The sequence below is a fragment of the Notechis scutatus genome, chromosome 1 (assembly GCF_049901735.1).
Source record: "Notechis scutatus isolate UNSWTSFEM ecotype Mainland chromosome 1, rNotScu1.2, whole genome shotgun sequence".
NCBI classification, from domain to species: Eukaryota; Metazoa; Chordata; class Lepidosauria; order Squamata; family Elapidae; genus Notechis; species Notechis scutatus.
The window spans coordinates 252,167,131-252,311,309 of NC_142009.1; the positions used below are offsets into that span (position 1 = coordinate 252,167,131).

Sequence of the window (144,179 nt, forward strand, 5' to 3'; positions counted from 1 at the left end):
GGTAATACAAAGGTCTCTTGGTGAGCCAGGAATTAGTTTTATGGGTCCCTCTTCATTTGTGATGTAATATGATTGAAACTGGAAGTACTTCATGAAAGGAATATTAACATTTAAATCAATGGCTGATCCTTTCTCTAAACAGTGCTGGCTTTAAGCATTTTTTTTTAAAAAAAACACTGTCCTATCACTTTCTTTTCCTGGATCACAAAAATGTGCTTTCATGACAATAGACACAGACTCTATCAAATGCATAGGGTAATATGTTGCTTTGATCCCCATTCATTTGAGCATTCCTTATCTTTTTAGCTCACATTTACACTTTGATAGCTCTTTATCCTTTGACTGCAGAGATTCCTCATTTCTCTGTTCCTGGATCAGTATTGCATGCATCTTTCTGATAATTCCTGTCTCCTAAAAAATGCAGTGCTATTGCAGTTCATTGTAAAGAAATGTTTTTAATAAAACTTTGAAAAGTACAGTTAGCAAAAAATTGGCTTCTGAGATTATTAACTAGGTCTGCATGATACTACTTTATCCTGAGAGCCAGATTTTCCATTATATATAGTAAGACCTGGCCTAATTCAGGTAGGAAAATGCCAGAGTCAAGGGACTGTACCTTTCTTTGCTGTCCTCCACATTCAGTCACCATTATAATTTTTGGCTGACAACTGCCATTGTCTGCTCATCATTGACTATCCTCCCAACAGTTGGAGAGGGCCCTGATCAGTATTTCTAGGGGCCCTATTGCTGGACATTTTCTTGATGTGGGAAATGTCAGTGTTTTTCTGAACCCTTCCCCAAGTGAAACATTATGTAAGTGCTCAAGGGAATTTCCCAGTTTATAACTTATGGGAAAATTTTCATAATTAAGAAATGTCATTGTGTAACCTTCCTGAACACCACAAGGCCCTATTGCCTGAGAATTGATTTTTTTTTTCAGATTGAGGTCTTTATAAACTGTCTGTGCCAGTTTTTTTTTCTCTTTTTTTAAGTGAGTGGCCTGTTATTGAATGGGATTCTGGAATTGCTACCATCTGGAACACTTATTGGTTTGAAGCAGCAGAAGGCAAATCATGCTTTCTCCAGAAATTAGTTTGTGGTCATTGGTTTTTATCGTTTCTGGGAATCATATTACTACATTAATCTAGCAATTCTCATTAATTACAACTTAGCTGATAATGCTATGGGACATATAAATATTTAAATGAGCTAACCCCCACATCTACTCTTTGACATTCTGGGAGGAATGAAAAAAAGAAAATAGTTTGTGTATTTTATTGTGCCTTCCCTGACCTAGTGGCCAGAAGATATGTGGAGATGAATTTAGTCAATATATGGAGGGTACATTTATTTATTTTTATAAGTAACTGAAGGCATATCTGATACACTTTTCTTCTATTTTCCCCACAACAATAACCCTGTGGGTTGGGCTGAGAGGGAATGACTGGGCCAAGATCACCCAGCTGGCTTCCATGGCTAAGGCAGACTTGAATTCACTGTCTCTTACGTTCTTGTGCCCAGTGTCTAGCCTGGACCACTTTAGCTCTCTAGACAAAGCTGATAAAAAGAAATAATAATGAAATAATATACATAGCATTGAGAAAAAAACTATAGTTCTGCAAAGGCCATTTCCCTCCTTATAGCATTATTTATTATTTATTGTTGATGTCCATGGAGATTCTCAGCCATCCAGGTCATGGTTGTCCAAAAGGTGCTTTTTTCAAGAGGCAACTGGACTTTCTTGTTTTTCTTTGAAGATAATTTCACTTCTTGGATGAGAAGCAAAATGTCTTCAAAGAAAAACAAGAAATTCCAGTTGCCTCTTGAAAAAAGCATCTTTGGGACATTTATTGGGGATGTGTTTATCTTTTACATCTTACCTTTCCTTAAAAAGTTCATAACACCATTGTTTGGAGTCCACCTCCAATTTTATCTTCAATGTTTATCTGAAGCCTCTCTACAGATGGCTGAGACATTCATTACTTGTACATTATAAATGGAGCCAAAATAAAATAATCAGAAGTTTATCTGTTTATGCAATTACATTGTTTATCTTCATATTACTGGCTCATTTAATACAATTTAGGTAACATTTGTTATTGGATTTCAATACTCAATTGCCAAAGTTAATATTTACTGGGTTAGAATGAGGCCAGCCTTATATATCTGTTATGTTGGTTGTTGTTTTTTTAAAAAAAACAATCTTAATGCCCAAAATTGTGAATCAGTGTGTATAAAAGGGATTTGGTGCACATAATCACTCATAAACTGCAATTGACATAATTACATTATTTAATAGGTGTAGTGCAGATTTGATACAATGCCTCTTTGGTTTTTGGTCTAATTTATTTTTACATTGTTTTCAGTTTAGACTATTTTAATAAAGCACCTGTCACATTCCTATGCATTATTATGTGATCCAAGACAATGTCATTAATTTGAGAGAGAATAATATGGGGACAGTCCTGCAAGAAACAGCTGTGTTGTTGACTCTGATCAAGTACAAGGTTGAACTGAATTGTGCCTTTCTTTTTTAGATTATGCAGTGGCATTTTGAAATATTTGGAATTTCTCTGTGGTGATTGAATCCACCCAAAAAGATAACCCTGAGTTAAGATGGATTACTCAAAATGGCTCTTAAAGTAATACAGGGTAAAATAATACCCTTTTTTCCAAGGCATTTACCTCAAGGTAGAAATAAAATAAAGAGGGAGCCCACAGGGAGGTGAAGAAGCTGTTAGTTCTCATCTTATATGAATGAATGGCTAGCACATCAAGGAAGCAAAAATGCTACTGTGTCATTTTTGCTTGCCTCTGCTAATGTTCTTATTTGGTTCCTTGGCTGCTGTTGTATCTTCTTTTAAGCAAGAGCTAAAATGATCCATAGTAAATAGGGACAGAGGAAATGGTGTGACCTCCTCCTGCTTCTAAGACAAGCAAGGAACTTGGGTGGGTGGGAACAGAAACAGCCCATTCTCTAAGTAAATTCAAGATAGAATTTGGAAATTGTACCAGTTAAAAACATTCAGTGGGATGATTTTCTGTAGGTTTGTTTGGAAATAGCCATAGCAGAGTTAGAATAGAAATGACTGACTCTACTGAAATAAATTAAAGAAATGTTTTCCATGCAAGGAATAATGGAACAGTGAGTGCTTCAGAGGTGTTCTTGCCAAATGGCTGTCCTGTCTGAGTTGCTGTTTTAATAGCAAACAAATGATATGAAGTTGGGAGAAAAAAATAATAAAAAAGAGGGATGCTCTTTGGCTAAGCATCCTTTGTGATGAGTATAAACAAAATCAGAAAGAAAATTATAAGATAGCAGGAATTCAGTCTAGTCAGAATGAGTTTATCGTATTTAAGCAATGAAATATCTAGGACTGTAGCCCATTTCCCCCCCCCCCAACAGCAGGTAAAAGATTTTGCTTACTAGCATATTCTCATTTGGTCGTGATGAGTGAAGCAGTAAATGTGATGCTCAAATGAGTTCTCGGGCTCATGTATTGAATCTTTGAATGTCAAAAAAATAAAATCCATTCATGCATATTTACAGCCTGTTAGCAAAGCACAGCCACATCTTATAATATTGCCACATTGCTTCTGTGTTGTCAGCCTAGCTTGTTTTGTAAGCTTTAGAAAGCTACAGCTTGGTAACAGAGGCCACATTGTTTTTGTGCATTACTGTTGTGAGAAGAAGAGGCCTCATTGAAAGAGCAGGATACCTGTTCACGGAACTGAAGTTTTGCAACACTGTAATTGCAATGGACCTTTAATCTTCTGCTATGGAGGTCTATATAGGAAGTCCTTAACTTATGACATTGGAACTGGAACTTCCATTGCTAAGCAAGGTGGTTGTTAAATGAGTCACACTCCATTTTACAACCTTTTTGCTGCAGTCCTTAAGTGAAGGACATGGTTGAGAGATTCTATTTTCTCCCATTGACTGCTTCTGGGAACAAGCAGTGATCCTACGACCTCAGGACATTGCAACTTTCATAAATACGATAGTTACCAAGCACCCAAATTTTGATCATGTGGCTGCAAGTGTGAGGATCAATTGTAAGTTGCTTCTTTCAGCAGCACTCAAGCAGTCACTAAATGAATGGTTGTAACTTGAGGACTACCTGTATAGTCCATGGGATGCATCCAATAGGTTAGCATCTCAGTGCATTTTGGTCTAGTGGATTTTCTAATAGCGGAATCTAGAGGGAAATTATTTTTGCCTCTTTCATCTGTGCCTCCCACATCATAACTTACATTGCTCCTTAACTGGTCCCCAATTTTCTACAGCAGAGATAAGAATTATAGGAAAAGGTAATCCCCCAAATTGCCTTCCTTCCATCATCACTTACTGAAGTCTTTGCTGAACAAAAGGTAAATTAATAATTAAGTTCTGGGCATTCATACCCCAGATGTATGGAGGAGAACATGGTTCAATTAACCATGGCTGAATGCAACATGTAAAAACAAACTTTAACTCAGGCAGAGATATTGGTACAACTCAGTTGGTGTACAAACTCACATCATGAAGTTTAGCATCTGAATTTAATCTATGGCCCATCTGATTATTTATCTGATTTAGCTATCTGATTATTTATATTTGATTTAGCAGGATAGTTTAAATTTATTTATATTCTCTAAAAAAGGCAGTGGAAAAACATCTGCTCCTCTTTCCCAACCTCACAAATTATTTGAAGACAATAAGAAAGATCCGATCCCAAGATATTTCTTATATTAGAGCTGTCTGGAGCTTCCAGAGTAACTTTTCTTGGTAAAATAACTCCAGTTTGGGAGGCTTAATTTTAATCTCAGCCTGTGATATATGGGAATATTTCCCATTTATTTCTATACAGACAGGGCAGTGGTGGGATTCAAAATGTTTTGCTACTGGTTCTGTGGGCGTGGCTTGGTGCACGTGGTATGGTTTGGTGGGCATGGCTTGGTGTGCGTGGCAGGGGAAGGATATTGCAAAATCTCCATTCCCTCCCCACCCCACTAACCTTTCCAGCTCCGTTCTCCTGTGCAACCAAAGAAGACCCAGCTGATCATCTGGGACTCGGGAGGCAGAGAATAGATGGGGGCGGAGCCAGTCAGACATGGTATTTACTGGTTCTCCAAACTACTCAAAATTTCCGCTACCAGTTCTCCAGAACTGGTCAGAACCTGCTGAATACCACCTCTGAAACAGGGTAATAATGGTGGTGTGAATATAGTTTTACAAAAAGAAAATGACATTGAGAACTCCAGCTAGAGATCTTTAATGTAAGGTGAAGTTTGGCTCCAATGTGACTGCATTCTTGATTGTGAGAATGGGCTTTGACCTCACCTGCTGCTAACTCAGTTAATACATGAATCAGAATAATGGAAATTACCTTGGAGGTATTCTAGTTCAACCCATTGCACAAATAGGAGACATTATCTCATTCTGGACAAATGGCTGTCCAATTTCTTCTTAAAAACCTCCAGTGATGGAGCGCCCACAACTTCTGAAGGCAAGCCATTCCATTGGTTAATTGTTCTCGCTGTCAGGAAATTTAATTGGTTCTCTCCTTGATTAGCTTCCATCCATTGCTTCTTGTCCTTCTTTCTGGTGCCCTGGTCAGTTTAGTGTGCTCCTCCAACAAAGCACCTGGTAGCAGTTAACTAAATGTTTGCTTCTACAAGACTAAATTATCTGAACTGAACAGGAGCAAGCTTCTGGAAAAAACATATAGGACTTAAGAACAAAAATGTGAAGAAGCCAATTATTAAATGAATATGCCTGTGATTTCCTGCACAGCTTTAAAGCAATTAATTACATTGCTAACACAGTTTTCGTAAGACATTATTGCAAAGTCAGATGGTTTGAGGTCTCAGTTTTAGATACCTTTGCTTCTCCATTATATGCAAGACATCTGCCTTATTCAAGGGAGGTCCTCCTAATCACAGAATGGCTCATTTTCCACAGCATTATTTGTCCATCATAACATTCTAAACAGATGCAGGGTTTTTTTTTGGTGCAGAGTTATTAGTGTGCTAAACCTGTAAACAGCTCATACACTGGGATTCATGAAGCTTATGCCATCCATAAGCCTGGGAGAGACAGGTGCTATAGCTGCATGACTGTTGAGTGGACAATGCCCTAAGACACTTTTTGCCTCCAGAACACTCTCTCTTGAATAGTCACAGTTGTAGTAACATTTTGAATAGTCACAGTTGTAGTAACATTTTCCAATTAAGAATTGGGACCAGAGGTGGTATTCAGCAGGTTCTGACCAGTTCTAGAGAATCAGTAGCAAAAATTTTGAGTAGTTCTGAGAACTGGCAAATACCACCTCTGACTGGAGATTTTGCAGTATCCTTCCCCTGCCACGCCCATAGAACCAGTAGTAAAAACATTTGAATCCCACCACTGGTTGGGACCAATGAAAGGATTGGGAAAATTATTTGATCCCTGATATAGGACATATGTAAGGACAGACATTTTGGTGTACAGTCTAGATAAGATTCAGATTGCAGATTAGAATGAGCTAAAAAGATCTTCCAGGCAAGCATCCCACATTTTATTTCCTGTCAACCTTGTGAGGTAGTCCATGGATGGACTAGGTCTACTGTTCCCATGGCTGTGCTTGTCCCGTGTCTCTCATGGTAATTTACACACATTACTTTTTGTCACTCTGTTGCACACTCACTCATTTTTCCCATTTATTCACAATCACCTAACAGAAAGAGACATTCTCTCTCCTTCTTTCCCATGTCTCCCAGACTCCCCACATAGTCATATAGAACATATTCATCCAAGGGGATGTGATGCATAGGAATTACCCTTTTTGTTTGCTAGTTTCTTCTCTAAATGACATTCCACCCAATTTGCATGTGAAAGAAGATGGAGTGCCCTTCCTAGCACAGCCATGTTCCCCTAACTGTGTGGCCAGTTTTCAGAAGAATGCTGTGCTGTTTACATGGGAAGAACAACATGATGGGCTCTGTAAAAAAAATTTTAGGTAGGCCCACAGAAGGAGAATTTAGCAAGGGTCACAACATCCATGTGGACCGTGTCCTGGAAAATGCTGAAGGCTACAGGTAGCCTTTGGCCCATAGGTTATCCACAGGTGCTGCAAAGCTACAAGATTAATTCCAAGATGAGAAGGAAAATGGCTGAGGAAATAACTTAAGTTATTTTTTCATTGACTGTCACACTGCTTCTGCAGTGAAAAAAACAGCAGATAGGACATAACTGTCTTATCAACAACACAATACTGGAGGAGGGGTTGACTGTCACCCTTCCTTTCTTCCTTCCTTCCTTCCCTCCCTCCCTCCCTCCCTCCCACCCACCCTTCCTATACAACACTAGAATTATTGAAATTATCTGATTAAAAGTATACATACTTTTTTTTTAACTGTGACTTCTATGTGTCTTCAATCTAATAAACATTAAGCAGTCAATAAAACAGCTAAAAATAAAGATAAATAATAACCAAACAATAACATCTTCATTACATTTTCCTGGTTGGCTTAGCTAGATCATTTGTGACTACAAGAATATTTGACTGAAGCACATTCAGCATGTTTTATTTTCCTCAAAAAAGCTAAATGATTAATTAAGCATGTTCTTTTTGCTAATCGGTTTGCTATTTGTACACCTGTATGCCATTCTGTTTGATGGACATTATGAAAAGAAATACAGCATTTTTTAAAAATCCAGTTAAATTAATAAAACTGAGCCTACAAATATATATATATAGGTCTACTCAGCAGTAGGTTTGGTTGAATTTTATGGAGCTTACTACTCCATTTGTGTTATTCAGGCTATTAAATTACATCAAACTTTCATTTTCTAAAAAATGTTTTTGAAATAAATGTAAATCCTTGTACAAATAAACTGAGCTGAGCTGGTACATCTTAGAGCATGAACAGGAAATCTATTGCCTCTGGTGCTTCAAATTTTCATTATCGTTGACTTTGGTTAAAATATCTAGGATGATGAGATTTGGAGTCCAGAGCATTGAGGTATTTACAATCTCAGAATTTGTAAAGGAACAAATCTTTTGGGGTACATGAGTTTCTTACTATTTGGAAGCTTTCTTCTTAAGTGGTGCCACTTTTCATTTTCTTCAGCAGTAACAGAAAAACAACAATGATAAAATCAAACTTAAGACATAATCAAGCTAAATTTCGATACTTTAAAATGTCATTGATTTTAATTCAAGGCATTTAAGTACACATTTTAGCACATTTAATCAAATGCATTCTTCCATTGAAAACAGTGGACATTAAAAGTTAAGCATAGCTGGATCATGACCAGGATGACTAATGATGGCTGAGATTTTCGGGCACTCATCCATTTGGATTTGTCAGAACCAAAGCTGTTCCGAGAAGTGAGGCTTCCTGTCTTCCCTCCCCATCCTTCACTGCTTGTTTGCAGTATAATTTTGTAGCTAATGAAAATTAAAATAATCAGAGAAAACTAAAATAATATTTGTATGCCATTTTTTGCTCCTTATTGACTGCCTTCCATTGGAATGTGTCACAATTTCCTTTTTAAAGGTATACCAAACATGGTAAGGTATACTGGTTTTTTGGGGGGGATGGCTTAGATTTGATTGGTTGGTTGGAATCCAATAATTAATTGGATGATTTTCCAATTATGAGTTAGGTATGGAAATTGTTTTACCACCTGTTTCTTGGAATGTAGAAAGGTGATCTTATGATAGTGATAAATGAAGTACCGTAAGTACTTCAAAAGATTAAAGCAAATTCTCCTTCAGGCAGCAGACCTATACAATAGCATAACATACACTTGGCTGCAATCCATCAAAGAATGAAGATTCATATTAAAAGAAAATTGTTGTTGTGCTATTACACATCCATCTAAGCTTAAAAAAATTGACACTTTTGAACTTTGGTTAGAAAAGACTCACGAGTATACCATGGACAGCCAGGAAAATAAATGGATGAAAAGAAATTAATCAAGATTTCTCACTCAAAGCACAAACGACTTGGTTCAAATTCTCCTACTTTGGAGACATTACTTAGGTCTCTGGAGAAGACTCTAATGCTGGGAAAGGTTGAAAAGAAAGAAAAGAAGAAGGTGATCAGCAGCAAAGTGGATGTACTCAGTTAAAGTGATGAATGCACCATTGGAAGACCTGAAAGATTCAGGTTAAAGAAAATTATCATAGAGAAAATCTGTATGAAATATATGGTCAACAACAATTTGATGGCACAATCTGTCTGTCTGTCTGTCTATCTCTCTCTGATCTCTCTTTTTCTCCATCCTGTTTCCATGTTACTTGGATAAAATTCATACTATAGTTATTTCTACTGCATATTTTAGCATATAAACATATATTGCTTTAAATTGGTTTGGAAGTCAATTTTTGTTCCAAAAAGCACTACAGCTTTTACTCCCCATCCCTCTCTTGGTGTGCATAGACATATAGAAAGAGAAGATGGCTCAGGGGCGAGGATGGGGCAGACCATAACTTGCCCTCCCTAACCACGCATGCAACATTCATACCTTGCATGGAGAGCTGTGAAAGAGATCACTCTGCCTTCACCCAAAAAAGCTCTTCCAGAAAACTGCTGAAGAAGGTGCTATTCTTTACTGCCCTCTCTGGTTTTTGAAGCCATGGATCTTATGCTGAATGCCTTACCTTCTCTGCCAAGTGATACAATGTGTTTCTCCCAAGCTTCTAAATGACATCTTATATACATTCCTAATTGCCACGTTAGATAAGACTTCTTAATGGTTGCTTGTTTGTTTTATTCTATTTTATTGTTTGTAATTTGCTCCCTAAATCACCCTTATACATAAATAGTTTAGGTCAATTAAGACGAAGGAAAAATAAATAGATATTCCTATCACACATTATCCAAGAAAAGAAAGAAGCCTTACTGGTTTTTCTTTTTCTTCTGTAGTCCCTGTGTAGTCTTGACAGCTATGATATTATTACAATCTGGGAATTAGAAGAATCATTACTCCAGGCACATGGTACATGAAGTCTTTTAATATTGTTGATATTGACAGGTATCATCTCTTCAGAAATATATGCTGTGTTTTTCCATCCCTACCTAGACATGCCATCCTGATGTTCTGTATAGTGAGGCTGAATGACTTTGATTTCCCTTTCCCTCCATAAGCCTTCAGGAACAATAATGGGCAGGGTGCCCAAACTTGAGCGCAAAGGCCTAGACAACCATCAGATGGTACAAAATTGTTCTAAGGTTTTTGGGAGGCAATTTCTTTGTTGCCACCAAGTGATTGTTAAAAAGTCCGCAACTTTTTAATAATCCGGGAAGAGGATTAGCTGCATGATTCAGGAATTATTAAAATAAGAATACCTATAATTATTGAAATTTCCCTTGAAGAACTTATAGCAAAGGAGAAGAGACTGGAACCAAGGTTGTTTGTGGGTTTTTTTTTTTTGGGGGAGGGGAAGAAGAGAAGTTGTTTATATGCCAAAGAAAGGGTAGGATTAATGGGCTGTGAATACCAATGAGATAGTTTGCCACTAGAGGCCCCTAGAGAGCTAAGAAACCCAGGGAATAAATCAGACCCGGCTCAGGCCGTTTGTCCTTCAGTTGGATAGGTAAACATAATTGAGGATTCTGCGATGCGAAAGGCAGAGGGAGGGGGAGAGCGCGCACCGCACAACAACTCGGCTGCCCCATCACTTCTCCGAACGTGGAACTCATTGATCTGCGCTCAGCAAGAACAAACCCTGATCGACTATGTTAAGAGTTTCCTTTTCCCAGGAGGGCGGCCAATAAGAAACTGGAGGTGGTTGGATTAAGGATTCTTTTTTTTTTTTAAAGGTCCGAGCCGAGAGCAACAAGTGGACGCCGCTTACTCCAGGGAGCGACTTCGGACGGTGGAATTGCCTCAGCTGCCGGGCTGCAGCGGCTCAGCGCGCCTTGAGCTCCGGGTGGGAGGGTACTCCCCCTAAGCAGCGCCGCGCCGGTTTCTTTTGTCAATAGCAACAACCTCTCGGCCTCGGGGCGAGAGAATTATTTTGAAAGGGGGGGCGATTTACAACAACGGCTCGGCGCGACGGCGGGGCTTCGAAAGAGCAGCCAGCGGCACTCTGCGCATCTCCGATCTGGTTAGTCAGCGCCACATTGTCAGCTTCTCCTGTCGCTTCCCTCCTCTTACATCTGTTTCCTGCTGGAATCCGGGGTCTCTCTCTCTCTCTCTTCTTTCGCCGATGGCTAATTTTGGCAAGATCGAAGCCGAATGAAGCGGTCGTTGAATCTCTGCCCTCGATTCAAAATCCCTGTGAAACGACGGTCGGAATCGCCGGGCAGGAAGCATTTCTCGCGGCGCCTTGGAAAGACGCGAAGAGAAACCGCCGCTCCTCCGCCTTTACTATTCGCCCCTCCCCGAAAGCTACACCTGTGAAAACAGGTTGTTCGGGGACCTCACCCCCCGTCTCTTTCCCACCTCACTCTCTGCGATCCGCGAGCGCCTTTTTGTCGTTGCCCTGGAGGGTAAGTAGGCAGGAATGTTTGTCTCTCCCACCTTCCCCTCCACCATTTCCCCCTTGCGTGATGCTGAGGGTCGATTTTGCTCTGCGCTATGGCTTTTTTTTCTTTTCTTTTCCAAAGAAGGTGGTCTCCGAAGCATGCTTTGAAAGGCTAAGCGTCTGAATGTGTGGATGTTTCTGTGCGCAGGTTGAAGCCTCGTCTCCCCGGCTTCCCCTTCGTGCAACACGCTCTCTCTCTCTCTCTCTCAGACTTCTCTTTATTTGCCTTTTCAATCAAGGTTGCGTTCGTTCATTTTCAGCGACAGAGAGGGAAGGGGCGGGGGAAGAATGGATTTTAGAAAGTATTTCGAAGATCAGTTTTTGTCGTTCGTGCTTCAAATACGTAGTCTGCAACTGGCATCAGTGGCTAGGTATTTTTGTGTTAATGTTTGATATGAACGCGTTCTTAACAGTTTGTGGTATAGCATTTACGCAAACAATTATTATCCACATTATATATCTGCTTATAGCTATGGCAATTGTCTGGCTCTATCTTTCTGCCTAGGTGTAAACAGCCCATGGTCATAATTCTAAATTATAGAGAGAGAGCCATAGCCATATAGACACAGATAACATGACTCTTATTCAACATGTTTGATGTCAAATGTCGTGTCAAATCTCTCCACAAGGCAAATAAAGCAATCTGTGTAAAACAGTGTATGTTGGCGTGGAATCAAACAGTGCATCTAGATATGTTTGTACTTACACTGTACCTATTTGGCATTCATACCTGTGTTATAAACAAGCTTAAGCCCACATATATTATGTAATCCAGAGTTACCTGCACATTGCAATCAGTGTAGATGTGCACTCAAGACTCAGTCCTTGACATAAAAGAATGAGATGTAGGTGTGTATATGCCTGCATATTTTGTGGGGGAGGGGTAATTTTATCTATCTATAGATAGTTGTACACTGAAATATTGAGTGTGCAGTGTGAGTGGGTGTACAGAGATGGAGAATAATGACTATTGCAAGTACGCAAATCTGGATCTTTAGATATAAGACAGCATCATTTGTATTTCTGGATTATGACCCATCTGTTTCTCTTCCCCTCCCCCTCCTTTTTTAATGTGTGTGCTTCAGGTTAAATGCTTCTCCTGCATGAGGACAACTGAAGGGTGATTTACCCCTTCCCTCAGATGGGGCACATAGAATTGGATTTTCAGCCTTCTCCTCATCCTCCTCTTGCTACAATTGCTACCATTACTGCCTGGGTAATATTTTCCTGAGCTTAAAACATTTGTTGATGGACTGTGAAAAGTGAGTGTACTGAGACCTCCTCACAAAGTGAACATGAGAAGTTCCTTGAACTTTTTATATAATGTATTGATGCACATTCAATATGAAAATATAAAAAAAAATATGAAAAGTAGTGAAAATACCAGCTACTGGATGTTCTGAGGAATTCAAGATCTGATTCCTTTTTCCCCCCTTATTGAACAGTTGTCATTCGTACTTCACTTAGGTGCACTGCTTTCTTGATTCAAAGTGTTCGCTAAAAAATCATGAACTTGTCTCTGTGGATTTTCCCTAAATCACTGAAAGATCCTTTAAGTAGGAGAATCTCTAATGGAAAAGGATATGGTCCAGGATTATTTCCTTGCTACATCAGAGGACTATTTGCTATAATTGGACAAGCACCTTTCTCTAATCTGTGTCAAGCCTTCTGGGCAATAAACAGACAATGGAAATCTTGTGTTTGAGCAATATGCAAATGTGCAAATATGGGAACATGACAGGCCGATGCTTCCAAGAAATTGTTTTCCAAACCCCAGTGCTTTCGCTGTTTTCATGCAGAACACCAAGTGATGACTATTGAGACAAACATTTATTTTCCTTCCTGAGTCTCCTAAACTAACGCATACAAAATGGAGGTAGCCATGGTAAGTGCCGAGAGCTCTGGCTGCAACAGCCACATGCCCTATGGGTATGCAGCTCAAGCAAGGGCCAGAGAGAGAGAGAGATTAGCGCAGTCTAGGGCAGCCGCAGCTGCAGCTGTGGCAGCTGCAACAGCGGCCATAGAAACGGGGGCTTCTGTAGGAGGAGGTGGTCCACATCATCATTACCATCAAGAGCAGAGTCGTGGGGCTTCATCATCTCACGGTGGGCCTGAATCACACAGTGGCTTTTATCAAGGCAGTAGAAGGAAGCAGAGGAGGAAAGCAACCCATTGTCTTGGTGGTCGTGAGTTTGGTGCCTCTTTTCCTTGCTCTGAGTTTCTACTACTCAGTGGCTCAGAGGAGAAAATCCTCAAGGATTTGAGTGAAGATGAGGATGAGGATGAGGAAGAAGACGAGGATGTGGATGGAGAAGATGAAGAAGGTGAGGAAAGAATATTCTATTACAACAACGAGGATGGAGAAGATGAGCTTTCATTTACAGAGCAGCCTCCAGAAGATGGTGTGGGGCCTGGAGGTTACAACTCAGTGCGTTATAGCGAGTATGAGTGCTGTGAAAGGATTGTGATCAATGTATCTGGCCTACGATTTGAAACCCAAATGAAGACTTTGGCTCAATTCCCAGAAACATTGCTAGGGGACCCAGCAAAACGGGGCAGGTACTTTGATCCCCTCCGGAATGAGTATTTCTTTGACAGGAACAGGCCCAGCTTTGATGCCATTTTATATTACTATCAGTCGGGTGGACGCCTGAAAAGGCCAGTCAATGTGCCGTTTGACATTTTCAGTGAGGAAGTGAAATTCTATGAACTTGGGGAAGAGGCTATGCTCAAATTTAGGGAGGATGAAGGCTTTGTCAAGGAAGAAGATGACAGGGTCTTGCCTGAAAATGAATTCAAAAAACAAGTGTGGCTGCTCTTTGAGTACCCAGAGAGCTCCAGCCCAGCCCGAATTATTGCCATAGTCTCCGTGTTGGTCATCTTGATCTCCATTGTCATTTTCTGCTTAGAAACTTTGCCAGAGTTTAGAGATGAAAAAGAGCTCATTTTGACCCAGAACTTGGAGAATGTCAATGAAACCCTTCAGCTGCAAGGTGGAGGGCTTACAGTTTTCAATGATCCCTTCTTCATCGTTGAGACTGTCTGCATAATTTGGTTCTCCTTTGAGTTTACAGTGCGCTTCTTTGCGTGCCCCAGCAAAGCAGTTTTCTTCAAGAACATTATGAACATCATAGACATTGTTTCCATTTTGCCTTACTTCATCACCCTGGGTACAGATTTGGCCCAACAACAGGGCAGTAATGGTCAACAGGCCATGTCTTTTGCCATCCTAAGGATCATTCGTCTTGTCAGGGTGTTCCGCATCTTCAAGCTTTCCAGACATTCCAAGGGTTTGCAGATCTTGGGTCACACTCTCAGGGCCAGCATGAGGGAACTGGGGCTCTTGATCTTCTTCCTTTTCATTGGAGTAATTTTGTTTTCAAGCGCTGTTTATTTTGCAGAAGCGGATGAGTCTACCACCCATTTCCAGAGCATCCCAGATGCCTTCTGGTGGGCTGTGGTGACCATGACTACGGTTGGTTATGGGGACATGAAACCCATAACAGTAGGTGGGAAGATTGTTGGGTCCCTGTGTGCCATTGCAGGTGTGCTGACCATTGCATTACCAGTGCCAGTGATTGTCTCTAACTTTAACTATTTTTACCACAGAGAAACTGATAATGAAGAACAGACCCAGTTGTCACAAAATGCAGTCAGCTGCCCTTATCTCCCAACAATACTCAAGAAATTCCGAAGTTCATCATTTTCTTCCACTGAGGTCAAATCAGAGTATCTAGAGATGGAGGAAGGGGTTAAGGAATCTCTTTGTATAAAGGAGAAAAAGGGCCAGGTTACAGGAAATGGGAAAGATACCACAAAGCAGAACTGTACAAATGCAAAATCTGTGGAAACAGATGTTTAGCTTTGTGCGTTTCCAACGAATTTATGCATCGAAATGTGCAATGGTTAAAAAAAATGAAATATGCAAACAGGTGTTTAAACAAGCAGATAGGAATATGCCGCTTGCTGGTTAAACATGAATTACAAAGCATTAGTAAACTTGTGTTATGTATCAAGTAAATGATATACCTTGTGAAGGGGGATTTACATGAAGTTGTTTCAAAGATTATATTTTTACTAGAATGCAAGTGTTTTGCACATGAGGGAGACAATTTTATTTTTAAGGAGGTTGTGTTTACCTGCCTCACTTGCTGCCCACTGGTAAAAGTTAGCATTTCAAGGTATTTACTATGTAAGAAACAATGACATTCAGTAGCCATGTATTCATTTGTTAATGCTTTAAAAACAGCTACCATAATCCAGTGGATTCCATAGTCTTGATTTTTAAAATGCTAATAATTTTGTGGGGAGATTTATTCTATGAAAAGTCCAAATTTAACCTTAATTTGCTTAAAGATGGATTGATTTTTTTAAAAAAAATGGATATTCAATTGTTGAAGATGCTATTGAGCCCCAGAAATGGTTTATTTTTATAACAGTCTTTTGAGACCTTGAAGCAATTGTAAAGTAATATGTGGATGAATCAAGTAAGGAAATCATTTAACATGTTCTGGATGCAGTGAAAAAGTGACTGGATTGCTTTTTTGCACTACTTTATATGCTGGAGAATTTATGACAGACTTCATACTGTGAATGTTTACTAATGTTCAATGACAATCATTGGAAGCGTGAATCCCACATCTTTATTTTCTTGTATTATTCTTTGTGTAATACTGTTTGGCTAAGCGGCTAACTTTTCATGAATTCCATGAGTCTTTTAATTATGAATATCTGTTATCTGGAAAAAAAAGATTGTGAAGTAAAATTTTATAATCATTTCTCCTCCTAAATAAGTCTTTTTCAAATCTTCAATCTACCAATCAACCAATCACCCCTCCTTTAGTCTGAGGGATACAGTAGAAACATCTATTCATGATAAGTAGGCAATGTATGTGCGTATCTGTGTGCCATTTGGATTGGATGAACAGGGTATATAATCAAACATAGCAGTAGCCATAGGTAATGCAAAGTGTATTCAATGCAGAAACAATTTCACAGGATCAAAGACATGAGAATATAAATAATGTGTTTTATGTTATTTATACATATCAACACTAGTTAAATATTTCTGGGTAATGGAAAAGAGTAATGTTGTTAAACCAGTACAATAATGGGCTTACCTAACTTGCAAATATGCTAGTTTGAAATTTTCTAATGGAAGCATATAGTTCAATGTGTTGAAATAGAATGTAAGACACAAAAATGTTAGTTTTGCAAATGACATAATTAAAACCTGGGCATTAAACAAATTATGTAGATACTCATCTGGTATTACATTTGGATCAGTGCCACGGCTTTTTTGTACCAGATCCTTATAAACTCCAGGAGCTAGCTAGCTATCAAAAATAGATTTGGTGATTTAAAAAGTGTTTTTAAACATACTTGCTTCTGCGGGCAGTTGTTAATCCAGAATAAATGATATGAACAATACGAGTCTGGTGAAAACATTGCAAAATTCTGAATTATGCAAATAACTTTTTACTAATAAAACAACACTGAGGTCTGGACAGATCATAGTGAGAAGAAGTTTCTTTATAAATCACTTGAACAGAACAGAACAGAAATGTGTGTTTTGGACAAATGTTTTGCAATATGATGTCTAGACTTTCAAGCTACAATGGGAAGAAAGTTGGAGCTATAGTCCAATCAGATTAGAAAAATATGGTTTGGACAAGAAAATTATTGAAATTTTAAACTGAAAATAAATAAAGTTTCGTTGTATTAGAGAGGGAGAAACTCAAGAGGATTATGTTCCATTATTTTTTAAAAATAATGTGTAGATGATTGATCAGATTCATCCATTATTTTGAATAAGAGTGGGATGTAATGTCTTATTTTTCAACAGAATTATAACTGTTAAGTGATACCTGCTGGAATATGTTTTTCTTTTTTGAAGAATGCTGTAGGAAAGCTCAGCATCTTTTGACAATGTCTTGGTAATCATTTCTCTTTTTCTCTGGAATGTTTCTTCAGTTTCACAATATAAACTATAATATTTGGATCTTCTAGTATTCTCCCATTTAACTAACTGTCACAGTTCAGCTGTACAAAGTGACTGTAGCTTTATAAAAATTTCCTACATCGTTCTACTTTGATAATTGCTTGAAGCTAATGCATTGTGATTAATGATGGGATTTAGATACCCACAAAACTCTACATCTATTTAATTTAAATTCTGGAATGCGAAAAATTTTACCCAGTGTAGAATTTCAGTTTTTAAGAAATGTTTATAGTTTTTGACTGAGACCAGTTGTGGGATTTCAAAATTTTATCCCATATTATTCTCTATCAAACAATAGTACATATGATAACTAGTCACCACCAATTTATCATCTTAAACTTTTTGACAAATGATATACCTTTCTATGCCAACAATTGCCAGAAACCTCCTATAGCTAATGCACCGTTTAATACTGTTAACAAATGAAATACTATCTGCCCACCAGCCAGTATTCACTGCTGAACACAAATAACATTGAACATTGAGTAGAGCTGTAAAATTAGTAATATTTAGAAAAGAATACCCATGTTCACAGAAGATAACTGTGAAAAGAAAATTTTGGGAACAGAATGCAGGCAAAATGTGCTTTCAGAAGGGAAACTGCTTGTCCTTATTTTAGCCTAATTGTTTTTAGCAAAATGTCTCATCCTGTTTTGGAGATGTAAGTAAGAAAGCTGGAGAACAGATGCCCTCCCCCTCAATCTACTCACTGCTCCAGCCTTTTGAGTAGGAGGTGGCACATGCCAAAGATTTAATGTAGTAATTTAGCATATAATATGTAGTTAACAATTACCTAACAATTTTACATTGAGTAGTTTCACTCCTTTTTGCATTATGTTAAGAATTTTGAGCTGCCTGGCAGGTTTTGGGAACAATATCGCAACAACTCTGGGCAATATTTAAAAAAAGGAGGCAAGTTGGTTTGAATTATTCCTATACCACGATGCTGAAGGTACTTTTAGGAGGCATTTCTGCAGCTAGTATAAGCTATAGATTAGCTAATGAATTATCTCTTCAAGGTAACAGATAAGTCAAATGTTAGAAGAGTAAAAAATCTGAGATAGTCAACAAGGTAAATGCAGATATCTTTTGTTTATATTTTTTTTAGAATAGCTTTAGTAGTACAGAGTTTGGAAAGTTTCTGAAAATGGTAGGAAACAAAGTTATTTTTGGTTCTCGTGTTTTAGAGATATTATTTGTACCTAATATTTCCTTCAAGACTTTAAATATGTATGCATTGCACATGCATCCCGGGGCTGTCAAGTAATCAAATGAGTAAAATGATAAAAACTCCACTCCTTATATACTTGTGTATGCAAGTACTAAAGGGAAGAGTTTGTACAGTGAGATGTTTTTTGCTATTCTGATATCTTGTGGTTAGGAACAGATGCCTATGTGCATATATGATAGCATCTCACTAAATCTTTGCAAAAGCCTGAAAAATGCTGCTAGATGAGTTAGCCTAAAAGATAGTGATTGATCTAAGTTCAACAATTAGCATAGAGTAACTGCTATTCTGCTTTATACTGATCCTGAAGCAAGCAATTTTCCACTTATGCTAAACAGAAATGATAGGCATCATTCTGAACATTATTAAACAGAACAAAAGATTCAAGGATTGGTTTTCTAACAGTTCAAAGATTGAATTCAAAAATTACTCCTAGACTATTCTATACTGCTTTATTCTAGGTTTCCATTACCTGATACCAGGTCCTTTGTTTCAGATAATTTCTTGAATTTCAGAATTACCATTGCCTATCAAAAATGGCTGCCGAGGGTAAGCATAATATGGATTCAATATGATTTCCAGCAGATTACTTTGCCAAATTCTCTGAAATATCTTATAAGGTATTCTCCTACTTGTGTTTGAATACAACAAGCAATACAAGAAGTTTTAGTTGGGAGGCATGGTAGAGATTTAAGTGCAACAGCATTACTGTGAAACATTGAAAGTGATTGGTAAATACAGACCATTTGGGGGAAATTGCTTGAAGATAATAGCAAGAAGGATGCTAAACAGTGTAATGTGCTTGTAGAGAGAAGCAGAAAGAAATCTTCTAAATGCTATGGATTAGAGAACAAGTTTAAGGCTTTGCACAATGTTTGAAATAACATCTATGATTAACAATGCATAAAAATAATATTTCTTTACTTGGCACTGAGAAAAAGCAGCCCCAAGCCTCCCCGCAAACAAACAACCCCCAGAATCATGAATAGAATAACAGAGTTGGAAGGGACCTTGGAAGTCTTCTACTCCAACCCCCTGCTTAGGCAGGAAACCCTACACCACTCCAGACAAATGGTTATCCAACATCTTTTTAAAAACTTCCAGTATTGGAGTATTCACAACTTCTGGAGGCAAGTTGTTCCACTGATTAATTGTTCTAACTGCCAGAAAATTTCTCCTTGATCTAAGTTGCTCCTCTCCTTGATTAGTTTCCACCCATTGCTTCTTGTCCTGGCCTCAGCTGCTTTGGGGAATAGCTTGACTCCCTCTTCTTTGTGGCAGCCCCGAGATATTGGAACACTGCTATCATGTCTCCCCTAGTCCTTCTTTTCATTAAACTAGACATACCCAGTTCCTGCAACTGTTCTTCATATGTTTTAGCCTCCAGTCCCCTAATCATGTTTGTTGCTCTTCTCTGCACTCTATGCAATATTCTCTGCACAATATGAATTCCATATTCTTTATAGGATAACAGTAATGAAAATGTTGATAGCTGAAAATTAGAAATAAAAATAAATTGCTTAGCTTTACTCACTATTTTTAATTACATGTTCATTACAGAGAAAAGTAAGGAAAGCACTGTGTATTTACTTGCTTGCATTAACTATTATTTTTAACTCTTTTCTAAAATTAGAATATGCCATGAGGGTTTTTTCCTACAGAGTCTTCACTAGAAATTGCTGCCTAACAATTACAGAAATTGAAATCTGTTGAGTTTCTGTTCAAAATCTGGTAAAGCATTCTGGTTGAAGAAATGTAGGTAAGTGGAATATTGGCTTCGTTGTTTTGTTTTTTATACGTATGTTCATAATTTTCAATAAACACAAGCAGTCTTTACGATTTTGGGTGATGGCACAATAGCATTTTAAAGAAGCTTTCTTATATTAGAAATCACTTTTTTATTTTGATGATAGTAGGGCTAGGGAAAGGAACAAGGAAGAGAAGGGGGGAAACGGGCCATAATTCAGCCAGGGTGCAACAGTTCAAAGCAACAGTGATTTAGATTGAAATCCAAGTAAAATGGATGAGAGGGAAATATTAAAATCATAAATTTTATTTTTTTCTGTATTTCTCTATGGATGGAGGATGATTGTACAATGGTACAATCTTATTTCTTTTTCCTCAAAAGTAAGCCCTACTTTTGAACTTCATCAATTCTAATCAACAACAATATTATTCCTATTTTTCTGAGGATTTAGTGCAGCTAAATTCCAGGGAATCGTTTCTGAACAGAAAGATGGGGATTTTGTGAAACATGCTATTCTTGATAGAAAAGTCCACTGGAAGAAAGTTTCAGGAGAAGTTCCAATACATTAAAGCATTATTTAAATTCTCCAATAATTCCAATAACTCTATCTCTTTCAACCTTCCAGATTGCTCTCCCTTATTTTATTGTTTATTTTAGATCCTTGCACTGGCTTTGTAGAAAAAGTTTAGAATTGCAACCTAGATATTTTTAGTTGCATTGTGCCTATAGATTTTGATGTTTCTTTTCTTCACTTCTCATTATGGTTTAGTATATTATAGGAACAGGATTTCCGGACTGTCAAATTTTAATTTTAGTTTACATTACAAGGGCTTTGTCTTGTTTTGTTTGCAAAATGATAGTTCTGTTGAAGAAAATGGAATGATACATGTACAAAAGTATAATCCTATTAAACTTAACAGTTTAATAACAATATTACAGGCTCAAATGGTTAAGATGGCAGCCATGACCATGATGCAAACATAGGAATTCTCCATATACTATTAGGTGGCTTATAACAAAACCTAATTTGCAAAAAAGTTCAATATAATTTCCTGATTTTGTTTGTTTGTTTTCACAACGATATAGCTTCTGATGAAATCAGAATGTCAATTGATCAGTAACAGTTATCCATCAATACAGAGAAGCAAAACTTAATGAAACGTGCAATGGACAAGTGATTTAAACTAAAGGTACTTTTCATTTTCTTGATCAAATGAAATGATGTACTTGCTTGAAGTTCTAGAAAGGTGGTGTCATTTGTAAATGCATGTACAGATGAAATCACAAATCCTACAAATGAGTTCCTAGTAGAATTAGGGTTTAATTTTATGCTTTCCACAGTTTTTATTCTGACTGGGACTATCTTATTCCTTATTGAAAGCAAAAGGAGCTCAAGATGCTAAAAACGCAGATAGTAGCCTATCTGAACTTTGAAGAGTGCTATAGCAATTCTGCATAGAAAGGCAGAATTTAAATACAATATTTTGTAAATACAGACTTGGGATTAAAAATGCCAAGGACTATTATCTTGTTTGATTGTCCCCATTCCCCACCTCCCTCTTTTTGCACTTATGAAATGTGAGATGCAAATATCTGTAGTCATAAAAATATGTAGTGTAAACTGAATTTATGAAGGTGTCTGGTTACATAATTAAAGACTATGGATTGCCATAGTTTATTATGAGCTGAATTGCAAGACAAATATTATTCTCTCAATAGACCTTCCTCATTTCAAAATTTGTATTTTAGGCATTATATAGTAACTGAGGATTTAAGGTCGCATCCATTTATTTCTGTTGATTATTTCTAGACATTATTACAATTAAATATACATCGGTGGGACAAGGCTAAAAATTTCAAGCCACAGTACAATAGAGGCTGTTATATGCAGCAGTTTATATACACAAACAAGATTTTGTATGGAAAGCAACTATTTTCCTCATCTAACAGTTCTCTATACAGTAAAGATTTTCTTCAGGAAATCTAATTATGTAAAAAGAGTCATACTGCTAATAGTATCTAACTAATATTCTAGTGCTTTTGTTTATGACAGTATTTTTTTACTTCTCCATCTACCACCTCTCTGGATTGCATTTTTTATCCTTTTCAATTCATTTAGTGCATGAAAGAAAGAAGACTGGAGATGAGAGAACATGACAAGCAGCACCACAATTATTATAAGATTGTCTTTTTACATTAGTTTTCAGCCTGTATCTGAATAAATAGATTCTGGTCTACTAAAGTTCATTCCACAAATGCCTCTGCAATTCATCTCTACAATTCCACACTAATCATTTTTGCTACAACTAGTTTCTAATGATTGTCCTTCTTCCTGCTCATTTAATTTTTATTTAGAATAGCTTACATTCAACATTATAATTATTTAAAAATGCTACTGAAATTGCCTTTACAGAACTGCTGATCATTTTAGTAGCAATACTATCTAGTTCTCCTGAATCATTTTGATGTCAGCGCCTGTCATTTAATGGTTGTGTGAAAATTTTCCATAATTGGTATGAGTGTGCTTAAACATTACAGCTGCTGTTGGTTTTAGCTGCCAGAAATGGTTGTGGAGGAAAGTACTGAAATGGTGAAGACAGGAAATCAAGCCAAAGAGTAAAAATCATCTTGTGATGCTAGATTCAGAAGGAAATTGAAATGGATTAATGTGAACATGAGGCAGTTTCTAGTAGGGAGAATAAAGGGCAATAAATTAGTCATGGGCAACATAATGGCCTCAATAAATTCAAGACCACAACTCTCATAGTCCCTTGCTTTTGGTCATGTTGATTAGAATTGATGAAGTTCAGTCTTGTTGAAGGACACCCTCTACAGAAGATGGATTGCCTTTAAGTTAGGAACCATAGACAATGTATCATCAGGACAGCTTTTGACATTATTACTGCATTCCATGAATTGGCTAACCCTACCTTCTTTATTAAGCAAAAGAAAATCTTCAGTGAAAAGAAGCTAGATGGAGCCCTTTCTAAAAAAAATATTTGAAATGTCACTGTAGGTATTGAAATATTTGAGACAAATGTGTGAAATGATGAAGAAATTAGCTCGTCTTTGCTTAACTGTTCAGAATTGCCTTGATAAACACCTTTCTTTGGGCCAATTTTAATATTTTATTTTGGTAATTTTTTGGCACTCTTTTGTCCTTTTTTTGTAAGCGTGTTTGTGTCAAGACTTATGTAATTGTGAAAGTTCCTGATGATTTGTTGCAATTTGGAGCAGTGCAATAATGTACCACAAGGCAAAACAGGAGGCTTCTGTTGCCTGGAGATAAATTATCATGGTTCACAAATGCTACAATTTGTACTTGGAAACTTTGCAAATAATGAATGACAAAAGCTTGGAAATGTTGGTTATGAATGATGTCTTCAGCATTTCATTCAATTTATCAGGGTCCAGTTATCTCTTTGCTGACTTAAACCTGCACAATATTTGCACTTGTGAAAATATGCTCTCTCCCTTCCCAGTCTTCTATATGCATCTAACAGGAAATTACTATTTTGGGAAGATCATGCTATAGTAAATTTGTTATGTAGACTTAACTAATCTTGTTTACTGTACTCAGAAGCGAATCTTGTTGATTGCAGTAATAGTTTTGATTCAAGTGCTTTGCATTAAATACTTTGATTCAAGTAGTTTTGTTCAGTATTGCCACATAATAGTTCATAAATATAATTAGAGTCTACTGTGGAAGCCTGTTCATTGTTTTGTTTAAACATACCATCATCTCTCCCAGGCAAAATTAAGATGAGCCCATTTTGTCTCATGGCAGCAAAAGCTGACTTCACACAGTTCTTGATTGAATGACTTTATCATCTCCTATATTCTCCATTAGTTCAAACTGAATGAATTCTCTGTTTTAAAGTAGATAAATGGATGATTAATTTAATAAGCAAATTCTAAATAAAAAGGCAGACTGCCCACTGATATAATCCAATCCAATTCAATAATCAAACTGAATCATCATTTGATCTGTTGACTGACTCAACTATTATTGACACTGAGGACATAAAGAGGAAAGTGGAACTTCATAAAGAAAATATACTAGGAGAAAAAAAATGTACTAGAAACTGGCTTTTTATGTGTGTTTATGTGTCTCTCTGTGTGTATTATTTTTGAGATTAGTGTTTTGAGTACATTAGTATACAGCTAGTAGTGGATGGTCAGGAGTTGTGGTAATAATTAATGATAGGACTATGCACATCAAAGGCTGTAATTCAGGCTCTCCTAACTAGTGGCATCTATGCCACAAAACTAGTGGCATTTTTTGGCTTACAAAATATTCAACCGTCATGGTGATTGATGTTAGTAGGCACGTTGGTAGCATTAATGATCTGTTTAGCACATGTGGGATTCTGTATACACTATTACTGAACAGGAGATCTGAGATAGAATCCTTCTCTTTTCTTTTGACTGAGTTTTTCTTTGTAGGAAAAAAAAATGGGATGCTGTGATAAGCAAGGAAATATAGAATTGCTTACTTTAAGTGGCAGCAACTCTTCGTTTTTGAAAAAGGTTTTGGTCTTATCTATGGAGATTAGGGGATACAGTGGCTCAGTGGCTAAGATGTCAATCAGAAAGGTCAGCAGTTCGAATTCCTAGCACTACGTAACGGAGTGAGCTCCCGTTACTTAGCCCAGCTTCTGCCAACCTAGCAGTTCGAAATCATATAAAAAATGCAAGTATAAAAATAGGGAAGGTAACAGCGTTCTGTGCGCCTTCAGCATTTAGTCATGCCGGCCACATGATCATGGAGAAGTCTTCGGACAGCGCTGACTCTTCGGTTTTGTAACAGAGATGAGCACCGCCCCCTAGAGCCGGAAATAACTAGCACATATGTGTGAGCCTTTACCTTTACCTATGGAGATTAGATTCTGAATCCAGAACTCATTTAAGCTGGTATCCTGCCTCTAAGCAGTGTTGCTAGTCCATCACAATAGAAATAATAGTACATCATGTTTGGCTTCTGTAACAGAACTCTCACTAGCCATATTCTGTCAGCTGGCAGCATTATTCCAGCATCGCTAAATGTAATTGAGTATTGGATCTTTGACAACATTTAATAATAATAAAAAGGCACCAGATCTGATAGTTTATTATATCTTTTATTCTTTCATTAACTAGATTTATTCCTAGCACTAGTTACAAATAACAATAACCATGTGAAATGTTCCATTATTTGTGTTCCGTTTTGTTTTTCTATCCAAAAAGAGTGCTTCAATTCTTAGCAGGAGAAACAAAAACAGAATGCAGGAATTTATTTAAAATCATAGCTCAAATGAAGCACAAACTAAAGGGTTGCAAAATGTTCTAAGTTGGAAAATGTCTGAACTAAAATGATTGTTTGAATTGTTCCACATTCAAAACAAAAGAACGCATTTTTATTGTTTTCCATGCTGTTTTGTATATTCTGACATATCACAGAATTAAAAAAAAATTTTTGTTGAGACATGGAAAGTTTATAGTCAATAAACTAGGTAACACAGGTGCTCTCTCTCTCTCCTTCCCTCCCCCCTCTTTCTCGCCCCCCCTCCCTTCCCGTTCTCTCTCCCTCTCTGGCTATTGGATGAAATTAGCTGAATGAAAGATAAAAGCTGTAGGAGATTTAGTTAAGCACTTGACCAGAGACTGGCAGTAGTTTTAGGCATGTAAAAAAAAAAAAGACTGATGCCTAGCTGATGGATAAGTATAGGTCTGCTTAAAATTTCCTTGCTATGGGAATGTGAGGAATTTTCTAAGTGTAGGAACAGAAATGGATATTTTCAAAACATTACAGAGCGAGAACATTTTTGTGGTATAAAATAAGTATTTAGCACATTCTGCATTACCTCAACAAGCTGTTAGAAAAAGGAACAAAAGCAACAAGGAAGCCTCACCTGAACAAAGTCCCTGATTAATGAGAATGAAGATTTTAGTTTCTAAATTTGGTAGCTGAAGCCTTTTTCATTTGCAGTAAACCTGATTATTCAGAATCTATGTTTGAATCTTCTTTCTTTTTTTGCGAATTGCTTTAAACAGCTTGACGGGAGAAATTAGTTTACAGGTTACAATGCAATGTTTTCCATGTGTGATCTCAATATAGAAACCATTCTTTTTTCAGACACTTTGCCAAATGTGGTGGAACTGGTTTTTTTTTTAATGACTAGAGAAGAATATATTTGGTCTGTGTTGAAATGAAATGATGCTTTTTCTGGAGTGAATCTGGTAGCTGTTTTTACAGGCAGATCACAATTAGTCTTAAAACCTGCTTAACTGTGGCATGTATTGTTTTCTTAAACAATTTGAAAAGAAAAGTGTTTTAAAAATACAAATAAACCCCTGGCCAATTTTTCTGTGGGTGGTGGTAGATACTATGGACTCTACTCCACCAAATATTGTTACTCTGGAATGGCAAACACAGGAACAAGGGATTCCTGTATGATCTGTTATGCTCCAAACTAGGATAGATGCATGGAGAGACATATCGACATACATATCTACACAAACTCTCACATCCACACTCAGTATGTATTAAAAGTCAGGCCTGATAGATTAATCACAATATGTTTATCAATTACTTTTTTCAGAGAGAATGTTACTGTATTTAGAAATGTTCAAGTAAGGAAGGATTAAAATGGCAACCAATTCAAACATTTAATTGAACTTATATCATAAATTATCTATGAAGCCTGGCTTTTGGTAGACTCTGTATAAACACAGACACACAGAGACACACAGACACACACACACACACAACTTATATCAGAAATTCCCAATCAGTCAGCATTTTCTCCCTAAAATGCATTTATAGTTCTGTGTCATCCAAGGGCATTTGGGAATAAATACAATTTTGAAAGCTGGTGTTTCGCTTTTCAACATGTCAGTTCCTTTCTACATTGTGAATGCATTTTTAAAAATCTCTAAAGTGGAATAGGGAATAAGAGGCTGATGGGCACCAAAGAAGGTACCGCTGAGCACATTGAGTGCCATATTGGAAATTCCGGATTATGTTATGTATAAGGTAGCAAATATTTCTAATTTAATTATTATATCCAGGAATTTAGCTGAGAAGGAGATGATAGCATTTTGAAGAAGGTAAAGCCAAACGTTATAATGAATGTATTTGTCAGAGACTGCTGAATTAAGAATCATCTTCAACCACAGATCAGATTGTGTTCCTTTTTGCTCACGTTGATCAGTTCATTATGCTTCTGTGTTCCATGAAATGCAGCCTCCCTGGGTTTACATTTCTAAGACTTGACCTTTCATAAACTAAAGAACTTAAACCTCTTTGTCTCACCTGCAGATACTATTTTCAACAAAACGGCTCAGCTCACTTGTTTGCTAGTTATTAAGATGGCATTGAGTGATATGTTTGTGTTCAGTGTCATTCAACTTACCTAAAAGGAATCAAAAGATACAATAGTGTCCTTTGGAAACTTAATTAAAAATTCTGCTTATTGGACTGTTTTAAATTTGCTTGGGGTTTTTTTCTGAATGTAGTTGCTTAGCTGCAGTATGGCTAGTCTCTGGTGTTGCTGCATTGCTAAGCCCTATACTGCATCATGTTTGACCACTGTGTGAATGGCAATTGAAAACACCTTGTATTAGATTTATCTATGTACACTGTCTCCACAGTTCAACCTTCTGGGGTTATTGGACAAATGCTGAGAGTGTAGTATGATACTTTGAGAAAATGAATGCCATGTTGATTGTGACCATGCACATTTATTACAAGGCACATTGGGGAAAGCCTATAGTTTCAGGATATTTTGATGAGTGAAAACCAGGGAATCATAGAATTGGAAGAGATCATCTAAGGCAGGGCTGTTAAACTCCTGGCCCATGGACCAGATCCATCATGCCCTGGTAACACCCATGCCCGGTTTAGTGAAGGGGAAAAGAGCCCCAATAAGTCATGTGATGCTGCTGTGACAACGTGAGTTTGGCACCTCTAATCTAAGGCATCGTCCAAGCCCTTGCTTAGTGTAGAAGTCAAAATGAAAGCATCTCAAATAGTTGGCTCTTTGGCCTCTGCTTCAACGCAGCTAATGAAGAAAAGTTCAATTTTCAAGACAAATTGTTTCTATTGCTCAGCTCAGAGAAATGTGCAAGACATCACACTCCAGACATGAAATTTCACAAAAATACTCTTTTCTTTAGAAAGGAATTTGGAAAACTTGAGTGCTGACTGAAATATGTAAAATAGTACTAGAAAACAGCAGTTCTGACTTTCAGTATCCAAATACTATAGGTTTAATATTTGAAGGTAGATATACACTTTTGTGAATATTCCTGGAAGCTTGTTTTCATTTCAGCAGACCTCAACATATTAACAGAATAACAGAATAAGTTGGAAGGGATCTTGGAGGTCTTGTAGTCCAACCTCCTGTTCAGGCAGAAAACCTTAAACCATTTCAGATAAATGGTTTTCCAATCTCTTCTTTAAACTTCCAGTGTTGGAACATCCAAACGTCTGAAGGCAAGTTGTTCCACTGATTGATTGCTCTGTCAGGAAATTTCTCCTTAGTTGTAGGTTGCTTCTCTCCTTGATTAGTTACCATCCATTGCTTCTTGTCCTGTCTTCAGGTGCTTTGGAGAATAGGTTGACTCCCTGTTCTTTATGGCAACCCCTTAGATACGGAACATGGGTAACTCCATGTCACTCCTAGTCCTTCTTTTCATTAAACTAGGCATACCAATTCCACCAACCATTCTTTATATGTTTTAGCCTCCAGTCTTTCAAATTATTCCACTTAGTTTTTTAGCCATAGCCATAATGATTTTTAAACATTGAAACTATAAATAATGCCTTGTTTCTGATAAATTGGTTTTGACCGATTTTTCCCTTTTGGTCTTGCAATGAGTCTATCTCAGGAGTTATCAATGCACTGAAATCAATAATACTAATGTTTTAGAAAAGACTACATTGCTTTGGACTATATGATTGTATTTCAGTAATGCCAACATTTTACAAACACTAACACAGCATCTCAGAGATTAAAATTCTCTGAACATTGTTTTATCAGCTTCTCAATGGATTTTTTAACATCACCTAGTGTGATGCAATCCATTTCAGAATATCAGTACCTTCTATGTCATTCTGCTCTCCAGTGTACTTCACAGTGTACTATCAAAAAGTCAAAATTGTGACTGATGGTAGAATCGAAGTGCCACCCAATTTTTATGTGTATTGTATATTTTTTGATCATATCTTGTGACCATCCTTGTTATACCAGAATGAAGTAGAGCAGGGATCAACCTTACCTTTCCAATTATTGATTCTTAAATTGGTTTGATTTTTGCAGCCTAGATCTGATAGTCTAAATTAGCATGAATATTTTTATGAAGATCAAACTTGAGTAGTACTCCTTGGAGTCTTTCGTTTTGACCAGGTTACTTTAATTTGACTACAGCTTGTAGGTTCAGATTCAGGATACCGATGAGAATTCTCTTTGTGGTGCTACATGTTACATAATTGTCATTTTGCTAATCCAGTGATAATGTCACCAAGTCATAACAGTAATCAATATAACTTAAATATTGTAATCTATAGTAGTATTGACTTCTGGTTTTTTTTGGCAACAGACATCTCTGCAGTAAACATGCAGAAATGATTTGAAGTTTGATGTGCTCTTACCGTTGGGGTTGTGTTTTTTTTTGGTTGTCTTATGATCATATAGAGATTTTTTAAAAATTTTGCAGCTGATTTTATCATAAACCCATTTGGCAATTGGGTTAATGCTACATTCTCTTGCTTAAGGGTAAGTGTTTATACAAAATAGCTTTTACCTCCGTTTAATGCTTGCTCTTGGCCAAAGAAAAAAAATTGAAGGAACTTATCCTGTAGCTTATGGAAAATTCCTTTGTTTAATTGCATGCTTCTAAAGCAACATGATATTGATGTCATTGGGTCATTGCAGCCTGCCTGGATTTTAAAGTTTTCTAAACCTTTTTTGTACAATTGGGGAAATGAACCCACCAAGAATCTTATTCTCTTAACATTTGTCTAATTCGGCAAATATTGACGTGTGTTTTGTACTAAACATGATTTCATCTCACAGCTGCCATGCAAATAAGCCAGTTATGTGGGCAGATCCTCAGTCAGTGCAGCAGATTGCATGAAATCCCAGAAATATGAATTAATAATATTAATTGCTTTACTGTGGAGGCTTCATTTAATTGAGTAAATATGGTAATTACCCTTTCCAACCACATAGAGCAGGGGTGTCAAACTCGATTTCATTGAAGGCCGCATCAGGATTGTATTTTTACCTTGGAGGGCCAGAGTGGGCGTGCCCAGAGTGGGTGTGGTCAGCTCGACATCACTCGTGTCAGGGGTGCCTGTGGTGGCCCGAGCCCTTTGCCAGAGAAAACAGGCTCCTGAGCTCCGTTTTGGCTGCAACGCCTCCTGTAGGTAACCCTCTGCAATGAAAACAGAGCTCAAGAGGGCTGTGTGCAGCCCACTCGAGTTCTGTTTTCGCTGGCAGAAGGCACCGCAGGCCAGTTTTTCGCCGTTCCCAGGGTGGCCCTGCGGGCCAGATCTAATCACCCCCGCTGGCCAGATCTGGCCCCCGGGCCTTGAGTTTGACACCTCTGACATAGAGGGATGTCAACCTTGAGGCTTTTATGGTATATTGCATTTTATACCTTAGGAAGATGACTAGACATTGAAGTATTTATTACAAAATCTCTTTTTAAAAAGATTTTAGATTATTGAACACTTTTGTGTGTATGTATACATAGACAGATATATATTTTTTTAAAAAGAACAATTTACAAAAATGGAGAATATATCTACACTCACATTTCTGTGAAGTTATCCAATTGGAGATGGAGATTGTACTCAGCAACATGGAGCAAAATCCTGTGCATATTTACTTAAGTCCTAAAACCATTAAGTTTGTTGGAATTAATTTCCTATTGCTTATGTTTAGAATAACAGTCTGAGAGTGAAATTTTATCCAAGTCTCTTCAAAATTAATTTTGTTGAGTTAGTGGAATTTACTTGGAAGCATGTCATAAAATGTATATGAATGTGATACAAACTATAACGATGTAAAAATGATAAATGTCACAACACAAACCCAATCTTCCTCCCTTCCTCCCTCCCTTCCTTCCTTCCTTCCTTCTTCAGTGAAATTCAGAAACTTTCCATCTCCCTCACAGAGGGACTTCTGTACTTGCATCAGACTTTTGAATGCAAACATATTATGTGGTGTATGAACATACATACATACATACATACATACATACATACATACATATTTCACTTATCATACCCCCTTGTACTCCCCTTCTTCCCAGATGTCTATGATAAAGTTCCTTCTAAATGTTTAATAATAATTAACCCAATAGCTATCTGATAAATAATCCACTCTGTAAACTTGCTGCTGCTTATGATACCTAATAAATTTAAGAACCATTTGTGCCACACTCCTTTTTAAATATTTGTTAGTCATTTACAATGTATTGGATAACTTTAGTGAGATCTGTACAGAAAGACTATAAGACAACAACTTTTTCCACTTTTTAACCCCAGTAAGTCTTTTTAAAATTTATTTTTATTTACTATTAAATTTACATACCCATCTCGCTATTTGAGGGCAACTAGGTTATTCTTCTAGCTTCCTTTAAGTGTATGCCTAGTGGCATATTTATACAAGGATTGTATAAATGTAAGATGTAATTAGTAATGAGATTTAAAATTCCATAACTTACATTTTTGTTTTTTCATGCATTTTCAGGCAAGTTCATATTTAATGTTTATTTTTTAATAATTACTTTATCAACACAGGTCTCAGACAGATCGAGCTTTGGTTAATGTCAACTAAAAAGAAATAAAGAAAAGTAAATATTGTATAATAAGCATTGAACTTATTTATTAATATCCTAGTGAAATGGCTTGATAACTAAGTGGAGTTTGTAATTTCTCAATTTGAAGCAAATAATCTGCAGGAACAGTCTTCTCTTTCATAGACTCAAATGCAAAATGGAAGCTAACATATATAAGCCTGAGGCTCAGTCTTGAAACAGTACTGTAAATCATTTTCTAAATTAATCTAAATCATGCCTTTTCATATATTTTGTCTTAACAAGGACTAGCTTAGTTGGTCCATGAGACACTTATTCCAGTTGTCATCTGGCTTAACAATTTAAACTAGTCTTCTGCAATTTCGTCTTCTCCAGATATAATGAAATAACTTCCAGAATTCTCAGAAAAATGTACTATGAGCCATGAATGCTTCAGAATTTTAAATGCCTTAATTCTATAGTATGTCAGAGTCAATTGATCTTACCTTGAGGTTGCTTTTTTTGTTGCCTTCAAAAAAAGTTATCCATCCTGGATTTTCATTTATTTTTTTAATATATGAAATAAGGAAATAAATGAATTATTACATAAACTGTAGCTATTGAGTGCTTCCCTTCCCTTCCCTTTCCTTCCCACATTAATTAAAAAATAAAAACTTTGCATAGTTGCACTCATCATTTTCCTTGATAATCATAAGGCCATGTTCACATGGAAATTCTGGCAGGTGTGTTTGCATCAGGCTATCACACATATTCTACTAAGTTTTTGAACTTGGTCTAAATTTGAAAGGTGGTTGACAAATTTTGTAGCCATTTTCAGTGATTACCAAAAGCTAAAATGAACAAAACTAAATATATAAATGATGCTCAATGCACAGTTCCACATATTTCTGTTCTCATAATTGTGGGTAAAAATACAATTGTTAACCTACATTTTGAACAGTGTACTAGTTTGAAGGAAGGATGTTAATCATGGTGATTGATTTTGAGAAGTTGAGAATTTCACAGTTGATGAAATTGGGAGTTGGCAATAGGAAGACCAAATCTGGACTGCCAAAATCCAGAGAATTATTAGGTAGAACAAAGAAATAGAATTCTAACTCAAATGTCATTTAGTGGCTTTTGAATTTTTTTTGCTCTCCGGTTCTTTCAGCTCAAATGAACTATCCATCTTTGCCATCATGCTTTCTCCACGTTAACCAAATTCTGAACAGCCATTTTTCATTCCCTTTTCAACCCATTTATAGTAATATTGTTTTATTTTTGCTTTTTGTTTCGTAGTTTTTCATTTAACATTTGAAGAACAAATGCAGTGGAAGAGGGGAATATTTTACTTTGACCTTTGTTTATTGCCAGGTACTAAGGTTTTCAAAGTATATAAACATTTTTGCAAAGCTTGAAGAAAATGTGACACTTTTAACTCGCTTATTATAAAGGTGTAAATCATAAAACTGATTCTCTCTCCCACACCAGTTGCATAACTGTATTTAATGAATAACCTTTAATGATGAGTAATGTATCCTTAATATAGAAAACAAATTGCTAGAGCACTTTGAAATGGAAATGCCTTTTTTCCCAAGCCCTTTCTTGATGAAGTTATTCGTTCTGTGTTAAGAGTCATTGCTAATAACTGTAGCTGAATGTGTGTGCATGTGTGGGAGGGGAGAAGAATTATTTATGCCTCTCCCAGTGGAAAAATCTAAGTAATCCACATGAGATAAGAAATATATAATAATATTAAAAAATAGTTTTGGCAGACTAACTCATGCCACTATTCTCCAATTTAGTTTATTTAAATATATTTGGAAGGGGGCTAAAATGTTCAGCTAGTGACATATGCTTGGAATTTTGGGAAGGGCAGTCCCAATTAACCTGGAGGCCCCTATGATGGAACAAGTTCTTTTAAGCTATATGTAGTCATGTGAATTCAGACTTTCCTTTACATTCAGTATACCCATATACTGGAGCACAATGGCTCAGTGGTTAAAGACACTGAGCTTGTCAGGTGGAAAGCTGATAGCCCAGGACTGAGATTTGAGAATTGTGTGACAGGGTGAGCTCCCATCCCTGCCACAGCTCCTGCCCACCTAGAAATTTGAAAGCATGCAAATGTGAGTAAATAAATAGGTACCACTTTGGTTAACAGCATTCTGTGTCCTTCGGTATATAGTCATGCTGGCCATGGGACCATGGAAATGTCTTCGGACAACATTGGCTCCCTCGGTGAAGAAATAGAGATGACCACTGCCAAGCCGGACACGACTAGATGGGAAAAACTTTACCTTTATTTTTTCTGAGCAGAGCATTTTTTTCCATATAGCATTACAGCTGTTCCTTATGGCAGGGGTGAGGTATGCTTTGAGTCAGTGTTGACTCTTGGCAACTTCCTGGATTAGTCTCTGCAGTTTTCTGGGCAAGTTTTTTTTTTAAGTAGTTGTCACTGCCTCTTTCCTAAGACAGAGAGAGAGAGAGAGAGGGAGGGAGAGAGAGACTTGCCCAAGGACATCCTGCTAGCTTTGTGCCCAAGGTAGAGCTACAACTCATGGTATCGGAATCTTGCATGTGGTGCCTTGACTACTGCACCAAACTGGCTCCCTCATCTTTGTAGGCTGTCTAGTTAATGCCTTGGTTAATTCAGGAATCTAGAGGTAAATGACTCATGATGTAGCATTGTCCAGTTCATCAAAGAAAACTTCCTCAGACAATGGATTGCACATGCACATACATACATTCATATACATACATACACATAGATACATATACATACATGCTGTCTTCATGGTAAAAGTCTACATTTCTCAGGTCTCTGAGATTGAAGGTTCTTAGATATTCTAATCAGGAGTGCAAGAATGTAAACATTCTCTGACAGAAAGGAAAGGGCATCAAACTAGAACATATTAGCGGGAAGTATGGGTAAAGGACCCATTGGATTTAAAATTTGACTGGATATATACTGGATAGTGTGTTATATGCATTTGGAAACAAGAGTTGCTTTTTATTTTTGGGATGCATAATTTTTAAGGTTTTCCCTGTTTCCCATATATACAGTATATTCTAGACCAGTGTTTCTCAACCTTGGAGGATTTAAGATGTGTGGACTTCAAATCCCAGAATCCACCAGCCAGTCATGCTGCTTAGGGAATTCTGAGAATTGTAGTGCCCACATCTTAAAGTTGCCAAGGTTGAGAAACACTATTCTAGACAGTTATGGAATAATAGAAATAACATTAAATGTCTTATATAGGGTATTCATGCAAAGGTAAAAAGAAATGACCTTAATCAACTTCTGCTTATGTAGAGCTTTCAGATTTTCTTTTGTAAAAGTAAAAATATTTGCATACATGGATTTTGACATCTTACACAGAAATAGAAATCAATAGAATTTTGGATTACAGCATTTTTTGTGACCCTACCCAATAGGGATTCCCCACTGCAATGATATTAGAGTAATGAAAACGGCAATGATTTAGGCCATGGGCTAAGATAGAGACACTGATTGTGATCAGTATATTGTTGAGCTGAGCAGTAATTTGCATGGATTTCTGTTGTGCTTAAGAGAATGTGGTGGCTAATTATTTCATTACAGCAATATGGATTCTAGTCAGCCACATTAGAATACTTTCTAACTGATACTCTGCACATTTAGAAAACAATGTTTATCTCAATGGGAAGCAGAAAAAGATGATGGAATATAACCTAGTTATATCCCTTTCTGACACCTGAACCCACAGGCTGAAATGAGCATTGACTTTAAATACCTTTATGATTAGCCAGTTTCTAGGAAAACTAGGAAAGATTTATTTATTCATTATTCTTTGAGCTCCTCATGTTACTTGTGTTTAGAATGGTCTTCTAGGTAATTATTTATTTATCTCTATGATCAAATGTACTTACATGTTCCAGTGTATAATGAAGGTAGACAAGGGAGATGTCTAATAAGAGATTTTCCATTTCCTTTAAATCAAATTATGGCCAGCTGTAGGCTCTAGTTACTTGATTCTCTAAAAGTCCAGCTCAAGCTTATTGTGGGTCATCTAAATTTAGGATTGTGTTCTGAATTTGGCTCAACCAGACTATCATGTTTCATGTTAGATTTAGATTTGATAAGAGTTCTTAACTTATATAAAGGATTCACTTCTTTTTTATTCTGCTAGTAGAATCCTTGAAATCCTGATTAAAGAATATTATTTAGGATTATAGTTGCAGTTTCTCTCCCTCCCACCCTCCCTCTCTCTCCTTCTCTCTATCTTTATGGAAGCCATTGTGCAGTTTTTAAACATGCCTTAAATTTCTTTTCAATTGCCTTCCAAGAGTATGTCTGTTGGATATAATTAATCAGGCTAATGGCACAGTTCCACTTTAATGGAAAAACAGTTTTGCAGTGTGAGAAAGAGCTTGCAGATATCTCAACCTGACACATTCTTCTTTCATTTGTCAGAGGTAGAGATTGGAAGAGATGCTTTCATTTTTAAGCTAACTACACAGCTCCTGGGTATATTTAAATTGGAATAACTGTGCCCTCTAGTTGTAAAGACAAGCCAGAATTTCTCCAGCAGCTGTAAGAATTAGAGATTACTATATGAAACATTGTTATAAGATGAGATTGTATTGAATGTTGCATTCAGTTCCAAGATCCCACTGGAGAATAACAGAGTGCCCTTGATTTATGATGTACTTGTAGGTTGTTTTTTTAAAAATAAAGTTAAATGAATATATTGATAGAGAACACAACCCAGGGAATTACCCTGAATAAATTCTAATGAAATAAAAAGTTATTATTCCAGACCTGTTAAATGATTCCATTTTGTTTCAGGTGTGTTGGTATGTTCACTGCCAACAAACAAACAAAAATCCCAAATAAAATAAAGTAAAATATACATGCAAAATGTAAAGTGTAAATTTATCTTTATTTTTAAAAATTTTAAAAATAAACTTTATTAAACATTAAAAAATATATACATAATACAAAACATTTCATAAAATACAAAACCAAAAAGATATACATAACCAATAAACGTAAAAACATAAACATTTCTAATTGCTTAGATGGTGTGTTCTTATCAAACAATTTTCCAATTCTTACTTCCGATATCTGGTAAATACTCCTATCATAACCTCTTTATATTTTCCCTACCCTATCTGTTTACTTGCAGGTTTCTATCCTTTATCCAATTATACCAGTTTTCCCAAAATGTAAAATATTTTGAGTCTTCCTTATCTTTTAACTTGTGGGTGAGTTTATCCATTTCCGGGCAATCGTAGATCTTCTGGATTATCAAGTTATCCGTTGGCATCTGATCCTCCTTCCAACATTGAGCTAATGCTATCCTTGCTGCAGTTGTTATATGTAAAATTAAATATTTTATTTCTTTTGCGATTTCAGCTGTTATTCCCAACAAAAAGATTTCGGCCTTAAGTTCTAATTGAATGTTTTCTCTTGTGATTTCTCTTATCCATATTCATATTTTTTCCCCATACTTTTTGCTCTGTGGGCAAAGCCACCAAGCGTGGAAGAAGGTACCCCTTGTTTGTTTACATTTCCAAAAGAGTGATCTTAAATTTGGATACATATTGGCCAATCTCGAAGGTGCCAGATACCAGCGATAGCACATTTTATATTGGTTCTCTTTATAGACCACCGATTTCGTTAATTTATAGTTTCGCTTCCAAATTCTTTCCCAGTCTTCCAAATTGATATTATGTCCCACGTTCCTTGCCCATGCTATCATTGAGCCCTCTGCCAATTCAAATTCTAATAAGTAGTTGTAAATTTTTGAAATTACTTTTTCATCTGTTCCCTCTAAAAGTTTATCTAATTTATTTGGTTTTATATCTATTCCATGTTCCTCTACATCTTTTTAATACCTTGTTTTAAATTGTAAATATGGCCACCAATCCATCTTTACCCCTTGGTCCCTGAGTTCTTGGTTTGTTTTTAACATTCCTTTTGAATCTAAAACATCACAATATTTAATCCTACTTCCAATTTCTAGTGAATTGGGGTGTAACAATGCCTCCATGAAAGATACCCACCCTGGAATTTTCATGTAGTGTCTGTGCTTAATTTCTCTCCAAATTCTCAATAATGAGTTTTGTATTGCATGTCTATTAAAATGAGTATAAGTCTTGTTCCCTGGGTTCCACATGAAGGCATGCCACCCCGTCTGCAAATCATGTCCTTCTAAGGTTAATATTCTTCTGTTACCCAAATTAACACAATCTTTAACCCACATTAAGGCTGCTGCTTTATAACATAGCAGGGAGTCCAAATCCACCTGTACTCATCTATTTATCTTTAAATAGAGAACAGGAACATAAACCAGGAGGTATGACTTCTGAAATATAACTGTGAACACATGTTCAAAAATGAAATTTGATAAGTTGAAATTCAAATTCAAATTGCTTAATTTTTCCCAGTCTGTTCTCCAAGCGTTCTGGAATTTATTTGTACAGAATTCAATTCCCACATTCATTCACTTTGAATAATAACATGTACTTTTCAGAATCCCTTACCCTAACGGCTATGTTACCAGTGCTGCTCTGGAGATGTCAGGCCCTGAACTTAGCAAAATATCAGTTCTGCTGCTATATAGAGTCAACCAGGTTGATCTGGAAATAGGGAATCCTTTGGATGTGTAACCTCCAAGCCTAATACTAACTCTCCTCAATACAAACATTAATATAATATATAAAGTAGCTCTCAAAACTCAGTTCAGTATGGTACTTTTTAAAATTATTTTATCAATTGCATTTATCTGGCATTTTAAATTATAGAATAATTTGTTTCAATGGAAACTTTCTGTATTTTGATTTCTTTTTCTCAACGTCATTCAACAACCTCAGTTTATAAAATCAATTACTAGTAATAGTATACAGTATTTGTATCTATTTCTGCTCTAACACTGTCTCATATAGATTTTAAGTGCTTAATAGAACTATAGGAATGCCTGACACACAAATTTTAGATGGAGTTTTGCACAGATTAAAAAGCTTTGCTAAGCTAGGCTCTAAGACAAGCATGTTATAATTGTTATTTATTAGATTCTACTTTTCATCCAGTGGTCAGGGTTTTTTTTTAAAAAAAGATATCACACCAATGCATGGTGTTATTATATTTATTATTCACAGAATGAGATATATTCCTACCATGTATATATATTTCAATTGTATGAGGAGGAGACATCCTGTGGCTTTCCAGATATCGTTCAAAGATAATTGATAATGATGAGTACAACTTTGTCTACAAGTTTCTACAAGGCCACAAGCTTCCTGCACAAGGGAACTTTGGGATCACAATCAAAGTTTTCACCTAGTCCTGACAGTTATATATTAGATGCTTTCTTCAGATCTTTTTAATTCCTCAGCTTCAAAAAAGAAGGCATCTTTTTAAAAAAATACATAAACCAAATATATCCCCTGAACCTACTCTTTAGTAAGGCTATCTTTTCTTCTCATATATAAATAGAGAATGGATTATGATAGTGATCTGTGAAAGATTAGAATTAATGCTAGTAAAGAAATAGAGGCAGAATATTTTGTTTCTGGAAAAGGTTCAGCACTCTTCCACTGTTTATTACTGGGCCTCGTGATGACTTTTAAACACTTGGGTTATTTATTTCATGGACCCATAGAAACCTGTACTAAAAATAGCAATAGCATAAAAGGCTCAGGAATAAACATAACCATGCAGTAGTGCTCAAACATTTTGGTCTGAGAACTTTATATTCTGAAAAAATAGTTGAGAATCCAACTATTTGATTTATCATTATTAATGTATTAAAATTAAAACTGAGAAATGTTAAAATATTTATTATGATACAATATACTTTACTAATTTGTCAATTGACTCTATCAATATTTATTTAAATGATTTGATGGATCCCCTGAAAGGATCTCAGGAACCCCCAGGGATCCTCAGACCACATTTTGAGAGCTGCTGGTCTAGTGAATCAGACATCGTACACATTTTGTAATAAATTAATGTATAAATGAAGCTCCGGTGTCCATTCTTAGCATTAAAGTTCATTTACTCAAAACCTTCATGTTCTTGCTTTTCAAAATGGATTCTGACTTGTATTGGGAATGGTTCCTAAGGTTTGGAATTTAGTTTCCTTTATTACATTTGGACAACAATATCTCCTGAAGATTTATTTATTTAGCGTATGGCAAATAGATGGACTTATAGTGGTTCAAATGTTAATGTCTAGTCCACCCAGCCATTCAAGGACAGGGTGGCTATGTTGAAAAAACCAGACATTTGGCCGACATTTGGTGACATTTGGACACAATGTGATGGATATTTTGTTGAGGAGCACCACAGTCACACTGAGGGGTAGAGACAAGACCCCACTTAAACAATGAGTTCTGGCAGACACCAACAAGACACCAGAGCTTGTTCAGAGTTGACCAAATCTCCTGAAGAAAAAGTACTGTATGTGTAGAACTTCCTTTCCTTTCCTTCCCTTCCCTTCAGAGGTGGTATTCAGCAGGTTCTGACCAGTTCTGGAGAATCGGTAGTGTAAATTTTGAGTCGTTTGAAGAACCGGCAATACCACCTCTGACTGGAGATTTTACAGTATCCTTCCCCTGCCATGCCCACCAAGCCATGCCCACAGAACCGGAAGTTTAAAAAAATTGAATCCCACCACTGCTTCCCTTCCCTTCCTTTCTGTTCCTTTGGAAGGAGATTATATCCAAAGAAGATTAGAGTGATATGCAAATGTAAAGGCAAGAAACCAGTAATTGTGCCTGTGAATTCTTTCCAGAATTCTGACATTTACCAGATCTTCTAAACAAAACCTCTGTGCGTACATGATTAGAATATTTTATATTTAAGGTTCATTTTCCTGAATTCAATGTTCTCAATTTCCAGTGTGATAAATATTACAAATCAAATGTGTGCATGGGTGCCTGTGCATGAAAGATTTAGACATTCATTAGAAAAATAAATAAATAAATAAATAAATGTAGATAGATCTAAAGGAAAAGGTTGGCTTATAGTCAAAGTAGCCACTATATTTATTTATGTAGTGCTCATATTTATAACTAGAAATGACTGAAATATGATTATGGCAACAATGGTTTACATGATGCTATTGGCCTTCAAACGTGTTTCTTGAGCAAGCTTACCCATTTTGTCAAAAAAATGAATGCCTATTCATAGCTTCAAAAGGGTACCTCCCTCCTCAAAACCTAACCTGTCAAATCTAAATATGGAAACAATCTGGTGAAAAAAAGTATTTAAGGTTAAACTATATTGTTATGAATTTTCTTTCTCTGGAGAAGTGAGACAAACACAATATTTATTTTGGTTTGGTTCCTTTTGAAAAGAGGGAATGAGACAATTTCAGGCCGAATTTCTTTTTTGAGAGAAGTTTTTTCCTTTAGATTTATATGGTTTCTTCTTTGCTCAGTCTGAAGAGTCCAGGGCAATAACCCTAGAAGAATAAATCTTTCAATTATTTTGTTATTGTTGTTTTACACTAGGAAATATCAGCTGCTTTATTCATTTGTTTTGTTATGTTTTTAACTAAGCCCCAGCACTGCTTGCAGGCAATCCCATAGCAATCTGATAGCAAACATAAAACAATATGTAGCAGATGCAATGATGAATGACATAACATTTCCATGCTTTTGGAATACATCTTTAAAATTCATGCTTTGTATAAAAACATTTTAGGAAAATTAACGGTCTATTGAGGCTAAGTAAGCTAAAATAAAGGTAATACTTTACCTACAAAATACCAAATGTGAGATGATATCTAAAAAATGGTGGCTCTGATCATGGGGTTATTTGAAGGCAGCAGTTGTAAGGGACAAGTTTAATTCGAGCCAGGGTTTTTGCTAAATCTTTCAATCAGTAACTATTTTAGAAAATTAATATCCCGCTATTCAATTAAATGGTTCATAATGTCTCAGAGCAATGCAAGATGAGAGTTATTGTGGAAAATTAAAGAACTATTGGTTCATCTACAGAAATCCCTAACTTCTATAGCCAGAACCCAAAATCAGTAAAGAAGGATGGAAGTATTTTGTTAAAATATTGTTCATAAGGTTTAAGAATAAACATTAATTTCTTATAAGTGAGCTTCTGATAAGAAAATGATTAATTCAGTCATACATTACTAGAGCATCTTCCCGCAGAGCAATACTGCTAAAAAACTGTCAGGTAAGTATACCAGCATAATTTTGCAGACCAGTTGCTTAGCTCTATTCTGCCACAGTAACAAGGCTTATGACATACAGTTTGAACATAGACCAAGTGAAGGAAAGTGCTTCCCTTTCATTTGTTCATTCATTCATCCTATCAAGTCTTGCCTGCCAGAAGGAAAACAATGAATGATTATTTTGCTTATTAACATGGAGTAGGTGTTGACATTTGCTCACTAACTAGTCACGGGTATGGAGGTACAATATTAAGCCACAGAAGCAAATGCCTTGTTGAATACCCAGGACAAGAAAGGGGCCAAATAGATGTCAAGGTCACCAAGTAGATGTCAGTGGGTAGAATAGAATAGACCAAATAGATGTCAGTGGGTAGAATGTAGAGCTACATCAAATAGCAAAGTCTGAGTAAATTGTAAAATACTGTAGCAACAGATGCTGTCTTATTACAATGCTTGGGCCTGAGTGATTTTTTTTTTTGTTGTTGCCTCAAGTGCTAATTTTTTTGGGCTGTCCTTGAAAACTATGCTTCTTGATTTGAAAAGGTGAACAGAATTACCCTTGAGCTGCTTTCTTACGTAGATAAATGTGAAGCCTAGCATGAGAGATATGTCAATGCATCAATAATACAGTATCCTTTTTTGGATAAGGAGGCAATGATTAAAAGTGGCTAGCACTTTACCTTCTAAATTACATGTAGCTGTTTGCATATTTTCAGTAGGGCAAATGTTTGCCTTACTGATAAGAAGGAAGGGACAAAAATATATTCCTATCCCTGCACTCCTAAGCAAAATCCTCCTTTTTGACTGCTAATATACAGTAGAATGCACTTTTTGTGTCTTTTCTTTCCTTAAAAAGAATATATATGAGGTTTGAAAGAATGGAGACAATGAGAAAGAAAGTACAGTAGAGTTCAATGAAAGAAAAATCAAATCAATCAAGCTATTATACAGGAACCCAAATAGGAATGTTAAATTCTTTTGGACAAGCATGCTTTGCAGCCAGTTTGGTAATTTATATATTATTGTTATCCATAAATTCATCCTTTCCAATCCAGATAAAATGAGTTCAGATCCATTCAGAGAGAGGATTGATTTAATCACAAGCTGTGTTAATCATGTAGACATTTAGTTAGCTTGGCCACTCCTGGCCGCTTCCAATATTTAAAAACAAAGTAATTTATTAATATCAGTTAGAATCCAATGAAGCAATAATTAAAGGGAAAAGGAAAATAACATAAATAATGAGAACAAGAGCTTTAATATGCATTTTTTTAAAAAGCCCTTGAAATGAAACTGGTATGCAGATGCAGACACAAACACATAAACATGTAATTTAAATGGTGGGCAGTGTGGGAAGAGTAAGGAGGAATATATAGAAGCAGCAAGTTGTATATGTGTGGGGGAGACTAATGTCAGTCAGCCAAGGTGCAAAGCTTTAGAGTTAGTTAGCAAGGAGGCTGATGTTTTGCTTCTTTGAAACTTCCTTCTTCCAGCCTGTAACAAGGCAGCGTCTCAGCCCCCTGCTGCCCTCAACTGGAGATTGTCTAGAGAAGATAGTGGAAAAAAAGCAAAAATATCAAAAGCAAATTGTGCATTTCATGCATGCTGATCAAGGATTCTTGAATTTTTAATAGGTAAATTGGTAACCAGACAGAATCCCAGGCAAAATTTAAAGGAGAGTTGTGACTAACTGGGTTTAAACACCACCTGAAACTTTACCTCAATCATCATGGATTGAAGAATATGTTACAATCAGAATCTCATGCTTTCATCAAATGGATGAAAGTGGTCTGTTATGGCAGCTCTGCCTCTTTTGTATATGTGTATGTGAGGTAATGATCTGTGCCAATAAACAATGGAGCTTACAGTACAATGAGGCTGTTGTCATTTGAGCCACCCACATATCCTCTTAAGTTTTGAAGTTCTGATTTAATTCTAAATTCACTAATAAGTATTTAGAAAATCATCCTAGGTAAGTTCTAACATCATATTAAACTGAAACCAACCAGACATAAACATGTGGTAGCTTGTCACTATGACAGGTAATCTTTTATGTCATTAGGCAATAAGTGGAATTTTGTGAGCTTATTGAAAGCCCTTTTACAAAATGACAACTTGGGGATTTTATTTATTTATGTATCTATTCAATTTCTATGACCATTCATCAACTTGGGGCTGCTAATATTCCCTTGAATATTAAATATTACAAAATGGCTACTATAATATCCTGTCACAAACATTATCTTTATTATTCAAACTCTGCCTTTTTTTTTCTGGACAAGTTGATACATTTTCAAATTAAGAACAAATACACACACACACACACAAAATACTTACACAACCTGTATAAATATAGAAGCATTCTTTTAAAGCAGGGGTCCCCAACCACCGGTCCACGGACCGGTACCGGTCCACGGAACAAGTCCTACCGGGCCGCTGGCTTGCTGGGCCGCCATCTTTTTGATGAAAAAGTGCTTCGGTGAGCTTTTCCGGTAGAAAGCTCACCGGAAGCACGTTTCATCAAAAAGATGGCGGAACCAGTGCTTCCGGTGAGCTTTTCCGGGTAGAAAGCTCACCGGAAGCACTTTTTCATCAAAAAAAGATGGCGGTGCCCAGCTGATGCTGGTACCGGGCCGTGGCGCCCAGCTGATGCCTGTACCGGGCTGCGGCGTAAAAAAGGTTGGGGATCACTGTTTTAAAGAATAGCAAGCCAATGTTTCTGTGTAGTGTGTCAGATTCTCCCCCTTTCTTCTTCCTCTTCCCCCTCCTCCTCCTCTCTACTGTTTAAAAACTTAAAGTGAGACAATCAGACAATGAGCCCAACCATTGACAAAGTGGGAATACTGGATAAAGTACCTTCTTTTTTTCTTAGCCTCCCTAGTCACTGGGGAACAGCAAGGAGGGTTTCAAATTTGAGTCAAATTCTTAATTCATTGCTGAAAAAATAGTAAGAAGCAGCATTTGGAAACAATTCATTTCCATAAGTCCGTCCCAGCTTTAGCTACTGCTAGGTTAGTTTTAGGAATGAGACTGCATCATTCTTATACACCTTTGCATTTAAAACACTTGTTTTGTTCTGCTATCTCTTTGTTCTATAAAGTAAGCCACACACACAGTTCTGCCACATAATGATCATAAGTTAAAATCATAAGTATTCTTTAATTTTCTCTATCATTTTGTGTTTTTTGTTACATTAGAATGCAATTGTTTCCTGCATATTTGTCAAACAGCATTTGAGTTGTATCGTTTGATCTCTGTAACTAACAAGTATGGGACTGGTTGCATTTTTGATAACTAGGTATGAAGGCTGGCTGCAGCATTAATGTCTTTTAATGTTATGCCAGTTTATACTTGCCCTCGGCGCTAAAAAAAAATCAAGCTTTCATCATTTGCCAGAGATGTGGATGCCCATGACCTTGCTTTTCAAATTCAGAGCTGTCTGCTTTTATCATTTTGAAAGTGGCATTTAATGAGCTTCTTGGCTTTCAGGTGATGGTTATAAAACTGCTGAGAGTCACAGTGTTGCAGATTACAATTCTGGGATTGTAGTTTTGATGCTAAAATAATTTGGGATATTGGGCAAACTGTCATGACAGTCTGACCAATGGAATAGCATTTGCATTTTACACAGATTGATTCTCTGTTCTCTCTTCAAACATGTAACAAAGCTCTTGAGAAGAGCAAATGACTAAACAGCCAGAGTTAAATTTTAGAAATCCTTCCAGGATGTAGATTTGACTGCCCATCATGTGGCTCTTTTTTAAAGGGGTTATCATATTTATATCTTTCTTACAGAAAGATAAGATTAGATACTGCATTATCTCAGAGACCTCAGCTTCCATTAAATATCATGAAACACTTTTTACGCTGTGCCAATGGTTGCTATTTTTAGCCCCACTTTGCAACATCTATAACAATGTGTAAAATGTTTTCTAGGGGATAGGAAGCTTGGAAAAGATGTATAGGAACTACAGTGAATAAAGGATAAATTGTTTATTTAAAACATTTTTATTCCATAACCTTTTGTTGCAGCACAGGGGACAGAAAGAACCAGAAGGCAACAATAAATAAATCATACTTTGTAAAGCAATAATAGATACATAAAAAGCAAAACATCAAGAAGAATCACACAATCACAGGTTCTAAGACTGATTTTTGAAGTTTCATTTTATATATGTTGATACTGTCTAATCAAGATGAATGTTTGCTTGAATAAACAGATGTGAAAGGTTTTTTTGTACAATAAACTGAAGTAGGAAGGATTGAGCAGGAGACTTGGCTGTGTCTTCTTCTGGACATGGATAGTATTTAAGTGGAATTTCATACATCTCTCACTGGCTATCCCATCAAGTGAAATAGCAACTTAATGGTACATTATAATAATAGTAAAGCTGAGGTACGTCTGATATGGTTTGATAAAGTTTGATATAGATAGGGCAAAAGCATTCAAGATCTTGGACAGATGAACCATGTAAAATGGGCAGAAGTATTAGCAGTGAATATATTTCCTAGGCTGACCCATGTAATCCTGCTTGTGATTCTGCCTTCCCTGAGAAGCAGGCTTTGGCATGGGAAGGAATCTTCTTAATCTGTAGAAGTCTTGAAACATAATTCCTTTCCTAGGTTGGAAGGAATCAAAGTACCAGAGACTGATTGTATGGGAGATGAATCCTCCCCATCCTTTTCCATAGTCAAGTAACAATAGTTTTTCTCTCCTTGTTTTTAATTGACTATCAGCATCATTATTTAATTGAATGAATTGAGATTGACTTTTGGTGATTAATGATCATATTCAACCTTGCTTTCTTGGTAAGAATATAGCCATGGCCAAGATCACAACTTGATGGTTTCTTCTGCTAAATTCATCCTTAATCTGATGGACATCATTTATCATAGAAATTTTGAAAGAATTATAGTATTATATTTTTGTCAAATTAATTTATTATACTTTAAAATATAACTGATCCACAGTAAGATATATTTAGAATTCTACTCTTTTAATAATGAAGCTAGTAGCTACGAACATATATCTTGGAAAAAAAGGACAATAAACCAACATTAGGATTAATTGTGAAATGATTAATTGGGTATTGCCATTAAAGATTATAATATGTAATTGGCTTACAACCCTGCCAACACAATTAAGATATGTTACAATTTTATAATGTACTTTAGCAATATAGTACTCTTGTGAATTACTTCATGGCCAGTTCTAAATAATGTTCCTTTTATTTCATTTTCTTTCCTTTATGCCATCAATAGTATTGTTTCTAGGAAATGCAATTGTTTAATTCTTAATCATTCAGTTCCACATTCCCCAGCAACTGATGTCGAGAGTAAGAAAATCACCTTGATGGAGATATGCAGGAACTGTTACATAAGCTGAAGGGGCTAAAACATTTTTTAAAGTCCAGAACAACTTGATAACATTGGCATGACTTGGGCAGATGTCTTACTAATTCACTGAAATATAAGAAAGAGGAAGAGGAGGAACAGTACAATCAGACTTGCAAGATTCTGTTATTATGATCAATAAAATTAAGTTTAGCCTTCATGTTATTTGCTTTTCTGGTCTGGTCTATCTAGAGGAGTTAGTAGCAGGGCCTGGAACTTAAGAAATCAATTGATATCCAGGCATCCCGTTTGGAATGCTGTCATTGTCAGAAGATGGCTGAAATGAGACAGCAGGGACTGAAATGGTCCCAAAGTATTATGACCCGTGCACTGTGTTTGATTGTAGCAGTAGGGAAGAAATGGTGTTCTCATGGTGTTTATGCTACAGGTAATCTTCTTTTAGTGACCATAATTGGACTGGCAACTTGGTTGTTAAGCAAAGCAGTTGATACGTGAAAAATTATATGACCATGATTGTGCTTACAGCTTTTTTTGTTTTGTTTTATACAACGCTGTAAGGCAAGGGTCTTCAAACTTGGCAAGATTACGACTTGTGGACTTCGACTCCCAGAATTCCTGAGCTAACATGACTGGAGAAGGAATTCTAAGAATTGAAGTCCACAAGTCTTAAAGCTGTCAAGTTTGAAGATCCCTGCTGTAGGATGTAAATTGGTCACAATTATTTTTCTATCACTGTTGTAATTGTAGCTGCCTGAAGCAGCCCACTAAGCAAGGACTATCAGGTTAGCATCTGGGAATGCTACACTGGGTTTTCTATGGTTTGGCAAATGTAGACTTTCCCTATCTGTGGATGCAATCTGTTTACTTCTCAGAGCTTGCCATTTTTTCCTGGTTTTACAGCCTAATCTGTCTCCAATCTTGGATAATGCAGGCTACTCATAAATTGTTACCTTTCTGTTTGGAAATATTTACATCGGCTAGCTGCACTTCCATGCCCAGGCATTTTTCCAACCATCATCTTTAGAGTTTAATTTGAGAGTGTTTACTCTGGCATGGCTAAAACTGTTGATCCATCCGGGCAAGTGGTTGCTGCAAGTTAACAAGCTTTGAGGTCAGCACAAGTGAGTAAAACCCACAGTGTCTACTACTTAAAATTATTTTGTTAAGAGTAGGAATTATAGCAAAAGAAAAAGTGGAGCTGGAAGTCTCTGTATTGCGATAGAAGAGAGAAAGTCACTGTTTTCTTTAGACATGGATTAAAATATGAGCTGAAAAAATATTTCTAGCTTCAGGACCCTCTGAATTTTTTTTTCTTCCTGAATGTCCTAATGATGCAGTATGGTTCCATTGCAGCCAATATAGTAGTGGAAAGCGAAGAAGCTCTGGGAGGAAAAAAAATTCCACAGAGGTTAGCTTCTGAATATTTTTGTGGATGATGATTTCTCTTCTTTTGTTTCTGTCCAAGATATATTATTTCTTCCACTCTTGAATGTAACAGGATATATTAGGGTCATAAAGGGCTGAATTGTGGCAATTTTTCTGAATTTTGGATTGGTTCAGAAAATTGTACAAAAGTTCTTTGGGAAAGAGGAAATTCTATAAAATGTCCAAGTTAGTCTGAAGAATTTGATAGTTTTAGTAACTGAAGCGTAACTGATTTCTGACCTTACTAAGTTTTGGTTCCCAGGTTTTAACTTTCAGATTGTTACAACTTTTAGGTAGGTGTGACGATGAAAATTATCTTACAATAAGCTACATTGATTACAGCCAAATCTGGGGCTTGAAAGCTTTGCAAATATGGCTGTGAATTCCAAACAGATTCAAACTCCTGCCGATCTTAAGTATGGAGGAGGTTCATATGGAGGTTTTAGCAGAAGTTATTTTTTTATTTTTCTTTATTTAAAGAGGCTTTTTAGAATCTGCTAAAACAGCTTGACTATCTGTAACTTTCCATTTTCTTTATTGAATGACTGTGAACTTCACTTAGGCCCTGTAGTACACCCAGAAACCAGCCTTTTAATTATGAGGGAACAGCTTCTTAATGTTTTAGGAGATGAAACATAACTTGGCCAGGAAAAGCAGAAAAGTCACTGCTGAGAAATCAGAATATGTTCCACATTGTTTCAAACATATGCAACAGTTTTGTTTCTGTGCATTATTTAGCCTGATTTTTAAAAATCAGTCAGAAAACAATCTATCAAATGCACAATTTCATGATGCATTAGAATAATCTCTTCCCAATACTTGGTCTTATTAAGAAATAGTTTAAGTCCATTTAAAATAAAAGATAATTCCTTATTTTATTTTAATAATGGGTGGGCAGTAGCAAAGTTTTCATGTAGTCTGGGAAAGAATAATATTATTGAAATCTTAATGCACTTTTATTATTTTGAGTTAAAATTTATGACCAAAATTGCTATGCCATGTAGTTTATACGTGTAAGTTTTACTATAGTCTTTTGATCATGAAATTGGTTTCTACTTATATTGGTGGAATTTAATAAAAGGTCTGTAGTTTTACATCCACTCAAATCAGATTTTATCCATAATTTAGGCAAGAAGAGATCTATTATTGAATGAATTTGGTTTTATAAAAACAGCACCTGGAATAATGGAAAAGAACATATGAAGAATGTTAAAGATTTATTTATTTATTAAATTTGTGTGCAACCCATCTCATCTAGCAATACACTGAGCAGCTTACAAACATCTCTGGGTTACTTTACAAACATAAGATTGTTGGGTGAAGTGATGAATAATGTGACTAGCACCAGTACCCCATAAATTCTTTTATGACATTGATCGATTATCTGAGAAACCACCTCCCTCATTGACCTACCCATCCTATCAGGTACTTCAGGAGAGATATGTTGCAGAACTGTCTGTTAAGGAGTTCTACCTAATGGGATCCAATTAGCTTTACTGCTGTGATATATCCCTCTGGAACATCATTTCTCCTGAGGTAAAGTTAACTCAACCCTTATGGCCCTTTGGAAAGCCCTCAAAACATGGTTTCTTCATCAGGCCTCGGGATTCCTTGGCAGCGGGAGGCCTACACTCTGACTGTACCCCATATAACTGTGATGGCGAACCTATGGCATGTGTGCTGGAAGTAACACGCAGAGCCATCTCTGCCAGCACGCGAGCCGTCACCCCAGATCAGGACCATTGCGCATACATGTGTGGCTCCGGCCAGCCAGCTGATTATCAGGCATCTGCTGTGCTTGTGTGGGGAACATGGGGGGGTCTCATGCACATGCACAGGGGCATGGGGGGTCACGTGCACATTGCATTATGGGTGCAGGCATGTGTGCATGCACACATGTGCGCACGCATGCACTTTTGGCACATGACGATGAAAAGGTTAGCCATCACTGCCATAGAACTTCTTAATTTAACATACTTGCAATTTTCTTTTTAACTTATATTATTTTTTTAATTATTTTAATTGTTTTTATAGCAGTTTTAATAGTTGATTTATTTCATGATGCCAAAAGTTACCTTTTGTGAGATGGTCAACTATATAAATTTGATTTAAAATTTTTATTTTTTAAAAAAATAAATTGCATATTAATTTGTATATCATTTATGAAGAGGATTTTGTGATGTTCAATATAATGGGGCCTGTTTTCACTCACTGAATTTCCCTCCCCCTTTATACACACATACACACATACACACTCACACAGATATAAACCTTGTGGTACATTAGATTAATAAGAAAATTTGGCTGGAATTTTTGTCTGAACAAATCTAAAGGGATACCAGATAGAGTAGGTTATTCTAAGGAAACAAAACATTTTTCTTAGTCAAACTCCTCACCCCAAATAGAATAGGCTATTTGATGTAGAATTATTTTTTTGAAATCTATTCTTTTAGAAAATCCAGTGGTTCAAAGCTGATGACATTTAACCCAGGAGGCTGACATTGTTTTACTTTTAATTTGCACTTACACAAGAGTAGCAAAATGTGAATAATGTGGACATAGTGAATTCTTAATCTTATACTTAATAATATTTATAATATTTGCACAGGATTTGTATTAATATTATCAGATTATTTATGTATATAATGAATATACTGTTCTTAATCACATTTGTCTGAAAAATAAGATACAAGTAGTTGTAAACCTATAATGTTATAGTTTAAATATGGTAGAGATGTTGCTATAATCCTGGATATTCATATAGCAGGATTTGCAGGATATAATTATTATGAAACATAATTATTTTACCCTGAATCAGATGTTTATCAACTTTGAGATTGTCTAAGAGAGGAATAAATGAAAGCTCTGCACTGTTAACCTAAAGTCTATAAGAACGTGTTAGCTAAAAGTCCATCTTAAAAACTAAATTTAGGCAATTTCAACTGTACAATTGAATTGTACTGCTGCTAAAATAGCTAATCAATTTGAAATGCCTACTAGAGTCTAAAAGCAAATTGTTCCAAAATGTTCTGTAAGCTGTCACAATAGGAAGAAGTGGTAGTGCAATTCACTACTTATCCCCTTTTTTGTAAAAGAACAAGGTGCTGTATTTCATAAATATTCTGTGCCTGAACTTACAGCATCATAAGAATTGCATTAGAGACACCATACTCGTGTCACATACATGTTGTCTGAACACATACTTGTTGCCCATGCGATCCTATTTGAAGGATGGTACTGGAGTTGAATCAATGCCAATAATATTGGAACATTTTCTTTGGTTGTCCTTTTCAGGGAATTTCCTATATAAGCTACAGCAGTTTAAAAGAATTCATTTTAAAACTGAAAGAAGAGAAGGGTGCTGTGAAAAGAAGCAGGCACACAAACGAATTTGAAATTCTGAAGGCAAGTAGCTAATGTTTATCTTCTCTTAGCCAATCCCCCATCTCCCACAGTCTACACCAGGGTGTCAAACTCATGGTCCGCGGGCCGGATGGGTCATGTGCTGGCCCTGCCCCCACCCGGTTTAGGAAAGGGGGAAAAAGTCCTGAAATGTCACCGTGACGACATGAGTTTAACACCTCAGTCTACACTAAGACTAGTATATTATGAATTCCTTAAGAAATAGAATAGGTTTATGACATTTCAGGTACTATATACATAAATAGAATAGTTTTTTTTAAAGTAAGATAAAGTTTAGAGAGCAAGAGTATGAAGTAAGGACTGTGGTTGTAACCTACATTAGATTCGAGGTCACCTTGGTGACTAGTACATCCATAATCTTTCATGTGAGATTTTAGAAGTAGCAGGGAAGAGTTACTGCAGGCCATCTGTAGCATCCTATTATCTAAAAAAATTGAGACTAATGTGGGTCATTAAATATGTAAAACAGATTCCATTTTATGCAGCCAAACTCTGTAGTGATAAAGAGAAATAAAACATGCTAAGATTAAAACTATTAAATATCCTTAGCTAGAATCACAGATAGGCAAAATTAAAAAACCAAATGCACAAGCAATCCTTTTAAAACACACATATTCTCATTCTCTCTCTCTCTCTCTCTCTCACTCTCTCTCTCTCTCTCTCTCACTCACTCTCTCTCTCTCTCTCTCCCTCCCTCCCTCCCTCACACACCTTCCCTCCTTCTCCCCCACTCTCTCTCTCTCTCACTCACACACACACACACACACACACACACAGAGAAATCTGTAGCCCCTCTTATTTCAAAAGAGAATTTTGCTTGCTTGCTGTTGTCATCAGTCAATCAAATGGCTATGCTTAAAGCCCTGGGTGTTTTACTTACTTTTCCAACTGCTCATTTGAAAATTGCAGCTTGAAGGATATAAACCTGCAAGATCAATACCAATATATCAAATGCCTGGTAAACAAAAATTGATTCTACATCACCTTACAATTCCTTCATGTTCTTATATTAATTAATCTTACCCAAAGTGACAACAGCTCTAACACTTCTGCAGCTCTCCAGCCATTATATTTAACCCTCCAACCAATCTGCCCTTTCAAGTTTGAATTGTGACAGACCTTTTAGGAATAAATTCAATGGCTCATAGCTTTCCCTCTCCTAGTTATCAGTTGTCTAAACTGATAATCAGATATTGCTCCTTATTTTCTGGGGCAGATTATTTATTTTATACATTTATATAGCTACTCATGTTACAACAACCTCTGGGCAGCTGCTGGTTAAAAATTATGCAACAGTGTTTCACAATATTTCACAAGAAGAGTTCTCCGCTCTTCTACTCATTGCAGAATACCTTATGCCACCAGACTTGAAACTCTAGACCTAGAAAATCTAGAACTACATCGCCTTCGGTCCGATCTAAGTATAGTATATAAAATCATACATTGCAATGTCCTACCTGTCAATGAATACTTCAGCTTCAACCATAACAAGAGCACACAGTAGATACAAACTCAAGGTTAACAGAAAATACGGTTGCAGAAAATACAACTTCAGCAACAGAGTGGTCAATGTTTGGAATACTCTACCTGACTGTGGTTTCTTCCCCAAACCCCCAAAACTTTAACCTTAGACTGTCCACTATTGACCTCACCCCTTTCCTAAGAGATCTGTAGGGAGTGTGCATGTGCACCAATCGTGCCTACCATCCCTGTCCTATTGTTTCTTTTTATTTTTCTTATAAGTATCCATCTCATGTATTCAAAACTATGTTTATTTTTGTACCTGTATCTTGTAAGCGATTGACAAATCAAATAAATAAATAAAATAAGTGTTCTTAATTATCCCAGTACTTCTGAGAATTTAGGGTGCTCTAGTCTTTTCTTGCACAAATGAAATGTGAACCATTAACTCCTAAAAGATAAAGAGCAAAGGACATGAATGAAACAGATGTTATTTAGATGAGAACTGATAGACTAGGACAAGATTTGGGGTATCTAAGATTATTGTCTGAACAACTGGATCATGGTGGGCATATTCTACATTGGGAATGCTCAGAAAATCTGTAGATTCTATTATCTGATGGGGGGACATAGTTTATCATCAGCTGTTGGGGTGTTCTGTGCAAATACTAAATATATCAGTTTCTATATGATGCTCAGGTATGTAGTTATAACTCATTAGATCAGGTGTACCAATTGAAACTCATTCGAGAAATCCAGGCCAGCTTGCTAAGAATTTTGATAACTTTCACACTGTGAAACTTGCATTGATTGATTGATTGGATATGATTGGATATATATTGCTTGTAGCTGAATGATTTAACATGAATGGAATATTCATTCATACAAATGCAACACATGCGTTGTTATCCAGACACATCACATTCATATATGTTAGTTCCAACAATGAAAGTTATTCTCATTCTCTCTGTCTCCCTCCCCCTCTCTTTCAGAGAGAGAGAGAGAGAGAGAGAGAGATGGACAGACAGAGCCCTCTGCAAAAAAAAAAAAAAAAAAAAGATGGGGAAGACTGTCTAGCTCAACCTCTTTAGGAGAAGAAAGGCCAATATTCAGTGGGGTTTCGCATACCTGCTAATTTTATACTCTGAAATATTTTTGAGAGAAAGTGTCAGATCCATTAAGATAAATAACATTCAGGTCTATGTGAAGCCTTCCAGGCAAACAGCCATGGAGAAAATTTCTATGAATCAATGAATAATGAAATATTATCTTTCATAGAGGATACATGGTTTGCTTTCTTAAATAAATTTTTTATTTAATTTGAACAGATTGGTTAATAATTCTTGGGGCAACAATTGCAGAAGAATAAAAGGTGATGCAAGCAAGGAGAACACATTTCTGGTAATATTTATTTATTTTTATTTTATTTGTCAATCGCTTACAAGATAATAGGTATAAGTATATACATAGTTATGAATACATGAAATGGGTACATATAAGAAAAATAAACAATAGGACAGGGACGGTAGGCACGTTGGTGTGCTTATGCACACCCCCTGCAGACCTCTTAGGAAAGGGGTGAGGTCAATAGTAGACAGTCCAAGGTTAAAGTTTTTGGGGTTTGGGGAAGAAACCACAGAGTCAGGTAGAGTATTCCAGACATTGACCACTCTGTTGCTGAAGTCGTATTTCCTGCAATCAAGTTTGGTGCAGTTAACCTTGAGTTTGTATCTATTGTGTGCTCTTGTGTTGTTATGGTTGAAGCTGAAGTATTCATTGACAGGTAAGTCATTGCAATGTATGATTTTATATACCATACTTAGATCAGACTGAAGACGGCATAATTCAAGGTTTTCTAGGTCTAGAATTTCAAGTCTGGTGGCATAAGGTATTCAACAACAAGTAGGGGAGTGGAGAACTCTTCTTGTGAAATATTTCTGGACTTTCTCAACTGTGCTAATATCAGATACGTAATGTGGGTTCCAGACTGATGAGCTGTATTCGAGTATTGGTCTAGCAAAAGTTTTGTATGCTTTAGTTAGTAGTGTGATATTACCAAAGAAAAAGCTACGTAGGATTAGGTTAACAACTCTTAATGCCTTTTTGGCTATGGAGTTGCAGTGGGCTCTAGCACTTAGATCATTAGAGATGAGTATTCCAAGGTCCTTTACAGAGCTTGGATCATCAACAAGATCTTGACTATTCAGCTTGTATTTTATTTTCTGTTTTTGTTTTTTTTTGCCAATATGTAAGACAGAGCATTTATTTGTTGAGATTTGAGGTTGCCATTTGTTTGATCATTCTGATGCATAGTCAAGATCTTTTTGAAGGGTAGCAATATTGTCTGGTATTGAACAGCTTTACATCATCAGCGAAAAGAATGCAGTTGCTCTTAATATGATCACAGAGGTCTTTTATGTAGAATATGGAGAGAGTTGGTCCTAGAACACTGCCCTGGGGGACACCACTATTGACAGGTACAGAATTTGATAGGACACTCCCAATTTTGACCATTTGTTGTCTGTTTGACAGGAATGCTTCTATCCAGGTGTCCAGAGATACCATAAGATTTTAGTTTTAGGAGTAGTTTGTCGTGTACCACTGAATCAAAGGCTTTACAGAAGTCTATGTAGATTGCGTCTATTGTTTTGCCCTGATCGAGTTGTGTAGTCCATATGTTTTTGCAGTGTAAGAGTTGCAGATTACAGGATAGTTTTTTTTCTGAAACCAAATTGTTTATTGGAGAGTAGGTTGTTTGTCTCTAAGTGGAGGATGATGGATTGGTTAATAATTGATTCCATGACTTCACAGGTGATGCAGCATACGGATATTGGTCTGTAATTTTCAACGAGGCTTGGGTCTCCCTTTTTGAAGATGGGGATGACCCTGGCCTATGACCATAGTTTAGGCAAGGAGCTGGTCCTGAAAGATTTTTCAAAGATTATGCTTAGGGGTTCTGCTATGGCAGTGGATAGCTTTTTTTAAGAAGAAGGCACATATTCCGTCTGGTACAATAGATAGAGATGGTTTTAGATTGCGCAGTGCTTTTTCAACATTGTCTTCTGTAAAATCGAGATGTATTAGATCATTGTAGTTTTCTGTGGTTCGGCTAGGAAATACTGGGCATGATCCATTGCTGTTTACAAATACTGAGCCAAATAATGTGTTAAAGAGGTTGGCTTTAATAGTGTCGTCGTTGCAGTCTTTACCGTTAGGTCCTATCAGGGGTGGGATGGACCTTGAGTCTTTTAGTTTGTTGTTTACAAAATTGTAAAAAGTGTGGGTGGAATTGGTGCGTAGAAGGTTTTCCTCTTGTTTAATGTGATAATTGGTGCATTCAATCTTTATCTGGTGGCATAAATTTTTGTATCGGCTTTTGAAATTGGCAACATGACCAGATTTGTTTTTCCGCCAGAGTGATCTCTTTTTGGATTGAAGTTTCCTTATTGTTATGGGTAATCTGGGGTTTTTTGTTTTGGGAGTTGTTGGTACATATAGTCTGATGATTCTTTTGACTTCAAGTAAAAATATGTTGTAATGGTCTTCAACAGTATTGCATCCAGTGAATAGAGATTGCCAATCAAGGAATGAGAGATCATTGTCTATAAGATCATAGTTGCCTTTTTTGAAGTTATAATTGGGGATTACATCATTGTGATTATTTTTGTGTGGGCGTATGTTGAGACTAAAGTCAATCATATTGTGGTCACTGTTGGAAAGGGTTCTTTAGTTTGTATTCCATAAATTAAATTCAAACTATTGCAGAAGATGAGATCGAGGCAGTTGTTTAGTCTAGTATTGTTGGTTACTAGTTGTTCCACTCCCAGATTTGTAACAGCATTGTCGAAGGTTGTGTGTGTGGGTTAGTTGTACATTCATTTAGGGTCCAGTCAATATGAGGTAAATTGAAGTCACCAAGAAAGATAAAAGTATGTGGGCAGGATGTTGCCCATGTTAATGGTGAATTTAGCTTGTTTACATGTTCGATGTCATAATCAGATGCTCTGTAACATAGTAAGAATCAAAATGTGATATTTAAGGATAGTTCACAGGTGATGGTGTCAGGAAGAGCAAGCTCCTGGGTAACTTGGATGTTTTTTAGATGTAAGGACTTTTTATAGAAGAAAGCAACACCATCTCCTCTACGAATTTCACGATCTGATCGGTAAACATGATAGTCTCTTACTGTGGTAATGGAGTCAGGGAGAGATGCATTGAGCCATGTTTCACGGACAAATATGATGTCGAATTTAGCCATATTTAGTAAGAGGAGAAATTCAGGTATTTTATTCACAAGGCTTCTTGCATTGAGTAGCTTGCATTTAAGGCCAGCAGTAGTTAGAATTGAGGTAGTTAGGGGCATGCGTGCCTAGTCTTGAGTGATGGTGGATTGGTTGAGGTAGGGTTGTGGTTGAAGGTTAAAGCTCAGTTGTGGGTTGTGTGATTTACTTTTGATACACTCAGCATGGTAGTCAATGTACAGGTCCTTCTCTCCATTGTCTAGACGGTTTTTGAGTTCAGTGCAGAGTACACGGGAGCGTATATGCTGAGTTTTGGTTTAAGTAATCATCTGTGAGTTACAAAACTCAAAGCAAAATCTTTCAGGCATATTAGTTTGGAACACAGTATAAATATGAACCCTGAAAAAATTCATAGGAGGTAGAAATGATACAGGTATCAAAAGAACAAGAATTTAAGTAGCTCAGATTTCTAAAAGTGTTTTTAGGAAGATTAAAATTCAGATACATTTAATATGAGAGGAAGAGAAATTGAGATGTACCAGCTATTTTATGTAGATGACAAAATGCTAAAGGAAATCACAAAAAGATAGAACTGTTATTTTTACTCTTTCTTTTCTGAGAAGAGGATATTGTAGAAACAGAATTCTAGCTCAAGTATAATAGGAATGTAGTTAGAGAATATCTATTGGTCTTAAAATCTACAGGGCCAGATTGTGACCAAGGACACAAAATCTGTTAGTGGAAAAAGAAAAAAGAAATCAAATAATCAAGAAGAAAATCTCTAGCATTTTTTTTTAAATAACTGTGTTTGAATGAATACCTTTTTCTCTCAAGCAATCTCATCACGTTCCTGCAGAATTCACAAGTTTCACAGAACACTGAGAAATTCAGTCCTAAGCTCTTGCTGATGATAAGGTTGATTGATTATGTGTTATAAGATCAGTGTCAACTCTTAGCAATTGCATAGATGGATTTTCTCCATGACCATTTGTCCCTAATCTGGTGCTTCAGGTTTTCCAGTGGTGCACTCATTATCACTAAAACTGAATCTAACCACCATGCTCCTAGTATTCCTCTTTTTCTCTTTTCACTACCTTTCCCAGTATGAGGACCTTCTTAGGAAAACTAGGTCTTCAAATAATATATCTGGAGTAGAATAATTTGAGCCTGGTTATTTTTGCTAGGAGTGAGAATTCTGTGTTGATTTTTTTAAAATGATCCATTTGTCTGTTTTCTTGACTGTCCAGAGTATAGGCTGTTGGTTTGAGCTCCAAGCTTGCCAATTTTGGTTACAAACGTTTCGTTACCATTTGAGAAGACATCATCAGTGCATTTTGAATACAGAACACTCGAATGGTGACGAAACATTTGCAACCAAATTGCCAAGCTTGGAGCTCAAACCAACAGCCTAACTACCAACCCAAGCTATTAATATTCAAATACATTTTATCCACAGGTGTCTTCTCCAATAACAAAGTTCAAAATTATAATACATTTACTATACTGACTATTCAGAGTCCTACCTTCACTTCTGAAGAGTGTCACAGGGAATACCAGTTTGCATAATTCTGATCTTTGTAGATGTATTCACATCGTGGTATTTAATATCTGTTTGGCTGTTCTACTAAGTGCTAGAATGCAGTGTTTTTCTCAACTGTTTTTTCTTTTATTTTAGATACACAAATTGATCATAAAAGGCAGAAACTATCTATCACTTTGATATCTTCATTATCTAAGCCTGATTGTTCTACCTGTGGTTCTTATTTTGGTTTTCTTTACTGCTGTTTTCACTGTGCACCTTGATATTTTTTTTTAAACTAGAGTTGCAGAGCCTTTGCATTTGTAACCACAGAATAATGTCAACAGCATAGTGCATTGTCACTGGGAGTTGGCAGCATATAAATGTAATATGTTATTATTATAATATTCAAAAAAAGTGAAATCACAGCTAGTTCTTTAGCTGGTATTGGCCTTCATAAGCTTTGAGTTCTTCCCAAGAATCTAGGATGTCATAATGAATTGGAATAGTATATAGGTGAATCCAAGCAGTGTGGCTTTTTGTCCAGTCCAGCTTCCCTTAGACATCTTCAGCATATAGATTGAATACATAAGATGAGCGTATAAAGACTTGTCACACAACTTTGCCAACCTGGAGCCTCTCTGTTTCTCCATGTTCTGTACATACAGTAGCTGATGATCTGTCTGTTGCTATATCCATTATCTTTTTGAAAAATCCTAAAGATGTGTAATAAAATAGAAAATAAAGATGATGTTTTAGTGCAACCACATTCATTGTACAAGGATTGCTCCCTTTGTTTGTGCTAAACTAATAGTGCAGTGATGTCACATATAAAGCCAGGGACTATTTCTTGGGGAAAAGTGGAAGATAGAAGATAGGTTGAACTTTTTTTTTTCAATGCCTTTCATAGAAAGAAGTAAAGATCCATCAAATAGGACGTTTGTTGCAAATGGTTTAGAAGTTTATTTCTTTTGGAAATCACATCAAAGGGGAATATGGGATTTGAAGCGCATTTGTTGTCAAACATAATCTGACAATAGTTAATATGTTAAATTGAATTTCATTTTCTTACTATTTTGTCCCAATGCATAAGGATACTTCTTTATAAGTTTCAATTAAGTGGTTCACTAGCATTTATTTCTATCCCAAAAACACTGATTTAATTTATTTTGATATTGATCGCTGTCTAAATCCATTTGTCCAGTTTTGTAGAACAATGACTACAGCAAAAAGTTGCCTCCAAGACTCTACACTGAAACAAATGCTTACACAATCAATATAATTGTAATTAAATACTTCATAATTAGCAACTGAGTGTCTGGTTAACATTTTGGATAAATCCCAAGGTATCTTTGATGTTTTTGTTCTGCTCCATTTCAGAGAAACATTTCTCTGAACATTTCTGAGCAGCAACTAGATTTTGAAAATTTCAATGCTATAGCAATCACTTATAACTGTTTTAGGTAAAATGCTACTTTACAAACATCTTTTAGTATGCTGATTTGAGAGCCAATTGTTTTGTTATCAATCTGTATTATCTAAACTCAGGCATAAATATGCAGTCCGTATATTTGTTTCTCTTCTTCCTTCCATTCAGCACTTCGATTCTCACCAGCTCATGGTTGACTCAGCCTTCCATCCTTCTGAGGTCAGTAAAATGAGGACCCAGATTGTTGGTCCTGATTGTTGACTCTGTAAACTGCTTAGAGAGGGCTGGAAAGTACTGTGAAGCAGTATATAAGTCTAAGTGCTATTGCTATTGCTATTCCATCTCTTATGAAAAATTATGTCGTGTAAAGATACAAGTTATTTGTATATGAAGGTACAGATGTACATTTGATTTCCTTTCACTTGGGATAAATTTAGAAATATCAATGTATATGGAATGATACTAAGTGTGAATGAACCATCATAGAACAAATAACACAAAAATAATTTGAATATTTTCCTGGTATTGCTTCAAATACACTGCTTTTACATAAGTCAGTCCTGAAATTACTGCACCATCATAAGGATATATAGAAAATAGTTAAATTATATGCACAGTTGAACCTTTGCAAAATCATCTACAAAGGGATTCATTTAGGAGCATATGTTTCAGTAAAAATACAATACATTGTTTTTTAAGTTCTTTATCAGATGTCCATTGATACACACATCTCATACATCCTACCGTAGCTTTCAGGGTTGACCATCTTTGCATCAATTGGGATTGACAAGAATGTAATCCATATGACATATGTTAAGCAGAGTTTGGACTACAAGGTCCCTTTCAACTCTGATATTTTATATTCTCTATATTCTACTTATGATTCATATATACAGCAAGGTAACTTCAACTGATCAACTTGAGTTTCACTGTGTGAGTTTCGTAACTTCAACTGATACCTTGAATTTCGCTGTGGAAGAAATTGAAATATTGATGTACTCAGCAAAATCACAAATACATATCTGAAGAATCCCAATCTGGCAAGAGTTTGACACTTCTTCATTTCTCCACCTCTGTTATGTTCAGACCTAGTGACCTTATCATTTGAAATACTTTTGCATTTGAAGCACTATGAACTAACTCTTTCTCTGTCTCCTGATGAATGTCAGAGCTAATGAGGAAAGAAGATGCATAGTGAAACTGGGTAATGTGAGTGATTTGCAACAGATTTTCTCTTTAATGATGACAAGCCTGAAGAATATTAATTAGGAACTGAATAATCCAATAGGAGGTGATGTCCTGTAATTCAGCAGACATGCTTAAATACCACTTTTGGTTATGGATATCACCACAGGGATAGCAATATTAATAGCCACAGTAGAATGATTTCATGTGTTCTGCCAATATGTATAAACTTAGTTTTATGAATGATAGTTTTGTTTCTTTTTTAATCCTTCTAACACCTTTTATGTCATTCCAGCAAGGATATGAAATTCTGCAGCAAGATAATATATCAAAATATTAGTTCTCTCCTCCATGCAACCCTCCATTTGTCACTATGATCCTTTCCCATAAGTCACCAGAAGGAGGTTGATGCTAAAGTAGTCATAAAAACAAATAAATTTATACAAGATTAAATTATAGCCTATTCTGCATCTTCAAATGACATGTTCTCTGTTTCTTTGTAAGCTCTCTGAATAGTAACCTTGTTTGAGTTTAATCTCTGTAAATAATGACAGTCTCATTTTGCACTATTCGGGATATACTGCTCTTTTCAACAGTGAATGTCATAGGTATTTTGATATTAGTTTGCCATGATGAGATTTACTGCCATGGAATTTTTCTTTATTGAATGATTTCCCTTCTGAAATTCAGATGTATCTCCCCTTCTCCCATTTCAGAAGCAGGTGAAATTATTGCTCTTCCAGAAAGCCTTTTGGGTTTAACACCTTAAATAACTGTACCTACAACTGTAGTTTAAAAAAACAGGTATTATTTAGTTATTTATTTTTGTATATAATTGTTTATGTCATATCTTTCTAATGTGCATGTACCACTGAAGGCAGCTAAATGCAATTAAACATTCTATATAAAGAAAAACATCATGCAAAAAGAACATAATCTAACAAAAGCAGGTAGGCACAGCATGTAATATAACTAAAAATGTTTATATTGCTTTTCTAAAACAGAAAAGTCTATCATTTGGGGGTTGAAGAAAGGTCATGTTTCTAATATACACAATTTATTTTTGCATACTTCATTGCATATCAGAGAATACTGTTTTATAAATATTATCCTAATTATAATACAGCAATATTAAAAAAATGAATATCTTTTCTATAAAACGTTTTCTCCAATCTATATATTATAGTAAAATATATTCTGGGCAACTATGCTGTGAGATATTGACAGAGGAGAAGGAAGTAAAACATAAATACCTCTTCTCAACACAGGTGAATTAAGCAGGAATAAAACAAACAAACAAAATCAAGATAATATAAGGAAGATAAACTAGATATACCATACCTGGCTGCAAAAATCTATATGAGACTAGAAGGAAACAAAGATGTAGAAAAGCTCTCATTCTTTGTTGATATTTCACAGTTGTCTGCATTTTCACAGCTCAGATATACACATCCTCCCCCACCCCCACATCAGTTCCAATCAAAGCTTTGGCTATTGGCTATCCAAGAATTCTGATGGATTCTTTCCAGCTCCTATGCACTTTTTGATTTAACAATACTTGTCCCAATATAATGCTTGCACTCTCCTCGGGAAACTTAAAACCAGTCAAAGAAGTATCTTGTTTGTTGTGAACAGAAAACAACATTATTTTCATAATTACTTTTCCATCTCTTAAAAAAAATAAAATATCAAAACAGAACAGCTTTAGAATAATTCACTTCAAGTTCCATTACACTGGAGGTAGAATAACATTCAACCCTCTTGGGGATCATTGTGGGGGACTTGTCTCTATGGCAGAGCCTTGCATTGAGAAACTTAACACCTACTTCCCTTCTATTTGCATACACTTGGTCCTACATTCACCCAGTTCCCCCCAGTTTACTTTCCTCTAGATGTCTTGGACCCAACCATGTCACTGAAGTCTTAAATCGAGAATAAGTGTTCCTCAGCTGATTAACCCTCCTCTTAGATCTTTCCAGTGTCCACATAATTTAGCACCATTCACACTCTCTCTGCTTGAAATCTACTTTTCTTCTTCCCACTGTTTGTGCTGTATTGCTTGGCTCCTCTGGTCTTGATCTCTAGATGCTCTCTTAGGTATTTCCCCATTAGCTACCCTGACGGCCACTTTCCCTCCAATGATCACTTTATGCCAGCCAAATGCCATCTTCCTTGTGTTCCTAGGTTGCTTCCTCTGTCTGAGCTCTTCAAGATGGTTGCTTTAATGACCTTTCTTCCTACTATTGAAGTTTGGAAAATGTACATTGCCATTATGTTAATCCCATAGCTTTGCTTTTCTGTGTCTCATCAATAAATGTAGACAATGTTGTTGTCCTTTACATTTTGAAGGTGGGATTCCTTTTTATCTAATGGAAGATTCCACCACCTATTGCCTTACAGAATATGTTTCAAGGCATAGTTCAGGGATTTCAGGATATTCTTCTCATTAGAGCCTGTTAACACTTGGCCTGCTTTTTTCGTACAGACAGGAGGTTGTACAACTTGCCTCGTGGTGTAACCGGAAACAATCTGGAACTGAGCATGCTCAAAACAGTAGAAATAGTGGTAGACTTTAGAAGAAACCCTCCCATACTGCCACCTCTTACAATACCAGACAATACAGAATCAACAGTAGAGACTTTCAAATTTCTAGGTTCTATTATATCACATGACTTAAAATGGACACCTAACATCCAAAAGTCATCAAAAAAACACAACAAAGAATATTCTTTCTGCATCAACTCAGAAAGCTCAAACTGCCCAAGGAGATGCTGATCCAGTTCTACAGAGGAATCATTGAGTCTGTCATCTGCACCTCTATAACTGTCTGGTTTGGTTCTGCAACCCAACAGGACAGACACAGACTTCAGAGGATAATTAGGACTGTAGAAAAAACAATTACTACCAACCTGCCTTCAATTGAGGACCTGTATACTGCACGAGTCAAAAAGAGGGCTGTGAAAATATTACAGACCTCCCACATCCTGGACATAAACTGTTTCAACTCCTTCCCTCAAAATGATGCTACAGAGCACTGCACACCAGAACAACTAGACACAAGAACAGTTTCTTCGCGAATGCCATCACTCTGCTAAACAAATAATTCCCTCAACACTGTCCAACTATTTACAAAGTCTGCACTACTATTACTATTAATCTTCTCATCACTCCTTATCACCCATCCTCTCCCACTTGTGACTGTATGACTGTAACTTTATCTCTTGTATTCTTACGATTTATATTGTCTGTTTCCTAGTATGATTTGATTGCTTATTTGAACCCTATGATTATTATTAAGTGTTGTACCTTATGATTTTTGATGAATGTATCTTTTCTTTTATGTATACTGAGAGCATTTGCACCAAGACAAATTCCTTGTGTGCCCAATTACACTTGGCCAATAAAAGAATTCTAATTCTATTTTTTGCCATTGGACTATTGATCTTCAAAATTAATAGTTCTATGGGGAGAAAAATAAGAACAATAAAAATTACTCCTGAGTGAGAGGACCTTTCTTTTACTTCTGTTTCAAGGCAAGGGAACTTCTTCCTGGCCAAGCATATTATATAATTGAGTTGAATAACTGGATTTAGCTGGGTGGTTATAGAAATTGAAAAATGGATGGGTGAATGAATAAATGTGTTGCCAAGAGGAACCAGTAATTTTTAAAGCTGCTGCACTGGAAAGCTGCCACAAAGCAACCAAGCACTTGGATGTGTTTGGGATACAAGAGCTGCCATGTAGGTTTTCTGGAACCTTGCAAGAGGTGAGTAGTTATGTCCCAAGCGTAACTGCTTCTCCTGGGAATAGCCAGGAAGAAAAATTTGGTTGGGAAGAATAAAAATAATGCATGTCCTGTACTTGCAAAAAATGGTAGGAAAAAAAAGAAACAACCTAGGATTCTTTGAATGCTTGAAAAGTGTTAGCATGTCTTAGAAATGCTAGTTTTTTGTTTCTCTTTTTACAGGCTTAGATTTATTGCATTGTTCTGCAAATTTCAGATTTCCCCAGATGTCTACTGTTTTTGCTCATTTTGGCCACAATACTGATATACTCCCCAGCTCCTTTGGCAACAGGCAAAGCAAGTAAACCCACAATAATTTAGGATGGTTCTGGTTCTGTCTTTATATTCAGTACACCACATGAAGCAGAACCAAATTTAATTGCTGATATTTTCATGGTTAGGAACCTGGAAAACATTTCACCCAGTTAATATATTCTACCTATGCCCTTGATGAATTGCTTCCACTTGGAGAAGACAGCACCAGATTAAAATATGATCTCAAGAAGGAAACACTGACCTGCTCAAAACTTAAAATTCTACTTAGTTTTTAAGATGCTGCATTTTTAAAAATTTATCTTCCTACATATGTATACTTCTTCTAGGGCTGCACTTGTGCATCTCTAGCACCACAAAGAGGATATTTTAAATGACTTCCTGATAGGTTGCTCCACATGGCACACCATTCAGGCACAATAGCTCAGCCAATGTCTTTAAAGATTTCCTCTGTCCTTTCCCACCTGAAAGGCAGGGGGTTATCTTTTGAGGCCAAAGAGCAATTTTTAAGTACCTCTTATGCAATGCTTCTTTTGTGTACCTTACTCTGGAATCAGAATACTTGATAATGTCATGCACACTAATAAAGGAGAATGTTTATAGTTCAGAGTTGACATGAGGGATCCTTGGTGCTCTCTGAGCTGGCTTGTTTTTCTTGCAGATGTTTCATTACCCAAACTAGGTAACATCATCAGTGCTAGTGACGATGTTACCTAGTTTGGGTAATGAAACATCTGCAAGAAAAACAAGCTCAGAGAGCTCCAAGAATGTCATTCATCCCTTGTTCAATGCCTGGTCTAAATGAGAGCATGCAGATCTGCAGGCTAGATTTTGTATACATAAAATATAAAACCATATCCTGGAGAAAATAGCAGACTTTTTGATCTTGGTCAACATATATAAATGGATGCTGGCAAAAAGTTTAGTGTTTTTTGGAAAGGTACCTCTAAGAATATGGGTCAGACAGATAACAAGGAATTCTGCATTCTGTTGTAACTAGAAGCTGAAAATGGCCACAAGTGAGAAATACAATTTTTAAGGATAATCCACCAAAGCATTTCATTTATCTTCTCTGAAGTTTTAACCTTCACCCCGTAGGTCTTTTCTACTGCAATAAATTAGTGCCTTAGCCACAGTGCCTGGTGGAGCAGGAACAGGTACATTGCATGATGGAGTCACGGGAGTGTGTATGTGACTATTATCTATTATGTATTCTGATTTTCCATTCAATTCTTCCCATGAGATATGCCCTATTAAGTGCAAAGTGTATTCCATATATTCTGAATCAGGCAGCTGAATTGCTGAAGCCTCAGCCACTGGCAAAATCTGACCTTGGCTAATCTCAAGAAATTAAGCAACTAGGCTTACCCTAGTTAGTACATAGAGGGTAGGACATCAGGAAGTACAAGACTACATGCTGGCCTTATAAGTCACAAAACATCCCCAAGTAAGTCAGTCACGAATTGATTCTTTATTATCACAGATAGCCACATAGACATATGCATTAAATCAATGAAATCACAGAGAATATTTATTTTTATCATCTCTGCAATCAGGTAGTGAAAGTTAGGATGCCTAGTTACAGCTGGCAATGCATGTGGTGCATAGGTTGTAATTAACCCTGTCACATAAACAAAGATACAAAAACTTTGTTTTGATCAAATGGATCAAAAATAGCTCTCTTCAAATGCTGTGCTCTCAAAGACCAGAAGTGCCTTGATTTCTTTAATTTCAGTTAATTAAACCTAATCTACAACCCTTAAGTTATGAATTTGAATTGAATGAGCCTCCAATTACAAATTTTAAATGCTTAAAGCAAAGGAATTCCTTAGTTCTTTCTTGCAACACATTCTTGCTACTGCTATTCCAGCATAAGAGAAGTCTTGTAGATGCTAAACAAAATATTTTCTAGGTACCTTCATTTTCCATGTGTAAGCAACCAATGTTTTGGAAATCTAACAAGGAAACATACTGAATCAAAGTATTTGTTCTTTTAGAATAACATATTTGGAAGTTTATGAGTGATAGATGAAAATTCAACTGAAGGAATTCCTTTTGCCTAGAAATATATATGAAATATAATTTAAAAACATAGAGTGATTCTGAAAACAGAATTACAATACTGTATGAATCACCATATTATATATACATAACAATGCCATATACCAGTATTACTTTGGGCTCTTAAGCATGAAAAGAATTTTGGGAACCTCTATGTTTGGGAGGCTGCACCAAGTAGACAATATGGGGCCAGAAGAAACAATGCAGCTTAATTCTAGAAGCTTCATTTAACCCCGTGTTTCAAAGTATCAGTCTTTATCATCCATATTAATATTTAAGCCAGTCTGATGTGCAAATGTGCAGAACTACAAATCCCAGAACTTACAGCTTTTGGCTTTACTGAAGGAAGAATTTGAGGAGTTGATTGCTCTTAGACCTCTGGAGGGCATTGGTTTCCAGGAGGCTTGCTTATGTTTACTATTGGCTAAACTAAGTTGCATTTGATAATTGCCATTCCTAAATATGCTGTGACAATTTCATCCATACAACCTTAAGGGGAAGGTGACAGTGAAAGCACTACTGTATTTAGTAATATTTTGAAATCTAATCTTTGTACAGTGTATTATTATAGGCAGCCATATATACTTCAGTGTATAGCATGTACTTATTTATTTATCAAATTCATACCATACATCTGTCCAGTGACAGTCTGGATGGTGAACAGATTAAAACCATAATCAATCCATACCCTTACTTTAAAAACAACAACCCTTCCTCTGGAAATCTCAGATCATACACAATGATCTTGTATCCAAACTGAGTTTCCACAACTAATGCCAATGCCTGGTAAATATTTCAAGGGCTCATTTAAGTTACTTATTTAAGTGCTGACCTGATTCCAGAATAACAATAAAACCAGAGTTTGAATAGGAATCAGATATATGTATCATTAATAAATGGGTAATAGAAGCTGATCCCTTCAATTTGTGGTAGGCAAATATTTCAATATTTGTAATTGTAGGCTACCCATTGTGATAAAAGGCATGTTAGCTCTATGGTATGCTTAAATAAAGAGAAAAGGAAAAGAATCTCCCTTGAAAGCAATACTTAATTAAGCAAACAGATACCAAGATCCATATTCAGAATGGCATTTAGTCAGACAGATCAATCCATGGAGACAATTTGTGGTTTGAATGTACTGTTGCTTGAATATTGAACTCAATGTATGAAGCTGATTATACTATAATTCTAATTATAGTTACATTAAATTTAATAAGGTCTCATATCCTGAAACAAATAATATGTAGTATGTCCATGTGACCTAACTGGCAAACAATGAACTATTCAGCATGGCTGTTTATGCAGATCAATTTGAGCAAGAATTGCTTTGCCTAAGTGAAAATAAATATATAAAAAAGATGTGTTCACAGCCTCACTAGTATGGGTTGAACATTGAAAGATAAATATATATATATATATATGACTGCCTGTAGGTGGAGGGTGGTGCTAAGTTTCTATCAGATCATGCATGTTTGTTCTCCTGCTAATATTTATTACTATAAGTTATTTTTAATATAGCTCTTAGGGTGGTTTGAAACATCAAATAAAGGCCTGTTCACTCTCCAGTTTTGAATCTTCATCCTATAATTTGGAAACTTGGTAGGATGGAGGTGGAAATGGTTGCAAATCATTGCCTCCTTCTCCTAAAGTCTTCCTGAACAAAAGTCACTGTTACCTCAGATGCCTTTTTAATGGCTTTTTGTTAATTTATGGGGGGAAATTCTCTCCACTCCATTTGGAGGACTGCTTAGAATACAAAGATTTGTGTGTGAGGGAGTGATAATTATTATTACTTGGCATGAAAGGGAACGTCACATTATTTTCATATGGGGCATTTTCAGTAGTCACACATATTAAACCTGGCAGATGGAACTTGCATGGGAATAATGGTCATCATAATTTGACCATTGTCCCAGGTTTATTACAGCACAGTAAAATTATGCCTCATTTCTTCATTTCCAAAAGTGTCTGAACTGTTAATCTGCCCTTGAAATTAAGTTTAAAAACGCCTCATTCTGACAGTAATCAGTGTACCCTTGCTGCTTATGGTAGTCTCAGAGTACCGACTCCCAACTTTTTCTGGAAGAGAAAGCATTTGAAATGTTTCTGATTCTTCATTCTCAATCTCCATTTCAAACCAACATTGTGGCTTTATTCGGTTTAAGGAAAATGTGTTTGTTTGTCTATCGGTTGTATTAAACGTATTAAATTAAGCATCAGATTAGGTAATCATACCTCTTCAGCCCTTATTCTTAACACTGGTACACCACAGGGTTGCGTGTTGAGTCCCTTACTCTATACTCTTTATGTGCATGACTGCATTCCCACTCACGCTAGTAATACTATTGCTAAATTTGCAGATGATACAACAGTAGTGGGACTTATCTCGCGGGGGGGGATGAGTCTGCCTACCAAGATGAGATGGACCTGTTGCTTTTGTGGTGTGGAGACAATAACTTGGTCCTCAACACCAATAAGATCAAGAAGCTTATAGTGGATTATAGAAGGAACAGATCAGACATCCAGCCCTTGCTTATCAATGGAGACCGAGTGGAACAAGTGGCCAGTTTTAAGTTTCTGGGTGTTACCCTAAAAGAGGACCTGACCTGGGGTGCCCACATTGCAGCCCTGGTCAAAAGGGTTCAGCAGAGATTATACTACCTGAGACTTCTCAGAAAACAACAACTGAATGAAAAACTGCTGATGATCTTCTACCGCTGCACCATAGAGAGCATTTAAACATACTGCACCTTTGTATGGTTTGCCAATTGCACAGTGGCAGATAGGAAAGCACTCCAGAGGGTTAACATCATTGCCCAGAAGATCACTGGTTGCCCTCTCCCCTCTTTAGAAGAGCTGCCTTAAGAAACTTCAAAACATTTTCAAAGATCCATCTCATCCTGGGGAACCCTTTTTTGAACTATTACCATCTGGCAGATGGTACAGAATAATAAAAACAAGGACAAATAGGCTGAAAAACAGCTTCTATCCCAGGACAGTAGCTCTTTTGAATTCTGCTGGATAGTGCAGTGTTGGTGTAGTGTCGGGGATTTCCGGTTCAATGTGTGAAGGGTGAAGGATGTGTATTAGTGTTTATTTTCATGGTCGTGATGTGCACTGAAGATGGTGTTTGATTTCGTTGTACAAAAATTCAATGACAATAAAAGTAAACTAAACTAAACCTTCCTGGCTCAGTAATTCCTTCAGGAAACCTCCTCGTTCTTTGAGGCACATATAAGGTAGTGGCTTTTATTATTCCTCTTTCAGAGTCAAGATGCCCAATTTATCACAGTGGACTTATATTAAGAAGAGAGGGAAAAGAAGATGCAGTGAGGCCGGAATCTGTTCCTCTTAGCAATACTTCTTATTTTCTTGGGATTCACAAGTCCTATTACAAAAATTCAATGACAATAAAAGTAAACTAAACTAAACCTTCCTGGCTCAGTAATTCCTTCAGGAAACCTCCTCGTTCTTTGAGGCACATATAAGGTGGTGGCTTTTCTTATTCCTCTTTCAGAGTCAAGAAGCCCAATTTATCACAGTGGACTTATATTAAGAAGAGAGGGAAAAGAAGATGCAGTGAGGCCGGAATCTGTTCCTCTTAGCAATACTTCTTATTTTCTTGGGATTCACAAGTCCTATTACAGGTTGATGACAGGCGAGTGCTATAGTTTATGTACTATATTATACACATACACAATGATGTACAATATTATAAGTTGATGACAGAGACAGTGATGTCCCTGAGAGCTAATCAAAAAGCCACATGGCAGCTTGATTGTAGTTGTGGGGATTGTATTGAGCTTGGGATCAGTTGCCCACTAAACAATGATACATTTGTCATTTATGTTGTGACTTTTAGGTTTTTGGGGAAACCCTGTGTTCTCCTGCTGTACCAGGGCAGAAATGGTCTTAAAGCAGCAAAACAACTACTGGTTAGTGCTTTCCATAATACTTCTCCCAAAATAAAAAATCCGAATCTCTGACAGGTTTCTGTAAGTAAAAAGATACTATTGCACTTCATTGTTTTTTTGTTCCTTCCAGTCATTACTAACTCTTGCAGACATTATTAACTGCAGTTTTCTTAGCAGTATTTCAGAAGTGACTTGCCTCTGTCTTCTTCCCATGGCTGAGATAAAGTGACTGATCCAAGATCACCCAGCTGTCATCATCTTCTGCTTTCTAGCTGAGTGCCTTATTGGTTCTCCATGCTGCTTAGGATCTAAGCTCATTTTCAGGCACATGTGAGGTGCAATTACCTCTAAAGTACATGCCCATCACATGTGTTTAGAAGGTGGTCCTGCCTTTCAGGATACATCCAGAGAGCTGTATTAAAATGCTTTCCTCCATGAGTGGGCAGGAAAATTTGCTAGCATAAATTGTTCTGCTTTATTGCCGATCTCATTCTGCCTTAGTAATAAGGTCATCGAGTGGTGTCATCCTTATTTGATGTTGGACAAATTAAAAAGCTCGACTGTTGAATTCTCCTGGATTCATTTCTCCTTGTACTTGAGAGTATCAACATTGATTTCTCTCTTTATAAGTGGTGGGATAAGGATGAGCTTAGAATAGCTATTTTAGCTACCGGTCAATTTGCCTATTACATTGCAGATGCAGAAATGCTCTGTGCCTGCCACCAGTAAATCAGGTTATTTCTGAACACGGGACTACTGCTCTTGTGAAAGGGCACTTAACCCATATTCAGAAATAGTTAAGTAGGCCAGGTTGCAGACACAGAAGAGTCATGTGGAGTGAAACAGAAGGGAGTGATTGATGATAAGTGGGCTCAAGCCTTGAGTAGTAATGAAAAAGAATGACAGCATTGGCAGAATGCAGCATCCAGAAATAATCTGTAAGGTAGGCAAAGTGGGATTCCAAATAATAAAGCAGTAAAGGCTACAATCATATAAAACCTCTTGTGAGCAGGTCATGGAAGCAACAATCCCCAGCAGCCAGAATATAGTTCTCTTTCCCAGTCCAGATGAACCTTCTTTTGAAAGAGTGCTAAAAACAAGCCTAGTGCTCTAAACTTATGAGCTCTACAGCACAAACCCATATATTTAAAGAGCCCACACAGGTCCCGATAAACATTTGGGAAAGTGTCAATCAGCTATTTCAAATCCAAATACCTCTGCAGAAACCAGGTGTTGATTTCTGCTAAACCTGACTTGAAATAACCATGGACTACAGTGCCCAGTAGCTGGATGGAAGGAAGTGGTTGCAATAGTCTAAAATAGCTATGAAAACCAAGGCGGTTTTCAGCACCATGTCAATTACACTCTTGATGAGTTTTGCTAGATCGCATCCACAATAGTGAAGAGAGAAAACATAACAGCCTCAGATTGAGCTGGAGAAGAGACAAAGTCAATGTTATAAGGATGGGATTGCAGGGTACGTTTGTGCTACATTTAAGGAATGTGTGGATGAGCTCCTGGTCTCAAAAAATCATAACAGAGACCCACAGACAGCAATATTCTTTCCCTTTGAATCTTATATTTGCTTCACCAATGGATTACCTTGATAAAATAAGCTATGGCTTTATTCAGCAGTGTAATCTTTTGGAAGGTTTTTCAGAGGTAAACCCTAGTGGAAGCCACAGCAGTAGTTCAGTCTCGAAGTTGCAAGAGCATCAATCATAGCTGCAAAGTCAACATGAGAGAAGAAAATCAACACCTCTTGGATAAAAAAGGCATAGCAGCCAGAGCATATTTCTTCTCTGAACAGCCAGAGTTTATAACCAAGCTCTTGGTGATTGATCCCAATAGACATGACCTGGACAGTCAAGCAAAAACTTAGCCTCTTACCAAGGTTTTTATTGTTTGAGAAAAAAAATTAAGAAGGCTTTTCTATAAACATACCTTTGCTTATCATCATGTTTTGCTGATACTACTGGATTCTGCTTGTGGTCCTATCCCTGAAAGTTATTCAGGGCATGATGTAGGTTTGCATTTCCTATTTCCTTACCTGGGGGCTACCTACGTCCCTCTCTAACTCTCTTTCTTATGACTTGAGATTTTGAGTCAACTCACAGAGGAAACCCTGGATGGAAGAAGATACGTGTTCTTTTCTCTCCCTGACTTTTCTCAAACTATCCTTGGTCATTGCTTTTATGCATGTGCCCTAGGGAAGAGATTCTAATCAGCCAGAAAAAATCTAGTCCCCTGCCACTTTATAGAGAATAATTTTAGGTCAGTTCTAAATCATATATTATAGTTGTATCCTGATATTAAGAGCATTTCAACAGTGGAACAACGGAATAAATTACCATGAATACAATGAGTTCCCTTTTCCAGAAAGTGTTGAAGCAGAAACAGGATGTACAGCATTTTTGTAATCCACCTCTACAGTTCTATGTGTGAATCTCTTGAAAGAATCCTAGATTTCCACTATTTCATTTTCATTGCTAATAGTGCAATGCATTTTTGACTCTATTATATCAATATAATTGTCACATTCATTTAGCATAATCAGGTGAATCAGATAGTGACAGACAGAAGAATGTGGAGAAGAAAGAGTGATCCCGAAAAGCTGGTCTCATCAGCTGTAGTTTCTTCATCAGTTGTTATCCAGGAGCCATGGTGGCACAGTGATTAGAATGCAATCTTGCATTCTTCCAACTGCCAGGAGTTTGATCTTGACCAGCTCAAGGTAAAATGAGGACCCAGATTTTGGGGACAATATGCCGACACTGTAGACTGCTTAGACAGGGCTGTAAAGCACTATGAAGTGATATATATAAGTCTAAGTGCTATTATTGTTGCTACCCAGAAGATATTATATTAGGCTGCAGCATAGAGAGAAGTTAAGAAGTAGGACTATGCTATCAGGTCAATTAAAAGACTGGCAACAACTACGATTTTTCTGATTTTTACAGCAATCTTCCTTCCTTCATTAATTGAGTTTCTATCCCATCTTTCCGCTAAGATGCTCAAGATGGTGCACATGGAGTCACATCTTTTTTTTAAAAAATCTATTCAACAGCCATATGAGGTTTTGCTGAAAGAAAGGAAATGGCCATTGTTGGATCTCTGCTCCCAACTTAAGACTTATAACCTTGCAGTGATGGTGATGAGAAAATCAAAATCAACGCACATTACAGCACACAGCGTAACTGCATGTTATGGTAAATTACATTACAGGTAGCGTGTACATACACCATCTTGGTGTATACAGTATATAGTACATTTTTATTGTTAGACCTGATAGCAGGGAGTGTGTATTTGTGTATGTATGGTGTGTTTGATTCCTGAACTGTACACCCATGGAATAAATGCATTCACCAAGCAAACAAATATTTATGCATATTTCACTCATGGTTAATTGCATAATTGGTTTGTAGCTTTATGCTTCATAAATGCATATACATATTTTAGTCATGGTGGGAGCAATAGTTTGTAAGTCTAATTAGTAGGAAGAAAAACATAAAAATGTGTTGCATTCAGCATTTAGAGTGTCACTAAGAGTTGGAGATCAAACTTAAATACCATAGAAAATTGGAGACAGTTGGGGAAAATGTATTGAAATTTAAAATGGAGACATGGGATAATTGCTTTAACTTAAATTTGCAGGATAGCTAAGGTTCATTTATTAATTCTTTAGCATATTTGAATTTCCATTCTCATTTTTAGCACCTTCTCAGTGCATTTGCAAAGTAAGTTCTACCGGCGTGAGATTTTGCGGTATCATTCTCATTAGCTGCTTCATCTGTAAAATACATCAGGAACTGCGGCATTAAGTCCTTGAAGGTGCTATAAGGAAAACACTGTTTTAAAATGCTAAACGAACAAGTCAATCCTTGCTAAGTCATAAGGATAATTGATGCCTTCTGCTGCAAATATATTAAGGAACTTCTATTTTCCTGGAGAGGAAGTAAGAACTCTCCCCTTTCAAAAAGTGAGAGATGCTTTTCATCAGACATGTTTTATTAAAAAAAGAGTATACTTTGGCAAATTGAAATTCCTGGGAATTCAGATGGTTTAAGTTTATGTATTTTATTCTGGAGAACAAAATCCATTGTCATACCAAAATATGAGATGGGGCAAACAAACAAACAAATAGCATATGCATAGAGAGAAAAACCCTTTACTTCACCTCAAGTTTTATTTTTATTTAGTTTTATTACATGTATTTGTTAAGTGCATTCCTCAAAACATAATTCTCCCAAGAATGCAACTTACTCTTAGAAAAACATGACAATTGTATAAAAATATGTTTTAGAATACATAATGCATTTCAGAATTGTGTCCCACATATTTGAAACATTTAATTTTTTTTGACAGTGAAGCCAATTCTACATACTTTTCAAAGTATACCATTTCTTGTTACCTTTTTCAGGAAGGGCTTTTTAGAAAGCTCTATATATCATGCAGCTAATTAAGAGCATAAATATCCTGTTGAAAGAATGAAAGATCTAAAAAATGTACAAAATCAGCCCAATACTATTGCAAGAGCTTTCATTTTTCCAGTATGTCCTCAATAAATCTTATTTTGTCTAATGAGTAATTGAATCATAGAATATTGAGGAAGAAAGACCATATAAGTCATCTAACTCAACTCTTACTCATTGCAAAACTCCACTAACCTAACCAAGAGAATGGATATAGAGTTCCTTTTGAAGATCTCCAGCAAAGAAAATTGGAAGAATCCACCAGGATTCTACAATGAAGGCTTTCATTGCTAACAATTATTATCATGATGACAATAAATGTAAATAAATAAATAAAAATAAAACAATTTATCCTATTATCCAGATTTTGTTCTTTTATTTCCACTGTTTTCAGTTTAGGTCCTTTATAAAGATACCTAACAAACAGAAGGACTAGGGGTGACAAGAGAGCAGGTGACATGATAGCAGTCTTCCAATACTTGATGGGCTGGCCTGTCAAGGAGCTTGACCTATTCTCCAATCACCTGAGGCAGGACAAGAAATATCAAATGGAAAATTATTAATGAGAATGCCATCCTAGAATTAAGGAGAAATTTCCTGACAGTGAGAACAATTAATCAATGGAACAGCTTCCTTTTGGAAATCATGCATGCTCCATCACTAGAGATTTCAAAAAAGGATTGTACAACTATTTGTTCAGCATGGTACAGGGTCTTCTGCTTGAACAAAAGATTGGACTAGAAGACCTCCAAGGTACTTTCTAACTCTGCTGGGCTACTCTATTCTATTCTACTCTACCTTATCCTACCCTACCCTACCCTACCCTACTCTACTCATTCTGAGTCAAGGAGTCCTGAGACTTTTCTTCCAATATGATGCCAAACTATTCATTAGCACCGATGGAAGAAGTTGTTCAAACAGCTGTAAATTCCTTGGACTACAGTATACCTAATCCACATTGATTCCTCTTGTCCTTAAGGATATCATGAGAAATCTGGTCAAATGTTTTTACCCAACTCAAGATACACTTTATCCACAACATTTGTTTGATCTTTAAACTAGTTATTGAGTGCATGTGAGGTCATGAGTGCATGTGAGGTCAACTGTGAATTTGGATATAATTTCAGGTTTTATTGATGATTAAAAAATAAAATAAGAAAAACTTCTATTTCTGTGGAATACTTAACTCTTATACAGGCTCCATTATTTCAATTTCTGTTTTGGAACTTTACCTCAGAATTCTTTACAACTAATATCTATGGAGATTATCAGTCAAGCGGGTCATGGTTTTCCCAAAGGTGCTTTTTGAAAAGGCAATTAAACTTGCTTTACTTTTTTTGAAGACTTTCTGAGGATGCTTCTTGGATGAGAAGCAAAATGTCTTCAAGAAAAAACAAAGTCCAGTGGCCTTTTGAAAAAGCACATTTTGGAGCTTACAACTAATGTTTTCATATTTCCCCCTCAATTTTCCCTGCTTCTCTTTTGAAATCTAAATGAAATTCCTGGAACAGGTTTTACCATTCTTTCTATCATGGCAAGAAAGATCTCACAGGGCCATCCTACCTGGAATGAAGTAATTACCTCACAAGGTAGGTATAGACAAGAGCAAGAATATATTGCACACAGGGCTACATGTCAGCCTCCTGGGTAAATTGGATGGGAAATAGGACTAGATGAGCTAAATCTACTTTATTGTAAGGCTACATTAACAAAATATTGCAAGTCTGAAGGTACAACTTCCTGCCACCACTTTTAACCACCTGAACAATCAAGGTGGCCCTTTCTAAATTCTTCCTTTGATCTTTTGGGGACTCCTCTGTCTCTTGTCTATTTGCTAAGCAGTGTCTCTTCTTTTTGTCCACCAAGGTCATCCACAATTCCATTACACTATATTTATGTTCCCACACACTTCAAAATGCCCCTTTGACTTCCAGTTTGAAGAGAGAGAAAAATAAAAGCCCTCTGGAAAACAGAGCTTGGAATTAGGAAAAGACATAGACTATAAATCTATGTTTTCTATTCCTCAGGAAATGTCTGAGGAATCTGTGAACCAAATGCTCATCTGCTTGATGGTGAAAGCATTTATCTTACTTCTCTTTCCTAATTAATGACCTCAAAGAAGCAGTTCTATTTTTATCTTTGATTTCTGAATTAATAACTGTAGTTTCATCTTTCAAATTAAAGCTCTTGTTCTTTATTTTTATTAGATGGTCCAAATACAGAAATTAATCAGAGTATTCTGTAATGAGATGAAGCAGCTAGGAAATTTAGCCCAAACTATTCTTCTATCTTCACTGTGCCCTGTTAATTGAACAAAACAAATACTCTTAAATCAACAGCACGAAAGATTTATTTTTTCCACATTAATAATCTGAAGGCAATCTATTAACTGAAAGGCACAACTGCAATAGATAATTTACTCATTACATTATTATTTTTAGAATAAATCTACATTATGTCTTTGATGTAATAGATGTCATTTAAAATAGTTTTGCCAAAGTGTAACCCAAACTTGAAAAAGAAGCTACAGATGAAACCCATCTTCACTATGCTAATGTTTTACCCTGCTCCAAGTACCTTTTCAATTGAGTTGAAATGAAACTAAGAAGTGATTTATATCTTTTAATTTCTTGCAAACCACATGTTAGGACCAACAATAAAAATGTCTGAATCTGATATGGATTCTGAAATGAAGAATGTTGCTTCTGAAAGGAGGTGATACAATGCAAATGCCTTTCAGTGAAATAGTTGAATTTGTGAACCAGCTGAAAGAGGTTTAATTGGGTGGAGCAAAATTGGAAATTTTAGATTAGTTTTCATTAGGGATATGAAACACTCAATGATGTCAATTCCTAGAAATTATATTAAAGTGGATTTTTTTTTGAGATTTCCGCATTGTAAAATTTAGCACTATATTTAACTGTATGTACTTTAATGTTTTCATCTCTTTTTATGTTAAAATCACTATGACTTAAAGAGTGCACTACTTCTGGTTGTGCACTAGGACTGTGTTTTCCACATTTTTCTTTAATCTTCTAGTATCACCAAATTCAGAGAACAGAAGGTGGTGAACAATGAAGATAGAATGGAGCAGCTTACCTTCAGTAGTTGTAGATGCTTCGTCACTGGAGGTTTTTAAGAAAAGACTGAACAGCCATGTCTTTTAAATGGCATAAGGTCTCCTGCTTGAGTTAGAGGTAGGACTAGAAGACCTCCAAGGTTCCTTCCAGCTCTATTCTGATTGATTGATATAAAAATATCAATGTTACTCATGCAACTATGATTAGGGAAAAACAATTGCTGAGTGGAGTGCAGCTGTTCAGTCTTCTTGCCGCTGTCTTCCTTCATGATTCTCTACCCCAGTCTTTCTCAACCTTGGCTAGGGAATTCTGGAAGTTGAAATCTACAATCTTAAAGTTGCCAACATTGGCAATTATCCCATTGCCTCTCACTTTCCTCTCTGCCTTCCATTTTCTTACTGATTCATGCTCAATCTATGATGACAACAGAGCATGCCAACTCTTCATTGGGAAAGGTTAACCTGATAGTGCATTTAAAAAAAAAAAGATTTCACCCTCTCTTCCAAATGTAGGCTACAAAAATTCAGCAATGGACCTTGCTGTTATAATTCTTTCCAATGTAATGCCACAGTATTACAAAGTGCCCAAATGTGAATCTTCTGAAAAATTTTGATTCAGTCTATTTTACATTCTGAATTCAAGAGTTACTTGGAACTTTTCATGTAAAAACCATTTTATGTATTTGTAAATACTATAATTCTTTACACTGCACTGTACACTTTGATAAACCTGAACTTTGTTACTGCTTAACTTTCTCCCTCGGAACTCTGATAATTATATTTTCTTTCCTGGATCCCATAGTGTTTAGAATCCTTTCTACCCTCTAATCCATTGGCTGAATCAAGTGAAGTAATTTTGTATTTAAAACAGATGTCTATGAAGTCCAGAAAAGTACAATCAGTTTTGAAGATGAACTCCCTACTGATTTCCATAAGTAGCTTTTAAAAGAAGAAAAGTCAGAATGACACAATCTATTCCTAAACTGGCAGGATTTAGCTCAGTGTTACATAGATCCTGGCTCTTGTGCCCTGGCTTCTAGCACTGGCTCAGATGGTAAAATAATAATGGTGGTGTGGGCTAGGAGCATATGATTTAATGCAACTAGGCCTTTGATTTGTTGACTTTCATGAGAGTCCCAGTTTTATGATGCTGTACATGCTTTATTTCATTATAATACCCTACAGTGATTGACTCTCCTAGGAAGATGTGGTGTTAATTAACAGTTCGACAGATTTACATTCAGTTCAGAATGGGAGGGAAGCTTTTGTTACATGATGTGTCATTCTAGCTATGAAGTGATAGAAGATGGGGAGGAATACAAATGCCAGTGTTCTAGTTGGGAAAGGATTCTAATACATTTATTTAAAATCTATTTTTAAAAAGGGAAGCCTAAAGATAAAAATTTACTTAATTAAGCCAAAGCAATCAAAAACTAACATGTTTATAGCTTGCTTATAAGCAGGAAACAGCAATAAGCAATAAGAGTTTACTGAGAATCTTGGTGTGCCAGCATACAGAACTGTGATATATACAATTATGTATAGATTTGCAAAAGATAATTCCTTTATTGGTAAACAGCTGTCATAAAATACCTTAATCAGAATTAAAGTACCAATCAATCAGAATTATTTTGTTTTAAGCAATCAGAAAAAAATCTGATTCCATAAAAACAATGAATGAATGAATGAATGAATGAATGAATGAATGAATGAATGAATGAATTCATTCATTCATTCATTCATTCATTCATTCATTCATTCATTCTTTATTGGCCAAGTGTGATTAAACACACAAGGAATTTGTCTTGGTGTATATGCTCTCAGTGTACATAAAAAGAAAAGATACATTTGTTAAGAATCATAAGGTACAACACTTAATGATAGTCATAGGGTTCAAATAAGCAATCAAATACTAAGAAACAGACAATATAAATCATAAGGATAAAAGCAACAAAGTTACAGTCATACAGTCACAAGTGGAGATGGTTGATAGGAATGATGAGAAGATTAATAGTAATAATAATGCAGACTTTGTAAATAGTTGGACAGTGTTGAGGGAATGATTTGTATAGTAAAATGATGGCATTCAGGAAAAAAAAACCTGTTCTTGTGTCTAGTTGTTCTGATGTGCAGTGCTCTATAGTATCGTTTTGAGGGAAGGAGTTGAAACAGTTTATGTCCAGGATGTGAGGGGTCTGTAAATATTTTCACAGCTCTCTTTTTGACTTGTGCAGTAGACAGGACCTTGATTGAAGGCAGGTTGGTAGTAATTGTTTTTTTCTGCAGCCCTAATTATCCTCTGAAGTCTGTGTCTGTCCTGTTGGGTTGCAGAACCAAACCAGACAGTTATAGAAGGGCAGATGACAGACTCAATAATTCCTCCATATAACTGTATCAGCAGCTCCTTAGGCAGTTTAAGCTTTTTTTGTTATGCTTTTTTGATGACGTTTTTGATGTTAGGTGTCCATTTTAAGTCATGTGATATAATAGAACCTAGAAATTTGAAAGTCTCTACTGTTGATACTGTGTTATCTAGTATTGTAAGAGGTGGTAGTGTGGGAGGGTTTCTTCTAAGGTTTACCATTATTTCTATGGTTTTGAGTATGTTCAGTTCCAGCTTTGTTCAGTCAATTGAAAAGCTGTATTTAATGTATATTCTATATCTAGCTATCTATCATCTATGTATTTGTTTTGTATTGGAATCTATATCAAAACATAGTATATAATAATTAATTTGATGTGAGTTATAGTAATTCTTTTATAAGAATTCTTTTAATTATATAAGAATTTAATATAAGAATTTATAATTTTAATATAAGAATTTATAAGAATTCTTTTAATTTCTGGAAGCCAATCACTTCAAATGAAGAAGAACTAGAGAACCTATGCTTGCAATAATGTTTTAAATATTCTAAGATATTTAAATTCTAGAATATTAACAATTTTTAAATGAAATACAAACATCGATGTATGGAAAGAACAAAACATATTGAGATTTATAAAACATAATGAAAAGAAAAAGAAGAAAAAAGAAGAAAAAAGTAAAAAAAAGCAGCCAACCAAAGAAAAATCTAAAATCCCCAAAACCAAAATCAATATATCAATCAAATAAAAATGTAGAACTTTGGATAAACAAGGAGAAGAATTGAAAAGTTAATTTGATTATATCTTGATCACCAGACATGGTGTGTCACCAAGCAAAGTCACTTGAGGATACCCTTCCCCTTGTGGTCCTATGATCAGGAACGCTTCCATTTGGTCTCCACCAAGTCTCAGTGTGCTTTCCCATGTCCAGTCCAGTGGTGATATGCCGGTTCAGACCAGTTCAACTGAACCAATAGTTAAAAAAAAAGCTGACCATCAGCTGAGAGGAGGAAAAAAATCCCCAGACAATCAGCTGAACGGAAAAAGAAGAGAAAAGTGCAGGATCAGCCCTCCCACCTGCCCCTGCACTTTGCTCTTTGTTGTCCTCTCAGCTGATTGGCGCTGCAGGCCTCAGCTGGTGTGGGCAAAACTGCCCGCCAGTGTTACACAAAGCACGCCCATCAAGCCATGCCCACCAAACCAGTGGTAAAACAATTTGAATGCCACAACTGGTCCAGTCCATTTTAAAAAATCAGCACTATCGTTTATAATCTGGTACCAAGTAAGGATAGAACTCTAAAAAATGTGATATCACAGCCAAATCCATGCAAAATAACTCAGAAGGACACTATAGTTGAAATATAGGCTTTGTCTGGAAAACTTGCATTTAATGTACCTTGGTTTTTTCTGAAGAAGTTAGTTTTCTCCTATGTTGATCATCATTAATCAAAGTTTATGCTGTGTTGCTCTTATTTTTATAGGAATCCAGTTCTGCCTAGAAATTTAGGAAATCGATTAAACAATAAGATAAATAAGATTGGTCAATTTCTTTTAATTGGAGGCATAGATTTGATGCAGTAACCAAAAATAAAGACCTACTAACTGTTCTTTGAATTTAATTGTTTCATTTCACTGGAGCTTTGCAAACACATTGCAGTTGGGAAATAATTTGTTACCTCTAAAAAATATTTCTGGAAGCCATATTTTCTAGTTTTGGCATATCATGTCAAGGAGCCACACCATAAGTTAGCTATTTTTTTTATAGTCCTTCAGTTGTGCAGACTTCTGAAATGTGGAAATGACCTCTAGTCATAGCCAAATCACTGCAGAACATTTTATGAACCTTTGTAAGTCATTATCTTCCATCTGCTACAGTTTGCCTTGGGAATATTGAATTTTTGTTCTCTTCATTTCCTTAATAATATTAGTTATTTCTTAGTCAGCTGAGGCTACCATTAGTACTGTCACAAATATAATACTTCTTTTAATTTGTGGCTCGATCCAGCTAGAGCAGGGGTGTAAAACTCATGTCATCAAAGTAGCATCACAGCATCATCACATCATGTATCATGACTTTTTCCCCCTTCGGTAAACTGGGCATGGGCGTGGCAAGCATGTGATGCATCTGGCCTGAGGGCTCTTGAGTTTGACAGCCCTGAGCTAGAGCAATGACCTAAGGATTATTCCTTTCCCTCAGAAACCTTAGACCACTGGAACATATTTTGTACTTAGCAGAGTCTCAGATTGTGTAACATTTGTAGCATTTATAAACTTCAGAAATGAATTTAGAGAATACCTTGGGGAAAGTATGAAAGAGAGATTAAAAGTAAACAAAGGAATAAATCATTAATGGGGACATGTAAAACCATTAGAGAGGAACTTTGAAAACTAAATCTCTTCAGTTTAGAGATTGAAGCAAACAGGGAAATATTCAAAATAAAACATCTTGAAACTGTGACTGGCTTCCAAGATTCTGTTTTAATACCCAATAACATTAAAGTTGCATTCCCTGACAGTGTTTGTTTTCTTCTTCTGGCCTCTCTTGAAGGGGTGGTGATAATCTTAAAAGCCTTTTATTGCAGAGGCACAAAAGGTGCTTTCAAGTCTGGAAGATGGAGACAGATCCTCCAGGCATTGTTATGACAACAGCAAGTAGATATTTAAGTAATGAACTCACCCAAAGCCACGTTACAGAACAATGCACACACAGCTTGCCCGGAGAGGTTCCACAACTTAGTTTTATTTATTTATTTATTTACATGGTTTATATAGCTGCCCATCTTATTTTTGCATGACTCTAGGTAGCTTACAATGAAACAAATAAAAGCACATAATATATAATATAAATTAAAAAAACACATATCAGCCAATATGATTTAATCTATTATTCATACAGTCAAGAGGTTGTAACAGTCAGCCCACTTCCAAGGGCCAAGATTTGATCATAAAGCCAAGTTTTCAAGGCCTTACAAAAGGCCAAGAGGATTGAGCCAATCTAATCTCAGGGAGAATAATGTTCCAAAAGACTGTTGCCATGGAAAAAAAGGCTTCCTTTCTAGGCCACCAGCCAATATTCCTCAGTTAACGGTACTTGGTGCATGCTCTTCCTGCCAGATCAGATAGAGTGGGTAGAAACACTTGGGTATAGACAGTTCTGTAAATAACCTAGTCCTGAAATGTGAAGGGTTTTAAAAGTAACAACTAGCACCTTTAATTGCACCTGAAAGCACACCAGAAGCCAGTGCAACTCATGTAGCAATGGTATCACATGTGCTGAATAATTGGCACCAGGAACTACCTGCATAACTGCTTTTTGCATAAGTTGAAACTTTTCAAGGGCACATAAATCCCATTACAGTAGTCCAAATTCATTGCCACTCAGTTTGATTTTAGTTGAAGACTTTTGCACCCCACAGCCTCTGGTGCTAAGATAGAACCTCCATGCTCATAAGGCCTGGAATGGAGATATAAAACTAGGTATCACCAGCATATGAGTAATAATTCACCCCAAAATATCAAATGACCTCAACCAGAGGTTTCATGCAGGTGTTAAACAGGAGTAGAGGAAGTACAGAACCCTGAGGCAACCCACAAATTAGGACCACAAAGTGGATCTTTTCTTGCTATCAATGTTGACTGGAACTCACCTGGAGAAAGCAGGAGAATGAGCACATTATGCTGCCTCCCACCTCCAATTCCTGGAACCAATCTAAAAAAATACCCTGGTTGATGATATTGAATGCTACTGAGACGTCAAGAATAAAAGGATGGATGCATCACTTCCATCCCACTCCCACCAGAGGTCATCAAAAAGTACAATTAGTGCTGTCTCAGACCCATATCCAGGCATGAACCCTAACTGAAAGATAAATTGCTTCTTCTTCCAGAGTCCTCTGAAGCTTCAATAAGATTTGGAAACCAAACAAAATTTGTCTAGAATAGTGGAATCATCTAGTGATGGTCCCTCAAGGAATCCTTTAGAGACAGTGGAATTACACCCTCCCTCAAAGGGGAATTAACCATTGCCAGAATCTAAATACAGTCCCTTTCTTGAACCCTTGGCCAGCCAGGAGGGATGTGTATCAGAGAAGTGGCTGCATTAACAGCCCTAAGAACCCTGTCCACTTCCTCAGACACAACAGAATCAAATTATCCCCCAGATAATCAAGCTAGCCCAGGGCTGTCAAATTCCTGGCTTATGGGCCAGATGCGTCAAACACTGGTCATAACCATACCCGGTTTAGCGAAGGGGAAAAAAGTCCCGATACATCACATGGCACCGCCGTGATGATGTGAGTTTGACATCCCTGAGCTAAACCCATCTACAATAACCTCTACAGGATCTGCATCAAGGCCAGAGTCCAACTCAGATTCTTTTGTCCAACTGATGCCTAGCATAATCTTCAGAGCAGCTCTGCAGGCAAACCTTAACACAATTCCAACTCACTTGTAAAACAACCAGGGTACCAAAGCTGAAGGTAGGATGGTCAGAATTAATTTCTGGCTTTCATAAATCAATATGAATTGTTTATGCTGGAGTGATGTTTCTAAAGATCATTCTAAATGTGCATTTGTTCTGCACACTGCTGAAAGAGAGCCCATCACATGGGCTGTATATCTTATTGAAGTCAGTGATCCATTGTATGATTAACCCAACCTTCATCCAAAGATTTGAGGCTAGTTTTGATATTCTGTCCAGAAGAGCAATAGCAAATCAAGAGATTTGCAAGCTAAAGATGAGTTTATACATATATACCTGGTTTTCAGAGATATGGGTGAAATGATTTTGCTTTGATTGTCTAGTTTAGGGAAGGATCTGATGATACACTGAGAGATGAATTAGTGAGACAAGGTACCACAGAGAATTGGATGGTTTTTAAGAATGTTATATTTTAATAGCAAGAGGAGGAGAGGGGGAACTTTTCTATCCAACTCTTCTCTGCCAGACTTGTCCATTGACCTTGGAAAGCTACTGGGCCCATTTATAAATGAGAATCAAAGGAATAAGTCTGCAGCCAATGCTTTAAATAACTTGCTTTGGCTCATCTTTGTATGCAGGAGGGCAAAGTGTTTCTGATGGGGAAGATAGTGTAAGGAATTTAGTGATAACCTTGGGAAAGGTATGAAGTCATTAAACGGATTTGTGAACAAGAAATTACACAGTCCAGAGACTGAAGAAGAAAGAAACTGAAAATAATCCCACATTGACTTTATCTAGTCTAAAATGGAACATAAACATACTTGGATAGGTTTTCAAGATTCTGTTCCTGTACCTTAGAAAAAAAACTATAGCATTCATGGAATATTTTCAGTGTCTGTTTATTGACCTGGCCTAACTTGAAGAGTTGACAAAAAACTAGGCTTCAAAGTCATGGTCAGTATTCTCCCTTTACCCTCACTTTTATCTTTTCTTTCAGGTCAAGATAGACATGGATAATATTTTAATTTGTGGTTAATAAATACATTGCTGTGATGGAATGTAGTCTGGATTCCCATGAGGAAGTGGCTGCATTCCAGAGAGCAAACAGACAGCAAAGGGAAAAGGAGAGAAAGAACTACTACCTAGCAATTCCCAGAATATATCAATATGAAGCAAATAGTTGGTTTAGTTTGGCAAGATTTCTATCTGTAAATGAAGAACAATAAAAGAAACTCCTCAGAAGTAATTCTATGTGTCTTTTGTGGTTCTTCAAATTACAATTACCCTTTAATTTCACTTTCAAGTTTTCTAACTGAAAGGAATGAACTAATCCTTCGGAAGAAACGGTGCTGTCCTTGGTGCTGATGTCAGTATCTCTCAGAGCAAATTTTTATCCATAAGTATTTATAGTATAGGATATTTTTAGCTATTTAGAGATAAGTTCCATTAGTAATACACCAGTCAACCAAAATTAGATTTTCAGCCTAACTCCATTTTTTATGTTTAGATCTCCTAATTTAGTTTTCTATAATACTTTATGATACTGTATGTTGGAAACTTTCATTTAGATAAAGCTGTTGTCACTGTAAATTAATCCAGGATTGACTGCTTGACTGATTTTGATAAATAGGATGTGCAGATCAAAATAAATCTTGTCTTCCTCAGTGTTGTATGTACCTACATATTATTCCATTCTGACAATGTTAGTCTTTTTAAATTAAAGTGTGTTATATGAAAATTGTACATAATATTAAGAATTTTGAATAATTTACTAGTATCTTTAGCATCTTCTCTAACCAATATACAAAATCTCTGACTGAAAGATGGGATATAAATCTAATAACCAAAATTAGTTATATAAGATGCTTATAAATAAACACTGTTTTGTAAAATATTATTTTTGTATGAGTTTTTCCAGCAAAATTATGACAAATGTCAGAGAACTCTGGCACTGCTGTCATACAAACTACTTTGAATTATTTCACTTCAAATAAAGTCTGTGAATCTTTTATAATTCCACTTCTATTGATAAAATATTCTATTATGGAGATCAAAGATAGCTGGGTTGGGAATAAATTTCTTACCATAGGTACATTTTTTAAAATAAATTATTTCCTGGTGTCCTTGATTTAAAGAAACTTAGTAATGATAAAAAGCCATTAAATATAATTGATATAAGAATAATTACTAACCTCTCTTGTTCTTTTCAGCAAAAGTTAATGTCAGGGTTTCTTAAATAATCTGGGTGTTCCTCATGGCAGTATCCTATAGACATTGTCCATAGCAAAGCAGAGAAAAGATTTTTCAGTTTTATTCACATTACGAGTCAAGTCTACAGTAAGTTTTCATGATTGTGACAATTTTAGTTTTCATATGAATTCAGTGATTCATGGAATTTTTCCTCATTTTTCCCTAATTTCAAGAGGGATAGAAAAGTATATTGCATAATAGTTATTTCATATAAATATCTAGTACCTCATTATCTTTGTATACATTCATGATACTTGCTAGCAGTATGATTGCTACTAACCACTACTATTTATAACTAAATCAAAGCACACAAGCTTGTTATAACCATTATAATGCATAAATTCATAAGATTGTTGCTGCAAATTAATTAATTAATTATTTAAACCCACTGTAAATCAATGCGGCAGCTTTGAAAACATAATCCTTATACTTTTCTTTTGAAAATATTAACTTCTGAGTTACACCATTTGAAAGAACAAAAGCAACAAACTTAATTGATTTGATTAAATTCTTTAGCTCCTAATGTACTGTTTCTATACAATTAAAAAGAGTTGTAGAACTAATGATCCAATTGTTAACATTGTTCAGCAGACTATATTTGCAAGTTTGTTTTTTTAAAATGCAGCATAATTAATTTGGAAACAAATGCAGTTTTTAGAAGAAAGTGCTCTAGAATCTTAATTCTTTTTAAATGATTGCATTATAAGAATATAATTAAAGCTTTTGAATTTGCACTAGGGTTTGCTTTGAAAGATGAGATAAAGAAAGTACTGCTATTGGTGGGATACAGTATCTTCTGCTCTTAAATGGGGATGTTGCTAGGAGATTTTACAATACTATTCTTTGTGTATCTCATGATCTCAGACCAATTATAGCTAATCACATGACTTTTTGTTGTGAGCCAATTCCCAGCACCCCAGAATAGCACCTGCTTGTTCAGGAAAACATACACAGATACATGCACACAAACACAACACAAAATATCCTCCCCCAAAAGAAAATAATATAGCACTATAGGCACCTCCCACAAATTGAATATGTTTTTATATGACTTTATCACAAAGATCAGCATTAAAATGATTTCTCACATATTCTGAGACTTAAACATTTTTATAGAATTTAGCAGAATTCACACACACACACACACACACACACACACACACCTTTGTATTTCAGCTGTGAAACTTGAAGTCTAACCAAGGGGCATTGATATAAGTCTGAAATATAAAGCCTATTAAAAATCCTATGAAATTCAGAGCTACTGGGGATTATGAAAAATATAATATTACAATTTTCATTAAGAACTAAGTCATTAAGTAATTTATGAGAAGAATTTGCTAGGAGGAAACTAAAAAATTCCACATCATTTCTCATGGCGAGTAACACTTTGGATTTTATCTTTTTGGTTTGTTATCTCTGAGGAATGGGTTGGTTTGGATATAACACTAACCTGCTTATTATTCATAATACCTCATAAATAAATACCCCTCCCTCAGTTTCTCTGAGAGAAAGCAATGCTTTATTTATTAGATTAACCATATTTTATTCTGTCATCTAAATTCTGACAAAATGTAGTTAACTGTAGCTATGACTGGTTGAAGCAAGCCTTTTTGTAATAGTTTATGAAAATGTCTTGTTTCCATTTATTGTAGTTTCAGGAAGGGAGGGATATACAAATCTAACATTGCAAAATATCATAAAATCTATGCCATAGAGAAAAAATATGTTGAATCATTTTTTGATTAGCAAATAAAAATGCCTTTTTAGGACAGCAGTGATTCACAGGGAAAAATGTATGAGTCAATGACTACTCAATTTTTTAGTTATTAACAAATAGTGTACTAATGTTCTAATGATCAAATGGCTGACTAATTACAAATATAACTAGAGCAGGCCTGTCAAACTGGTGGCCTGCGGGCCAGATATGTCACACACAGGCCATGGCAACATAGATCTGCAAAGGCAAACAATCTTGTGAAACATCACAATCCGGCCTGTGACGTGATCGAGTTTTACACCTGTGAACTAGAGTTTTATGGAAGAAATGGCATAAAGAGAAAGAATATTCTTTCCATGGTGGTGCAGTGGTGAGAGTACAGTACTGCAGGCTACTTCTGCTGACTGCTAGCTGCCTGCAACTTGGCAGTTCAAATCTCACCAGGCTCAAGGTTGACTCAGCCTTCCATCCTTCCAAGGTGGGTAAAATAAGGACTCAAATTGTGGGCAATATGCTGACTTTGTAAACTGCTTAGAAAGCGGTATATAAGTTTAGGTGCTATTGCTATTGCTACTGCAAGTTTAGAATGCATAACAAAAACATTGAGTGAAAATTAGGGTTTGTACACTTATTTTGTAGGAAAGGGATACTCTTATTTATTGAAATTGTAATTGAAATTATTAATTTTGGGTAATCAAATTAATGTAGGGGCCTTAAAGTAGAAAGAGGCAATCTGTAGGAGTGAAGGAGGACATCTTCCATAAAGAAGTTAATGGAGAATTGACTGAGGGATGAAATAAAAATACAAATAGAGCAAGAAAAAGGGAAAGAAGGCTCTATCAAGTGATCAATAAAAATATATAAGATACTGTTAAGTGTTGGTTGTTCTGTCATAAAAACTTTGCACTGAGCTGACCAGGAAAGCATCAGATTCACCGAAATGCTGATAGTTTGACTAACTGGACAGGATGATTCTCTAGTGCTAGAAATACTGGATGCTGGACATAGCAAAGAGAATGAGAAAAGCTGTGCTACGGGAGTCCCCTAACAAGAGATCTTATTCAGACAGGGAGGAAACTGAATTAAACAATATTTAGATTGTACTATCACACATTTCTTTTATTTTGGCTGCTTGTGATGTTACAGTATGCCAAGGAGAAGAGCATGCATTGTGCAATGCAAAGCTTCTCTGTGAATTAATTTTGGCTGACAGTGTTCTTAACAACTGACAGTTCTAAATATAGCCTGATGAGCAAAAAGACATTGCCCTTAGGTTGGCAAATCATACTGCAGTTTATATATATATATATATATATATATATATATATATATATATATATATATATATATATATATATATATATATATGTATATATTATATATGTATATGTATATGTATATATATATATGTATATGTATATGTATATGTATATGTATATGTATATGTATATGTATATGTATATGTATACATAATATGTATATATATATATAATATGTATATATATATAATATGTATATATATATATATATGTATATATATATATATAATATGTATATGTATATGTACACACACACACACACGATTTTATATATATAAAATAGTTCTGGAACCAGGACCTGAAAGATTTGAATCAACATATTTTTTTTCCTGCAGATGGATTTCTGTTCTTTGTTAAAAATACTTATGAGCCTGAAATAATTATTTTTGCACCAGAATGTTTTGTTCTCTTGGTAAGCTGTACAGTATATATGACACTACGTAAATCAGTTGCCATATACTATTTTTTCAAAGAATTAGAAAACAACAGTTGAGAACTCATGACCCCAGCTCTTTAAATGAATGCTCATTATGTATTTTCTAATGTACCATATATCCATGCTTTATGGACTTGTCTTCAAAGTATTTTACAACATTGATCAAATTGCCTAAGAAGTCAAAGGAATAATAATTGTAGTGTATAACCAAGTGGCAGAAGCATTAATATATCATCCACTAGTCAAGCTACCATTAACTGGTAAAAACTTTTCTAAATATTTTTGTATCCTTTTAAATGCCAAGAAAGATGTGATTTCCTGGAATATTCAAATCTTCACTCACCTTTAGAGAAGCTGTGAAATTGCATGCTATTATTATTTTTTCAAAAATGTATTTATTTTAAATCCATTCATTTTAAATTCATGGGATACGTAAATTTTAAATGATGCCATTCTTTGGATGGCAAATACATCTCTGGGTATACAGTACATCCAGATGACTTACTTTTCCCCTACAGCAAACATATGAAGCATCTACCCAAATTTAATCTGATTGCATTTGCTAGAGCAAATGTATAGGATTGTTTAAAGATCCAAAAAGGTCTTCCTTGTTTGTTGAATTTTTCCAAGGAATTATTTGTGCAAACAGCTTGTTTCTAGAGCTTTAAGGTCACATTTTTCCATATGTTTTTTCTGCATCATCTAATTGACTTCAAATTCCGCAGGACATTGATAATATCTGTGGTTGTTTCCATGTATATAATGTTCTATCTACAGAGATAATATATTATTTTACAGAGTAATTCAAAAGGGTTCATTAAAAAGAATTTGGTTAAAATGTAAGTAACCTTTGGGTGTTCTGTACTGTTTTAGGCTTTCAGCTTATGACAACTCATAAATTATTGTTTCTTTTGGTTTGAAAAGATGATTTACATAATTTTTCTATATATAATTTGTTTATTGAAAATGTTGATTATAATAGTAAAATCTAACACAAACTAAAGAAAGAAAAAATAGAGAGACTAGAACACTGGGCAATATCTCAGACTAGAACACTGGGCCATATCTAATAAAATGAAATTCATTTTTTTTGCCCTTGGAAGTTGTGGGAGCGCCATCACTTGAGACTTTCAAGAAGAGATTGGACTGCCATTTGTCAGAAATCGTGTAGGGTCTCCCACTTGGGCGGGGGATTGGACTAGGTGACCTATAAGGTCCCTTCCAACTCTAATTATCTGTTATCTTATTGTAAAGTTTCAATATTCCAAGTTTATTTGGAACCTTAGTTCATTTATAGCATTATGAGATCATAATCCTATTTATCTTTTTGCTGTTAATTTAAGACACCTTAAATTCTTAAGCCTATAATTAAAGCATTATTTTATTCAATTGAGGGCAGATTCAAACTTGTCATTTCAAAGATCTTGTGCATCTTAGAAGGATTTAATGAGGAGTTTCCAAAAGTGATTAGAAAAAGAAATTTATGAACTTCATGTCCTTTAAAAGTCTTCACCACAGCGAAGCAAGATGGCCAATTCCATCATCACTGGATGCTCAAACCTATGGAAAAGCACTGTCTTGTGCAGTGGTGGGATTCAATTTTTTTTAACTACTGGTTCTGTGGGTGTGGCTTGGTGGGTGTGGCAGGGGAAGGATGCTGTAAAATCTCCAGTCAGAAGTGGTATTTGCCGGTTCTCCGAACTATTCAAAATTTCTGCTACCAGTTCTCCAGAACAGGGCAGAATCTGCTGAATACCACCTCTGGTCTTGTGGTCTCCTTGTGTTGAGCAACCAACAAGAGTACATGTGGATGATCTCTTATCCTCTCTTTGTGCAGAGAGGTTCAAAGGAACTGGTTTATTTACCAGTCACTTGAATTTGTTTGATTATTGGCTCCATTTTTATGGAGTTGTCTTCAGTTCACTGGAAGCTCATTGATGAAATATGAATTCTTGTGCCTTATTGTGCTTGTGGAGGCTTGCTTTCAGGAATAAAAAACAGAATATAAAGCTTCAAACAAACAAAAGCATTAACTTACATTTTACAATATGACCTGGGGATGCATGTGGCAACCATCAACACTTCTGTATGCCTCAGAGTTGTGGGGAGATGGAGCATAAGGGTGTGTGTGGAGGGGTCCTTTTTCTATTTGCTAATGGCACTTAGTTCTGCTGTGGCAATCAAGAAAAGAAGTTGCTTATGCCTGAAATTTTACATATAAAAAAGGCAGGAGCTTTTCATCAAGTTAAATGGTAAAAATAGGCTAGAATCACTCTTTTCACTGCATATCAACATGCATGACTTTTTCATTTAACAAATGTGACTTTCTTGCATGGATCTGATTTACAAAACATGGCACATGTTTTTCCTAGAAATTCAGAAAGAAAATACATGTATTTTTATGTTATTTATTTATTTATTTATTTATTTATTTATTTATTTATTTATTTATTTATTTAATTTGTCAATTGCTTACAAGATAATAGGTATAAGTAAAAACATAGTTATGAATACAATAGGACAGGGATGCTAGGCACATTGGTGCGCTTATGCACGCCCCCTACAGACCTCTTAGGAAAGGGGTGAGGTTAATAGTAGACAGTCTAAAGTTAAAGTTTTGGGGGTTTTGGGAAAAAATCCACAGAGTCAGGTAGAGTATTCCAGACACTGACCACTCTGTTGCTGAAGTCGTATTTCCTGCAATCAAGTTTGGTGCAATTAACCTTGAGTTTGTATCTATTGTTTGCTCTTGTGTTGTTATGGTTGAAGCTGAAGTATTCATTGACAGGTAGGACATTGCAATGTATGATTTTATATACAATACTTAGATCGGACCGAAGGCGGTGTAGTTCTAGGTTTTCTAGGTCTAGAATTTCAAGTCTGGTGGCATAAGGTATTCTGCAACAAGTAGAGGAGTGGAGAACTCTTCTTGTGAAATATTTCTGGACTTTCTCAACTGTGTTAATATCAGATATGTAATGTGGGTTCCAGACAGATGAGCTGTATTCAAGTATTGGTCTAGCAAATGTTTTGTATGCTCTAGTTAGTAGTGTAATATTACCAGAGAAAAAGCTACGTAAGATTAGGTTAACAACTCTTAACGCCTTTTTGGCTAGTGGGCTCTAGCACTTAAGTCATTTGAGATGAGTACTCCAAGATCCTTGACAGAGTTTGGATCATCAAGAAGGTCTTGACTATTCAGCCTGTATTTTATTTTCTGATTTTTTTTGCCAATATGTAAGACAGAGCATTTATTTGTTGAGATTTGAAGTTGCCATTTGTTTGACCATTCTGATACATAGTCGAGGTCTTTTTGAAGTGTAGCAGTATTGTCTGTGGTGTTGAATAGTTTTACATCATCAGCGAAGAGAACTCAGTTGCTCTTGATATGATCACAGAGGTCATTGATGTAGAGTATGAAAAGAGTTGGACCTAGAACACTGCCTTGGGGGACGCCACAGTTGACAGGTACAGAATTTGATAGGGCGCTCCCAATTTTGACCATTTGTTGTCTGTTTGACAGGAATGCTTCTATCCAGTTATGCAGGTGTCCAGAGATACCGTAAGATTTTAGTTTTAGGAGGAAAATGGGGGAATCCTACAACATGCATAGCACGGTATAATATGTTGCTATTGTAGTTCCTGTAGGTTAGTATCACCACCTATTGTGTCACTTCAGGGCTCATTTTCCTATAAGCAGGCAATATGATGATATTTGATTTAACTGGGTTTTTAAACCTCCCATAGCTATGTTTCTGCTTCTGAGAAAAAATTCTACTCCAGCATTTCCCATTGCATGAGAAATCTCAGAATGAACCTTTTTTAAAAAAACAAAATGCAATTCCTTTGGCTCTAGTTACACATACAGATTTGCTTTCGCTTTCATATCCACGATGCAGATTGGGTAATATACTGTAAGAAAATAATTAGGAAATGATATAATTGCTGACAATTGGGAACATAGATGCTGTGTGTTTTGCAAATGGTATATATCATCATTTATCCTAATTACACAAAAGTTTATTCATGCATAAGTCTAATGAAAACACATTTATTTTCTTTAGAGCATGTATTCATTATTGCTAGAGCAGGAAGAAACTCAGAGCAGAAGGGGACAAATATAAAATCCAATTCCATTTAAATATTATTCTCTGTTTAAAAAAGCATAGACTAAGAAAATGCGTAAATCACAGGATTACTAAATTAATCTAAAAATCACTTCATTTTCTACTATCAATATTATATTCTCTACTGTGTCCCCATAATCACTGCTGGTAAGCCATTGGTTCAAGTCCAAAAATCAAAACAAGACAATTCTGTTTTTTACCCTCATTTTTGTCCCCATAATCATCATTGATATTGCCTTTGGTTCAAGCATTAACTACGTGCCCAACACTGCTGTTGTTTTCAATTGAGCTGTTAAAAGTTGTACCAGTTTAGACAATCCAAATTCTTTCTAAATCTGTGTGATAACAACCAGTTTCCTAACAGCAATTGATATCATTATTGATGACTTCTTTAAATCTGAATATTATCTTACCAATTCTTTGCCTTCAAGATTACTGTCTCTTGAAATGGCTTTGTGAACAAATGTAGAACTGACCTTGGAAAAGGAAGGAATGAGTGAGCTGTTAAGGGGAAAAAAAATGAAAACTCGATGCACTCCATGGACATTTTTGAAAGCTACCGAAGGAAAAATTGGACAACACAAGAATTTGGAGAAAGAGGAAAATATGAGAAATAAACTTACAACCATGCTTTGATTTTAAATAGTATAAGATGGGACTGAAAGAAATTCTGATAGGCTTTCCAAATTCTCTTATTCTACTTACCGGTAAGTATGATAAACAACATTGCTAAATACCTTTTGTGAATTAATGAATTTCATTTTATTAAGTTCAATGACTGCATGTTTATTAAATCCACACTGTACTCCTGAGCAGGTCCAATTTTTATTCTGGCATATGGTTATTGGTCATCCATGTGAAAAAGGATGGGAGGTAAAAGTGTTTAGGACGTAAGAAAGGTACTGATACTCTCCACTCATATTTCCCTTTAGCTTGATTAATGTAGAACCTTTCAAAGAATAGGTTCAGTTGTTCTATAATTAGAATAGAACAGAACAGAACAAAGCAGGATGACAGAGTTGGAAGGGACCTTGGAGGTCTTCTAGTCCAAACCCCTGCTCAGGCAGCAAAAACCATTTCGGACAAATGGTTGTTCAATCTCTTCTTAAAAACTTCCAGTTTTGGAGCATGCACAACTTCTGGAGGCAAGTTGTTCCAAGTTGTTCCAATGGTTAATTATTCTAGGATGCTTCTCTCCCTGATTAGTTTCAATCCATTGCTTCTTGTCCTATCCTCAGGTGCTTTGGATAATAGCTTGACTCCCTCTTCTTTATGGCAACCCCTGAGATATCAGAACATTGCTACCATGTCACCGCTAGTCCTTCTAAAAATTGTAGATTCACATAACAATAGCAAGTGTTCAATTTACATTTGGCTACCATGGGTAGAAACATATCACAGAAACTTGACTGAGAGCTTCATTGAAATCAATATTTATTATAACTAAATATTTCCATAATCTACAATTGATGTCTATAAAGAAACAGAGTTTAGTCTGGCATGACTTATCCTATTATTCAGGCTTCCAGCTATCAAAACAATAGCAATAGCAATAAGCCCTTAGACTTACAATATATACTGCCCCATGGTGCTTTACAGCACTCTCTGGGCAGTTTACAATGCCAGTATATTGTGCCAACAGTTTGGGTCCTCATTTTACTGACTTTGGAAAGATGGCAGACTGAATCAACCTTGAGCCCCATCAGGATTGAACTCCTGGCAGTGCGTAGAGTTAGCCTGCAATACTGCATTATAAACACTATGCCACCAGGGCAGCAACAAGCTTGGAAGGCATAGAATTACACAAATGTAGCAACAACAATAGCACTTAGCCTTATATGCCGCTTTAGAGTGCTTTACAGCCCCCTCTAAGCGATTTACAGAGTCAGCATATTGCCCCCCACAATTTTTTTTTTTTTTTTGGCTCCTCATTTTACCCACCTCGGAAGGATGGAAGGCTGAGTCAACCTTGAGCCTGGTGAGATTCGATCTGCCAAATTGCAGACAGACAGCTGTCATCAGAGGTAGCCTGCAGTACTGCACTCTAACCACTGCACCACCAAGGCTCTGTAGCACTGTAGCACTGATATATTAAAATAGGACAATAATAATGATGGATCTCCCTAAGTTATATTGAAGCTAAAGATATTGGAAATTGTTTATGTTTTAGTTTATTTATAAAAACATGCATACATACTCATTGTATTAACATTTGATTGCAAAGTGTTTGGATATAATTTATATTACATGTGATAAAAATGTAACACGTTGGATTGCAAACTCCAAGCAGTTTGCAATCAAATTTTAAAACGGGGTGGGGGTAGTCATTAAGGTAAATATTACAGATGCAAGGGAGGAGATCTGTTTCTACCATTCACACAGGAAAATAGTTGGTTTTCAAAAGGTATAAAACAATGTAATAGTATATGCCATTGAATATCAGGGGAAGAAATATCATCTCAATATATTTTGTTGTCTGACATGTAGCTATTTATTTTTGCTGTGCTATTAAGAATCAGACTTTAATTGTTTAGGTATCTCACCCAAACCTTATTTATATTACCTTAATCAGTTTGACAGGATTCAATCAGTTTGACATATGGATTCATTGATTTATATACTGTATATATATATATAAGGAAATAAATAAATATAATACATTATGGAAAAATTCTGAAATATAATACATTGTGGAAAAAGCAATAAAATTTGAAACAATGCTTTGAATAAAGTTGAATTCCAAAGAGAAAATTGGAAAGTAGGTGTAACATGACTGTGCTAACTGTCGAGATATAGGTTTGGATTGCTTTCAATTGATGCACAGTAGGTGCTCTATCATTGTACAACAATCCTTCCTGAAAAGATTTGCTTCCTGCAAAGAATTGCTTCTTATGAGGTGGTGGCACAGTGGCTAGAATGCAGTACTGCAGGCTACTTCTGCTGACTGCTGATTGTTAGCAGTTCAGTAGTTCAATTCTCACCAGCTCAAGGTTGATCCAGCTTTCCATCCTTTTGAGGTGGGTAAAATGAGGAGCCAGATTGTTGGGGGTAATATGCTGACTCTGCAAAACCACTTAGAGAGGGCTATAAAGCTCTGTGAAGTGGGATATAAGTCTAAGTGCTATTGCTATTGTTATAAGAAACAATGTTATAAGGAAAAGGCCATGTTATCCTATGGTAAATCCAAAATCAGGAGTCTGATAACATCTTTTCAGACTAACCTTTTATTAAAAAGCTTAAGCAATCATAAACCACAGCTGTCTTTATCAAATGTGTGAAGAGACTAAATTGATACAGGGTGTATATTGATATGGGTGGACTGGAAGGGAAAGACAAAGAAAGAAAGGTAGGTTATGAGAAACAAATTACTTTATCAGTTAACAACTGTAGTATGTTAAACTTTCATTATATTTGTTGAGAATGTCCAAGATACTGAAATCTTTCAATGTGTGTAAGTTCAGCAATCTCTTGTTTCATTGCGCAGTCCTTTTTCCAAAATGACTTTTTTTGCAAATTTGCAATGCAGTCTCCTGTGAGATTAAGATCCTTTGATATTTCATTGTCCTTGTTTTGATTTCTGATGTCAAAGTTGTATCCAGTAATTCTTTTATGCAAAGTTTGCCTGGTTTTTCCTTTGGAGAATCCACAGGGACATTGTTGTTAGGTGATGATATGTAATATATCAAAGGAAGAAAACTTGAAGGTGCCTCTAATTTTAATGGCATGTGAGAATGACCTTACGAGTGGGACAAGGGAAGAGATGCTGCCTAGAAAACAATCAGATAAGAGAGAGGGAAACTCCCAGTGGTTTAAGGGTCAGAATACAAATCTTAGGAAGGATCTGCCCTAATTGATCAGGTGGTTAAAAGAGGCAGGAGGAAGTTTTTGCAAGATTCTGATAACCTAGCCTTACAACAAAGTAGGATTAACCCATCCAGTCATGTTGCCTGGGAGAGCTGATGCTTAATCCTCTGTGTATACTTGTTAGGGTCTGTGCTGTTCCTTGCTGGTGTTGTTGTAATGGCAAAATAAATATATGAGTTGGGGGCAGAGAAAAAAATAATAGAATCATCTCTGATTAAATAACTGAAATACTAGTCCTTTGTTTTCATTTTCTTTTCATTTATATTATTTATTAGCATTCTTTAACTATGTTAGCAAATATGTTCTGATTCTGTTGCATTTTGTGGACAAATTTACATTAGAGGAATATGTAGCAGAAAGATGAAAGAATAAAATAAACAATAAACCATTTGGATTGCAACCCTTTTTTTCAGGAAACATTTCAGAGATCATAGAATTACTTGGACATCTTCTTCCATAGAGTTTCAGCAGATTTATTCTTTGCCACTGGTTCAGATACCATATTACCCTTTTCTTATCTCACACTCTTCTTTAGGTAGAAACTGTTCAGGTCATTGGATTGCTCAGAATTCTTGACGAATTAAGTAGGATTGTTCTGCCTGTTCATCTTTGCCTTTTTTCCCCCATATGAAGCAAGAAATGCAAAAAATGTGGAATGAACAGCAGTTGTCATGACAACTTCTATCATTATACCTTTAAGAAATGTTTAATGCTTTTCAAATGTTTCCTGTGAGCTCCCTGGTACAGTGATGTAACTTTTTAAAATTAGTACAACTTTTTTTTACTGAAGTACACGCAGAGTATTAAGCATAGTTGTAAAATGGCATTAATTGAGGATAATCCATTTATACTTTATTTTCAGCAGAAATAATAATAGCCCACTTTGGGATTATTATTACTGTAGGTACTAAAGAGATGGATTAGTTTTCTAACATTTCCTAGTCTAACTATCATTCACATTTAACTTTTAAAGTTTCACTTTAATGGTTTCACTTTAGCATTACAAATTGAAACTAGAAGAGGAAGAAATATTGATTTTACCGACTAATTTTAGCTACAGAACATTTGGTTTATTATTATTATTATTTTCCCCTCTTCATTTCAGTGATAACTCTATGTTCTTTGTGTTACCTTGTAGGACAGGGGTGTCAAACTCAAGGCCCAGGAATGAATTATTACCTTTATTGTCAGAGTACAACATGTGTACAATGAGATTGGCTTAGCCTCCCTTCATGCACTCCCCCCAACACAACTCACAGTGAGGACAGAAGTCCCTAACCCAGTCCCAATCTTATTACACTATGTGACCTTGTTGCACAACGCACCCCGCAAGTCTGTGTTATTTTCCGTTCAGAAGTCTGACAGCCCACAGGTAGAAACTGTTCTTCAGCATGTTGGTACAGTTGGCTATGTTTCTATATCTCCTACCCAATGGTAGGAGAGTGAAGAAGTGCTGATCAGGATGTGAGTTGTCCCTGAGAATTTTCCTCACTCTTCTAAAATCTGGCTCACAGGATGCTTAGATCTGGCCTGTGGTGCCATCCTCGAAACAGTAAAGGACTGGCCCGCGGAGCCTCTGCCAGCGAAAACGGAGCTCTGTTTTTGCTGGCAGAGGGTTGCAGGAGGCAGTCACAACTGAAAACAGAGCTCGGGAGCCCATTTTTCCTGGCAGAGCACTCGGGCCGCCACAGGTGCCCCCAACACTAGTGACATCAAGCTGGCCAAGCCCACCCCGGGCTCCTGAGGTCAAATACAACCCTGATGCGACTCTCAATGAAATCGAGTTTGACACCTCTGTTATAGGAAAACAGTTTTACTGAGTCATGTTTTAACATAGAAGATTCTCTTATTCTTAGCAATAGAAGTCCCAATCCCAGTTGTGTTTGTAAATCAAGGACTACTTATATGTAAATATTTATAATAAACTTTTATGTTCACTTCTGTAAAATTAGGAATTTCTCGAAGTTACTGTTGGATTTATGTGACTCGGGGACAGGTTTTTGTTTTTTTTAAAATGAGCCCTAGAAAAGGTTGTGGAATTTGATAAATCAAGTTTTAATGTTGTCTTGAAGTAACTTTCTAATTATTTTCAGCTCCAAAAGTAAAGTTAAACATGGAATTTCACAAAATAGAATTTGATACTTAAATGAGAGAACTGAAGAAGTTTATTGGATGAGAAGTAAAACATTTTCAAGGAAAAAAACCAAGAAAGTTCAGTTGCCTTTTAAAAAGCCCCTTTGGGACAACCATGACCTGAGTGATTGAGAATTTACATAAGAGAATATCTAGTTGTTCTCTTATCCCAGTTCAAGATGCTTTTTTGGATTTAAGGCTGTAAATAGTATTGTCTAGCTTATATTCTAAACCAAGTTTGTTCTGTGGCAAGTTTCTGAAGAATTTAAGTCAATGCTGAGGCCCTGTTGTATACTTTGGTGAATGGTTATTTATAAGTAGAACCAAACAAATCTATTGGTTATACTTTCCTCCAAGTTCTTTTTTAACATTTCAAGAAGAAATTTTTTTAATGTAGTTTGTATTTAAAATAATATAAATGTAATTCTTAATCATTTATACTGGCTATAATTAATATACTATTTCCAATATACAAAACATTATTATACTGTGTTAGTTATTGTTATGATTGATTAATTAAACAAACACACCTGGTCTAATATTGTTGCTCAATACTATCTGTTATCTGGCAGGTGATGGTTATGGTTGCATAACCATAAGCAAATGCATTGCCATATTTTAAAGTTACAATGAAGCAAGTATGATCCAACATACATGGATTCCATACAGTATTTTTATAACCTTTGAAACATTTTCCCCAAAAGACATAACATCAAGAGCTGTGGTGGTGCAGTGGTTAGAATGCAGTACTGCAAGCTACTTCTGCTGACTGTTGGCTGCCTGCAATTTGGCAGTTCAAATCTCACCAGGCTCAAGGTTGACTCAGCCTTCCATCCTTATGAGGTGGGTAAAATGAGGACCCAAATTGTTTGGGGCAATAAGCTAGTTCTGTAAACCGCTTAGAGAGGGCTGTAAAGCACTGTAAAGCAGTGCAGAGGTTTAAGTGCTATTGATATTGCTATCAATATTTTGAACATTTGTTTTCATTACTGCAAAATTTGGATTTTTTAAAGAATTAATTTCACCACGTCTCTTTTAGATTGTGGATCTCAAGATGCTGCACAATGTTTGGTGTGGCCTTCAAGTTTATGGAAATTGCAGATCTCTATAAACTCCAGGCATTCTAATAGGATACACGAAATATAAATGGTTCATATTCTCTCTTGTGTCACTACTCTTAATCTCAGTGAAGAAATGTATACCTTTTCATCAGATTTTATAGGTAAAGACAAGGGAAGAGTTTTCACCCTTCACTATTTGCACAATATCAGCAATGAAACAGCACCTAGGCTATAGTTTGTCCTTGAGCACAAATTATGTATATATGAGCAAATTCATTTGGAGGAATGAATTCTCCACATGTTCTTTCTTCTTCACAGATACATTTCGCATATTTGGGGGAGGGGTGATTGTTCAGAAAGGTCTGTCATTACAGTGGATTTTACAATGCGAAGACAAGGTGAAAACATTTTGAATTGTTCCACTCCTCCTACAGTGCTTTTACTCTAATATGCAAAAGAGTAAGATGTGCAAGCTGCAGATCCTCTGCTCAACTAAATATATATGGAAGATGAAGTTGCACACACTCTCAAGGGAGTGTGCTTCAAACAATAATTTACCTTAGGGATTTACATATTTATACATTTCAAGCCCATTTCTTGTCTTTAAAAAGTTTTCAAAATTAATAACTCTTGAGTATGGTGAGAGTGATGAATATAGTGTTTCTCTGAGCAGAAATGAAATGCTTGCTTAATTCGGTGTCTGGCCACAAAACCTTTGAACAGCAAATGATAAAGCTGTGCAAATGAACAGAAAAGATTTTTAAAAAGCTAAGCACAAGAGAAGCATCTCCTATAGAAAATGTTCACTAACTTAGCATCTTGTTTGCTTGTTTGATTTGTTTAGGTATTTGGCAAAGTCTAATTAGAAAGAAAGGTGTTAATGGGAAAGAAGCTAGAAAAAGAAACCTGTGATTGTAGGTGATGTTTCACTTCTGTGTTCATCAGGTAACAACTTTTATTTGTCATTAAAAAAAAAAGAAATCCAACAAAACAAAATCCCCTCTTCTTAAGGACAGCCTGTTTTCCCCAATAAACTAAATAAATCATAACTTAATAGTATAGATGTAGGAAAGAACATCTCTTTACAGACAATGTTCTGAGTACATGATATCATATTAAACTATAAGTGCCTGTAAGAAGATATGTTTTAAAATATGAAGGCATCTGAAAATGAAAATGTATTCTGAGTCTATTTCTCTATTTATTAATATTTGTGCACTAGAGTTGGAGTGCGGAAAGGAAGGAGGGAGGAGGGAGAGAGAGAGAGAGAAAGTCAGAGAGAAAGAGAGAGAGGTATGCCACCATTCTTTTCCTATATGTATTTGTTCTCCATACCTGAAATCAGGGAAAACTTCTATGCTTTTGCTAATTAGTAGCAATAGCACTTAGCCTTATATAACTCTTCACAGTTCTTTACTACCCTCTATAAGCAGTTGCCATATTGCCCCCAACAATCTGAGTCCTCATTTTACCTAGCTCAGAAAGATGGAAGGATGAGTCAACCAATAATCAATGTTGTGTTGTGTTGTTTACATCAAAGAACAGGATTTTTTTTCATCTTTCCTAAAAAGTATGTGGGCATAAGTGTATTACTACTGTTTCATTATGAAGATTTGTTTTTTAATAAATGTAAAACAAGAAGAGTCTAGAGAGTTTAGAATTTACCAACTAGGATCTCTGTCGTGCATATTCTACAACACAAATGAAATATTATTTCAGATGCTCATCAAGGATCACTGATGGAACATATATTGTAGCTTAATGTTTAAAGGTTTCCCCTATTGTGACCTACTCAAGGGGGCAGTGCTCATCTCCAATTCTCAGCCAAGAGAACTGTTGGCTGAGAAATGCTTCTGTCATCATGTGGCCAGCATGAAAGTATAGAATGCAGTATTCCTTCCTGCCAAAGTGATACCTATTTATCTGCTCACCTTTGCATACTTTTGAGCTGCTAGATTGGCAGGAGCTGGGTTGAATAATGGGAGCTCACCTCATCATGCAGTAGTCAGGTCTCAAACCTGGGCTCTCAGCTTTCCAGTTGACAAGCCCAGTGTCTTAATCACTGAATCGTAACACTGGTCCCTATTGTAGCTTAAGTATCACCAAAGTCTAAACTTATGAGATGTGTAGTGGAAAGTTGTTGATGCATTTATCAGAGTGGAGTGGGTGGATAAGGGATGCAAATTCTATAGCAGCAATTACTTCTTAAAAGAGTAATTCAATTTGCCTGAATGTTTAATTGATTGGTAACAGATTTAGGCATGTGGGTTCCTAGTTTTAGTTTGTGCCATCCTACTAAAATTTATTCTACAGAATTGTACAGCTAGATGCAACATCAAGAATTTAATTCAATAATTTACAACATTCTAATTTAAGAGCACAATTATAAAGCCTCTATAAATGATATGCTCCATAACAGTTAAAAGCAATCATTAGAATATATGTGTAAATAGTCAGACATTTCCACATAAATAATTCATTACTTAAATCAACTTCACAAAGAACTTCCCTCTCCCCTTCCTACTTCATGTTTAAAATTTTAATAAATCAAACTCTGAACTCATGTTAGATGGGAAATTTCTCAAAGAGTTCATGAAATTACATTGAAAAGTCTATGCAAAGAAAACATAACAACTAAGTTCACATAGTTTGTTTAATCATGATTGTTGAAAAGCCACATTGGCCTGGTTCATGCATAATAATAGGCTGTGTGCCAAGATTTACAATAGCCAGTGACTCAACTCACATATTGGGCTAGACCAAAAGCAAATTTCATTAGAGTCAGCTCAATATGTGATAGGGAAAGGCAACATATATAGCTTGAGTTTGTTAGTTAACATTGGAACTCAAGAAGGCAAAATTTAGCACAGAGAATTAAAACAGATGCTAAAAATTACAGGTAGGTATCTCACTGAACTAAAAATCCTGATATGCTTGCTCATTAATCAAGTTTTCTGGGACTGTTAGTTTAAAACCATCACAAATGCCACAGAGGTTTTGTCCATGAAAGAGGCAACAAGAAACCACTGTAGAATGGAAGTATTTATTTATTTATTTATTTATTTGATTTGATTTGCCAATTGTTTACAAGATAATAAGTATAAGTGTATACATAGTTGTGAATACATGAAATGGGTACATATAAGAAAAATAAAAGAATAAGAGAAACAATAGGACAGGGACGGTAGGCACGATGGTGCGCTTATGCACGCCCCCTACAGACCTCTTAGGAAAGGGGTGAGGTCAATAGTAGACAGTCTAAGGTTAAAGTTTTTGGGGTTTGGGGAAGAGACTACAGAGTCGGGTAGAGTATTCCAGACATTGACCACTCTATTGCTGAAGTCGTATTTCCTGCAATCAAGTTTGGTGCGATTTACTTTGAGTTTGTATCTATTGTGTGCTCTTGTGTTGTTATGGTTGAAGCTGAAGTATTCATTGACAGGTAGGACATTGCAATGTATGATTTTATATACCATGCTTAAGTCAGACCGAAGACGGCGTAATTCAAGGTTTTCTAGTTTTAGAATTTCAAGTCTGGTGGCATAAGGTATTCTACAACGAGTAGAAGAGTGGAGAACTCTTCTTGTGAAATATTTCTGGACTTTCTCAATTGTGCTAATATCAGATATGTAATGAGGGTTCCAGACTGATGAACTGTATTCGAGTATTGGTCTAGCAAATGTTTTGTATGCTCTGGTTAGTAGTGTGATATTATTACCAGAGAAAAACTACGTAGGATTAGGTTAACAACTCTTAATGCCTTTTTGGCTATGTAGTTGCAGTGGGCTCTAGCACTTAGATCATTAGAGGTGAGTATTCCAAGGTCCTTTACAGAGCTTGGGTCATCAACAAGATCTTGACTATTCAGCTTGTATTTTATTTTCTGATTTTTTTGCCAATATGTAAGACAGAGCATTTATTTGTTGAGATTTGAAATTGCCATTTGTTTGACCATTCAGATACATAGTCAAGATCTTTTTGTAGGGTAGCAGTATTGTCTGTGGTATTGAACAGCTTTACATCATCAGCGAAGAGAACGCAATTGCTCTTAATATGATCACAGAGGTCATTTATGTAGAGTATGAAGAGAGTTGGTCCTAGAACACTGCCCTGGGGGACACCACTATTGACAGGTACTGGATTTGATAGTACAGTGTGCATGATTTGATAGTACAGTGTGCATGAATCATTAAATACTGAACAGGGAAGAAGACATAGATGTAAGGGTATTTCTAGATAAGCGCATATAGAATGCTTGGAATAACATCAGAGAAGTGTTAGTTGGAAACATTTATTAATGTGTGTCTACTTTTATAAGTAGCTATGTTGTTTACTTTATGTCTATGGAGAGTCTCAATCATCCAGGTCATGGTTATCCCAAAGGTGCTTTTTCCAAAAGGCAACTAGGCTTTCTTTGTTTTTGTTTTTAAATGTTTCACTTCTTATTCAGGAAGCTTCTTCAGTTCTAACTGCATAATTCTCTTGGGTTTTATTATATGTGGCTACACTTAGAAATAAAGAAAATGGTGCTGACATAATTTATCCCAAGCCTATTTTCCACAGATCATGTAATCAGCACTTTAATGCACTTCAACAAGGAGCAGAAATAGGGAAACATTATAATTTTGCTTATTCCCCTTCCTGTTTTTTTTAAAGCATCCAGCCAGATAAGTTCAACTTTCTCCTGCTTAACATTTCCTGGATTCTTCTTTATACACAGTGACAAATGCAAAACTGAAAACTCCAGTCGAAGCACAGCTCCTGGTTGCATTTTAATTTTAGAAAGAATGAGAAATCGGTAGAATGGAAAGAGTGAGGGAATTGGTCCTGGGTTACTATCGCAGACTCATTTTAAAACAGGCACTGCTTTTACCAGAGGGGAGTGAAAAAGAGAGAGGGAAATATAATGAGCTCTTGGTAGACACAGTAATGGAATTCTAGGGTTCTTTGAAAAATTTAGCACCTCTTTCCTTGCTTGAGTAGAACGAGGAGCTATTATTTGAAAGTTTTTTTGGAAGGTGTGAATGCACTATTTCACCACTTCAACAATGTCAGCTGTATCTTTCCGCTCTTCTTTATTACCCCATAACAGAGCTGCAGACTTTCATCTTATTCACATGTTCTATTTTCATTACTTAGACTCTTGCTGGAGGAAGGGATTGGGGAAATGTATTTTTTGCCAATTTCCTCTTGTGTCTAGAGCCCCCTTTTCACACTTTTGAAATATCTTTTCAACCTAAAGAGCTAGAAGTTAGATAGATAGGAGGTGGTTTCCTTTGCTTTAAAGAGATCTAGAGAAATAAAATGATTCCACATCTTAATACGTAGTAAAATTATAAGTTTGCCAGTTTGTAAATGTTTCTTTTAATATTTTGTAGTTGGAAAACTAATACTGGACTATGTTACCTATGTTTATTATGTTACCTATGTTAACTATGTTACCTTCATTGGTAGCATTCTGAACTTCATTTGCCTTTTCTCTCAAGGATTTTCATTGTCCTTGTTCCTTTTGTTATATTGACTGCCAGAAAGGAAAGCACTACATATTTGGGATTGGTCAGACATAGGTAGCCAGATAGTATTCTATGGGTTTCAAACTTTCTACTAAGGATTACATTCAAGGACTTGGGTGCTTTAGATCAGGGGTCCCCAACCACCGGCCCGCGGACCGGTACCGGTCAGCGTGAACAAGTCCTACTGGGCCGCTGGTTGCTGGGCGCCGCCATCTTTTTTGATGAAAAAGTGCTTCCGGTGAGCTTTTCCGGTAGAAAGATGGCAGCGCCAGCGCTTCCGGTGAGCTTTTCCGGGTAGAAAGCCATTTCTACCCAGAAAGCTCACGGAGCGTAGCGCCGCCATCTTTTTGATGAAAAAGTGCTTCCGGTGAGGTCACCGGAAGCACTTTTTCATCAAAAAGATGGCGGCGCCCAGCTGATGCGGTACCGGGCGCGCACCCAGCTGATGCCGGTACCGGGCGCGGCATAAAAAGGTTGGGGATCACTGCTTTAGATGATACAGAATGCATTGGCTTGAGGAGCCATCCAGGATTTGTTGCTAAGTGGTTTCTCAGGAGGCAATCTAGAAGATCTATCAGAATGGTACATGCAGTCCATCTTCCCTTAAGAAGTCAGGAATAAAGATAAATAGGTGTTACATTTTGTCATGTCTCATGAAGGAGGTTTTAAGTTGCATAAAAGGCATAGAAATGGAAATCACGTTGCTCAAAACAAGCTTTTCCACTGTAACTGCATATATCATGAAACTGTAGTTATACTCAGAAAGCTCAAATAAATTTACAACATGTAAAATTTGCCTTGGTAAAACTAAAGTTATTTTAGTCAAAGGTCAATTGCCCTTCAGTCAAAATATATCAGCTAATTTATTAAGGTTATACAAACGAATTTTGAACTCTGCTTCTCAACAGCCTTGAATTACCCTTTGGATGAGTGAGGTGAAAAGGTGAGACAGATTTATATTCTCTATAGTGCTTGAGGCAGTATAGTTCATTTTATTTATTTATTTATTTTTGAAAAAAAGTCCCTGGAAAGTTATATAATATATATTATAGGGCTTCAAGATGTAGTGGGTTTTTTTTTTTTTTACAATTATTGTAGTTTATTTTCTGTTAATGATTGCAAGCAAACAATAGCAAACATTATTTAGTGCATAGAATCTTCTTTTCCTGTGTTTGGGGTTCAGAAAACTGCTAAAATGTGCAAGGTTAATCCATATAAGTTTCCAGGGAAGAGGTATTAAAAAAAATATTAAGCATTTAGGAAATATATGAGAAAGATTTGCAGAATGAATTACTAATTAGAACTACTCAGGTGAGTGTGTCTAATCCTCTGAGAATATCTTGGCCATCTTTCTTTATTAATATTTCCTTTCATTTTGAAAAAAATTGTGGGAGTACCACCATGCCATCTGCTAGAACAAGATGACCCGCGTGCCTATTCTTTGTTCAATATTGTATAAAATTCTCACCATCTGTTAGAGCAATCTCTCCTCTTCTAAAGAGGGAAGGTACAAGGGGTGTAGAGTAGTACAGAGAATGTAGGTTCCCCAGTGTATGGCTGAATATAAAATTGCAGAGAAGTGGTCTAAGGTTGTTACAATTTTTAGAGAATTTCTGGTGTTCAGGTCTAATAGGGTGAAATGAATTTCCAAGACAAGTGATGGATTATACCAGGTTGTGACTCTATAGGAAAGAGAAAGACTTTTTGTTTGCTCTAGGTCCTACTAGCTTCAATATCATCCTGAATCCTACTAGCAGTAGGTCCTACTAGCTTCAATATTATCCTATTTTTCTCTGAAAATTGTTTCATTATTCATTATTGTTATTGTTGGACAATAATGAGGAATAAAACAAAGAGAATTGGTAACATTTGGTGTTCTACCTGAATGCTTCAAAATGCTACCATGAAGAATAGTGGAGTTTTGTAATTCAAAATATAATGTATGGGTTCACACAGCACATTAAACCCCAAACCTGGATTAATAAAACCCAGTTGACATGTTTATACTTTTGCATATATTACATCCAAACAAATGAACATGTTGAGGAATCCAAGCTACTGACTTAATATATTATTGCAAACATGGCCCTCATTATTTATTCAATCAATCAGTCAATCAACAAACTTGTATAACTATCCATCTACTAGAAAAACACAGTACAATTAAAAAGACCATTTTAAACAATAAATACCACTGAGATCCCAAAACACTCTATACCAGTTCCATCAACATCCTGGCTCTAGTGGCTAAGGGAAAAGGCAGGGATTTACCACTTTCTTGAAGAACCATCAGAGTGAGGGCTACCTGTATCTCCATGTTAAGCCAAAATAACATTTTGTGTTATAAAAAATAACATTTTGTGTTATAAAAACCTTGGGCATAGGATGAGCAATAGCCTTAGCATTAACATATTGTGTGAATTGCAGCCAAATGATCTTGAAAATATTTGTGAAGAGTAAAACATCAAATGCAACAGTCCCCAAAAAAGTGTCAAAGACCACCTTGCCAACAGGGGTTACTGAACATCACATTTCAATGAGAAATAAAGTGGGTGTGGCTCAGAAGGCAGGTGATTTCTATAATAGACCCCATATTGTGGAATACGCTTTCCTAGAAATGGGATCAGCCCCAACCTTTTCTCATTCGGCAATACCCTGAAAACCATTTTGCCTAAAATGACTTTGGCCCATTGTATGATTAAGAATTGTCTTTATGGTTGGTTACATTGCTGATAGTTATAGGTTAGGGGTTCTGAATCCCCAGTCTGTGGACTGGGCGTGCTAGAAAGCAGTCTGTGCAAACAAGTGAAGTCCCATCCATGGGCTGCAGACAGCATGTGAAACCACATGCCCTCTGATCTGCAGAAAAACCTCTTTTCACTGAACCAATACCTGGTGTCCAAAATGTTGGGTGCCTCTGTTATAGGTAACATATACATACATACAGAAGTGGTATTTAGCAGGTTCTGACCAGTTCTGGAGAACTGGTAGCAGAAATTTTGAGTAGTTTGGAGAACTGGCAAATACTATCCCTGACTGGCCCTGTCCCCATCTATTCTCTGCCTCCTGAGTCCCAGCTGATCTGCTGGGTCTTCTTTTGTTGCCCTGCACAGGAGAATGGAGCTGGAAAGCAGGTTAATTAGGTGAGGGAATGGGGATTTTGCAGTAACCTTTCCCCAGGAGTGGGGTGGGAATGGAGATTTTACAGTATTCTTGCCCTGCCATGCCCACCAAGCCATGCCACACCCACAGAACTGATAGTAAAAATGTTTGAGTCCCACCACTGCATATATAGCTACTTATCCAGAGTATGCTTTTCTGGAGATGAAACCTTCAAGGTAAAACAATTGTTATCAAATTAGCAGGGTGACTAGTAATAGGATCAAGATATCATGAAAGAGAGGACGACAAGCATAGCGCAACAGCAAGATGGTTCATGTTAGGTGGATTCTTCTTATATGAACAGATCCAAGATTGATTATCTCTCATATACTTGAAGAGCACTGTCTATCCATCACTGATTTCCCCAGCTGTTGTCAATTTTAAATGCATTAAAATGAAACATAATGGTTTTAGGTAGGAGAGAATAAGTGGACTTAGGAATGAGAGAGTTTAATTTTCTAAAAAGCTTAACTCAGGTTCTCCCCAATTTCTGTTTTCTTTACCTCTATAGCACTTATCCCTTAGACCCCAGCAAGTTTGTCAAGATGCATGTAAGGCCCAAAAAACTTTATGAAATTGGGTCCTGTGGTCCTTTTAAAAAGTTGAAGTCTGCAATTTATTCTCTCAGCTTTGTGAAAGGCCATGGAATATCATGTAATCAGCCACCTAAAAACACCAGAAGGTGATAAAAGATAAAGGAGTCCCTGCAGGTTTTACTCCATTAGTTGTAGCAGAGGCAGTGCTATTCATTTTAAAATTTATTATGGGAAGAGTGCTCATTTTTGTTTCTAGGCGATTGAGCCAGTGCTATCTGAAGATGTTTCCATGATCATATGGCCAGCATGACATTACACCACAGCAAGATTATGTGGCAAAACACAGAGTACTGTTATCTTCCCACCAAAATGGTACCTATTTCTTTACTTGCATTTGCATGTTTTTCAGCTGCTAGGTTGGCAGGAGCTGGGGCAAGTAATGAGAGCTCACTCCATCATGCGATGGTCGGAATTGAACCCCTGGAGCCCAGGCCTTCCCTGGCATCTTTTAAGGCATTAAGCCACCACAACTCTTCTCCAGAAGGTGATGGCTGTTAACTAAATATATTGCATATGTTAGGAACATTTGGCTTTTTTATTTAAAAAAAGAGTGCAGATAGATATGGGAGACCACTCAGAAACAAACCTGTCCTGTCCTCTGTTTTAAAGATATAAAAAATAATTTGCACCACTGAAATGTAGCTGCATTGCCACAGTATTTATTCTCAGGTACTAGAAGGCACAAATAACCCTTTATGGGCAAAATGTAGCTCTTTGATCATGGTTTGCCCATCTATGTAATATGTCTAAATTTGCTTAGGTTGGTATAAACTTCAATATATTTAAATAATACTTAAATATTTGCTGATGATAGCAGCAGGATTAATGTAATGGTAGATACTGTCTGGGGAGATCCAAGTTCAAGTCACTCTAAGTTACAGAACTTACTAGCTATATCTGAGGTGGTCACTTTCTTCATCCATCTTATTGCATATTAGATTTTATCCCACCTTTATTACTTTACAAGTAACCCAAGCTAGTGAACACTTAATACGCCTTCTTCTTCCTGTTTTTCCTACATCAGAAACCCTGAGAAGTGGTTTTGGCTGAAAGAGAGAGAGAGTAATTGGCAGAAAGTCACCCAGTTAGCTTTCATGCTTAAGGCAGAATTAGAATAGCAATAGCTATAGCACTTAGACTTATATACCACTTCAGAGTGCTTTACAGTCCTCTCTAAGCAGTTTTACAGAGTCAGCATATTGCCCCCAACAATTTGGGTCCTCATTTTACCCACCTTGGAAGGATGGACAGCTGAGTCAACCTTGAGCCTGGTGGGATTTGAACTGCCAAATTTCAGGAAGCCGTTAGTCAGCAGAAGTGGCCTGCAGTACTGCACTCTAACCACTTCGCCACCAACTCATAGACATCTAGTTTCTAGACCAGTATCTTAACTACTAGATCAACTACTGACTCTCACATGTTCCTCTAAGGTTAAAAAAAAAAAGGAAGTCCCATACCAAATTGAGCAACCAAAGAAAAGTTTGGGTATATGTTCATTTAATTTAATTTAAATAAATAGTTCTGGGCTAATTTCTAACAAAGGATGGTTTCAGAACTTCTGAAGATAGCATCAATTCCTGATTCTCATTTTAAAAATATGACCTTAAAAGATTCAGTCATTTCCCTTGTCTAGATCAGAGGTGATATTCAGGTTCCGATCAGTTCTGGAGAACAGGTAGCGGAAATTTTGAGTAGTTTGGAGAACCGGCAAATGCCACCTCTGACTGGAGATTTTACAGTATCCTTCCCCTGCCACGCCCACCAAGCCATGCCCACAGAACTGGGAGTAAAAAAATTGAATCCCACCACTGGTCTAGATCATGTATTTACATACCTCACTGCATTATGAAGGATCCCCACTGTCTGATAAGCACTTGGGTTAAAATACATTTCAAACAGCAATAAAGCTCAGACCATCAAAATTCATATAAAAAGCAACAGAAGTGATACACCATAAAATGTTATAAAATGAGAAACACATAATTAGAGATCAAACATTAACACAGCATTAAAGGCTGGGTTGTTACCTTCCTTAAAGCATAAAAAATAGAATCACAGAATTATATAAGACAATTTAGATCACTGGTTTCAACCTCCTCTCCTGCTCAATGCAGAGATCCAAATGAGATAATTTTATCTCTGTGGAAAGAAGTTCAGAACTAGTGAATAATTAAAAAAAAATCCCTCACTTTCTTCCATAACAATATAATTTCTCTACATGTTTGGAGTTGTGGTAGAAAAATTCAGGTTCATGGAAAAATAAGCTTTTTCTGCAAGATCCCAGCACTCTTTTTGACCTGAATAAGTAAGAACTAGTGGCCTGAATTGAGACAAACCTGTTGGCATCAAGCTAAGGATTTCTTTTCCTCCATCAACTGATAAGATGGTACCATGATGGAAAGGTTTCTTTTAGGACTGTCATTTGAACCAGCATAATTTGGTCCAATGACTGTTAGTTTAGGATCAGAAGTAAAAATAGTGATTAAAGCATAAATAGTGATTAAAAATGAAAGAAAGGCGGGATTGATCAACCTGAAAATAAAAATAGGAACATCACAGGGGCAAAAAGCCAAAACTAACAGAGATACTAGATATGGCTGATAAGCCTGAGTGGGTAGATAACATCTGATTCCATCTGAAAACCTTATTGTGAATGTGAAGGACATTTTCCACAGTCCTGATAAGCTAAGTTGTCTTTCTGCTATGGTTTGTACAATATGTAAGCATCCCTAATGTGGGATGGAAAAATGTAGTGAACTATTTCAAATGTAGTGAACCATTTAAAAAAATCATATAATCTTTAATCAACATGGAAACTATGTTTAACATGGAAAAAGTGCTTGTTTGCTCTTTGAGCAAATTAATTGATCAGAATATTCCAAGTTGATTGCATTTAAATGGAACAAAATGCAGTAGGTTCCAGATAGACCAAAATTTAAAAAGTGCCAAATAATGCATCATAAAGAAAAAGAGAAATTCAAAATATTTTGGTCTGATACCAAGGAATCAGAATTTTGATTTGATTCCATGTGTAAGCAAATATAGTTGGTTTTCTAAGAAATAATGACTGGTGGGCAATTTTGAAGCTTAACTAAATTACTCATCAAACAGAGAACATATTCAAATAGAGGTTTATAATATGTGACATAGAAGCCATAGCATTCCCCTCCTGAATTGTTTTGGTTTTGCCTCTTCAATTTCAATAAGCATATTACTTATTGGATTTCTAATATTTGTTTTTCATTTTTCTTATTATTTGCTATAACTTGCTATGTATTAAGTTTTAATTTTTAAAAGGTTTTATTGTTATTTTCTTATTCTTAAACCATCTAGAATCCATGATGATTGGAATGATCAATAAATGGTATTAATGCAAGCAGGCAGAAAGAAAGAAATAAGGAAGGGAGGGAGGGAGGGAGGGAGGGAGGAAGGAAGGAAATAGTTTTAAGGGTTTTTCACATGGTTACATTGTATTTATCGCAATACAATGCAGTTTTTTTAATAGTTTGCCAGGTTGCATTTGTTATAGAGTTAGTGATATAATTTTTTAATTTTTTAAAAAAATATTACTTTAAGGTGCCTAACTTGGACACTGTAAATTTTGGTGCCCTCTTAAGCACAGAAGCTGACTGGGTAATCTTGGGTAAGTCACTCTTTCTCAGCCCAGTCTACTTGACAATTGGTTTGTGGGGAGCACTATGTACAAGTTTTAGTTGTATTCAAAATAAAGGCAGGTTATAAGTCAAATTAAATGTGCATTATTAAAGTATATAATATAATCAAGGTGAGATAAGGCAATCTAAAGTTTTGGTTGAGAAAATATTTTTATTTTAAATTGATTTAGATCCTAAAATACATTATAGAAAATAGAAAACTTTCTTTTTTCCTTAGTGGTGCAAGAGGTAGAATGCTATTATGAAGGGTTGGCTTAAGAACTAGAACTTGAGAACTATATCTTATTAGATACTTTACAGTGGTGGCATAGTTAAATTTACTAGTAAATTATAGTTTTATATTCTCTGTCATAAATTATGTTTAGTACATGAGATTGGTTAGTTTATGGTCTGATATTTTATGCTTCCATTAATGTTTTCATTGCTTTCTCATTGCTAAGGGAATGGAAAAGGAACCAAAGTTGAAACAGCCTCACATTGATAAAATATAACATTATTGATACAATCATGATTAATAAGACAACTCTACATTTCTTTGGGATGAAAATTGTTGCAATTTTTATTTTAATAATAACCCAGTAATAAAAAGCTAAAGTCAAAATATTGCATTCCACTTTCTTTTTCAATAATTTTTCTGGAAGCTCTATGACATGTTGATAGTTTCATCAAGAATAAAAGTCCTGCAAAAAATTCAGACAAGAACATAGAGAATTCCTTCCAAATAGGATTCAATAGATATTAGAGACTACCTATCAATATGAACTACTGTATATTAGTGTATTAGAATATGATATATATTACATGTATCACATCTGGACAGCAGAGCTCTATAAATATAAAATCAAACATTGCAATGTCCTAGCAGTCAATGAATACTTCAGCTTTAACCATAACAACACAAGAGCACACAATAGATACAACCTCAAGGATAACCGCACCAAACTTGATTGCAGGAAATACAACTTCAGCAACAGAGTGGTCAATGTCTGGAATACTCTACCTGACTCTGTGGTTTCTTCCCCAAACCCCAAAAACTTTAACCTTAGACTGTCTACTATTAACCTCACCCCTTTCCTAAGAGGTCTGTAGGGGGTGTGCATAAGCACACCAACACGCCTACCATCCCTGTCCTATTGTTTCTTTTATATATTTTTTTATTTTTTTATTTTTCTTATATGTATCCATGTATTCATAACTGTGTTTTTAATTATACCTATTATCTTGTAAGCAATTGACAAATAATTTTTTTTTTTAAAAAAAGAGAAGATAGATCTATGGGACTCCCGGGAAAGGGTATTATTATTTATATCCAGAATTCTTGAATTGAACATCAGGTTTTAAGCTGAAGCATTGCTCAGAGAAAAATTGTTTTAGGACTCAGATCTGAGATGGCTTCAGGAGGGAAAGTAATGCTCTTCATCAGGACTGGTAAACAGCAGAAAGCAAGATAATATTCTCTATCCTTACTGAGTGAAAACTACAGCAAAGAGAACTCAAGTATTGCTACAGGGCTGCTGTCTTAACTGTGTCCCTTCCACACATGGCTACTTGCTTTTCTTAATCAGCACAAATGAATGAGGGAAAAAGGCTTTCAGAGTCAGCTATTTGAGCTGATGTCCCAGATAATGAGAGGTAAACAAATGTGACAAGCAAGTAGAGGAAATAAAATAAGTCAAGACAGTAATTGCTTCTGCAAAAGAAAAAAGGGGGAAAAACCCTCAACAATACAAAAAAAAAAAAAAAAAAAACACAAAACGGGGGAGGGAACTCTTTGCTATGATATTCCAGGAAGAGAAAGGGTGGCAGAAGAGATTCCTGGAAATAGAATGGATGTTCTCATAACTGTCAAGTTCCAGGAGAAGAACAGCTCCTGTGGAAATTTTGAGATTGGACATTTCCTGGAGTCAAAGGGTGATTCTCTTTCAGTACAAAGAGTTGCTTGTAAAGAGAGATAATTTTGTCATACTCATGACAGTGAGAAACAGAGCTCCTTTTCCCATCTGTAATGATTTTGTCTGCCCAGCCTGTACTTTGCATAACTAAACAAGCTAAACAATAAGCAAAGCATCTATATGCTCATTACTTATTAAATGTATTGGGTGTAGTTTGGTCCAGGGATGAGAGACCCAAAGATCTATCAATATGGGGAAATAATCAGAGGTGGTATTCAACAGGTTCTGATTAGTTCTGGAGAACTGGTAGCGGAAATTTTGAGTAGTTCAGAGAACCAGCAAATACCACTTCTGACTGGCCACAGCCCCATCTATTCTCTGCCTCCCGAGTCCCAGCTGATCGTCTGGGTCTTCTTTTGTTGCCCATTGGTATGCTTATGCATGCCCCCTACAGACCTCTTAGGAAAGGGGTGAGGTCAATAGTAGACAGTCTAAGGTTAAAGTTTTTGGGGTTTGGGGGAAACAACCACAGAGTCAGGTAGGGTATTCCAGACATTGACCACTCTGTTGCTGAAGTCGTATTTCCTGCAATCAAGTTTGGTGCGGTTATCCTTGAGGTTGTATCTATTGTGTGCTCTTGTGTTGTTATGGTTAAAGCTGAAGTAATCATTGACAGGTAGGACATTGCAATGTATAATTTTATATATTATACTTAGATTGGACTGAAGGAGGTGTAGTTCTAGGTTTTTTAGGTCTAGAATTTTGAGTCTGGTGGCATAAGGTATTCTGCAACGAGTAGAGGAGTGGAGAACTCTTCTTGTGAAATATTTCTGGACTTTCTCAACTGTGTTAATATCAGATACGTAATGTGGGTTCCAGACTGATGAGCTGTATTCAAGTATTGGGCTAGTAAATGTTTTGTATGCTCTAGTTAGTAGTGTGATATTACCAGAGAAAAACCTACGTAGGATTAGGTTAACAACTCTTAATGGCTTTTTGGCTATGTAGTTACATTGGGCTCTCACACTTAGATAATTAGAGATGAGTATTCCAAGGTCCTTTACAGAGACTGGATCATCAACAAGGACTATTCAGCTTGTATTTTATTTTCTGATATATATTTTTTTGCCAATATGTGAAACAGAGCATTTATTTGTTGAGATTTGAAGTTGCCATTTGTTTGACCATTCTGATACATAGTCAAGGTCTTTTTGAAGGGTAGCAGTATTGTCTGTGGTGTTGAATAGCTTTACATCAGCGAAGAGAACATAGTTGCTCTTGATATGATCACAGAGGTCATTTATATAGAGTATGAAAAGAGTTGGTCCTAGAACACTGCCTTGGGGGACACCACTGTTGACAGGTACAGAATTTGATAGGACGCTCTCAATTTTGACCATTTGTTGTCTGTTTGACAAGAATGCTTCTATCCAGTTATGCAAAGGGCCAGAGATACCATAAGATTTTAGTTTTAGGAGTAGTTTAGGAGTAGTTTCACTATGTTTCCCTGAGTGCACTCATTCTCCTAATGGGGAATACCTCAACAGACATGTTTAATAGATTAGAAAGAGCTACTATCTTCCCATAGAATTGGGGAAAAAATCAATTCTCTGTTAGCAGAAGAGTCTACTGATTTTGAATGCAAAGAATGGCAAGCTGAAAAACCTATCTGTAAAATAAAATCCTAATCTATGAAAGTTGAGTTTGCATATATTGTATTCGTTCTGTCCCTCTTATATGAAAAGATTAAAATTAACAATATTTAATTTTAATATGCAACGTTATGTAATCTCTGCCAATAATCCATTTTTTTTTCAATAAAACTGATAGGAATGTGCGGAAGGGAAGTTTTCTGTAGCATACAAGTGTGTTAGTGTGATGACCCGGAATGTTCCACAAATGTAACAAAAACCAAAACGTAAATAAATGTTCCTTAATGCCTTCAACTTGGCTTCACTGTTCAATTGTTCACAGTTGGATATTAAACTCTTTCCAAAATAACATTCCAAACGAAAGAAATACCGTCCAAACTCAAAGAGCAGATAACAAAGCAATAAAAAAATCCAAAAACAAACTGCACTGAAGAAAGTTCCATGACAGACCAAGATAATTAATTACAAACTTCAAGAAGATAACCAGGTATAGTCTGCTGGAAGATCACCAACCAAGATAAACCTCATCCAGGAATAAAACACTCTTTGTTTCCAGCGTTTGCTAGCACGCAGGTCCAAACTCTTATGCAGTTCTCACACCTGCATCCCATGAAGAAGATCAAGGCCCTCTCCTCCTAAGTAGACCGCATCTTTCCCTTATCCTCTTCTTCCTGCGTGCCCTAGGATGGATAGGGGATGGGCCTGGGTTCTCCTCTGCCTGCTCAGCCAGTCTCTGCCCTTCTCCAGCCTCCTTCACAACCTCTGGAGCCACCCTTCCACTCCCTGTTGGCTGTTCCTCTTCTCCCTCAGAGTCAGTCTCCACCAGGGGCATGACAGTTAGCATGGGTAAACAATTAATCCCCAAAGAGTTAAAGCAGCCTTGGCCCCAGTCAAGATGAAACATGGATGATTTGAAGGATTTTCTCAGCTCTTTCCATGTATCTGTATATGTAGAAAACACATTTCCAGAAGAGCTGCCAGCAAAATAAAATGCCTGCCCCTTACAGACACACATGTATCCATGAATAGTCTTTGAAGTAGTTGTATAGGTCTTTCAAACAATGTGACTGTTTCAATGCTTTAAGAAATGTTTATTCACTCATATGCACACTCTTTGTGAACAATCTTTCTGAATGACTCACATAGACCAGAAAGTTCTGGCTAACTCAGTAAATCTTTGCTAAATTTTCAAATGAAAGGCAGGTCTACCCTTGACTTTAGGCAGTCTGAACATATTAGCAAAATTAGCTTAATTGCATATTCTTAATTAAAGTTGTAAGGAACAGCATTACTGTGCCAGAAGTAAGAAATAATTCTATTCAGAGTTATTTTTAAGTAAGAAATAATTCTATTCAGAGTTATTTTTATTTATTTTTCTCTAAAAATATTAGTACCAATTAATTCTGGATCATAAATAATTTTAGGATTCACAGCGAGTATCATGAATTGATTCAGTAAAGCTCAGATAGCAGTAAGTTACTCTTTTTGCCAAAGTTGAATAAAAATACATTATTCATGGTGAATGTTCTTTAGCTATTCTCAGTTCATCACTCATTTTTCCAAATGAAAGCTCTCATTCCTATATTGATGAAGAAGAGTCATTGTTGAAAACACAAATGCATAATGGTGTATAATGATGAAACAGTTAAGGCATTGGACCTGAATGTTGAAATCTTTAGGCATGTAAACTTATGGGGGAAATTTACTCTTATCTTAATTATATGTATCTATAGAGGACATAAGAGGGCAAGTAAAATAAACATTGTAACAGAATAAGAGAATAATACAGTTAAAAGTGACCTTGGAGGTCTTTAATCCAACCCACTACTCGAGCAAAAAACCCTATATGTTTTCAGTCCAATCTCTTCTTAAAAACTTCCAGTGTTGGAGCATTCACAACTTCTGGAGGCAAGTTGTTCCACTGATTAATTGTTCTAACTGTCAGGAAATTTCTCTTTGGTTCTAGGTTGGTTCTCTTCTTGATTAGTTTCCATCCATTGCTTCTTGCCCTGCCTTCTTTTGCTTTGGAGAATTGGTTGACCTTCTCTTCTTTGTGGCAGCCCTTTAGATATTGGAACACTGTTATCATGTCACTTCTAGTTCTTCTTTTCATTAAACTAGACATAGCCAATTCCTGCATTTGTTCTTCATATGTTTTAGCCTCCAGTCCCCTAATCATCTTTGTTGCTCTTCTCTGCACTCTTTTTAGAGTCACAACATCTTTTTTATATCGTGGTGATCTAATCTGGATACAATATTCTAAGTGTGGTCTTACCAAGGCATTATAAAGTGGTGCTAACACATGACATGATCTTGATTCTATTCCTCTGTTAATGCAGGCTAGGACAGTATTGGCTTTTTTGATGGCTGCAGCACACTACTGACTCATATTTAAGTGGTGGTCCATTAGGACTCCAAGATTTCTCTCACATTGTGACAAAGGTGTTATCCCTTTTTCATATATATATTGATGCCATGTAGTCATACATGAGGAGAAGAACCTCCAGACTCTTTGTATTCTGAGAACAACACCAGAAGGTTTTTTTTTTTTTTTAATTCTAATCTACCCTATGGATCTGTTTCTGGGGGAGGGGAGGAGGAACAGAGTGGAGATACAATGAAAGCTAATTCTGTTCCTTAAGTCTAATGAATAATTTGAGTGAGCGGTTTCTTAGAATTAAAGGACAAGATAGATGAAGATAGACTTTAACCCCTCAGGCTCAAACTAATTATGACAGCACTAGTATATACATTACTTTTGCTGTGTTAATTTTTTTTTAAAAAAGGTTATAATACATGAATAAGAGAGGAGTGCTGCCCAGTTATGCAGATCTGCTTGGGTTAAGCATTGTTCAAACTCAGCGGAACTATTTTAAAATGTACAGGATCACAGTTTTCATTTTATTATTACACCTTTTGTATGTCCAAAACCTAATTATCGATATGCTATTTATGGCATATTATGACTTTCTTAATCAGGAGGCATCTAAGTATCACTTCTAGGTCCCTCATCTTCCTTAATGATGCCAGTTTTGCCTTTTCTGAAATTTCACTATAATCTGAGGACAAGGCATTTGGGATTTTACATTCATTCTGGAGCTGTAATCTGCTAGATTCCCCTTTCAAGGTGACATTATTAATGACCAAGGGATCCATTTGTTCCTCTTTGGTCACATTCTGCTATTGGCACATCATCATTTAAAATCAGTTTATTGAAGTGGGTCAGCTAATAAATTGAAATCAAACAATAAAATAAAATATGAATTTCAGTAAGGAATATAGAAGATGTGGGTCATGGATAGAAAGCCAAAGAAGTTATATAAATCTATTCAAAATGTACATTGGCACTTTCCTTCTGTAACTGTTCTTTTTAGGCATGGGTAACCTTTTCTGTAAGTAGGCCAAATTAAATGTATTTAAATGTTATTCATATATGAAAGTGGAGGATGTGTCACTAGACTGGATTTATGTACCTTACCTTGTCATTAAGGCATACCAACTAAAAAGATCTTCCTAAAATGTAGGTTTTTGGAGCATGCTAAGCACAAATTATGGCCAGTTCATCAGCCAGAATTCTCAGCAGGTTAACAGGAAATCCATAAAGCATCCTGTGAAAGTACCACACTGTTCTCAGGAAACAGCTAGCTCCAGAAATATATATATTTTTGACAAGTTTAACATGGGTGTAACTTTCCCTCCTCCCATAGAATTATAATGCCTTTGGGGGAAAAAAATGACATTGACAACTAAGTAAATGTGGCACTGTTAGTAAATCATAAACACATTGAAGAATTTCCTTTTATTCATGGTGAAATAGTAGAGTGACTATAGCCACATTAGCCTACTTGGCTTACCGTTGACTTCTCTCTGTGAATAGGCTTAATTTCTCCTTACTGTAACTTAACACTGGCATCTAGAGACAATATCCCAACTCCTGTTTCACTTCAGACAGGTTGAACAGTTTGCACTGCCAGTGCAGCTGGATATCCCAAAACAATGTCCCAGAGGGCCATAAAGTATCTTATTAACTTGCTCAATAGAGCTGTGAGAAGACAGGTGTAATGTGTCCCTGTGGAAATTATGAAACTCAAGATCACAGTCCCTCCCCAGGGACACAGCTGTTTTTAAACAAGGCACTCTTTCCTTCCTTGCATCCCTATTGGAGATACACAGGTTTATAATATATTATTATTTTTTGTATCATTAAAAATGTGAGTTTGGTTCTGAAACAGTAATCTCATCTACCTTATGTTGTCTTTATTGTTTTCAATTTTCATTTTGACTTTGTGCATCTGCCAATGTTCCACTGGATTTTTGTTTTCAAGGGTTTAGCAACTTAATGCTGCTTTGAGTATCCACTCAGGCTGAAAGGAAGGGAAAATATTTTGAAAAAAAATAAATGCAAATAGATATAATACCTATTGACATATTTGTGCATCTTTCTCTTTCATACTCGTATATGGTCAAATATATATTGGGGAGGAGAAGAAAGAGAGAGGGAAGAGAGGAAAAGACAAAGGGTGAAAGTGAGTGAGAGGGAGGGAGGGAGAGAGAGAGAAAGAGAGACTCTTTTGTTGAGTTCAGGAAGTTTTCTTACCAACAATATGTAAATTATGTAAAAATAGAGGAAAATCATTTCTCAGTGCTTTCTTCCACTTTTTTTTTTTTAAATTCCACTATAGCCTATTGCCAGGAGATTTCCCATCCAAATGATAACCAAGTCCTAGAATAATGATTATGGATGTGCAAATACGTTCACTTGGTCCTAATGCTGTATTTTGTACAGCAGAAAAGATGCTTTTCTTTTATGTTTTTTTTTCAGAGCAATGTAACTTTGTGAAGCATCAAGGGGAAGCTGATTTACTTTGCAGGCCCCCTTTGCCTGGATGGATAATTTGAATAAACCCATTTTCATTGAGGAAGACAAAGTGGTTGCACTGAGACTTCACCCATTAACACCACCATTACCACTTTGTGATATTTCAGAGTTGCTGTGAGTTGGGCCGGATGTGAATAATAATACTAAATGTTAACATTATTATTTATATTTATTATTATTTCAAAACAAAGCACCCTTTCAGAGCTCTGCACTTAGATGCTGCTTGGGAGTTTAGGTACATAACATATTCACTCCTACTTTAGAGTGACATATATATCCTTCACAGCCTCCAGTCACCAAGATAAGACTTTTGATGATATCTCTATTCTGGGTGGCAGTATGGAAACAAATCACTTCAGACCAATAGATGACTTTCCTCATCTGATTCATGTCAATATTACAATGTTACACTGTAACCTCCCAGGTCTGCAAATAAATTTAATAAATAAGTAAAGTTCAAACAATATAGGAGAGAAACCTATATAAACCATGCTGAAGTTTCCACAAATTTGACCAACCTTCTCTCATGCACAACAACTGGAACCATTCATTGAGGGAAGAGGGAACAACTGTAAAACAGTATTGTCACACTCTAATCCTTGCAGACAATGAGAAAGGTATGATGGTTGATAGCCATGAATATTATAAAGAGTTTAATGGGTCCAGAAAAGGTAAACACCCCTCCATTGAGATCATGAAACAGGTCAACCATCAGGGTGATTAACTCCTGACAGTACATCTTCTTAGACATTCCTCCAAAACTCTCAACATTTATCCCAACATTGTCAAAAATGGCTGAATCAAAAAATTGACTCTTTAGGATGGGCATGTGATCTCCTGGTTGTAATATATCATATATCATACCCAGAGTCACTTTGGATAGTGAGATGGGCAGGATATAAATTCAACAGTAATTAAAAGAACCAAAAGAGCCCTGGCAGCTCAGGCTACAGGCCCATCTAGTTCAGTATTCTGTGTTACATAAGGGACACTGGATGCATTTGGGAAGCTCACAAACCTGGATAGGAGTCTGATAGTTTCCTTTCATTGTTGTTTACCAGGAAATCACTATTTAAGCTATGCAACCTATGATTCAGGAGCTTGTAAACAGCTACCAATAATTAGTAGCCATTGAAAGCCTGATACACTTTGATTCTGGGCAGTCTCTTTGTAAAACCATTTCAATTGGAAGCTATTATTCCAGCTGTCGGCAATAAACTTTACAATGTGATTACTGTGTTATGTGAAGTATTTCCTTCAATCCTGAATCACCTTGAACTTACTGTAGATGTTTGTAAATCTCTTTTTTTATCCCTCTCAATGTTAGCTATACTGTACATGATTTTATTCACATCTATCACATTTCTCCTTTCCTTTTGTCAATCCGTGCTAAAGACACCAATTGCTAGAGCCTTTCCTCACAGGGGAGGTGCTGCTACCTTATGGATGCTGTTTTTTTACACCTCTTCTCTGCAAAGTATTTGTTAAGGTGCTAGGCCCAGAAATGCACTACGCTCTTAAAAAACAATAATAAAGTAAAATCATAAATGAAACACATGAATGCAGTTGCCAACTGGAAGCAATCTCTTGGCTGCTGAGTGTTACATGAATTCTCCCCAGGGTTTATTGTAAGCCTGTGTCATTCTTTACACAAGGGGCTATTATTAAATCCTGTCAACAAGATGTGCTTGAACCTAATAGTTATTTTTGTCTCCAGTTTAAACTTCTGTAGATGAGCCTTATCTATGTCTGTCATAATTTGTGTTAAAAGTATTTTAGTTATCACAGTAATTTAATTTTTTTAAATAAAATTCCTGATTCATTTGTAACTTTAAAGCTTCAGTATGTGGTGACTGTTGTCTCTTCTGATATAAATCCAACTCAAATTTAAATTGTAACTATAAGAATATTTTAAGAACATTTAAAAAAAACTCACAGCATTCTTCACAGAACACTTACCTTTGAAAAATAAGAAAGTATACTCCTTTAAGTTATGTGTTGGGAGAAATAGGAAAGGGATATTATGATGGAAAGAAATATTAAACCAAAGTTCCATTTTAACATATTTCATTCTGATGGCATTGAGGAACATCTGCAGTAGAATCTTTAAGCTTTCCCTGTCTTTTATTTGTCAGATTCTGGTGTCATTCTGGACTGGAAATGTTTAATCCCAAGAAAAATTCTCTGAGATTAGTAAAATGCATTAAGAAAAATGCTAAAGTAATGACACAAGAAGTCTAATGTGTTTTTTATTTTGATTTTCATGCTGATCTTATGTAAAAGGAAAGATCTTTCTTTGTGAAAGAAGGAAGGGCAGACTACACCTCTTGGCTGTCTTGCAAAGGCTACTCAGATAATACAGATAATCAGAGTTGGAAGGAACCTTATAGGTCATCTAGTCCAACCCCCCATTGGACACCATTTCTGACAGATGGCAGTCCAATCTTTTCTTGAAAGTCTCAAGTAATGGCGCTCCCACAAATTCCGAGGGCAAGCTGTTCCATTGGTTGATTGTTCTCACTGCCAGAAAGTTTCTCCTTATTTCCAGGTTAAATCTCTCCTTGTTCAGTTTCCATCCATTATTTCTTGTCTGGCCTACAGGTGCTTTAGAAAATAGCTTGACTCTTCCTCTCTGTGGCAGCTCCACAAAAATTGGAAGACTGCTATAATGTCTCCCCTAGTCCTTCTCTTCCCTAGACTAGCCAAGCCCAGTTCCTGTAACTGTTCTTCATGTGTTTTAGTCTCCACTCCCCTTATCATCCTGCTCTTCTCTGTACTTTTTACTCCACTTCATAATTATAATAGCAACAATGATGCATTGGAAGATCTGCACTAAATACATTTACCTGCAAGCCAGAACTGGTGGGTCCACAATATAGATAAAATAATAGAAAATGTAGAAATTAAAAGTGCTCTGGGACTTTAGAATTCAAGCAGACAGGCACCTGCTACATCCCAAACTTAACAGTTGTTATAAGAAAGGTAAAAAAAATATATCTTTGGATAGTGGATGTTGCAGTACCTGGAGACAGCAGAACAGAAGGAAAAGTACTGGAGAAAAATCACACACAAAAATACCATGACCTTCAAATTGAAATTGAATGATTATTACAATCCCCCCCAAAAGAGAAAATTAGTACTAATAGTTATAGGCATCTTGAGTATAATTCCAAAATATCTGGATCACCAACTGAACATTATCAGCATTTACAAAATCACTATCAGTCAATTGCAAAAAGGCAGTTTTACTCTGGGCAGCTTACATCATGCAAATATATCTTTAACATCATCAAACAATAACATTTGCCTATCCCTGGTGCTTGTGAAGGATTTGATAAATGGACAAAAAAACCAAATCCAGTCTAAACATCCAGCTGACTATGTAATCAACCATAATTTATTAAATTTATATGCTGACCAACTCCTGGTGACTCTGGACAGTTATTAGCCTGAGAACTAGCTATCATTTATCTCCCCTTACAGAGCAAGCCAAAACTAATGTTGAGGAGTCTTACCTGGGAACCTTGCCAAATTGTCCTTCCAATGACCAAATGTAATTTTAGAAGCATGCCTTTGTCCAAATAAGAGCTATCACATTCCAGATTCTAGAGGAGTTCTTTTTGTCTTTTGAACATCAGAATATAAAATATGTAGCATCAACACCAACCTCTCCTTCTTGTTGAAACACCTAATACATACTTATATTATCAGGTGCTTGAATAAAAGACATGTGGCACTTCATTCTATGTGATCAGATTTTAAAGAATTTAAGTTAGTCTTGTAATGGTACTTCAATTCACAGCTTGAATGAATATTTGCAAGCAATGGCATCCATTAGGGCAGTGGTGAGATTCAAATATTTTTACCACTGGTTTGGTGGGCATGGCTCAGTGTGCACACTTTGCGCGTGTGCACACATTTGCATGTGTGTGCGCCAGATGCGGACTCTGCACAGGTGCAGAGGTGTTTGCACAGGCACAGAGGCGTTCTAACTCACCTTCTGCAAGCCTGTGTGATCCTGGTGATGTCAGCAGCTGCCGCGTGACACTCTTCTGCACTGCACAAAGCAGCTGCGCTTCAAATTCAGAGGATAAAGGTGAGTATGGGAGCCCAGGTGGGTGGGTGGGCCCAACAGCAGAGTGGCGGAGAGAACCGGTTCAGTCTCTGCTGCTCATCGCTGCTACTGGCTTGTCAGAACTGGGCCGAACTGGTAGAAAACCACCACTGCGTTAGGGTAAAATAACTGGCAAAATAGCAGGCATGGCATTGCAATCCAAGTCCTGCCCATTTGGGATGCCCACAAAAGGATAGGTCTTGGATCATGATGTGCCTGCCATCTTGTAGATTTTGATAATTCACAGAAGTTCCTATTTGCAAATAATGTGTTATCTCTGATAAATTTCCACCAGTACAGTTGGAATCAATTAGAATGGTTATGTAATGACCCGTAGTCTCTAAAAATAACCCAAAACCCAAAACATACATTAAAGTCCGGTAATGCCTTCAACTTAACTTCACTATTTTATTAGGAACAGTTTAAAGTTACAAAAGTAAATAATGAGGCAAAAAGGAAACCAAAACAAACCACATTGACGAGAGTTCTGAAGAAAGCCAAGATAATTAATCATACATTCCAGGAAGATAATGGAAGAGAGTCCATGGGAAGAACACCAGCAAAGATAAACCTCTTTTAAAGAAAACATTAAACTTTGACTCCAGCAATTCTGACTGCATAGTTACAAACTCATATACATAGCTCCCAGCTGCAAGCCACGAGGAGGATCATGGTAATCTCCTCCTGAGTAGACCTCGCTTTTTCCTGATCCTCTCCTCCCTGCATGGCCTAGGATGGATAGGGGATGGGCCTGGATCCTCCTCTGATTGCTCAGCCAGACTCTGCCCTTATCCAGCCTCCTCCACCACCTCTGGAGCCACTCCCACTCCCTGTTGGCTGTTCCTCCTCTTCCTCAGAGTCAGTCTCCACCAGGGGCATGACAGGTTATGGAATCATTGGTTTTGTTATTTTTTCTATTAATTAACATCAGTTTATATTATTATACCAAAGGAAAAAGAAAAGTGGACAGTCTGATTCCTTATAATCTATTGTTCAGAAATGGAATCATAATAACAAAATGGAGGACAGTTTAATTTGAATAGATGGATTTTCCCCCTTTTTAACAGGCATGTAATAATTAGATATGTATGTGACCATGGGGATTAGTTTTACTGAAATGTATGTTTACTTTTATTTGGTTGCATGTATTTAATTCATCTTCTAGAAAACCATTTTCTTCTTTAGTTCCCCCACCTAAGTAGTTTAATATACAATTACTTTTCCATATATATATGTACACAAAAAGATATACACACACATACAGTACATATCTATAAGGAGTTCTTGGTGCTCACTGAGTTTGGTTGTTTTCTTGAAGACATTTCATTATCTAAACTGTTCACTCATTATCAGTGCTATTCACTCATTGTCTGCAAGAAAAACAACCAAGGTCAGAAAGCATGAAGGACCCCTCATTTCTACCCTGAGCTACAAATATTATCTTTTATTATAAAAACCTATAATACATACATACCTCTATTCTTTAATTATATAGTATAACTGCTTACTTATCTATAATACTCCAACTAATGACCCATATTTTTAAAAATGTGTATCCTAATGTTTAATAATAACTTCACAATGAATAACTTCTACTATTTTCTCCTCTATAGGATACTGTGTGCTTGTTCTCCATGAATCCTGGGGATCAGAGGTGGTATTCAGCAGGTTCTGACCAGTTCTGAAGAACCAGTAGTGGAAATTTTGAGTAGTTCGGAGAACTGGCAAATACCACCTCGGACTGGACCCACCCCCATCTATTCTCTGCCTCCCGAGTCCCAGCTGATCAGCTGGGTCTTCTTTTGTTGCCCTGCACAGGAAAACGGAGCTGGAAAGCAGGTTAGTGGGGTGGGGAGGGAATGGAGATTTTGCAGTAACCTTCCCCTGCCATGCCCACCAAGCCATGTCCACCCAGCCACACCCACCAAGCCATGCCATCCCCACCACACCATGCCACGCCCACCAAACCACACCCACAGAACTGGTAGCAAAAAAAATTGGACCATACTGGACCATACCACTGGACCATACTGAAAATATAGATTTTTCAAACAAACAAAAAAAAATACTCAAGGCATTATTATGTATTCACATAGAAAATAAATTAGGTGCTTGGATTATCCTAAGTTTAAAATTCTCAACACATTTTTCAAAGTTAAAAGGTATGTAAGTTTGTAAATTATAGCAGAAAGTTGGGGAAAAAAAAGCATACAAGCAGTCTAACCCCTTGGCAAAATGTGTTGTTTTCTTATCAGGAAAACCAGACAAATTTATAACCAGAAGCTAAAAGACAGCAATTAAAATATTCATAAGAGTTTATATTTACTTGCTTGATTGTTCACTTAAGTTGAAGACAGCAGATCTTTTATATTTCTTTATCCCTATAATTGGAGCAAAATGTTTCAAATGGTGTACCATTCATTTAAGCAGTGGAAAATATAATAAACACAATGCAATTTATTGTATTTCATGTCCTCTCTAAAATAAGTTAAATTAAGAAAGAATGATTGGTTTATGCCTGAATTGTATATTTCATAGCTGAGAAAGTAATATATTTCAAATTCCTTGGACTGGCACAACACTTCTTCAGATCATCTGTAGCTATTAATTTAATTATTTCATTCCCCCCCTTCCTTTCATTATAACCCCATGAGGTACATTAGGCAAACAAGTGAGTAATAAAATAAATGACTTTAATGAAAAGATTAATGAAGCCTTTGTTTTGGCAGAAATCTGTATATTAGCCACTGTAAGCTCAGAGACATTAGAATTTCTTGTAGCTGGGTACTGTTGGTCTACCGAGGAACCAAAAGCATCATCTTTGGGGTCTTTCTTTTCCTTGTAAGATTGCAGAATCACCTGAGAAATCTAATGATTTTGTTAAGAGCAGTATTAAAGGCAGCTACTGATCCTGTCTTTCAATCCATTTAATCCCATATCTTTCAATTATCCTCATGTACTTCCTTTTACTGAACTATTGTTTCTAATGGATAAAAAGTTGAGGGCGGCGGGGGGGGGGGGTGACATGAATTCTCACAGAGCGCAATAAGAAGGAAAGAGTTCAAATTAATCTTCTGCCTCAGACCTCTTAAAATCCTGATAAGAGTCCCAGTTAAGCATTATGGCTTGGTTTTGCATCCCATTTCAAAGTTCATCAAGCTATACTATGTTGAATTTGGGAGAATGAAAGTGCTTTTCAGCGATGTTTCTGAAGGTATTTATTTGATTGCTATGGTTAAGGGAATCATACAGCCAATTAGATATATAGTGGATGATAAACCATGATTACACTTGCCTCTCGGTGGCAGAATGGGAAAAACGACTGCTTCGGAAGTCATGGATTTCCAGGCCAGCATGAGTAATCTTTCATCTAGGATTTTTATGGCCTTGCCCTCTCTGTGTGTGTTTGTATGTGTGTACCATGGCTCAAAAACTTACGTAGGCAGAAGATATTTTCTTTTGCAGTTTCTACAACTGTAGGAGGGTGTCGTGACCACTGATAAAACACATTAAAAACAGAACAAACATCTGCAGCTGATATGTGTGTTTGTGCATCTCAGTTAACAGAAAACAATGTAGATAAAAGAAGTTCTGCAAGAAACCAACATGTATTTTAAAATAAATGGGGATGGAATGAATTTGTTACTCAAAATGGATGAAACATGGATCAGGGTCCTATAAATGATGGTCTCATTGTAAAACTAAAGAAAATCTGGAGAATGCTTTTCGGGGATAATTGAAGACCAATAATGTATATCCTATTGCAATTGTACTGCAACAGTTCTCCACATCCTGAAAAATAATCAGATGCAGAAGCATTAAAACAGCACAAAAACAAATTGTTATGTGGATAATGGGGGGGGGGGATATTCTGAATCTTTGCTCATGTACAACTGAAACATTTTATGAAATTGCGTGTAACATTTGGTTGTTTGATCTTCATTGATGAATCCCCACTTTTTGTGTGTATTTTCAAATCTATTCCAGGGACACGAGATTTGGACTGGATGAAATAGAGAATGAGAAGAAAGAGAGAGGGGAAAAAATGTACACAAGCCCCATTGTATAAGGAAGGCAAAGATCCTGACTTATAGTAAAGAGTAAGACTTGGAACATTTGTGATTACAATACTATCAGTATAAAAAAAACAACTCACTTACTTACATTTCTATGAAAAAAGGATTTGTCCTGGGATGTCCTGGCCCATCCCACCCTATCAAAGTAATTTGGACAATATTCATAGTTTACTCATGTAATACAAATGCCCATCTTCTCTTTCTTCCCACTCTTCCCAATACCAAATGGACCCCACAGTCAAGATTTTAGCCATATCTGAAGGATTACATGGCATCTTGACAATACTTTATCTCTTGTTCATCAGTAGGAAGCTAGCATCACTCAAGAAAAGAAAAGAAAAAAATCTCCCCAGAAGAAACAATGCTATAACAACAGAGGGAGAGAACAGAGCTGTGAAATGCTATTAAAATATATTCACCTGTGTTTTCCTTTGATTAGATGAAAAATCAGTGCATCTCCAATGCTCTGAAATAGCAACAGAGGTTAAAGCTGCTCTATCATCTGTCTTTTTTTTTTCCCCATCCACATTTTCTAACTAGTGTGGCCAGCAGGATGCCAAATTTGTTTTTTTTTTTTTTTTTTAAAACAAGTTTTATTAAAAGTTTCAACAACAAACAAATCATTACATATTAAATCTTTCCCTGTCTTTCTACAATAATTTCCCCAATATTCTCATAAAACACAAACAAACACAAACAAACATAAAAAAAAATCTTTTAGTAAAAGTACCTTGGCCCCAGTTACCTCTCTTTGCATGGGCTAAAATAATAGCACATATCACTCTTCACATTTCTATCTTATTTAATCCATCTTAATTAAATCATTAAATTTGTATCTTTTGCCCATTCATTTATCCCTCTATCTCTTCTTATAATAAAAAAATTCTCCTGAAATCACTAATCAGAGTATGATGCCTTTCTATCCTCCCCTAAGTTAGTAAAATTAACATTCAGCATAACAAATACCCAATTTGGTTCTGCTTGGTACATTCTAAACCGGAAACTCCCCAAATTTGTTGCATAGCATGTAAAAGAAGTAGGGATTGTAGCTCAGTAACACGGCACATGCTTCATCTGCAAATGTAACATTTTTAATTTAAAAAATACAGAGAGAGAGAGAGAGAGAGAGAAGATTCTCAGCTAGGGATCTTTGAGACAGTATTAGCAAAAAGGATTCTTAATCTAACCTGACCTAAAGTTATTTCCTATGTTATTGGATTGGGGTTTTGAGTTGCTTTGGATTCAATAGGAATTGAAGCAGAAGTATGATTGATATAATACCTCTTGGCAAATCCTTAAATTGCCATATAATTTTCCAGGATCACAAGGTAGCCCTCAGGCCTGCAGTAGGAACCCAGAAAATATCCATCAGATTTAATGACAGGGACTATATGTTTGCCCATAAACACTCCAAAGCACATTTTCCCCTTTGAATCCAAATGCTGCACAATTCTAGTATTGGATAGAACAAATGGGAGGGAAAGATGAAACAGTAGAGTTGGTTGGAGATGTAGTAATACATCTCTGCAACATAATTTGTTGTTTCTATTGGATCTCTCTATACTACTAATTTTCTGGATTTGTAATCACAAGGATCACATATTCTTAATTTGATATTTCCATCTTGAGCCATAGTCACATCTGAATGAGGAAGACAAGGATCATCACCACTGGTTCCTAAGGGGGAAAAGGTGTGTACTTTTTTCATTCATGAAAGGAGTTACAATTATTTGAAATATCAAGTGGCTATATCATGACCTCTGTCATGTTCAGGAAAAAAAGAAGAAGTCTGAATAAAAGTTATCTCTAAGAATTAAAAGCCTAACAGACACAAATACATCTTCTCTTCTGCTTTTAATGTAGCCTCTGAGATCATTTGTTTATGAGCCATTTCACCCCCAACTGTTCTCCCTGAAGCTGAAACTCCCTGAGTTGATCTCTTTTCAAAGATGTTGCAGGGATTTAAATCCCAGCCACTATTTTGCTCTAAATTATGCGCAGCTACCCAGTGTGGCTTTTTTTTCTCTGTTGTTGCTGTGAGCCTGCAGATAGGACCACATGTATGTACTGTATGTATGTATGTATGTATGTATGTATGTATGTATGTATGTATGTATGTATGTATGCATGTATGTATATATGTATGTATTAAAAAGAAGTGATCATCTTAGTTGATAAATAAGAAATATCATTAGACCCAGATATACGTCTTGGCAGCCTTTCCATAATCTAGCTTGTATATATTGCAAAAATTATTGTGTCTGTTTGATACTTTGCACATTCAGTTTGGCAAAATGTTGTATCATTTTTGTTGTTCAGCTTCTAAGTAATGTGTGACTCTTCACAATCCCATGGACCACAGCACGCCAGGCCTCCCTGTCCTCCACTGTCTCCTGGAGTTTGCCCAAATTCATGTTCATTGCACCGATGGCACCATCTAACTATCTCTCATCCTCTGCTCTCCCCTTTTCCTTTTGCCTTCAATCTTTCGCAGCATCAGGTTTTTTTTTAAAGGGTCCTGTCTTTTCACTTGGTAATCAAAGTATCTGAGCTTCAGCTTCAGTATCTGTCCTTCCAAAGAACAGTCAAGGTCAATTTCCTTTAGGGTTGACTGATTTGAACTCCTTGCAGTCCAAGGCCCACTCAAGAGTTTTCTCCAACACCACAATTTGAAAGTATATTGCATCATAGGGCAAAACCTTATCAACAACAAAAGTACTTCAAATAGCCTAAACTTACAGAATGCCAGAACCCATTGCTTCCAAGAGAATGAAGTTTGGGGGCGGGGATTGCAGTTATAGCGCCACTGGGCTGCTGTTATTCAGAACTCCTGCCACAGCTGCAGTTCCATGACCCTCATTTTCAATACTCAATGAAGTTTGCCACAAGTTGATGGGGAAGCAGGATGGGGAAGCTCCTTGTCACTTTCCCACTTCTCACAAGTCTGCTGTTTGTTTCTGTTCCGGACTAGCAGGCTTGAAAGCCTGCAAAGCGGATTGGTCCGCTAACAGCGGGTCGTGATTGGTCGCTCCAGACTGATCCGATTGGCTAGTAAACGGGCTGCCGCGATTGGGCAAACCAAGCACGGCAAGCTCAAATCACTGTCATTGGCCGTTTAGCCGCAGCCAGCTCTATAAAAGGGGCTGCTGCGGCTAGGATATTTTGCTCAGATTGGAAGTCACTAATAAAGAGCTGTAGTTACTTTCTGAGTCTCGTCTCCGTTCTTGGACCCATCCTTTCAGACATAACAGTTTCTGTCTTCTCAGTTCCTGGCTTTATGTGTATTGGTTTTTAAGGCTTAGTCTTGTGCAGCCACAATCAGAGAGTCAGTAATGGTCTAGTGGTTAAGGCACTGAGCTAGAAAGCAAGACCAGGAATTCAAGTTCCACCTTGGCCATGAAAGCCAGTAGATAATCCAGCCACAGACTCTCTGATTTGTTGTTGTGGAGGAAATAGTAGGTGGAAGGCATGTCAGATATGTTCACTGGCTTATTTGTAAAAATAAAAAAGATAAGATAAAAATAATAAATATACATTAGCTCCCTGCCTCTTTCTTCAATTTTCTGGCTCTTAGCCATTGCCAGGTCTTGTTATCTGCTTTGCTGGCTAGTTTTTTAAAAATGTACTGGTCATGTACTTGGCTATGTACTTGACTATGCAATATTATATTGTCTCATAGTTAACATCCATTAAATTCAAATATACATATTTATAGATAAATGTTTGTAAATAGCCACAGCTATAGACAATCTACTTTGATGCTTAAGCTTTCTTCATGATAAACAACAAGTTGTCATTGTGCTGTGCTTATTCCATTGCCATCTTCTCCACTATTCAAATGATGAGCTATGGTTGATTAAAACCCTAGCAATCAGAGACAGACCATATACACAGTAATTCCTTTTAAACAAATATTTTTAGCCTTAGGTTTTTGTTTATTTTTACTGCTGCCAGGATGAAATGTGAAATATATCAAGTCTTGCATAAATTGATTATTTCCCTTTTTCCCTGGAAATATCAAAAAATGAAATTAAAAAATAAATGTCATACTCTAGAGATTTGAATAAGATACATTTAGCCTTAGGTAGCTTATACTGTAGTTGACACAACTGTCCTCAATTGCAGAGATTCACCAACAGCATGATAACTCCTTCTAAAAGAAGTGGAAGTGGAATCTCTTTGTAATATGTCCTCCCCCTCTTCCCTTTTTATGGGAAAAGATGAAAAGGTTTACAACCAAGGTGCATCGAATTAGGATGCAAAGAAGGTGAGTAGGATTAATTATATTCTCTTTTTCATAAAACAGTCCACAGTCATTTATGGTAGGTGATATGTTAAATGGTGAGATGTTAAAGAAAAAAGGAATTCTTCACATGGGAGTCTCCACTACTAGAGGTGATACTGGTCACCAGTTTGAAAAAATAAGATATACTCTTCAGTGTGGATTTCCTAGAGACTGACATGGTGCAAAAAAAGGAATGTTGTACCATGTAGTCCTTTCTTGTCCTCAATCAAGGCCTTTCTAGCATTATCCTTATGCTGACATGCTGTTTTGATTTCTCTACAGACTTCATAACTATTTTTCTAAGGAGGTTAAATATTGCAGATATTTTTTTCATACCCTTTTAGCGCACACATATTGGCCTCTTGACAAACCCACTCTATTAGCTGAATAATTATCATTCCACCATATGTCAGTAAAAAAATGAAGTGCCCTTCACCCTTGCATACTGGTAAAATGCCTTCTGCTGAAGTGTAATTATAAAGAGGCAAAACAGATACGAAGTGTATTCCCTGGATCAATTCTGCAATGACTGCTGATCTGATTCTGTGCTGTCCAATCACAGCTTGATCAGGAAGGGAACAGAGGGAAAAAGAAATATAAGTGCTTATATTTGTGTACCTTCCTCAATTCCAATTTCCTGAGAATGTATGCACTTTGCTTCTTCCTAAGGACTTGCTTTTCTTCTCCCCTCTCAAAGTCATCCGTTCTTCACACACACAAAAAAAAAGAATAAAGGTTAAGATGGAGAAAAGTATCATTAGTTAAAAAGTTGAAGTAAATTACCATTTATTCATCTTGCATAAATGAAGTGAGAAGGCTAACATCTCATATAAATACCCAAGACTTTTGAATTGGTGGTTCTGGCTTTCTGGAAAGAAGCAACAAGCAAATAAAATGTTGAGCAGGAAAGGATGGGACAATAGTGAGAGAAACTTGCTCCAATGTGGATGACTGCACGTGTCATTGACCCTTCAAACATTTCACCCAGTAATTCTGTGCAAGGGGCTAAAATAAAAGGACAGTTGAAACCCCATTTGCTGGTCTGATTCCTATTTTATGTGTTCTGTAGACTTTAAAGTATAAAGGCACAATTCTGAATTGAACTTAGAGAAGCACTATAAATGTTAACACACAGTCATAATGCACTTAATATCTTTGTGGAGGGGATTTAGAAAAAACTGGAGATCCTACTGGGAATGAATTTGGATATTTTGCTTTCAGCACATTCATGGTGGGATGAATGCTAACCAAAATGAAACCCAACTATCTTACTTTCCCAAGGCCAAAAAAAAAGTCTAAGGTGATGCAGAGTTCTTCTTTCTACAATCTATTAGACAGACACATCTGTCAAGTATTTTTTTTAAAGAAAACCAATGCACTTACAGCTTTTTGAAAAATATAGGTTTTCTTCCAAGAGCTAGAATTACTATGATTTCTTTCTTAATTTATGTAACGTGTACTGTTTTAAACTGAGGCTATCACAGGTTTACTGTTACATTTGCTTTAATAGAGTTGTATTTTGTTTATATTAATCTTATTTCATTGAGTAAGGCATATTGGTCAGTAACGTTTTGTAAAATGACTTACTATTCTTGTTGTTGCTATTGAGGTATGTAATTAACTAAATTACTAAATGCAGTCATTCCTTTAATCGCCTCTTCCTTTCTTTGGACATGAGCTTCATTTTATTCTATTTTACTTTACATTTTATTTCATTTATTTATAGGTTAGCCATCATGTCCCTTGGCAAGGAAAGGCACTCAAAATGATTCACAGTTATATGCTATGAAATAACAAAAGGGGGGGAAATCCAGACACAAAGCCAAATTACCAATTTATGTCACCATAATAAAATACCTAGCAAGATCCTGGTGACTTGCTAAGTCACCCACCAAGTAAATAAGCTAAGCTTTTATGCTTTGTTTCATTCTTGCTTTGGCTTAGATGACTTTGTACAGAGCTGTGCAATGTGATAGCACTGTATTAAGAACAAATAATTCTTTGTCTTTTTTTTCTCCTGTTCAAAGCCACAAAATATATGATCAAACAGAGCTGGCAGGAATAGTCTCAGACTACTTATTAACTACTGAGATGATTTGCCAGCTTTGGCATACGGAGCACCAGTAGAACACTGAGTCTTTCCCCTCAAGTATCTGGCAAAAGGGAAAGCTTCATATGTGCAGGCAGAACTGCTCTGCCGTATTATGGGCACTGATGGCATCATTTCCTGCCAGGATTTACCTAGGCTCCTCTCTAGTCCATGTGGAGTAATAACCGAATCCATTAAATGGCGTGCCAGAAGAACACCGTTTGTTCATTGCTCTGTGCATCTGGGAGGCTTAGAAAGGGTGGCTTCCAGGCATACTTGTTTCTCAGCAGCTCTGATTTTAAAATTAAAGGGATTCACTAAAAGTTTTTTTTCCTCTCCCCCATCAGGAGAAGTTCCTTGAGAGACGCTACATGTGAACTACGCTGAGGAAACATCTAAAATAAATTCTTAGAAATAAAATATTGCATGAAGGTAGCAGTGTGCCACAAAAGGATGCAAGGTGTAAACTATCCTGCCTTTTACTGCTTTCCATTTCTCATAGAAATGAGATCAGAGATTTGGACAGCACTGCCACGCATCATCTTTGTCTCCAATCGTTCAACTGACAATGTTGGCCAACCAAAGCAATTCCACTTTGGAAACGAGTAAGATTTATTTCCGTTATCAATGAAAGAAGGCTAGATGTCGATATTTCTTTTAAAAAAACAATTTTTTCTTTTTTTTTCAAAAAAAGAAACCCTCTCAAAATGGTGATTATTATAGGATTCCCAGTAGTGGTGGGATTCAATTTTTTTTACTACCAGTTCTGTGGGCATGGCTTGGGTGGGCATGGCAGGGGAAGGATACTGTAACATCTCCAGTCAGAACCTGCTAAATACCACCTCTGGTATTGTCAAATTCGAATTTTATTTCAGTCAATGACCAGGCACAAAAACCAAAGGCAAATGTATGCACCAAACTGACACCAGAATGATGTAACATCTGAACAGATTTAAGAAGCTCATATTAATAATTCCTTTAATGAATGAATCAAGGAACATGACACATTATTCAAAATAAACTTCATAAATTTCAAGATGATTTAAACTAGCTGAATAAATAAATAAATAATAAATAAATAAATAAATAAATAGTACTAAATGTGCGAGGCCAATCTGGCTCTATAATTACAGAAGGAGATAAGCATACATCCTTATGGTGGTTGCAATTGAACAGAATATGGGCTATTCATTCTGTATCCCAGAGTCATATCTACTGTGTATAGCTTCTTCAAATATAGTAGCTTCATGTATCTCCCCCAGGAGAATGCTAAATGGAATGGATTGGAAAATTCTAAATATATTGTTCTTCAGCATTTAGGGTGAGGTGATATAGGTACAGGTAGTCCTCAAGTTATGACCATTTATTTAAACAACAGTTCAAAGTGAAAAATAGTGACTTGTGACAGTTCTTCCCCTTACAACTGTTGCAGCATCCCCATGGTCACTTGATCAAAATTCAGGTGCTTGGTAGCCACTATGTATTTGTAATGTTTGCAATGTCCTGGGATCATGTGATTGCCATTTTTGTCTTTCCTAGCTAGCTTTTGGCAAGCAAAGTTAGTGGTCAAAGCCACTTAACAACTGCATGATTCACTTATCATCATAGAACATAAAATTGGGTGCAACTCACTTACTGACTGTATCACTTGTGGTGGACATAACAGATTATTATTCTGCTCTTATTAAATTGGGGAGCCTTTGACCAATAAGTGATTTTGGTGACTGAATCTAAAGAGAAGTCATATTGGAGCAATTTCTTCTCTAGCATGTCTTTCCAAAAGGAAAATATTTTATCTTTCAAAAAAACAGAGGTGCCAAGTCCTGTTTCCAGAATAGGAATTTAAGAAAAGGTTAATGTTTTAGGTTTACTAGAAAAGAAAATTGTGTAATCAGAAAGTCCATTGCTTCATATTCCACTAATGTAAATTCAGCTACAGTTAGATGTTATGACAACCATGTCAAGGGAAAGTTTGTATTCAAATAGTAAAACATGGTAATTCCTATCTTCTATTCTTGTTTGTGATCCTACACTGTATGGTTTTGTTTTTATGGATGGTTTTTAATGTATCAGTCTGTAATGATATTAAAAGTATTATTTATTAAAATGTATGTGATGGGAAGCTTTGATGCATACTGACTTTTTAGTTGGTTTGCTAATCTTTCACTTATACAAGATATGCCATTAATTCTTGCTTTCTTTAGCCTTCTTGTGAAACCTTTTATTTATAAGATTTATGATTTGCCCTATAGCTAATAGTTTTATGGGCAAGATACAGATACAATACAAAAGGCAAAATCCAAGATTTATGCAACTTAAGTCAGAGATGTTTCCATACAATCAGGATAACTGGAAGTTTGCAAACAAAATAAACCACCTGATTTAAAACAGTGTATGAACCTATTTGTTGCAGAAATTAACAGACAGATGCAAGACACATTTTTCCTCATCTCTGACCTTTCAGTATGTGCATATGTGTGTACATTAAAAGCTAGCCAATGTCACCATCCATTCTCCACAAACCTCCCTGATGACTAGCAAGAAAACCTTTATCTTAACTTTATTGCAAGATCTGATTAATTGATTTGCTCCTTTATAGAAGTTAATAGATTAGCTGTCAGCCAGCAGAAAAGACAATAATGTAACACTTTACAAAAGCTGTGACATATCTGCTCAATGCTGCATATGGGGAAGCATTGCAGGTGAGAACAGATAATAACTAGATGAGTAATGGGAAGGTCAGCAGAGGCTCAGGAAATGATAGCACTGAATTAAAAAGGAGTTTGAGTGTTTTTCAGATAAAGTAATTTTAATCCCCCCATATGTAAGCTGATTGCTCCAATTATCACACTGGCATTTAAACTTTTGAGTTCAAGTGGTTGGTGATTACTCAATAGGGTGTCCTACAGATAGCAATCAATTGCTTTAAAGTCAGCTTAGGTACTTATATCTAAAAGGGGATTTGGGAAAATGATTATAGACATAAGTATAGCATGAAGGTTTATACTGAACTATCATTATATCAAAATAGAAATCTACCTGGTTTGGACTGTAGGTCTGGCAGCTTCTCTTAAAATGCCTTTAAAATAAATTAGAACAAATTAGAAATTGTTCATATATTTATTCATGCAATCTTCATTGCAAAGAAGAAACTTGTGCAAGCTTTAATACAACCAAATGAATAGCTCTAGGAAATAAATCATTTCTGAAAATTCTTCATTCTTCTGCACTGAATTTCCCCAGAAAGATGTCAAAGTTATTGTGTGATGTAGATGTGGCAAACAGGATTGTTAGTGCTAGCTGTTTTTTTTAATTTAGTAAAGTTTATTTAGTTTTCAAAATTTAAAAACATAAAATAAAACTTTATACACCATTATATCAACATCAAGACATATTTTACATTTCCTTATCATCTTTCTATATACATATTTCTTTCATTATACAATTTCAACTTAATATATAAATAAATATAGATAGATATGAATATAGATATAAGTATTTACATAATTTCTCATTTTTTAAATTTCTTTTTATTCTTAAACCATTCATACCAGGCATCCCAGACATTATAATATATCAACTCTTCTTTGTCTCTTAATTTCATTGTTAGTCTGTCCATCTCTGCACAGTCTCATTTTTTTTTATAACAACACCCTCTGGTGGTACAATTTCTTGCTTCCAGAATTGTGCATAGCAAATCCTAGCAGCTGTTAAAATATGCAGCATAATGTATTTATCTTTTTTATTATATTTTTCCATTAGTATGCATAATAATAATAGTTCTGGTTTGAATTCAATTTTCTGTTTTATTATTTCTTCTAACCACAATGAAATTATATTCCAATATTTCTTGACCTCTGGGCAGGTCCACCAGATATGAAAATAGGTACTTTTTTTCCTTCTTACACTTCCAACAGCTTGGGCTTAGGTTGAACATTTTTGCTAGTCTAGCAGGAGGAAGATGCCACCTATAAAACATTTTATATAGATTTTCCCTGTATGCTGTGGACATAATTAATTTGTAATTTAGTCCCCACATTTTTCCCAATATTCCAAATCTATATTGTGGCCAATGTTTTTCACCCATATCACCATTGTCTCCTTTATCACCTCCTCTTCCATCTTGAAATCTAATTTATATATATATATATATATATATATATATATATATATATATATATATATATATATATATATATATATATATATATATATATGAAATCATTTTTTCAGTTCCTTGTATAATTACATCTAATTGGTGTTTTTCCATGTGAAATCCATATTGTTCTTTATATTTTTTATATCTCACCTGAATTTGTATGTATGGCCACCAGTGCTGGCTGGTTTTAAAGCTAGAGCATGAAATGAAATGCAGTGGTAAGGCTAATTCTGGCCAACCTGAAAGCTTCATGGTGATTGGCCATGAGCTGAAATTGCCAGTTTTATTTCCTTCTCGAAAAAGGCTTAGATACATATTATAACCATAA

The 144,179-nt window shown here is 36.2% G+C and overlaps 1 protein-coding gene and 1 long non-coding RNA gene across 4 annotated transcripts; both read left to right on the forward strand.

Annotated features, from left to right (window-relative positions):
• Positions 1-9,920: 9,920 nt before the first annotated feature.
• KCNA4 (potassium voltage-gated channel subfamily A member 4) lies at positions 9,921-16,279 on the forward strand. 3 transcript variants are annotated; one of them, XM_087951072.1, is made up of 2 exons: positions 9,921-11,466; positions 12,587-16,279. In XM_087951072.1, the coding sequence occupies exon 2, from the start codon at positions 13,372-13,374 to the stop codon at positions 15,361-15,363; it is 1,992 nt and encodes a 663-aa protein (XP_087807198.1). In that variant the 5' UTR covers positions 9,921-11,466; positions 12,587-13,371; the 3' UTR covers positions 15,364-16,279. The 3 variants fall into 3 exon arrangements, with proteins under 3 accessions (XP_087807198.1, XP_087807199.1, XP_087807200.1); XM_087951073.1 differs by having other exon boundaries at positions 9,921-11,081; XM_087951074.1 differs by lacking the exon at positions 9,921-11,466 and adding an exon at positions 11,669-11,872.
• A 2,277-nt stretch (positions 16,280-18,556) lies between these two features.
• Positions 18,557-61,882, forward strand: LOC148133326 (uncharacterized). The gene is made up of 4 exons (XR_015746678.1): positions 18,557-19,279; positions 20,364-20,489; positions 21,564-21,667; positions 61,470-61,882. It is a non-coding gene; the product is annotated as an uncharacterized LOC148133326 (long non-coding RNA).
• The last annotated feature ends 82,297 nt before the right edge of the window (positions 61,883-144,179 follow it).

Excerpts from the sequence above, each read along its gene's own strand:
- KCNA4 (XM_087951072.1), top strand. The coding sequence starts at position 13,372 with ATGGAGGTAGCCATGGTAAGTGCCGAGAGCTCTGGCTGCAACAGCCAC.